General features: G+C 54.5%; 5 protein-coding genes and 1 long non-coding RNA gene across 12 annotated transcripts; 3 read left to right on the top strand and 3 right to left on the bottom strand.

Annotated features, from left to right (window-relative positions):
- Positions 1-633: 633 nt before the first annotated feature.
- Positions 634-18,009, top strand: L3MBTL2 (L3MBTL histone methyl-lysine binding protein 2). The gene is made up of 17 exons (XM_053919616.2): positions 634-733; positions 2,762-3,002; positions 4,170-4,303; positions 6,232-6,355; positions 7,158-7,237; positions 8,787-8,904; positions 9,351-9,485; positions 9,745-9,833; positions 12,860-13,091; positions 13,474-13,550; positions 13,716-13,820; positions 14,551-14,698; positions 14,807-14,889; positions 15,199-15,433; positions 15,884-15,949; positions 16,967-17,077; positions 17,481-18,009. Exons 1-17 carry the CDS (start codon positions 710-712, stop codon positions 17,591-17,593), a joined length of 2,115 nt encoding a protein of 704 aa, XP_053775591.1. The 5' UTR covers positions 634-709; the 3' UTR covers positions 17,594-18,009.
- On the bottom strand, positions 17,086-27,457 carry CHADL (chondroadherin like). Its single transcript, XM_024579371.4, has 6 exons — positions 27,385-27,457; positions 26,285-26,453; positions 24,056-25,750; positions 23,394-23,560; positions 22,281-22,467; positions 17,086-17,148 (listed from the first exon to the last, which is right to left on the bottom strand). The coding sequence occupies exons 1-6, from the start codon at positions 27,390-27,392 to the stop codon at positions 17,122-17,124; spliced, it is 2,253 nt and encodes a 750-aa protein (XP_024435139.2). The 5' UTR covers positions 27,393-27,457; the 3' UTR covers positions 17,086-17,121.
- Positions 27,458-33,083: 5,626 nt separating this feature from the next.
- Positions 33,084-55,462, bottom strand: RANGAP1 (Ran GTPase activating protein 1). Of its 2 annotated transcripts, XM_024579351.4 has the most exons (16): positions 55,243-55,462; positions 52,568-52,717; positions 48,577-48,704; positions 45,916-45,975; positions 45,168-45,347; positions 43,222-43,356; positions 42,173-42,331; positions 40,989-41,102; positions 40,501-40,600; positions 40,334-40,418; positions 39,161-39,332; positions 38,163-38,282; positions 36,744-36,846; positions 35,450-35,538; positions 35,053-35,174; positions 33,084-34,167 (listed from the first exon to the last, which is right to left on the bottom strand). In XM_024579351.4, the coding sequence occupies exons 2-16, from the start codon at positions 52,677-52,679 to the stop codon at positions 34,098-34,100; spliced, it is 1,749 nt and encodes a 582-aa protein (XP_024435119.2). In that variant the 5' UTR covers positions 52,680-52,717; positions 55,243-55,462; the 3' UTR covers positions 33,084-34,097. The 2 variants fall into 2 exon arrangements, with proteins under 2 accessions (XP_024435119.2, XP_053775592.1); XM_053919617.2 differs by lacking the exon at positions 55,243-55,462 and having other exon boundaries at positions 52,568-52,720.
- Positions 55,463-65,531: 10,069 nt separating this feature from the next.
- ZC3H7B (zinc finger CCCH-type containing 7B) lies at positions 65,532-105,139 on the top strand. 3 transcript variants are annotated; one of them, XM_053919619.2, is made up of 23 exons: positions 65,535-65,910; positions 76,479-76,537; positions 78,521-78,554; positions 78,691-78,888; positions 79,928-80,086; positions 82,454-82,534; positions 83,353-83,409; positions 88,648-88,690; positions 89,313-89,506; positions 89,838-90,159; positions 91,042-91,100; positions 91,825-91,987; positions 93,277-93,438; positions 94,215-94,420; positions 94,916-95,016; positions 95,957-96,138; positions 97,562-97,647; positions 100,636-100,769; positions 100,913-101,018; positions 101,164-101,272; positions 101,516-101,649; positions 101,771-101,934; positions 102,222-105,139. In XM_053919619.2, exons 2-23 carry the CDS (start codon positions 76,485-76,487, stop codon positions 102,466-102,468), a joined length of 2,994 nt encoding a protein of 997 aa, XP_053775594.1. In that variant the 5' UTR covers positions 65,535-65,910; positions 76,479-76,484; the 3' UTR covers positions 102,469-105,139. The 3 variants fall into 3 exon arrangements, with proteins under 3 accessions (XP_053775595.1, XP_053775594.1, XP_053775596.1); XM_053919621.1 differs by having other exon boundaries at positions 65,541-65,910; positions 91,888-91,987; XM_053919620.1 differs by lacking the exon at positions 83,353-83,409 and having other exon boundaries at positions 65,532-65,910.
- A 183-nt stretch (positions 105,140-105,322) lies between these two features.
- Positions 105,323-108,705, bottom strand: LOC128780355 (uncharacterized). The gene is made up of 3 exons (XR_008426290.1): positions 108,449-108,705; positions 108,184-108,327; positions 105,323-106,367 (listed from the first exon to the last, which is right to left on the bottom strand). It is a non-coding gene; the product is annotated as an uncharacterized lncRNA (long non-coding RNA).
- Positions 108,706-108,985: 280 nt separating this feature from the next.
- TEF (TEF transcription factor, PAR bZIP family member) lies at positions 108,986-131,497 on the top strand. Of its 4 annotated transcripts, none has more exons than XM_024579100.4 (4): positions 108,986-109,166; positions 122,016-122,348; positions 126,700-126,920; positions 127,991-131,497. In XM_024579100.4, exons 1-4 carry the CDS (start codon positions 109,064-109,066, stop codon positions 128,204-128,206), a joined length of 873 nt encoding a protein of 290 aa, XP_024434868.1. In that variant the 5' UTR covers positions 108,986-109,063; the 3' UTR covers positions 128,207-131,497. The 4 variants fall into 4 exon arrangements, with proteins under 4 accessions (XP_024434868.1, XP_024434869.1, XP_024434867.1 ...); XM_024579101.4 differs by having other exon boundaries at positions 108,993-109,166; positions 122,031-122,348; XM_024579099.4 differs by lacking the exon at positions 108,986-109,166 and adding an exon at positions 117,582-117,844 and having other exon boundaries at positions 122,031-122,348.
- The last annotated feature ends 5,794 nt before the right edge of the window (positions 131,498-137,291 follow it).

Raw genomic sequence — 137,291 nt, forward strand, 5'->3', positions numbered from 1 at the left:
CACCTAGAAATTGGAGCGGGTAAGGAGGCTGTGGGAAATCCAAACGGAATGAGGCAGAGAGCCTCATACTTGAGGGTTTTATTCGGGAAATGGTGATATAGGGGCAGAGTTGCATGATTCAAACATCTGGCCCATTTATAGTATTGGGCATGAGAATATTCCAGTTTCTACCTCAACTGGAAATGAATCTCTCTGCTAGGCATCTGGGCCCAAGAGCACCTTAACTTTCTCATCAGGAAGAATGCGAGGTTATTGTTGAGGCCTGGAACAGTACCTGACGATGGCAAGTACTCAATAATTGATTTCATGCAGAGTGGGATCTGGGTGACGGGGAAGAAGTTGACTTCGAGAGATGAAAACCGCCTGCAGGAGGGGCATAAATGGTCATGGAAAATACAGTAAAAATGAACTATTAAAAATAACAAACTGTAGGAGCCCCCGTTAAACCAGTGCCCTGGGACTTTTCCCGTCGCTATAGTAACACCCCCTCCACACCCACCCACAGGAGAACTACAAGTCCCACAAGGTAGGTGGCTTCCCCGCCCCAAGGATAGGAGGGACACAGGCGAGGGCGGTACCGGCTTTTCCTCTGTCCTGAATCACGATTGGCTTGTGGCTCTGGAAAGTGGCCAATGAGCGTCCTGGGGGAAAGCGGCGAAGCCAATATGGCTTCCTGCGCTTGGTGACTGTTGAAATTGTGTTAGGTCTCATGGAGAAACCCCGGGGAGTGGAGGTGAGATGGGGAGGACTTACGGTGTCCGGGAGAGGGAACTCCGAGAGCCTAGCTCGCGGGACCCTTCTTTGGGCATTTTAGCGACGCCTTTAGGGTGGAGGGAAGGATGGGTAAACTGAGGCTGAAGTGGGCCAGGCGCGATTGGTGTTGCCTTTTGGCCCGATCGTGCTGGGTCGACCACTGGCGAGTAGTTGTAGGAGGAACAGCCTGCCTGGTCTGGGGGAGGGGAGCTCGGTTGGAGATCTGAGAGCTCTCGAATCTTTTCGTCCTTCCTGTCGCGTGGTCGTGTTCTTTGGGGATTGTGAGGCCTGTCACATCCTGGTGTGACGTGAAGGGAGATTAAAGTTTAATAAACACTCCGTGTGTAGAGCGTTCACGTGCATTCTCTCCCAGCGTACTCAGCAATCCTGTGTTACTGTTTCGTTTTTATGGATAAAGTAGCTGAGGCTTAGCCAGGTGGTGAGACTGCAGGAGGTTCACCCAGCTGTGAAGTGCCGGGGGGCGGGCACTAAGCCCGGCAGGCTCCCGGGCTTGACCAGTTAGGCTGTTCCTACGCTACCTCACCCTGGAACCCTCTTACTCTTCAATCGTTTGGCTTCTGGTCACCTTGTATTTGAATTCAGTTTCTTTTCTGGCACATTTGCATGTGTAGTTGCAAATATAAAATGGAATTGCTCAACAATTCTACAATGGTAAAGGAGAGTAATGATAAAGTAGAAAATAAGAATAATAGCTCACACTCTTAGAGCTATCACTGCCGGAAACAGAGCCAGGATTCAAACAAATCTGTTTGAAATGCCATGCTTTGAACCAGTGATAATTGCCAACATTTACTGAACTCTTATTATATACAAGTCACTGTTCCCAGTGCTTTATCTGTATTAACCCTTACTTTTCCTCCCAAAGCCTGTGAAATAGGTGGTATTATCCTTATTTACAGATGGGGAAACTGAGGCACTGGAAGATTGATGTACTGCAGATCATACAGCTAGTAAAAACTAGAGATGGTATTTGAGCCCTGGCCCAGAGCCCAAACTCTTCACACCTTTTCCACTTCATACTAGGTAGATTTATACACAGTATCTCATTTACATCTCACATTCTGTGAGCCACGTATTTTTATTGTTTTATAGATGAGAAACTTGGGGCCCAGAGAGGTTAAATGACTTGCCCTAGGACCCCCATCTAGTTCGGATCAGAGCTAAGTCCTTAGCTGTGGTACATACCACTATGCTATAAACCAGTGTGTCTTCTGCCTTCCAAATCCTTCTTACGGCAGTCTGGGTCCCAAATTAGCTTTTCTCTAACTTAAATTGTTTTGGGGTTGAGATTATGTTGGTGTACACATGCCGGAAGGGGAAGAATGAATTTCTAATAAGTTCAGTTCCAGACCACTGCAATAAAGTGAGTTGTAATCTTTTTGCTGGTAGCGCCTAGTAAAAATTGCAGTATCTGGAGGGCAATAAAGCAAAGCGCAATAAACAAGGTATGCTTGTACGGTTGTCCCTCTGTATCTGGGAGATTGGTTCCAGGACCCTCCACAGGCGCCAAAATCTGTAGCTGCTCAAGTCCCTTATATAATATAGCGTCGTGGTTGCATGTAACCTACACACATCCTCCCACATACTGATATGTTCTTTCCACAAATGTGGAACCCCTTGGTACAGAGGGCCGATGTGTGTATCTTTTCCAGAAATCCTTCATGAGGCACCTCACTTCAGATATTTTCATATCATTGTATTCTACTTGAATAATGTTAAAATAGCATCACTTAGGAGCTTTGTTAATTCCTAAAACATGTTCTCTCTGTCGTGTTAAGCTGTTCTGTTGAATTTTGCTTGAGACGTGTATGGACAAGAGCAATGGTTCTGGTGTCTGCAAAGGGGCATTTGATTCTGCCTGCCATTTTGCCCGAAAGTGTTGACCAAGAACTAGAAAGGGCTCTGATAGCAGTTCCGTAGCCGCCTTCCCCATGCACTAAGCCAACTGTGATTCCTGCCTGGTTTGTGTCATTCTTTCTTGCACTAGGAGATTCCTTCTTCAGAACCAATGGAGGAAGAAGAGGAAGATGATGACTTAGAGCTCTTTGGTGGCTACGACAGTTTCCGGAGTTACAACAGCAGCGCGGGCAGCGAAAGCAGCTCCTATCTCGAGGAGTCAAGTGAAGCAGAAAATGAGGAGAGGGAAGCAGGGGAGCTGCCCACCTCCCCTCTGCATTTGCTCAGCCCTGGGACTCCTCGCTCCTTGGAAGGCAGTGGTTCTGAGCCAGGTGCCTTCAGAGTGTCCTTGAAGATGGGGAGGTTTCAAGAGGCTAAGAGGGAGGAGGGGAATATAGGCCATGTGGGCAGAGGCGTCCAGGTGTCACGGGCTGTTTGATCTTAAATGTAAGGGATCCGATATCTGAGGACTTCTTAGACAGCATCCAAGTATGCCCAAGGGTCATTTCCTCTGCTGCAGTCGGATTTCAAATCGTGATTTCATTCATTCTTTCATACAACTAATTTTACTCACAGCACATATTAGATGCTACTCATTAATATGGTGCTACTTCTACATTTGTGTGAATAACTGGTGGATTTTTAAGCCTGGATGTTGAGAAGATAGGACACCTAAAGTATTCTGATTACTTTCCGGGAAATGACAAGAAACAGCTTGTGGGTTGAAAGTGACAGGAAGGGAAATACAGAGTCCCCTGGGTAAGAGGATTAGGGTGGGGGTGGGCAGATAAGAATCCCCATGGAATATCTGGAAGCCAGTTGGCTTCAGAGATGTGATGCTTGGACAGCTGCTGGACCAGTGTCAAGGTCTCCAGCATGTGGACTGCCGGTGAAAGGCAGGCTAGACGGTCTGCAAGGACATTGCTGTTCCCTGGTGCCTAAACCATTTAGAAAAATTATCTAAGACTCTTTGCCAGTTGAATCGTATTTCCTTTCTACTCATCCTTTCTTCTCTCACCTTTCTTTTATCTTCCTTCTGTCTTCTAATTTTCTCTTAGAATCTTAGAACTTTACAAGTATAAAGACCCAGTAGAGACTGTCTAGTCCAAGAGGTCTCGATCCTGGCCAGACATTAGAATCTCTGGCTTGGACGTTTTTTTAAAGCTCCCCAAGTGATTCTAATGTGAAGTCAAGGTTGAAACACTGATCTAGTTCAGTCTTTTTATAGATGAGAAGAAAATAGACTCATAGACATTGTGACTTGGGCACTTTTTTCTTCTCGTTGTCCTCTGCAAACTCCAAATATCCACGTGTTTCCTTGTGGATTTTCGCTGTTGACACATGGCCAAGAGGTGCCAAGCAGCTTATCTTAGGTGAAATAGATTGAGGAATTCAGGACTTGCTTGGTTAATGCGGGGCCCCGGTTTCGCCAGGCCCGTCATTTTGTTTGATGTGGGGTGACCGTCTCAGGTGAGTCACGTGCCAAGTTCTCTTCCCAGCTGTCTGTGAGATGTGTGGTATCGTGGGTACAAGGGAAGCCTTCTTCTCCAAGACCAAGAGATTCTGCAGTGTCTCCTGTTCCAGAAGCTACTCCTCCAACTCCAAGAAAGCCAGTATCTTGGCTAGATTACAGGTGAGAGGCAGTCACTTGGGGAGACCCTTCCTGGGGCCCGGGGTGCTGAGACAGGAGCAACCCACTAACTGATGGCAAGGGGCCAAGAGGGCCTGGGAAAGACCTTGCTTGCATCCATGCGAGGGTCTAAATTTCCTGGTACTTATTGTGATCTCAAACTTTAGAGGGCAAAGGAATCTATTTATGGAGCTCATTAAATTGCAGATTTCTGGAGCTTCATTTCCTGCCCTCACCCCTCAGAGTCTGATGTGTTCAGTAAGTTTTAAACAAGAACCTCTTGGGAGTCTGACACCCTTGGTCCTTCCATCACACTTTTATAGTTCTGAAAGGAAGCTGGGAACCAGCCACAAATTCATCAGCCACAGGGGGTTGAGACAGTTGATGCCTCGTCTCTGACCCCATGTCATAGGCAGCCATCCAGAAAACCTCACCAATCTCTAGTTAATATTGACATTCATAGAATTAATTAATTTCTATATTTATTTTAATCCTCACCTGAGGGTATGTTTATTAGCTTTAGAGAGGAAGGGAGAAAGAAACATTGATCAGTTGCCTCCCATACGTGCCCGGATCAGGAATTGAACCTGCAGCCTTTCTGGTGTACAGGACGATGTGCCACCCAATGAGCCACCCGTCCAACACTTGCAGGACTTTTAGAAAGGGAGGGGCTCCGATATGTTGTCTAACCCGCATATGAACTGATAAGTGTGCTGGGGCCCAGAGAGGAAGAAGACTGATCCGGGCGGCTCTGAGGGCCGAGGGCAGCAGCATGGGGCTGGATGCTCATCTCAGGTGCCAGGCCTCGTGTTGTTTCGTGCCAGCTGTGGCCGCTGTTCGCAACACTGGTTTTCAGATTTGACTGCACGTTGCAGTCACCTGGAAGGTTTTAAAAATATTGGTGCTTGGGTCTTATTCCCCAAGATTCTGACTTAATGGGGACGGAGTGAGCCTTGGACATGGGCGTTGGAGAGTTCCCCAGGCTATCCAAATGTGCAGCAAAGCTTGAGGCCCTCGGCTCCGATTTGCTGAAAGTCAGTGAGCCTGGTCTTATTCTCAGCGCTTCATTCACTTTCTCATCTTCATGAGACAATTACTGTTGTTTCCCTCATTTTCTGCATCGTAGTCAAGGCCCAGGAAAGTCCTTCCTCTGTGAGCTGATGATATTGTTAGTAGCTGCAGTTTGGGGTGCTTACGAAGGGCTTGGCACGCAGTCTAACCAGTAGTCACTAAAACATGAATTTCTAAAAAGTCCTATTTTAAAGGGTCAAAGATGTTTAGCAACTTCTTCATAGGTACACATACAATTGAAGAGCCAGGATTTGATCCCCTGTCTGTGTAGGTTCGAAGCCTACATTTCAACTTCACTGGTCTCTAATAAATTCTCCAGACCTTTCTGATTGGTGGTTAAGTTGCAAATTACAGACCAGGTCGGTGTCCTTCAACATTGGGAGAGGACCCCGTTGAGCAGGGACCCTCTCAGAACACTCCTGTGTAAACAGAATGTTGCCTCCTGGTTCAGTTCACAGATGCCACTGAAACCCATTCTCTGCCATAAATCTGTAGACGTGCAGGGGTAAGTAGTGGCTGAGAGTGCAAGCCGCTAGGAAAGGGTGCCTGGAGGAGGCAAAGGTCTAAAAGATGGAACAGGTGTCCTCTACTCTACTGTTCTGTTGCCTGCGCCCTCCCCCCAGTCCCTCCCCACTGAACAGTGGCTAAGCCCTCATTCAGTGCCAGGCTCTTCGATTAACTAGCATCCTTGCAACCCTCCTCTGAGCTAGGCATTGTTATTAGTATCACCTTGATTTACAAATGAAGAAATGAAGCCCCAAAGAGTTTAACTGGACCCTTGTCTAGATTTAAAGCTAGACCGCCCAAATCTAGAGCTGGGTTCTTAGCCAATAGGCTACACACAGCCCTCCTCCCCTCAGGGAAAACCACCAACCAAAAAAGCCAAGGTCCTGCACAAAGCAGCCTGGTCTGCCAAAATCGGAGCCTTTCTGCACTCGCAAGGGACAGGACAGCTGGCTGATGGGACACCTACAGGGCAAGACGGTGAGTGGGCGCAGGACTGTGCTCAGGACTGGTGGGGGTCGGGGTGAGGTGCCCTCCCTAGGGGTGAGGGGGGAAACATGGCCAGCTAGGAAGTGCCCTGGCCCAGGCCTACTGCGGGTTGTATCATCCTCGCCTGGTAGGTATTGTGGAAATTACTCCAGAAAAACCCCTTCAGTCACCCTGAAATGGTGGGACCCCACTGATAATTCAGAAGCCAAGGATCAGCCTCTGTTTTGCATTGATTTTCGCTCTGTGGTTTTTGTTTCCTGGGGGCAGTGGAAAACCATACCTAGTTGGAGAGGTGATGGGATAAGAAAAGGAAACTTACTTTCTGAGTGTGTAGCAACTTCTGAGCAAATTAAATATAGGCACGAAGCACCTCTGCTGTAGGTGGTCTGAGTTTCTGGCTGAAACAGCTCTGCAGGCAGGAGTCGGAGGCGCCTAGGTGTGTGACCTCCCACCCATGTAGATGGGCCACAGCCAATGAAAGGTCAGGGGAGGTCTGAGGAATTTAAGGTCAAGAGTCTGTCAATTTCTTTTTTTGGGGGGGAAGAAAGGTCAGACATTTCCTTCTGAATATTTCCTCTGCTCCTGAGAGTCTGGCAGCCTTTGTATAAGGTCCTGATGGTCACTAGTGGAGCAGGTATGGGGACAGGTGGCCTCCCCGTGTGCTTGGGATCAGATGCTGCTCTGTTGGGGAAGGGACCTTCTTCTCCAGGCTCCTCAGGGCCAGGTTCCCAGAGTGGCTGCTGCTTGAGCTCCTAACCCGCACTCTGTTCACCCCTTCCTTTCTGCTCTACAGCGCTGGTCTTGGGTTTCGACTGGGGCAAGTTTCTGAAGGATCACAGCTACAAGGCTGCTCCTGTCAGCTGCTTTAAACATGTGAGTGCCCCTGGGGGGGGGGGGGGGAGAGCCGGGGACCCAGGTGCTCACCACCCATCTCACCCAGCTGCCCCACGGGCATCGTTCCAGGCTGGACATCACATTGGCACCTGGCACCGGGAGAGAGCGGCGGTGGGGGCTGGGGGGTCGAAGCCTGGCTCTGCCACTCTTGTTTACTTTTCTGTTCACTTCTTTTCAAAAGTCCTCTCGCCAGCCCCCATTGAGGGCTTCTGGCACTGTGTTTCCCCTCTGGGGTCCCCACTTTGTTGTTTACATAATGGCACTTCATGCGGGTTTATGTCTGAGAGCCAAATCTGAAATCCTTTGCTTTCTTCCCATTTTTCATGTTTTCCCTTTGAACGCTTGGCGCTTCTGAACTACCCTGGGCCTCTTGGTCCCGAGGAGGCCGAGGTGGTCACCTCCTGGAGCCCACTTCTGCAAAAGGCTCCCTGTCCCCCCGTCATTGAGAAACACCTGAGGGCCGGGCTGGGCGTGGAGGTACTGAACCTGCAGCACCTGTAGCCTGCGGTGGTCTGCGGGCAAGGAGCGAGGCCTAGAGCGGGGGTCTTATGTTGTCTTTCAAGCCCAGGAAACCCAGGATGAGGCCTCTTATTCCTGGAGTCCTCACACCAGAGTAAACCCATCTCCTAGCCTCTCCTTCCTGAGCTGCTCCTGACCTTGTCAGGGTGCCCTGAGCAGTGAAAAGCCGGCCCCAGCGCGGCCCCTTACTCCTCTCTGAATTCCTGGTGAAGGTGCATGTCCTTCCCAGTTGGGGGACCTCTTGGTTGCCCTGCGTTCTCTAGCACTCCCAGCATCGGCGTTTTCACTGCAGGGTAGATACCATCCCACTTGCATTTAATTTAACACACCTGATTCCTTTGCTCTGTGAAAAGCCTGCCCTTGTGCCTGGGTGGTATAACCGCCTCTAGGCTCTGTGATGAACCCAATCTCTGTGGCCAGGGAGATGGGACAGGATACCCTCATTGGCTTAATCTAGGGCTGAAAATGAAGAAAAGGTGAATTTCCACAAAGGAGAATCAAGGTGCCATTGGCAGCAAAGTGAGGGTTAGTTATTGGGAAGGCACCCAAAAAATGGTCCATTACTGTTGGGACACTTTTAACAGGAGGAGGGGACCAGGCGGAGGTGGAGGCAGAACATTCTAGGAGTAATGTGTGGGTGGACAGCTGTGAGAGCTGGCATGGTGATGGCTGAGACCAGGGGTCGTGGTCCTTACTGCCCAGATTTGAGTGGCAGTTGAAGGGGGGAATATTTGGCACCTGGTGAGCACTAGCAACTGTTAAGTGTCCCGCAGGCTGGCACAGGTGTGATGTGCTCCAGACGCAGCATTCAGGGCTGTCTGACTCTGCTCTTGAAGGGCAGCAGGCTCATTGTGCTCTTCTCTTCACCTCGTCCCGTGCCTGGCTTTCCACACGCAGTGAGCGATGTGAAAAGGCGCAGGCCACAGTGACCCCGGAAGCCATGGGCCGGCGCTCTTCTCTGCCAGTCCAGGCAGCTCACCGTTTCCCTTGGATTCTCATCCCCACCCAGGTCCCGCTCTATGACCAGTGGGAGGATGTGATGAAGGGGATGAAGGTGGAGGTGCTCAACAGTGACGCTGTGCTCCCCAGCCGGGTGTACTGGATCGCCTCTGTCATCCAGGCCGCAGGTGGGTGTTCCTCTGGCGAAAGCAGGGTTGGGGTCGGGAGAGCAGCGTCTCCAGATGGGCAGGCAGCGCTGTAGGCAGAAATTGGCTTCTCGTAAAACAAAACAAAAAAAACCCATCTGCTGGAGTTTCTGGCTCCTTGCAACTCTTGCCTACCTTAGAGGGGACCACAGAGCTTGGTGAATATGAAAACCCCCATTTTTTCAGTTTATTCCAGGAATAATCATGCTATAGAAAATTGATTCTCCCCACTATGCCACGCTGCTTTCCAAGTTAGTGGCATGGGTTTGTCTTGGCTGCGACTCTTGTGGACAGCAGAGACCACAGTGCGTGGAAGGAGTTCTGGAGTAGGCAGCGGGGCGTCCGGGGTAGGCTGGCGAAGGAGGAAGGCCTAAGGGCATATCTCTCCCTGGCCCACCTCCCTTCGCCGGGGCTTTTCCTCCTTGCAGGGTACCGAGTACTGCTGCGGTATGAGGGCTTTGAAAATGATGCTAGCCATGACTTCTGGTGCAACCTGGGGACCGTGGATGTCCATCCCATCGGCTGGTGTGCCATCAACAGCAAGATCCTGGTGCCCCCTCGCAGTGAGTTGATGAGAAGGCTCGCTGTGCTGGTTTTTGCGGGGCCCTTGGGAGAAGGGCCATCCTCTGTCTTAGGCTGGGCCAGAACAGAACCCACTTGCCTCCTCTGTCCCAGAGGCTCTGTGGCAGCTCCAGGGCTTGAAACTGAGTTCTTATAGGATGAGGTGATTGCTGGCCAGAAAAGGCAGAAATAAGTGGCTCTGGCGCCCTCTGTCGGTGGGAGTGTTGTCAGCATGTAACCAGGGATCTTCTTGTCCCACAGCCATCCATGCCAAGTTCACGGACTGGAAGGGCTACCTCATGACACGGTTGGTGGGCTCCAGGACGCTTCCTGTGGATTTCCACATCAAGGTTTGGCAGTGAGCCCTGTGGGTCTCCCAATTGATCTCCTTCCTCCCATTTAAAAAGAAAAGTTTTTAGAAAGAGAGAGAGAAATACCAGTTTTTGTTGTTCCACTTATTTATCTTTTTATTGGTTGACTCTTGTATGCCCTAACCGGGGATTGAACTTGCAACCTTGGTGTGTTGGGATGATGCTGTAACCAACTTGGCTACCCAGCCAGGGCTCCCTCCCATTTTATGTGCTTCCTGCTACTCAGTGGATTGTTCTTCCTGAGACCCCTTGTTTAACAGTCTGTAGGGCTCTATGTTTCTCAAGGAAGGATGGCAGTCCCTGCCGCCTTCCCAGCCTGGTGCCGGCCTCCGCCCCACCCGGAGTCCGAGCCAGCTGCACTGACCACGCTGTGGCGTCTGCCATTTGCTCTTCCAGAGCCCTCCCTGGCTCTCAGCATTTTTCAGGGGGGTTCATTCGATAGATTTTACTATTAAGTACTTGTGTACAAGGCACTGTGGGAACACAGGCCTGCCGCCCAGGACTCCCCAGGCCGGCAGAGGAAAGGAATAATTGTAAACTAGCCTCGGTTCTGAACCAGGGATGTGCTTCAGAGTCACGTGTATGACTTTTAACTTTAATTTTTAAAACTTACTTCTGCCCTGGCTGGTGTGGCTCAGTGGATTGCATGCCAGCCCGCAAAGCAGAGGGTCACTCGTTCGATCCCAGTCAGGGCACATGCCTGGGTTGCAGGCCAGGTCCCTTTTAGGGGGGGCATGAAAGGCACATTAAAAGAAACATTGATGTTTCTCTCCCTCTCTTTCTCGCTCCCTTTCCCTCTCTAAAAATAAACAAAATCTTTTAAAAAACATATTTAGTTCTTTAACCTAAAAAGTCATACACATGGTTTTAAAAATTCAAAGGAATCCCAAGGGTGTGCAGTGAAGCCTGAGTCTCTCGCACTCTATGTGCCAGATCTGCTGTGGGCCCACTCCCCTAGGTGCCGGGGTGTCAAGCAGTGTGCGGGGGGATGCAGGGCAGGTGCTGCCGTGATACGAAGTTGAACTGGCTTTGTGACCTCAGGGAGAGCAGGTATCAAGGAAGGCTTCATAGAGAAAGGGGGACTTGAATTTGACCTTGATAGTTAGGGTGTGGGTGGTATGGAAGCCAGCATTGGAAAACAAGGATGGAGTGGAAGATGGGGCCATCTTACCAAGGCACTAGACACCAGGTGTAAAGGTGGCCGCCAGGGCCTTAGCTGGTGGAGAGCAGGCCTTCAGCAAGGGGTCATTTCAGGCACCTCAAAAAGGCATTCTCGGAATTTTTTCCCCTAAGTAATGATCTTTCCCTTATTTGAACTCAGTAGGTACTACTCCTTTGCTATTTATGTCTTTATATGTTGTTAATTATTTTTTCATATTTCCAACAAAACTAAGCTTTTTTCCACCTACATTTCCCATAGTGCCTTGCACAGTTGACAGGTTTGCTATTGAAGAGGATTGGTTTACTCTTTCTCAGCTGGCCCTTGTCTTAGATGAGGCAGATGGCTGTGATGGTGCAGGCCACTATGGGTGTCAGGGTGGCCTCTTTTCTGCCTAAATTAAAGAGAGTGTGATTCTGGGTGGCAGAGCAGGGTTCCACATGAACCAGCCGGTGGGTTTACATTAACTGTCCATCAGCTGCCTGTGAAGACTAAGGCTGGGGAGGATAAGAGGGACGAGGTTTGTGGAGGAAACCTCAAACTGTTCCCTTTGATGCCTGCAGTATGGTTAGTGCTTAGTGAAATGTTTTGAATTAATGACCCATCAGCCAAGGTCACCTGTGTTTGTTCATTGTTGAGAAAAATCATGAGTTGACCACTAATTATATGTCCAGTTCTCTGTGCTCCGGACTGAGACCATAGACAGGAATCACACCTAAACTAGCTTTTGTCGTTGGAGAGCTCACATTCCGGTGTGACCATGAACATGGGCAGTAAGGTCATGTTGGGTTGCAGGCTGCGCTGGGTGGGTGCAGAGGAAGGGACTGTGTCTAGAGAGGCTGGCCAGAGTGGCTGGGTGGGGAGGCAGTCCAGAGCGGCCCCACCCTAGCCTCCCCTGCGTCTCTCACTCTCCTAAGTGGGCAAGTGGGCGGGCCACATGCCATCCGTGTTGGGGTGGTGGTTCTAGCCCTGAGTTGAGGCGGAGGGTCTGTGGTAAAGGACTGTGTCAGCTATTCCTGGTGGCAGTGTTGTGACTCTGAGACATTCCCCTTTCAGGTAGAATATAAAATCCATAGCTCATTCCCCCCTAGGCCAGGCTGAGGCTGGTTCTCCCTGCACCAGCAGGGCCCCAGGGCTGGGAACGCCCTGCAGTGTGCAGTGCCGATCCTCACCAAAGTCACAGCAAACAGAGAAGCCCCTACCCCCTCATGCATGCCTGCCATCGGGGCTCTCTAGAGCAGCTCGTGAGCCTCTTGGAGTCCCTGTCCCCTTGCTATGTTTGATGGCAGGCATTGCTACTTAGGTGGTAGGACAGCCATTCAGAGCCGCAGCCCAGTGAGGCCAGACCTGGAATGAGGCGTATGGAAGCCAAGGGGACCCTGTTCTCTGGACAGGAGGCTTGTGGGGGCCATCAGCAGGGGGCCAGAGGGAGAAGGCAGTGTGGGGTACCTTTCGGATCAGAGTGCACATCCCTTGAAGAGCACAAGCCTGGAGACTGGGACCAGGTTCAAGGCTCAGCTCCACACTCATGAGAGCAACTCTGGGCAAGTCATTCGGCCTCCGTGGGGCCCTGTTCCCTTAATCTGAGAAAGGTTTTGTGACTTCCGTCGGATTGGCTCACTGGCCTTCTGGTGTGCATGTTGTAGGTGGTGTGCCTTCTCACTGTCCCCGTAAGGACTTAGAGGCCAGGGTGGGACCTGCCAGACGGGAGAGCTCACTTCCTGACTTAGTGCTCGGGGTGGCTGCACCCCACTTTCCCTGTTCCCCGCTTGTTTGTAGGAGACACAACAGGAAGGCGGAGGGAGGGCCCGCATGCCCACAGCAGGCCTGTGTTCTGATATTGCAGATGGTGGAGAGCATGAAGTACCCCTTTCGGCAGGGCATGCGGCTGGAGGTGGTGGACAAGTCCCAGGTGTCACGGACCCGCATGGCCGTGGTGGACACGGTAATTGGGGGTCGCCTACGGCTCCTGTATGAGGATGGCGACAGTGATGACGACTTCTGGTGCCACATGTGGAGCCCCCTGATCCATCCTGTGGGTTGGTCACGACGTGTCGGCCACGGCATCAAGCTGTCAGGTTGGCAGAGCCCTAGGCCAGCACGACCCCATGCTCCGCTGCCGCAAGGCCTGGTTCAAGCACCCCTGTGCCCCATGACAACACTCTGTGAGAGGTTATCCTCTCTACCCTGCCAGTGGCAGGACCGAGGCCCAGAGAGACCAAGGTCACTCAGCTTGGAAGGCCCTATCTTCTCCTTTATCATGGGGAGAACTGGGGTCTTAGGTCTGCGTGCTTCCTGCAGAGAGTGCCTGCTGTGTTCGCTCTCCTAGTCTAGGCGGGCGGGGGCGGAGGCACAGCTTAGAGCATACGCCGGGCAGCACCATGTTCCTGGGGGAGGCGTAGCGATGGCCCTTTTGGCAGCCTTCAACTCCCTTCTCTCCCTCTGCCATCTTCCCAAAAGAGAAGCGCAGCGACATGGCCCACCATCCCACCTTCCGGAAAATCTACTGTGATGCTGTTCCTTACCTGTTCAAGAAGGTGAGGCACAGCCCTTGGGCACTTTTCCCCTCGACCGTGGGTCCATTCCAGGCCTCAGGGCCCTGGCCCTCCCCGATTCCTTCCAGGTCTATGGCAGGTGAGGCCTGTCCCCCTGACCCTGCACTTGGGCAGGCCCAGATTCCCCAACTGTCCTGTTCCTTTAAGGTTCGAGCTGTCTACACAGAAGGCGGTTGGTTTGAGGAAGGGATGAAGCTGGAGGCCATTGACCCCCTGAATCTGGGCAACATCTGCGTGGCAACCATCTGCAAGGTGAGCCGGGGACTGGCCCTCCGACCTCTGGTACGGCTTTATCAGGGGAGGGTGAGAGTACAGAGCCCTGCACTCCATGGCCCTCCCACATTCCCGGGGATGCGTGCCCCTGGGTACCTGATTTTTGTGAGCAGAGGACTCACCTGCTCCTGCTCGACGTCTGCTTTCATGTCAGGGTCCGAGGCATGTTGGACAGGTGTTTACTGATCACCTACTGGTCCGAACCTGCTCTTGTGTCAGGCGTAGGCCCTACCCTTTCACCTCCCTGGGGACCTCCCCACCGCCACACGCCATCTCCTTTTGGTGCTGGCCTAGCCGAGAGCCACAGCAAGACTGGCTTTGCTAAAAACCTCCCCCATTATTGCTGCAGCCTAAAGAGCAAATGACCTCAGCCCTCCTGGGAGACGTGCTAATTTGTCCATTCGGCCGATCTCCAGGCAGGGTCCATGTGCTCACCCCTGTCGCCCCTGAGAGCACAGTGGCAAAAAGACAGACATGGTCCCTGTGGGCGTGGACTGCCATCTGGTGAGAAAGATCAATGACCTCACAAGCACAGGTTACAGACCTGCTGAGAGCTCTGGAGCGGCAGCTCGGGCGAGCTGGTGCCTGGTTCCAATTGGATCCTCAGCCTTGAGTCCCCACTGCAGCTGCCTTGCCTTGGGGTGGAGGGTGCAGCTCATGACACCATGTTCTGTGTCTGCCTCCCTCCCCCATTCGACCCCCCCCCCAGGTTCTGCTGGATGGCTACCTGATGATCTCTGTGGATGGGGGGCCCTCCACAGATGGCTCCGACTGGTTCTGCTACCACGCCTCCTCCCATGCCATCTTCCCAGCCACCTTCTGCCAAAAGAATGACATTGAGCTCACACCCCCAAAAGGTAAGAGTGGCCTGGCCAAGCTGCAGGCACCCCTTTGGCCATGTGCCCCTTCCTGGACTCCTCCCGCTTCCCCTCCTCCCTCTGCATCTGCGCCTTCCGCTCCTCCAGGGTACGAGACACACACTTTCAGCTGGGACATCTACCTGGAGAAGACCAAGTCCAAAGCAGCTCCGTCAAGACTCTTTAACATGGTAAGGAGACCAGGAGCAGGGCAGGGGTGGGTGTGGGCGGGGGGCCAGGGCGGCCTCAGAACTGGCCCTGCCCACTGTCAGGGAGTCTCTACTGCTGCGATCAGCCACTTCCGGGGAGAAGTCCCAGCCCCGACATAGGCACTGCACCCAACAGTTCAACTGCTCCCTTTCCTGCAGGGATTGGCACTTGGGCACAAAGTACAGTGGGGCTGAGGGACCTCCCCCACAGGCACCCCCCTCCCCGCCAGTTCTGCCCCACTGGGCCCGGGAGCGGGCTGGCTTGGCCACTGCCTCCTTCCTGCTCCCCAGGACTGCCCCAACCACGGCTTCAAGGTGGGCATGAAGCTGGAGGCTGTGGACCTGATGGAACCCCGGCTCATCTGCGTGGCCACAGTGAAGCGGGTGGTGCATCGGCTCCTCAGCATCCACTTTGATGGCTGGGACAGCGAGTATGACCAGTGGGTGGACTGTGAGTCCCCGGACATCTACCCTGTGGGCTGGTGCGAGCTCACCGGCTACCAGCTCCAGCCGCCTGTGGCCACAGGTCTGGGTTCTTGCAGCCCTGAGGGGCTCTTGACTTTCCTTTTTCCTTCTTGCTGACCCCTCCCCGTGCCCCATACCCACCTCATTCTTTGGCATGAGATCGAGAAGTCTCCTGGACCACCCTTGCTCCTGACTTCTCTGTCTCCCTTTCCCTCTGGCCTGCAGAGCTCCTTCCTTGATCTTGCCCACTCTGTCATATGCTCGTGCCCTTATGCACCCAGGTAAACTACCCAGGTCCCTCGGAGCAGCCCTGGTGACGAGGGTGGGAAGGGACAGCTGTTCTCCAGTCCCTCCCCCAACCCTCCCCCACTCTCATTGCCCAACTTTAACTTTCCTTCTTGGGGTGTCCCGTGTGTAAGGGAGGCTAGTGAGGGTGGGCAGGGGTCTGGGATGTGCCTCTGCCCCTGCCCTCTGTCTCTCCTCACCTCTTGTCCTTGTTTTTCAACAATAGAGCCCACTGCACCTCTGAAGGCCAAAGAGGCCACGAGAAAGAAAAAGAAACAGTTTGGAAAGAAAAGTAAGTGGTAAAGCAGCCCAGGCTGGTGTGGGACCAGGCGTCAGCTGGGCCTGTGTCCCTGGGAGCAAAGCTTGGGAGCTGTCACTTAGGTACTGATGGCAGTCACTCCATCTCTTCTCCTTGCCCTTCGGCCCCACAGGCCGTCATCCTGTCTTCAGAGACCCAGAGCATCTGTCACAGGGAGTCTCAGTCTCTGGCAGTGATCGGGATGCCGAGAGAAAGACGAGACGTTGTGTTTGAGAGAGAGAGAAGGGAAGGAACCCCACCCCTGTGGCCCCCGCAGCAGAAACCGGCCTCCCTGCAGTGTGAGCTGCTGGGTGTGAATGTCAGGGGTGCTGGCGGAAACAGAAGCTGCTCCCTGAGGCCGCCAGCCTAAGGGGTGGGAGCCAGGGTGGCCACAGAGCTTCAGCGTCATTTCCCTAGGTGGTGCCCCACTCTCAACAGGTCCAGCACAGGCTCAGCTCAGGGGGCACTGGGTTGAAGGGGGCAGGGAGTGGAGGACTCAGAGCTGTCCGGGCCAGTGGTGGTAAGGTAGTCTCCATGACCTGGCACCACACAGAGAAGAGGATGACCGAAATGGGACAGAGAGCCAATGGGTGGGGTCCCTGAGCAGGATTAAGGGTGTGAGAGGGGCCCTGACTGGTGTGGCTCAGTGGATTGAGCGCCGGCCTGCAAACCAAAGGGTTGCCAGTTCGATTCCCAGTCAGGGCACATGCCTGGGATGCAAGAGGCAACCACACATTGATGTTTCTCTCCCTCTCTTTGTTCCTCCCTTCCCCTCTCTAAAAATAAATGAATAAAAAATCTTTAAAAAAAAAAAAAGATCATGGGAGGGGATGGAGCAGTCTGAGCCCAGGGCCGCGCGGCCCTGAGGGCTGATGTCAGACGTTCAGGCCAGTTCCTCCAAATTGGTACTGTCGCCTCTCCTCTTTGTCCCAACTGCTGGGTGAAGCCCAGCCTTCAAGCCTCACATGAATATAACCCTAATGCTGGGTTTAATTCCATTTTTATTCAAAGGGAAAAGAATACCACCCACCAGGACCCGGCCACTGAGACAGGGGTCCAAGAAGCCCCTGCTGGAGGACGATCTGAAGGCCACGGAGAAGGTCTCATCTGTCTCTGATGAGAGTAAGAGCCCCAGCAGGGCAAGGCAGGGCGGCCTGCTCCCAGGCTCAGAGGCGGCCCCTCTCTTTCCCCACCTGGGCACAGAAAAGCTCAGTCAGTATGGAAGGGAATCTTCTGGGCACCAAGCAGCCATTCTCAGACCCCTGGGCCTGCAGGGCTTCCAGACACCCACCCCCAGATCTGAACGGAGCTGAGTAGCTCCTGTCTGGTGGGTGTGTGACGGGTCCCTGACCTTCTCCCCGCCTTATCCGGACGCCCTCATCTGTGGGAAGCGAAATTCCTTCCCCAGATCCTGAGCCCCTGCCCTTCCCAGAGTTACATGCAGTGTCTCTCTCTCTCTCCCTCTCTCTCTCCGCCCCCCCCCCCCCCCCCCCCCGCCTCTGCCTCCCACGCCTGCCCTCTTCAGTAATCACTGTGCGTGTGAAGGAGGAGCAAGTGGATGCGGCCACGCCCGACAAGGCCCCGAGTCCAGAGCTGCCTGTTTCCGTAGAGAACATCAAACAGGAGACAGACGACTGAGTGGTCTCTGCTGCCAGCCTGGCCACCTAGGACACCAGCCCAGGGCTCCTCTGTCACCACCACCCTACTTTAACTTGGAGGCTGAGCCTTTTTGCATAAATTCGGCCTGGTGCTGAGGGTCCCTGGCACTGAAGGACCAGCCAGGGTCTCCTTTGTCCTACCCTGTGACCTCTGCCCTCTTTGGCAAGGCCGAGTGCCTGGAACTGCCTGGGGTCCCCGCGAGTGGCTCCCTTCCCAGCTAGTTTCTGAAGCCCTCCCTTCCGGTAGCTTCCCTCCACACCCACTATAGCCCTCAGTTGCCAGGGGTGGGAGGCTGTCGTCCCATCACACTGCAGGACAAGCCAGCGAAGTGTGTGTGTGTGGGGGGGGGGGAGTGCCCGAGCAGGTCACATAAATAAAGGTCTACAGCAGCTCTCGAGGGGGAGACAGTCGTCTGATGGACGGTGAGCGGGGCGCTGGGTCAGCCTCTGTCGAAGTGCAACCAAGTGGCCCGTCTTGCCTCCCAGGTTGGGTTCTGCTCCTCCTAGCACCCTAGCGAGGTTGGGGAGCCCCGTGGAGACACCCATCTCTGGCAGGCAGCTGAGAAGCAGTGACCAGGATGTTGGTTTCAGTGACCTGTGAGGTGGCCTTGACCTGTTTTCTCTGGTGGCAGGAGCACTGATTCCCATTTCTAAAAGGACCAGTGGAACAGCTAGGGTCTGCTCCCTGGGCTGGGAGGCTTGCCAGGGTCCTAGGGAGGGGAGACCACACCAGCCCATGCACCTTGGGGAGGGCTGGGGTGGCGTGTGGAAGGGGAGCTTGGCCTGGGTGTGATGGAGCCCCATCCTGAGAAGAGGGGTAACAGGACGCACTTCCTGGCCCCCTCTCCTGTCCTGTCCAAGCCCTTCACTCCTGCCCATGGGTTTTCCCTGCCCTCTGTGGGATTCTGTTCCAGCTCCTCTAGTGTTGCCTGGACTGCAGCTTCTGTTTTTCCCAGTCAGGCTCCCTTGAAACTCCTTTCTAATCAGTCCTGTCTCCATGAACTCCTCTTTCTGGAACCTGAGGCCGAAGCTGCTGGCCTCAGCCCTTTTCTTTCCTCCGATATTTGGAGGTGAGGACCGCGCTGCTGGGTGGGCAGACAGAGTCTCAGGGTGCAGCCGTGCTGGCCCAGAGTCCAGCAGCCTCCGTGAGCTGGTCCGTCAGGCGCCATGGCCTGTGCTTGCCATATGGCGTGCTGTTTGCTCAGGGTCTGGGTGATTTGGTGTCATTCCAGGGATGGGGAGAGCGGCCCAGGGGAGCTGATTTTCCGTCAGTTCAGAGCACTTGGTCTGGTCTCCTTTGCCAAAAGCGTGAGGCAGCCCCACATAGTGCAGAGAGCAGCCTGTTGGTGCAGCCTGAATGCTCCAAAAAGTAACTAGATGTGAAACAGTGAAGACCAAAAACAGGGACAGCTGTCCCTCTCTCTCACACTCCCCCACCCCAGACTGGGGTTGTGGCCAGGTCGGTGGCATGAGCCCCCAGGGAGAGGAAGATGGTCTCCACCTGTGCTCCGGCCCCTTGGCCTGCTCACAGAGCCCTGCCTTTGTCAAGGGCAATGTGCCCAGTAAAAGTAATTCCCTTGCTAGTAGGGGGTCCAGTTCTGACCGAAGCACTTCTGGGGAAACTGGGCCGGTGGCATGGCCTTTTGGCCTTCAGTCCCTCCTTGGAGGAGGGCGGGTCGGCTACGGGTGCTTCGGGCGCAAAGGCTCCACGGTTCCCAGGGCAGAGCCCAGGAGCAGGTTCAACTGCCACTCGAGCCCTGGGCTGGCCTCCCAGACGATGAGACAATAAATGCAGTTTGTTGGGTGTTTGTTCCTTTCAGCAGTGTGTTCTGTGTGCCACCTCAGGAACAAGTAGGAAGTGAGTCCACACATGGCGAGGATGATGAATAAATGTCGCCTGTCGTCTCCTGAGTGCTGGTATCCAGAGCAACTGACATATCTTCAATTCTGCCGCTCCCTTCCCTGGACCCTGAGTTCCCCAAAGGCCGAGCCTGATCTTTGTCTGTCCCTCGTGCCCTCTGCACAGGCCTGGCAAAAGGCGTGTGTGATGGGAAAGTGTGAGTGCTGGTGTTACTGGGGCCTAAATGTCAGTTTGACTTGTCGCAGCTGTGAGTGTGGACCTCTGGGTGTTTCCACTCCTGGCACAGAATGAGCCTGTGCCTCGACCTGCCTCGGGTGGTCCACGGCAGTGGGGCTGCTGGCTGGGAAACAACCTGAAGAACACTCCCCGCAGCTTGCCGCACAGTGGCTCCTGGGTACCGGTCAGACCAAATCCAAATGCTTGAGGGGCCCCCTGCACCTTACCTCTTTCCTGTCACCCAGGCCAACCCCTTGGCTCTGCTTGAGGGGCTGGGAAACAAGGGAATGTCTGTTTCTGACAGGCCCTGGTTCCTGTGCACAGCTTTTACCAGCTGCACAGTAGGCCTGCGAGGGTAAGAAGGCTCATTAAGGTCCAGTGACTTGGTTGCTTAAATTGACTAACATGACAGCATTGGGATGGAACTGCTCTATGGGCCACTCTGCCGGTGCTCCTCATTTGTTCACTCAGCGTTTTTAAGCATCTTCCACGGGCCAAACGCCAAGCTAGAGGTCAGGCTTCAAGGGAGAGAGCAGTGTGTGGTCCAGCCTGTGCCTCAGCAAGGGTAGCACCCCCCCCCCCTAAAATACCCTGCCAGGGCTCAGGACCCTTACCCTTCAATTCCTTTGTGCTCCTGGGAGAGAACTGCCACTTTCAACAAAACAAAGACGACAAACCTAGAACTCCAGGCCTGGCCTTGGGTGGAATATCTTCATGTCAAGAAAGGGTGGCTGGTTGGGATAGGCGGAAGTGTCCCAGTTCCTGGCTACAGCCACCATACTTCGGGGTGGGGAGGCACTTCCTTTTTTTATTTAGGATTTTATTTTTAGAGTGATGGGAAGGGAGGGAGAAAGGGAGAGAAACATCAATGCGTGGTTGCCTCCCACACACCCCCTACTGGGGACCTGGCCCGCAACCCAGGCTTGTGCCCTGACTGGGAATCGAATAGACAACCTTTTATTTCGCAGGCTGGCTCTCAATCCATTGAGCCACACCAGCCAGGGCAAGGGGCTTCCCTTTGAACTAAAGCCCCGACCTGGAGGTGGCCCCCTGCAGGTCTACTCAATGGGCTCCCTGGGCTGACACAGGGACAGCCTGGTGCTGTGGCCTGGCAGCAAGTAGGTGCCACACGAGCGCAGGTGACGCCCACACTGCTGTTGTCATTAATTCCAGGTCATGTTTCTAAGGCAGAGCTGCTCACTTTCAGCTTGGGATCTTTTTAGGGCTTCCGTCCTCACTCCCAGCCTACCTCCACGAGGAACACGGGTAGAATTCTGTCCCTCCAAAGAGGCTAGACCTCAGAGTGGGACCTTATTTAGAAAAATAGTCTTCACAGAGGTAAGTTAAAATTAGGTCATTAGGATGACCCTAATCCAATATGACTGTTCTTATAAAATGGGGAATTTGGGTACACAAGGGTGTAATGAGAAGAAGATGTAAAGACATAAGGAGAGCCCTGATTGTGGTGTCTGCGGGTTGAGCATCTGCCTGTGGACTGCAGGGTCGCCAGTTCAATTCCCAGTCAGAGCACGTGGCTGGGTTTCGGGCCAGGTCTCCAGTTGGGGGCATGCAAGAGGCAACCACACATTGATGTTTCCCTCCCTCTCCTTCTCCCTCCTTTCCCCTCTCTCTAAAAATAAATAAATAGACACAAGGAGATACCATCTAAAGACAGAGGCCAAGACTGGAATTGTGCTGCCACAGGCAAGGAGTGTCTGGGGCCACCAGAAGCTGGAAGGGCAGGAAGCACCCTCCTCCAGAGCCATCAGAGGGAGCATGCTCTGCCTTGATCTCAGACGCTTGACCTCCAGAACAGCAAGATAATCAACATGCCCAGCTTGCGGTGCTTTGTTCTGGCAGCCTTAGGGAACAAACACACCATCTAATGGTCCCCGGGCATCCCAAATTTTCAAAATGCAGGTCCTCACCCCACCTTCCCAGTGCCCCCTTGTTCTCTCATTTTCTCTGTAAGGACTAGCTGCTCCTCTGTGGCCCCCTCGCCTCATAGCGTGGCTCCCACGTGGAGCGGCGCCCACACCCCACTCACTCTTCTCTGATGTGCTGCGAGACTTTGCTACAACTAAGCTCCTAAGTGTGAGTGTATTTGTCGGGATGGTGAACGTAATGTCCAGGGGGTGATGGGCTGACGCAGCGTGGGGTCCAACCTGTGCCGAGAAGCGGTGGAGGCACCAGCACTGCCGCTCTGCCCACCCACCCCGGGGATGAGCCCGGCCCTTGAGATCAGGGTGGACGATGGTTCTGTCCACAGCGATCCAATGATTACAGTGATGGTGGGATTGATGTCGTGGGCGTGTCAGGTCCGGTGTGCTGTGGCTTAGCAGACAGGCCACTGCCCCACAGGTTGGAATAGCATGACATAGTGAGTCATTGCAGACGGCCCTGGGCCCAGTCCAGGGCAGGTGAGAGGGGAGGAGGGTACGGGCATCACTGAGCAGGAGCAGCACGGTCATTGCCCAGAGCGAGAACCACACGAGACAGGGACCGAGAGAAGCCAGAGCCCTGCCACCCCCGGAGTTCTGGAACCTCATCCACCCACCCAGGCCTCCCCCATACCTGCCCGGTGACTAACCTTGTCTGCTCCCCACTGTCTGCCCTTCATGCGGATTCTCCCGGCACTGGGTGTCCGCTTGGCCTTCCTGGCAGCCCAACCCGGACAGGCTGCAAAGACAGCAACTGCAGCCTTCACCCTCTGGCCATGAGCGCTGGGAGGGGTGGCACAGGTGGCTCCCACGTGCAGGTTCAGCCCAGTGAGCCACCTAAGGAGAAGAGTTTGAGGAACCCACAATGCTGAGCTCTCCTGGGGAGAGGGCAGGTGTCCTGGAGAATCTGGGGCAGCGGGGCCTCGTGCATGAGAGCGGAACCCTGGTTTGGCTGCTCACCAGTTGTGACCCTGAGCAAGTCACTTCCAACCTCACACCCCTCTGTAACTGGGGGTAGTCATAGTGATAAACAGTTACAGAGGGCTGGCGGTCCAGACGCCGGTCAAACCAATCTATACATGTAGCTAGTTCAATGTGATTCTTCTTCTTTTTAATATTTTAAAATACTTTATTTACTTATTTTAGAGAGGGGAAGAGAGGGAGAGAAACATCAATGTGTGGTTGCCTCTCTCATGCCCCGCTACTGGGGACCTGGCCCGCAACCCAGGCCTGTGCCCTGACTGGGAATCAAACCTACAACCCTCTGGTTCACAGGCCAGCACTCAATCCCCTGAGCCACACCAGCCAGGGCTCAATGTAATTCTTAACGAGCCGCTGCCACAAGATGGACACGATTACTATCGTCCCCTTTACAGATGAGGACCCAGCACAGTGAGGTCACGTGGCCCAAGTCAGTCGTCAGACAGGCAGACAGCGCTGGATTTCAGCCGGGTCTGCGGGACTCCAGGGTCCTCGTTGCTTTCCCATGTAACCGTGTGAAGTGCCCACGAATATTGATTAGGTCCAGCCCCACTGGGATGAGCGGATCTCATCCCCACTCTGTGGACGAGGGACTTGAGGCTCAGAGAAGTTCACTCCAAGCCAGTGCATGCTGGCTCCACCAGGAAGGGTACCTGGCACTGGCAGTCCCCTGCCCCCAAAGCTGCTCAGCTAGGCAGACATGGTGTCCTGGGTAGATGGTAGGGGCTTGACTGAGGGCAGCTGGTGGGCCCCCAGCTGGGTGTCCAGGTGGAGGTACTCACCTGTGAAGTGGGAGCAGCTCACAGTCACAGTGGAAGGGATTGCCACTGAGGTCGACCAGCTCCAGCTGGCTGAGGCCAGGAAGGGCAGGCAGGGCCTGCAGCTGGTTCTTCTGCAGGTATAGGCTCTGCAGCTGGGGCCCCAGGCCCGAGAAGGCCCCGGGAGAAATCTGCAAGGAGGTGCCAGGCCCAGGAGTGAGTTCTTGTCAGACTAGAGAGGCTCACGCTCCCCTATCAGAAGGGAAATGGGGACCCCCAAGGTGGCTGGGCAGGAAGGGCAATGCGGCGGTGGAAATGTAGGTTCGTCTGGTGCCAAAGCACTTGCCCTTGGCAAGTCACCTGGATCCCTGGTTCATGGTTCCTGCTTTGCCTGAACCCTCCCAAATAATGGCAAAGCCTCTTGGGGTCTCCAGCCCTGCCCTGAAAGTGTACAACAGTAGGTGACCCTGTGGACGCGTGTCCTCCCTCCTGTGTGCCTCCCTGGCAGGCCTCTCCGTGTGGTGCCAGATTCCACCTGCTACCACTCACACCTGGGTTCCCTGAGGGCAGGCGTAGTGTGGCTTATCTCAGGGTCCTCATGCCCTGGGCCTGGCACTGCAGTGTTTGTTCAGTGAGTGATCCCCACACAGGGCCATGCTGCCTCCCCCCACCCCTCCTGTGCCCACCTGCTCCAGGCCACTGCTGTTCAGGAACAGCTGCTGCAGTGACTGGCCCACAGGCCGGAAGGCTCCATCCCGCAGGGCCCTGAGTGGGTTCCCTGAGAGCTGCAGCTCCAAGAGGGCAGGCAGCCCCTCCAAGGCCCCAGTGGGCACCTCTTGCAGCTGGTTCCTGTCAAGATGCAGCTTTTCTAGCTCTGGAGCTGGGCCCAGTGCCCCGGGGGACACCTGGGTGATATGGTTCCCACTCAGGTAGAGCCAGCGCAAGGCCTGCATGCCTGCCAGGTCCCCAGGTGCCAGGCGGCCCACTGCATTACTCTGCAGGTGCAGGGAGAAGAGGTGAGGCAGGGTGCGCAGGGCGTCGCCGGGCACCTGCACGAAGCGGTTGCGCTTCAGGTACAGGTAGCCAAGGTGGGGAGCCCCTTGCAGGGCAGCAGCGCTGAGGCCTGAGAGCTGGTTGTCGGAGAGGTAGAGGTAGAGCAGGCTGCCCAGCCCCTCCAAGGTGCCCGCCTCCAGCTCCGAGATGTTGCAGTGCTGCAGGTGCAGGGACACCAGGTGACTCAGGCCCAGGAAGGCTGCTCGGGGCACCAAGGGGAAGTGGTTCTGCCTCAGGTCCAGGAGCTGGGTGTCGTTGGGGAAGCCACGGGGCACGGACCGCAGGCCTCGGCTCTCACAGCTGCTGTGCCGGGACTCGGAGGCGCACACACAGGTGCGCGGGCAGGTCCAGGCCGCCCCATCCTCCTCCTTGGGAGCACCGGGAGGAGCACGGGGCCTCACAGCCACCAGCTCTCCCTCTTCATCCTCTGCCAGGTCGCCTGGGCAGCGCAGATCTGAGGGCCGCAGGGTGTCCAGGGCTTCACCTCGCAGGCGGCGGGGCCCCCTGCACGTGCCATCCGAGAGCACACGTGCTCGCGCCAACCACTCAAGCAGTGGCCGGGCCTGGCAGCCACACCACAGCGGGTTCCCCTGCAGCCGCAGCCGGCGCAGCTGCCCTGGGCCCTGCAACGGCGGCAGAGTGTCCAGCTGGTTTCCACGGAGGTCCAGCGTGTGCAGGCGCAGGCAGTGGGCAAAAGCCCTGGAGTCCAGGGCCTGCAGAGCTCCGTGGTCCAGCATCAGCTGTCGCAGACTGGGCAGCACCAGCCCATCCTCCTCCCCTACGTATGTGAATGGGTTGTGGCCCAGCTCAAGACGGGCCAGGCTGCGGGGCTGGGACAAGGCCTGCCCGGGCAGGGCCTGCAGCTCATTGTGGTGCAGGCTGAGCCGGCGCAGAGCGGGCAGGCCAGCCAGGGCCTCCGGGGCCAGCACACTGAGCGCATTGTGGGACAGCTGCAGCCAGCGGGTGCGCACCAGCCCCTGGAAGGCCATGGGGGGCAGGTAGACGAGGGCATTGTAGGCCAGGTTGAGTGTCGCTAGTGCACCCAGTGCCCCAAATGTCCCAGGTCGCAGCTCCTCCAGCACGTTCCCCTGCAGCTCCAGCCGCCGCAATGAGCCCAGCCCGTCCAGCGCCTCCTGGGGCAGCGCACTCAGGCGGTTGGAGGCCAGGTTGAGGAAAAGCAGGCGACCCAGGCCACGAAAGGCACCCTCAGCTACCAGCTCCACCTGGCAGTGGCGCAGGTCCAGGTGGGTCAAATAGGGCAGGTCCTGAAAGGCAGCTGGAGCGATCTCCTTCAGCATGTTTCCCTGGAGGTCCAGCCGCTGGGTCCGCTAAGCGGGGAGAGAGGAAGGGAGACTGAGCTAAGTCCTATGGCCTGTGCCGCTGGCTAATTTCCTTCACCGGGGACTCTTCTCCACCTCACCTTTCTCTCATTCTCTTCAGCCTGCTCCCTGACACCTCCCCCAGGAAGCCTTCCTCCCCAGCCACCTGGGCATCCCCAACTTGCACTTTTCTCACTGAATTGTCACTGCCCATTTACTTCCTCTCTTACCCACTAGTTCTTGACTCCATAGGGCAGAGACCATTCCCCCAATATATCCCCAGTTCTCTGCCACAGGGTCTACAATTAATTCAATATTTACCTACAGGTCACCTACTGGTGCCAATCACAGAAGATTTTAAATAGCATGTCTCCCTGTGGTTGAGTATCATTCCCATTTTACAGACGTGAAGACTGAGGCTCAGAGGGGAAAAGTTACTTTCCAAGGTCTCCTGGCCAGGCAGTGGCAGACCCTCTCAGGCCAGCGCAGTGTCCTCCTGCCGTCCTCCCCTCACCCCCCACCCTCCCACCTCACCCTGCTGACCTCGGGAAGAGTGTTAGGCACCCCAGTGAGGTTCTGGTGCCGGCAGGCCACATGACGCCTGGAGTTGTCACAGACACAGGCCTGTGGGCAGCGCTGGGCGGCTGCGTGCCAAGTTGGACCCAGTGGAAGCAGCAGAAAAAGCAGCAGGACCAAGGTGACCCTTTGGGGCCTGGGAGACAGGAGGAGAGCCCGTTGTTCACAGGAGCAGAGGTCCCACGTTGTCCACTCACTGAGCCCAGGCTCTGGTCCTTTGGCCCCAGGGAAGATGTCATTCCTCTGAGCCTCCCCACCCCCCACACGCAGCAGACACTGTCAGCCCCATTTTATGCTGGAGGACACTGAGGCTTAGAGAGGTGACCTGGCACATCCCTGTGGCTGTCTGGCACTGGCTCAATGAGGCCTTGCTATACTGGGTGGTCCCGTCGGTGCCTGGGCTGTGGTGAGGCTCCGGGGCCCATGGGGAGGCCTGGACCTCCCTGCGTGAGCTTGATGGCAGAGGGAGAAGCAGCCAGTCCTCCAGAAGCCGCATCCACCTCGAGAAGACAGTCTGGCAGCCAGAGGGGAGGACTTAAGCCTGGCCCAGGTTGTGAGGTAAGACTTGGAGCCGGAGTGTTGTGGGGTCCGAGAGCCTTGAGGAGCCTTAGTGGCTGGTCAGAGCCACCCCGACAAGTGAGCCGGCGCGGCTCGGCCCTCTTCTCTCCTATTTATGCTCCTGTTGTCCTCCCTTCTTCTTAGTGCCACCAGCTGGACAGGACTGGGGTGGGGACCTGAGGGTCTGGGTTTGGGGCTGATGATATTTCCCAGTCTGTAGGGAGACTGATGCTCAGGGATGGGGCAGGGAGGGTGACTGGGAGGACAGGGCAGATCCCAGGGACAAGCTTCCAGGGCTCAGAGGGCTGCCGAGTTCTCAGACAAGCCCCCAAGGGACTAGCCACGGGAGCAGCACATTCCCCCTCACCGCCTTCCTCAGAACCCACTTCGTGGAGACCCTGGGAGAATGGCCAGGCAGATCCCAGAGGCCCAGAGCGGGGCAGGGGCTTGACTTTAACCACTCAGCTTCTCTAGTCTCCCTGCCCCCACCCCGGGGCCCAAAGACTCACCCCTCCATGCCACCTCCTACGGCCAGTCCAGCCTGGAGGTGCAGCACAAGGGAAAAGCTGCGTCTGTTCCTGCCTGGATGCTGGCGGGAGCCCCCCTCCCTGCCTGCAGGCCTGGCAGCAGGGACAGGGCTGAATGGGAGGCATTGTGGGCGGCTCAGCCAGAGGCTGAGGTGAAGGAGGGGCGGGCAGGGGCTGGGCAGCGGCTGGAGTTACAGGGCCCCCTGCCCAGCGCCAGCTCAGGATCCTGGCCTAGGCCTGAAGGCCTGGCCTGGGCATCGGAGTCCCAGGGTGGCCCAGCAAGGAGGGGATGGGAGGGCTATGGGACCTCCAGCTGTGGGACCCGGGGTGGGCCTCACAGAGCCTCCATTTCCTGCTCTGTGAGAAAAACACAGAATTAGCAACTAGCTCAGAGTACTGCTGTGGGAATTAAGGTAGGCACCTGGCACATAGTAGGTGCTCAAGAATGATTAACTCTGTCCTTTCCTTTTGTGATTATACCTTTACACACATTGTTCAATACTATACACGCAACTTTCTGCACTTCGTTCTTTCCCTCAACATCAGGTTATCGGGCGCTATCTTTCTAGTCATGCTCATTCTTTTTGACTGCTATACACTACTCCATGGTATAAATGTATCAACTTTACCTAATTAATCTCTGCTACCTGCACGTTTTTGCTATTATAATGTTGCAAAAAGCATACAAATAATTACCTACTTGGACACGTGCATTTTCAATGAAGCAGTTCATCCAATCATAGCAAACATTTATGTACCCTTTAATATTTCTGATGAAATTGCATCTTTCGCTATTTCATTCGGGTTGGTTTGTTTTCTAAGTAGAAATAGCGCCATGCTGTGCACACCCTTCTGCACATGCCACGGCACTCAGCAAATTCCCCATCGACAGAATCACAGTGCGCAGAATCACATCTTCTGTGTCCCACTTTCTTCACTCAACAGAGTATGAGATTCACCTGTATCCCTATTTTCTTAATCTGTTCACGTCCCTTTTTGTATAGCGTCCCATTCTGTAAGCACTCCACCACGGTGGCGTGGGGCCGAGGCAGAGAGCAATCCGCCCCAAATGCAGGCAATTGGATGTACCATTCACAGGACACTTAAATGCAGTGGGACCAACTTAAAGTTGGGCTGCTTTGCGCCATCCACTGGCAATTCTAATCACTATCAATACTGAACTGTCCCTCCCTGCGTGGACAGACCGTTGCCACCTCTGCCTCACTGAACCACAATCCTTATCCATCCCACTCTTGGTGGGCATCTGGGCTGTGTCCGGGGCAGGGCTAATAGGAAGTGCTGCATACCAGGCAGAGCAGGTTTGCACACTTTCTTCATGAACGTTTCACAACCCAATTCTGTGCGGATATAATATATGCACACACACCCCCCTACCGGTGGAATTGCTCATTTTCGAATACGCTTATTTTCAGCTCCAAGGGAGCCTGCCAGGTCCCCAAAGCAGGTGCACCAGTTTACACGTTTACTAGTGGTGTATGAGTGTTCCAGTTGCTTCACTTCCTCACCAAGGCTTGGTGTCATTTGTCTTTTTAAATTTCTTATTTATTTTAGAGAGGGGGGAAGGGAGGGAGAGAGGGAGAGAAACAGCCATGTGTGAGACACATCAATCACTTGTCTCTCACACGCCCCCAGCTGGGGACCCGGCCTGCAACCCAGGCACGTGCCCTGACTGGGAATTGAACCGGTGACCTTTAACTTTACAGGCCAGTGCTCAGTCCTCTGAGCCACACCAGCCAGGGCTGTCTTTTGTATTGTAGCCATTCCAGTGAGGATATAATGGTATCGCATTGTGATTTTAATATGTGCTTCTCTGAAGACTGATGAAATTAAGCAGCTTTTCATGTTTTTTGTGAAGTGCTCATTCTAGGCTTTTGCTCATTTTTCTATTGTCTTTATTATTTTTTAGAAACCAAATATTCTGGATTATTTTAATATGTACACTGTAATTGCTTTCTTTCAATGACTTGCCTTAATTTTACTCTCTTGTGATGCCTTCTGATGAAGAGAAACCTGCTCTCATTGCTACGTAGTGTCCATCGCCTGACTACCCTACAAGAATGGCAGACCAGGGGTTTAAGTGTAGATTGACTTATTCATCTTTTTCTTACTCCCGCGGTCTTGATGACATTTGCCTGCACTATCTCTTGAAAGATCTATAGTTTTCTCTTACATTTAAGGTTTTTTTGGTGGTAAAATATAACACAAAATTCACCGTTTTACCCATTTTATGGGTACAGTTCTGTGGAATTCAGTGCGTTCACAATGCTGTGCAACCACCCACTCCCAGAACCTTTGCATCATCCCAAACCGAAACTGTCCCGTTACACGCTAACTCCGCGTTCTGTCCTCCCCCAGCCCCTGGTAATCGCTCCCACTTTTTGTCTCTGTAAATGGGCCTTTCTCTCTGAATTCTAGGCACCTAGTATAAGTGGGACCACTATTACTTGTCCTTTGATGTCTGGCTTCTTCCACTTAGCGTTTCAAGGCTCATCCACGTTGCAGCACGGATCAAATTTCACTGCATTTTATGGCCGAATAATATGCTGTTGTATGTACGGAGTGCATTTTATCTGTTCGTCTGCGGACGGACACCTGGGTTGCATCCACTTCTCAGCTACTCTGAGCAACGCCGGGGTGCACATGGGTGTACAGGTATCTGAGTCCCTGCTTTCACTTGTTTTGGGTACAGCAGATTCAGGTGAAGCCCCCTCCTGGTTTTCCACCCTTGTCTTATTCTCTCCCCTACCTCTCTACCCAGAGGCAACCAACCACTTTCATGAGATAGTATAACTTTACTACAATATATGGCAATGCAATCTTAAGTATACTGAACAGTGTGTATTATTTTGCAACTTGGTCTTTTCAGTCAATGTTTCCAAGATTCATTTGTGTGGATGCAGGTAACTTCTGGTTTAACTGCCACATATGATTGCATGCACGTGCCAAAATCTAACCATTGTCCTACCGGTGGCCACCTAGGTTCTTTCTTAGCTTTCTGGTGCCCTTATCAAACTGCCCTTGGACTTGCCTCCCTGGCACGTGTGCGAGTTGCTCTGAGGTAGATTCTCAGAAATGAAATTGGGGGTCACAGGCTCTATGAATCCCGATTGTGCTAGTGTCTGCCAGACTGCTCTGGAAAGCGAGTTTATCGGTGCGACACCCCTCCAAGCCGTGTGCAGGACGTGTTGCGGCTGGCATCACGCTTCTCCTGTGGAATGCCTGTGCACATGCTTCGCCCAGCTGTCGGATAGATGTATATGCTCCACACCAGTCCTTGTTCTACTGCTGGGTGTGTTGCTAGGTCTTCCTACTCTATCACCTTTTCTTCCATTTTGTGGTATTTTCCCCATCATTGCTTTACATTTTTTGACATGGGCAAACTTCCTTATGGTTAAAACTTTTTGCGTCCAAAAATGCTCTCCTGTTTCCTTTTGAATATGGCTCTTAGTATGGATGGATCTGGCTCGCTTTGAAAGCGTGGTGCTTACACCCCACCCTGCCCCTGCCCGTCCCATTCAGAATGCTGGGTCTAGCCTCTCCTGTACCAGTAACAGCATCGTCACACACACGTACACGTGCCGAAGTAGACGCTAACTTGCCAATGGTGTGGTGCTGAGACTTTCTTCACCCAGCCCTGCCGAGGACCCACCTGTGGTGAGTGTGGTGTGCATGTAACCCTAGCTGGCGCGTTGTCACCATGGCAAACTGCTCCAATGGGCCACTCTGCATTTGATCCATTCCCCAACACTGGTCTGTGAGTCATTTCTAGGTTCTTGGCAGCAGGATGTGCTGCTAGGAGCGCCCTCAACCAGGCTTCCTGGGCTTTTCTAGTCCAAGTTTCAGAATAGAATTGGTGGTTTAGCCCTGAGCCGGTGGTTGCGTGCCCTTTAGCAGGAACAGCCTGGTGCTGAGCAGGCTGTTTGCATGTGGGGGTCCTAAGCCAGGGCATCTGTGATCTTGCAGATGCCAAGTCTCAGTGCTCACGGACCTGCAGCCTGTGCAAGCTTCGGGTTGCCTGTAGTTCTCAGGAGCATTTGAGTCTGGGGGGAAACTCCAAAGGCTGCAGCTTTCCCAGAACGCAGAAAGTTAGAGGCTTCCCAGCCCTTCTCTCCACCTGGAGCTGGTCGGGGGTCCTGACAGCTGAGCTGGTCTGAAGGCCGAGTGGGGCCAGGGCAGTCAGAACCCGCTCACCTGGGACCAAGAGAAAAGGACAGCCAGGCCGAAGCACCTCGGACAGGCCACTACTCAGCCCCAAGCTTGTTTCTCCTCTTAAATATCACCCGTGAGAAGCCTAAGTGGAACCTCAAGACTCAGTTCTGGCACCCGTTTTTGTTTAGAACATGCAACAATGTCTATTATGTAGGGTTTTAGAAGTTAGTTCCTCAGTCTCTCCACACGGCAAAACTGAAGTGTGCTGTTCGACGTTGCCTAGAGTAGGGAAAACTATCCCTAAAACATGCTTAACTAAGAGGCCAATTCATCTGCTGCCGTCCAAGATCGCGAGGACGAACGTGACAGACAGACTGTCCCCACTGAACCTTGGCTCACCCACTCGTCTTCTGCTACAGAGACCTGGGACACGGGCTTCTTGGGTATCACCAGAAAACACGCTGGTGTGTGAGGGGCACTGTCACGGAAAGCAAGACTCTGCTCATCCTCAAAAGTGTCGGCTGGGGTTTCCTTGTGCACAATCTTCCCGAAGATCCTGTTGCCACTGGGCCGAGCAGCCTGAGCCTTGGTCACCTCATCTGCCTCCGTGGCCTCCCTCCCACTGCATCCCTAACCCTTGAAGGCTGCCCTGCCCTCAGTGCCCACTGTCCCCACAGTGGGCCACGACTGTCGGTCTCCTGCACAGGTCTGGGAGCTCCTCAAAGGCAGCCTGCGGCCCCGGGACTCAGGACAGAGCGCCGCAAGGTGTGGGGGTTGGCGCTGGGCGAGCCTCCACCTGCCTCCTGCCACATCACCTTGTATGTAGGAGCAGGGGAAGACATCTCCTCTGCCACCCGGCCAAGAAAGAAGTCACTTGAGTGGTCCATAGCCAGTAAGAAAATGCTGCCCCTAAGAAACTTGGAGGGACCTCTTTACTCCTGTGGAGACTCGGGTACGTGGTGAGGAGGTTTGGCCGGGCTGTTCTCCCACCAGGCAGAGCAACTGTGGAAAGACTCACTCCAGGCCCCGGGGCCAAACACCCGCCAGGGGCTTCCCAGCTAGGCCCCCCTGTGAAGTGACCTTCCCAGCCAGATCCAGGGCACCCAGACCGTGCAGGGAGCAGGGCCTGAGCACAGCCTAGACAGGGTCCAGCCCAGCCAGGTCTGTACATGGAGCAGTGCAGGCACCCGTGAAGCTGTGGCCCAGACAGGTAAACAGTGAGATGGGGCAGTGAATGTGAAAGGGACCCCATTTGGGACGACCTCCACTGCCCAGAGAGGGAGAACTCCCACCCCCACAGGTCGGGGCCCGATCCCGGTACACCCAGCCCCCTCACCTGGTGGAGGGGAGCTGGCTTGCCCACACAGAGGATGTATCTGGCCTTGGTGGGAGAAACCTGCCCCAAGTGGCAACACAAGGTTGGCACGGGGATTTCTTGGCGAGACGGACTGTGCCTTATAGACCGAGGCCCGAAACCGGCCCACTTCAGGTGAGGTTTCTCAAGTCTCCACTGTTGCCACACACGACTTTATTTGGGAAGCCTCGGGCACAGCCCAGACACAGAAAGCACAAAGGGGAAAGCACAGGGTGTCGCAGGGCAACTAGGGAGGTGGCACCCATCACGAGCCCATCCGTCCCCACGCTGTTCCTGCCCAGGTCCTTTGAGAGCTCCCTAGATGGAGCTCAGGCAGCAGTGGGCCCTGCCCCTGCCCCTGCCCCCCGGGCTAGAGAACAGGTCTGGCCCTCTCCCTGTGCCCCTCCAGCTCGGCCCCAGGCCAGTCACAGACATCCCCTCGGTAGCCAGGGGAGGGCCCGCTGGGTCCGCAGCCAGTGCAGGCTAAGCACCTCCGGCTCCAGGACGCCCCGGTTTCTGCCCACTGGCTTCGTGTCCTGTCCACATGGCACGGGCACCAGGGTCTTGCCCTCTGCTGACCACCCTACAGCTCCACCATGGCCATCTCTGCCTCCCCTGCTGAGGGATCAGCACAGCAGGCACGGCGGGGACTGTGGTGGCTACAGGACCAGGGCTTGCTCGCAGGAAGCAGAGGCAGCAGCTGACTGAGCGGCCCCAGCAGGTTGGAGTGCAGCCCAACCTCAACAGGAAGTTGGGGCAGGGGGACCACGCATACAGACAGCAATGCCCCAGGCTTTAGTCCAGCCTAGGAGGGCAAGGAAGGCGAAGTAGGTGGAACTGCCACAGCCAGGAGCCTGAGGCCCAGATCAGCACAGTGCCCTTAGATGGCCATGAATGTAATGGCAGAGCAGCTCACAGCTTGCAGCCCATTTGCCTGAGGCCAGCTCCCCTCCAGAGAACCAGGGCCGGCCCAGCAGGGAGACATTAGTAACCCCAAACCCCGGCAGGAAGCACATAGCGCACGCACACCACACCGACACACATACTCGGGGACCAGCACGACACATGTGACAAAGACCCTCCCTGCTCTGGCCAGAGTCCTTCATCTGAGTCCCTTCCCAAGTCACTGGCCCAGGCTGAGGGTCGGGGAGAGGCTGCTTTGCGTCTGGGTCTAGACCTTGTGCAGCGTCTGCAGCAGGTTGTGGCGGGCGAAGGAGCAGGACTCCAGGGCGCCGTTGGGCCTGCGGGGAAAGGCGGGTCAGTGGGTGGGATGAGGACCTTTTGGGCCCCGGAGCTCAGTGGGCAGCAGAGGGGGTAGGGGCTGCTTTTGAGGCTACAAACGTTCCAGAGTCCATTTTTCTAGTTTTCACAATGACTTTTCAACGGAGATGCACAACGGGGAGGGGTGGCACTTCCTTTCTCTCCTCTGCCCCTGCCCCCACACACCAACTTTCTCCCAAGGTGCTGGATTCACTCCTAGTGCAGCTGGTCAGAGCCTCTGGAGACAACTTTGCCCAACCTCTTGGTTAGGCAAATGAGGAGACTGAGGCCTGAGGAAGGCCAGGTCAGCTGGGGCCACACAAGGCCCAAGCCTCTCCACCCACCCTTGGAGGGTCCCAGCAGGGCCTGGAGGCTCCTCATTACTTGGCTGTGGCCAGTGCCCCACCATGCCCCAGGACCCTCCAGGACAAGGACAAGTCTTCCACATCTCTGGTCCCCAGGGCAGGGCCTGTGGCTGTGGAAGACCAGCAGAGCAGGGCCAGGCCCCCAGGGGAACCCCCAGGGTTGCTGTGGGAATGGACACAGAACTGCACCCAGGGACGCTGCTGAGCCCAGGTCCTCAATCAGCCTGTGATGGGGGCAAACTCCTAACTGACCTCTGTTTCCTCATCTGGAAAATGTGGGGTGTGATGGGTCCTCTGTCTCTTACAGAGAAAGGCTCTGAGTTCTGTGTCCTCAGCTGGGCACAGGGGAGGAGGCCTCATGGGAGTTGTGGCCACACAGGAGTTGTGACAACCAATCACGGATGCCAAGAACCTGGGAGACACAAGGGGCCTCTCACAGGCCCAAGTGACCAGGCCAGAGGAGGCTCGGCTGAACACGGGAGCTGCCATGGGCACACTCACTTGGTCACGAATGCCAGCAGCAGGGGCGCGAGGGCCTTGGGGAAGTAGTCCTGCTGCACCACGTGGTTCAGTGCCATCAGGGGGCCATACAGGTTGGCAATGGCTTTGACCTTGTCTTCACTCTGCAAGGGAAACACACCGAGCAGAAGATGAGCTTCAAGGTCCCCTGGGGGACTGTAGGTCTCCACCAACCAGCCCCTGCTCAGAGAGCCCCATGGCCAAGGTCAAGCAGAGTCCCATCATGAAGACCAAGGCTGTTTTAGCAGAGCCAGGCCCAGGACAGTGTGGGTGACAGGTCCCAGCAGGACTCATGTGGCAGGGGCAGATGGACATGGCCAGCATACCCATGGTGCACTGCCCATCCCCTCTTCCCGGTTGCCACCCCTCCCAGCAGCACCTTGAGCAGACCCATGTGGATGAGGAGCCTGGTGAGGAAGGCGTTGGAGTTGAAGGATGACGAGCTGAAGGCTTTCTGCATCAAGGCATCTGTGGGGCAGAGGCGGCAGGGTGCTTACTGCACCAAAGGGCCAGCCACGGGCCGAAGGGCCTATAGCACCCCGCACCCGCCCAAGCTGGGTCCTGGGTCCTGCCTCCTGCACTATTCAGGACATGAGCACAGGTGGTGGGATGTGGACACAGGTACCAGGCTGAGGGGACAGCTAGCACCAGGGGAAGGGCTCAATCTACCAGCTGCGACACCTTGGCCTTTCCCTGTCCTGGCCTCTTAAGTAAAATGGGCTCGGGAACCTGGCACAGCTGGGGCGGAGACTGAGTGACGCAGGTCCCCCCAGGGGGAGGTTTCGGCTCCCCGTGAAGGTGAGGGAGTAAGGACAGTGGAGAGAGGGAAAAGAGCAGCCGGGGGCCTGCAGAGACCACTGCGGCATTCGCTTCGGTGCTGGGCTGTTCTGGGAGACAATTCGGGTAAGTGGTTCTCGCCAATCCCCAAGGGGCTGGGATCTCAGGGAGCGGAGCCAGACACTCCCACCTGGCACTTACCTGCCTGCCCAGCCTAGCTTCCCACGGACCCTCCTGCCTCACCCACAGTGCACCCACCCAGGAGCAAGCATCGCACACGGCTCCAGCTTCTACCCTCTTCCCTCTGCTGTGCCGCTCACCCGCAGGCCCCTCCTCTCCTCTGCCTAGCAGGACCTGGCCACCCTTGGAGGCTCAGATACATGGCGACAAGGTAAAAGGCTGATGGAGGTAATGGAGAACGAGGTGGGGACAGGAAGTCAGGATGGGGCTTGGGGTGGGGCTGGGGGACCAGAGATCCCAGAAAGCCAGGTGAAAGGTATGGTGAAAGCAAAGGACCTCCAGGTGGAGGGGACCCCACTTGCAGAGGCTCAGAGGTGGGGACAAAGGCTCAGTTCCCCTCAGCTGTCCTCTAAGAAGACAGCCTCTACAAGGGCCTTGGGACTATGACTAGCTGGTCCTGCTATGGTGGATGCCACCTGGCCTGTGTTCTAACGGCATATAGCTGTATGACTCTGGGAAAGACCTCAGTTTCCCCCTTTACAAAACAACAGAAAGGAGAGCACCCAGCAAGAACCTGACTGAGAAACAGGTGGGAAGGGCTGGAGAGCAGCTCATACATGAGCACTGGAGCAGAGGCATTCCAGTCACTAGAAATGTCACCGAGCCCTGGAGCCACCAAGAGGCAGAAGCCATCCAAGACCCATAGCCCACGTTACCTACTGCGTCCTGTACTGCTGTCCTCACTGTGGCCTCGTCCTTGAACACAGAGGACACCTTCAGGAAGGTGGAGACCACCTTCTCCGGGTCAGATGTGTCAGTCTGAAGACACAGGAGACAACGGCGGGTCAGTAGGGGCCAGAGCCCCAGGGCCTTGGTCCACAGAGGAGCCGTGCCTGGGCTCCACTGCTGCCTTGAAGAGGTCCTGGCATGATGCGGGCCTCCGTCAAGCAAGGACAGGTCCTGCCTCACCCCACACCATCCCCTCGGAGCCTGGCCTGGCCCTAGACCACGCAGGAGTGCGACACGTACAGAGCGAGTGACTGAGCAGCGGCTCGCCCTGTGACTCAGTGACACCCTCCTCGTAATCTAGCCGGGATACCCAGAATGCCACGGAGCTCGCCTCAACGGTCCTGATCATAGAGAAGTGGGAGCAACGTCGTCCAGAAACAGGACCGCCCAAGTGCTGCAGCCACTCAGTGGGACACGGGGCACGAGAAGAGCTCTACTGCCCCAGGAAAACGACGAGCCAGTGAGCGAAAAGGCCGGCCACAGGAAGGGCTCTATCATGTAACCTCATTTACCACGAAAAAGAAAGTACAGATCAAATGTAAGGGAATCAGCCAAAATGCCAAGGCCGCTGAGAGCAGGACCACTTCATTTCTGTTTATCAGTCGGCCTCTTGGAGCCTCAGATTTCTCATCTGGACAGTAAGAGTAACAGGGTCTCCACTTCCAGTTGCCAAAGGCATTAAATAAAACCACGCCCAGGTACTCAGAAGAGTGCCCAGCAGACAGCAGGTGTTTGACAATCATCTCAGAACAAATGCACGACTGAAGGACGGAAGGAATGACCAAACTGCCTATCCAACAGACGAGTGATGCTGGAGCAAGGGCCGCCTCCCTGCAATATACCTGAGCCAGCCGCAGGAGTCCTGGGTGGCAGATTGTTCTAGAAGCAGCTGGTTCTACAGAACACGCAGAAAGAAGCCTAGGGGTGTGTGTGTAAGAAATTCCAGTCCTCTGAGGTGTGGCAGGCCTGCGCACCCTATAAGCCAGAGGTCCCCAAGCTTTTTGGCACCAGGGACCGGTTCATAGAAGACAATTTTCCCACGGACAAGGGTCAGGGGAGGGGGAGATGGTCTGGAGATGATTCAAGTACACCACATTCAAGCTCATCTCCTGCTGTGGGGCCCGGCTCCTAAGAAGCCCGGACTGGTGCTGGTCCGTGGGGACCCCAGCTGTTAGGCAAGTGCGCTAGCGTCCACTCATTTACCTGCCTGCATATAAAAAGGAATGCGTGGCAGCACCCCCACCCTCGCGGACAGCCTCCCCCTCCCAGTCCCCTGTGCTCTGCCGCTTTTCCCTGACAACCGAGCAGGCACAGCGCGTGTAGGTGCCCGGTCGAAGTGCTCATACCTGTTGGGCTATCAGCACAGAACTCTTGGGCCCCAGGCGCAGAAGCTTCTCCGGAGAGGGGAAAGCCAGGAAGGTGGAGATGTCTGCAGGAGGCGGGGAGGACAGTGCGGGAGCTGGTTCCTGAGGGACAGGTGACACAGGTAGCATGTAGAGGTCCGAACCCAGACTCCTCACCCAGAATACCTGCTGATCACTGCTCAGATTCTAGAATTGCTCCTCCCACTCAGGTGCAGTTCCCCAGACGCTGGCCCAGTGGGCTCCCGGTGCACAAGCCACCTCTCTAGGACTTCAACAGCCTGGCAGACCACGTGGGCCCACGCCATGACATGCGATGCCCCAGAAATGGCTCAGAAGGCACACGGGACACTAAGGTGGACCCAGCAGGAACCGGAGTCTAGCCTGAATAAGCAAAGCCAGTGAGCCCCAGAGGTGCCTGGGGAAAACGGAGCATTGAGAACCACTAGCTATTTGTTGAAACGCTTCCGTGAAACTAGAAAAGCCAAATTCAGCAAGAGTTGGGGGGTGGGGTTTGTCCAACCCAAAGTTCTCCCAAAGCTTCATCTGGGAACCCAGGCGGGAATAGGAACCCAGGAATTAGGACACGGCAGACTCCACTCCATCAGCCTCCTGGCCAGGGAAGAGGCACCAAGTGTCCAAGCTGGGCCACGGTCCCAGCCAGTCTGTGGGACAGGCGGCTGTCCCTGCAGGTAGGTCATCGAGATAATCCACAGATGGGTGGGAAAAATAATTTCTCTTTATGCTTATTGTTTTACGCTATTCTTTTAGAACTACTTACGTACGTCTTATATGCAATGTAGCAGTGTTACATGTTACCATTTCTAAGGGAATGCATCTATACCGAGTTCAACACCAATAGAGCAAAAATAGTTTGTGGCCGCTGTGTTTAAATTCTGCCCCTATCACATGGCCCCATGAAAATGTTGGGGACACATGGGTGGGAACTGGATTCTGATCCTTGCAAACAATAAGGAACTCACCCCACTATTAGGGTCCAGAATATTCCTTGATGGTGTGGCTGGCTCCTCTCCTTGCCCTCCCTGATGTGGCTCTTCCTCCTCCTCCTCTTCTTCCTCCTCCTCTTCCTCTTCCTCCTCTTCTTCTCCTTCCTCCTCCTCGTCCTCCTCGTCCTCATCCTCACCCTCATCATCACTGCAGAGGGGAGTTGGCTAAAGCAGACCCTCCCTGCCCAGTGGCTCATGTTGGCTCTGAGGCCTGGCTCCATGAACCCAGACGGGCAGCTGTTCCCAGGGCAGGGGCAAGTGGGTCATCAGGGAGCCTGTCACTCACATCTCATCACCTAGGAAAAGCCCATGCTGAGAACCAGGTCTCGTCCCTGTCATAAAGAAGCCCCCAGACCCGCTGGGGTATACAAAGAAGGGAGAGGACTGCGGTGGGGGCCCAGGGTCTGGCAGGAATACTGCCCGGGCAGACATGTCCAGGACCATGCCCCCACCTCTTGCTGACCACAGAAAGCCGCATCTGGGGCGGGTGGAGAGGCGGGGGTTTCCCTGTCCCCTGAGGAAAACTGTCCTGTTATTTTCCCTGGACCCCGAGCCCCCTGAGCCCATCCCCAAGTGCCCAGTGCCGAGCCATAGCATAGGCTCCAGCAGTGAGGGCCCACAGCTCTGACCAGCAAATGAAGCCAGATTAGAGGTGAAAGGGGCAGAGGGAGACGGGTGCCCTCTATTGGAGGAGGCAGCCCGCCGCACCCCTGTCTCCAGTGGGCCCCGCAAACCCAGGAACCCCACCCTCCCGCACCTGTCCCTTCCTCTCTAGAGTCAGCCTCCGAGACCGATGTAGAGAACAACTCTGGACCCTCCCTCGTCATGTCACTGCCCTGGCCTCGCTCTAGCCACCCTGCCTTGCCTGTCAGCATCAGCTCAGCCCTCACCCCACCCCCCAACTCACCCGATCTCCAGGGGACCACGCCCCCCAGCCCTCCTTCATCCCTCTGCCGAACATGCAACAATTAGATTATTCTTGACCCCTCGCCCCACTAGAATAAAGTTCCAGGAGCCAGCAACCTTCACTGCCTTAATCTCATATCCCTCATGCCTAGCAGAGCACCAGGCACACAGCAGGGACTCAACCAACAATCTTTAAATGAACAAAACGAACGAGTCACTACCCACCCACAGCCCCCTCCCTACCTGAGGGACGCCAGCACCTTGGCCATGCTGAAGCTGTCCAGCACCTCCTGGAGCTGCTCACAGCCTTCTTCTCCCAGGGTGTTGCCTGCTCGCAGGGAAGGGAGCGGGGGTCAGGATGGGCATGGGGCCCACCCAGCAGGCCGGTGCCGGGGCCACCCCCCCTTTACCATTGAGGTCCAGTTTCTCCAGCTCGGCCTTGTCTGCCACGGCCTCGGCCACAGCCAGCGCAGCGTCTCTCTTGACTTCACAGAATGACAAGTTCAGCTCCTAAAAATAAGAGGAAGGGGACGTGGCAGGCAGGAATGTGGGCCCGAAGACCAGGTCCTAGTCTGAAGCCTCCGTGTCCCCAAGGAAGGGTAAGGTAGGCTCTGTCCTGCAGAGGGACAGAATGACAGCAACAATAAAAATGTCATTTACCCAGCGATAAGCCAGGTACTCAGTGTGTTTACCTGAACTCACTACGGTGACCTACATCTTGCCCTCCTCCCATTTTGAAAATGGAGACACTGCTGCTCAGGGAGGGGAAGGGACTGGACCACAGCACAAGGGAGGGTGTGGAAGAACCCAGGCCCACATGCCTTTGAGGACCAGACCCTCTGCTACCCCCCCACTCCTCCCCCGCCAATGCTGGGGAAACCTCCACCCCTAAGAGCACCTTCAGCTTGGGCAGGCCCCCGCGGACGGCGTCTGCAATGGCAACAGCGCCCCTGGAGCGCACCAGGCAATCCCCGAAGTTGATCACCTCCACCTGCCGCAAGGTCTTCAGCGTCTACAGGGAAGAAGTGGAGGCCGGGGTGAGGAGACGGGGTGAGGGGCTCACCCCGGCCCCTGGGAGCCAATGCCACACCCTGTCCTCTTCTGTATCCAGTCTGGCCTCCTCGGCTCTTCCCGTCATCCCCGTTGGCCTCTGGTGAACCCCCTTCTCCGTTTCCATGTTACAGCCAGAACCCTCTTCCTGAAGCACAAATCTGGCCACATCACACCTCTGCTTAAAACCCTCCAAAGCTCCCTATTACTTCCAGGGGAAAGTCTCAAGGGCTCAGCAGGGCCACAAGGTCCACTCTCTTCATCTCCTCCAGCCCTTACGTACACTCTGAACCCGTCACTTCACACCAGGACCACTGAGCAAGGCTTCCTCCCATTCCTGGGCCTTCCTACTTGCTGCGGACCCCTGTGCCTGAAACCTCCCTTCCACCCTTCTTGTCCAGAAAAGTCCACTGGCTAAAATGTGACCTCTTCCAGGAAGCCTGCCTCGAGTCTCATGTGAACTTCCGGTGTGATCCCCAATTCTTGCACGCACCCCTGCTGACCCCACACAGCAGCAGGACTAGCCTTTCGGGGACTCGCAGAGCCCCGTGAGGCCACTGGGGGCTATGGGGCCCTCACACACAGAAGCCCCGACGCCCAGCCAGGCAGTGTCCACAGCCCTGCGCTGTCACCGAGCAGCTGTTCCCTTCCCATCTTGAAATAGGGGCTTTCTGAAGGCTCGCCTTGGACTCAACTCTGTGAGGCCTGCGACCACCACGGGGCAGGCACTAGACAGGGGCTCGATACACAGTACCAACGAAGAACACTATCAGGCCTCACGTGCAGCCTCTGGGGTTATCTGGAGCAGCTCAGGAGGAAGGCAGGGTGGACACTCAGAGCTGCCTGAGATGGGCACAGGCTAGCTCCTGATACACGCCCTATTCTGGGCATGTTTACATGGCTGGACCCTGCGGTACATACCTGGTGGGCGGGGAGGGGGACAGAATGGCTACCTGCTGATGGGTTCCTTGCAAAGGCAACAGTCGGACCCTGCCACCGGGGCCCAACCTGGCCCTGCTGAACCCGCCTTACCTTGGCCATGGCCATAGCGCCCTTCTCAGTGAAGGTGTTGTCATTCAGGTTGATGACCCGAAGCAGGGGGTTGATGGCGAAAGCCTGGGCCAGGGCAGTGATGCCGGGGTGATTGATCCCATTCTGTGGCATGTGGACCTCCTCCAGAGTCCCAATGATCTGCGAGGGCGGGAGGGAGAGAGCAGAGAGGTGGGCCCTTAGCGCCAGGTGTGGGCCCATGTCCGTGACACACAGCAGGCGGGAGGGCCGAACCACATGCAGACGTGGGGAGGTGCTGGTGTCCGCACAGGCCAGGGCTTGCCTATGGATGTTCGGGGCAGATCAGATCTCAAAGTGTGCTCTTCAACATGGTTCATCTGAGCTGCTCCACCACCTCAGGAGAGACCCACCTGGGACTAGGATCTCCACTGAGCATAGGGGGCTGGGATCAGAGACTAAGTGACTTGCTTAGGGTGCTCCAGCAAGTGTCTTAGTCAGGTGTCCTCCACACTGTGGGACCCTGGGCTCCGGTTCACTATCAGCCATGGCCCTTGTCTGCACCACGCAGCTCTACGTGGTCCTTCTGACTTGGGGCTCTCCTGCTGCATTTATGTGACTGACATCCCACACACCACAGCCTGTTTTGGGCGTGAGGAGGGTCTTCCCTAACCCACCTGGCCCTTTTGTACCCCAGTCTTTCTTGACACTTCCTTTTCCCTGCCTGGAACACTCTGTCTCCTTATTTGTTGGCATTTTCTTGGTAGGCTTACTACTATGCATTGTATAGCTCTTACTTTGGATGCCTCTTCCTGTAGGAGGGCTTCCTGGATCCCCCCAGGCACCGTCCAATGCTCTTCCTCTGGGCCTCCAAAGCCCTTCACCCTTCCTCTAGCATGGTGGTCACCACGCTGGAATATCAAAGTCTCCTTGTCTGCACCCCATCAGTCCCTGAGCTCCCGCGGCTCAGCATGGGGAAGAGGCTTGCCCTAGGTCTCCCAGCTAAGCTGCAGAGCTGGGATGGACTCCCAGGACTGTCGGTGGTGTGGGCAGGACGGGCAGAAACCACTCACCCCAAAAGCATCTGCCAAGGCGGTGGCTCCGTCGTTCTCCAGACGGTTTCTGCCGGCCACGAAGACCTTCAGGGCCAGCGGCTTGCCCTGGGCACTGGACTTCCGGTAACACTCAGTCAGGGCGGCCGCCAGGATCTGTGGGGGAAGAGGCAAAGGGCCCAGGCCTAGCCAGGAAGCCCTTCCCCCAGCAGGGCAGCCACGCAGCTAAACTGGTCTCCAACACCCCACGCCACCCACTGGTGGTGGGTACAGGGACAAATAACTGCTCAGAAGTTCAGAGGTCACCCCTCACACATGCCCAGCATCCTCAAGTTTACAGAAAGCTTTTTTATCTATTGCCTCATGTGTGGGTTCCACCACCCTGGAGTTTAGGCTCGTGTTAGAGATGGGTGACCAAGGCCCAGAGGGAAGGGACAGACCAACACTGAATGGCTGACTTTAAGCCAGGTCCAGGGAAGGTGTGGCACGATCAGTCCACTTCCTGTCATAGGCCCTCTACCATGTGGGGACCCTCATGGGTCCCTTTCTAGCTGAAATAACGCAGGCTCCGGGACGGACATGTTCCTATGGTTGCTAAACAAGTGGCAGGCTCTGGACCAGAACCCTCAGCTTCCAGTGCTTCTTCTACGCTCCCCAGTATGTAAGGGGAGCTGGCCAAGGGGACCATGGCCCCACGGCACCCATCTGACACGCCGGTGTCCAGGCCAGCCACACAAAGCAGGGTCTCAGCTGCTGGCAGCAAAACCCGAACACCTAAGTTTCCCTGTCCTTGGGTTACTGCCTGGAGGCAACCCCAAAGCCTCAGTTCCTAGGCAGAGGTGAGATGGTGGATGGAAAACGGAAGCCTTTTACAAGGGTATCTCTGGCTCCCTGGCACACCACACTCTAGGTGGGGCTGGACCTGTTTTCTGTGCTGATTCAAACTTATCTGGGTTATAACGCACACGAAGCCTATTGCCCAGTTAGGCTGAGGGGAGGGCTGGCTGAGACGGGCATGGGAGCTCGGCCCTTGCTCTCCCCCCGGGACAAGGAGTGACAGGCACCTCTGCAGGGGAGGCCACTCTGGCTCCTCAGTCTGGGGCACTGCAAGCATCACACAGGCTCCTCTTGCTGCTCTGACAGGGCCACATGGATACAGGTTCAAATCCCACATCAGTCCCACTGTAGCTATGTCATCTGGGGCACTCAACCCAAGATCTCTTAAGCCTAAGCCTACTTATCTGAAAAAATGGCGACAGCATCATCCACCTGTCAGTGTGGGTGGGGGATTTAAAGTTATGGACCTAACACACCTTTAAAGAGATGTCCCCACTGCTGTCAATTCCTATGTCCCAGCCCTTTTCTACTTTTGGCTGGAACATCAGGGGGAGGGGAGATGGGAATCGAACTGGCGTTCAGTCTTTCTAGAATCCAGGCCTAATGGAGCCAGAAAGGAGCAGGAAGAGAATAAAACAGCCTCCTCCCTCGGAGTGGGCTCTGAGAAGAGGAGAGAAGCCTTTCCACACTGACCAGCCTGGCTGACGGCAGGATGGTGGAGGGAGGGACAAAGGTGAGTTGCGCCATCTCTTTCTGGGCTCCCTTCCCACACGCACAGCCAGGCCTTACGTGGCTCTGCCAGCTGTTCCTGGTCCACAGCAGGTCTAGGGACACCTAAAGCCTGCATTTTGCAGAGCCAGCAGGTCAGTGCAATACTGCCTCTGTGTTGCCTCGGCAACACCAGAATCGAGATGGTTGCTTAGCAACCCCACCCTCCTGAACTCCATCTCCTCTCCCCACTGGCTGCTGCCTTAGAGGCCTTTCTCCTTTGAAAAAACAACAGGCCAACCAACCCAGATGGTAGGTGGCCAAGGCACATACTTCAGATGGAGGCAAATGTCGTAGGGAACTTGGAAGGGAGGGAGGGTGAAGGGCAGTGGGGACATGAAGGAGGGGGCTGCCGCACCCACCTTGCCACCCCCGATGCCCATGCCACAGTTGTTGAGCTTGAGTTCGTGCAGGGTGAAGCAGGCGGGGCTCTTCAGCAGGGCCTCAAAGCCTCGCACGCCGTCGGGCCCGAATGCATTGTCACTTAGGTCTAGCTCCACCAGCTGGGCTCCGGCTGTGATGAGTCCCTCCCCTAGTGAGATCTGGGCAGATGAAGCTCATGTCAGTGTCACAGCCACCTGTCAGGTGCTGCTTCTGTGCCCAGGGCACTCAGGCTGGTGGGGAAGTGGTGGAGACACAGACCACTTCAGTACAGGGCTGCTAACTTATATTCCCAGGGTTGGAAACCTCACAGGGGCTCCTAATTCTGCTGGGGAGTGGGCTTAGTGTATGTGGCGTGGTCAGGGAAGGCTTCCTGTAGGAGGTGACATTTGAGCTCAGTCTGGATGAGAATCAGCCGGTCAAACATGAGATTCCAGACAGCAGGGAAAACATGAGCAGAGACACAAGCATAAAGCAGCATGCATGTGCCTGGAGGTACAGATGTGGCAAAAAAGTGCTGAGCAATCCTGGGACCCTCCTGGGCTGGGGATACCTGCAGCGCCCCAGGAGAAATGGGTGAGAAGAGGAGGCTCTGCCAGAGACTGGGGGCAGAAATGGGGCGGGGCATAGATCAGGAGGTAGAGAGTAGAAGAGGGGAGGTACTGCCCCGCCTGGCCCAAGGGGTCCCTGTGCCCAGCAGGTTGGGAAGCAGCAGCCTTGTTCACTTACCAGGGCCGGCGGGATCTCCGACCGCAGCCGCCCCGTGAACATGTCGCTCCAGTGGCATCGCTTTGAAAGGAGGAAGGGGAGAGTTAGCTGAGGCCCTCGGAGGGAGTCTGTCAACAGCGCCTCGCCTCGTGGACTTGGACTTGGACTACAGAGGACTTCTTAATTTGGCCTTTGTCCGCGAAAAGCCAGACCAGCTCTGGCCGAAGCCAGCCGGGCCTGGAGGCTCAGGAGGAGTGTCAGGAAGACCCCATCTGTTCAACCCTCTGGGTTTCCGGGAGGGGAACCAGGATGAGAGAATGGAGATGCTCTGGGCCCCATGGCAGCCGAGTGCTCCCTTCCAACACCAGTTTCCCGCATGGTGTGGGGGGCAGCGACATGAGACATGATTTTGGGTGGCGGAGGAATAGAAAAGTAAGCAACGAAGCAGCAATGAAGCTACTCTCTCTTCAAGTCTCCTTCCAACCGTCCAGCCCACCTCCAGAGGGTGACCTCACTTTGAGGCTGGCGGGTCTTGCCCACCTCCCTGCTTCCCACTGAGCAAAGGAAGAGCAGCCCTCAGGCACAGGGCCTTTGGGCAGCTTTATGGGTTGGAACACCCTGCGGATCGTGTGCATGAAGCCTCCCATTTACATTGAATATAAGGGGTTGGGTTTGCTTTTCCATTACTTTGTGAAGTGAGCTGATTTAAAGGAAATGTAAGGTAAATGGCACAGAAGTGGAGGCCGCAGTACCGAGCTGTGTCGCACTGACCAGCACGGTTTAGTCACCATGGGTATGCACAGCCCTACCCTCCACCTCAGCCGCTGTCCACCTGAAGTACCAACTCCGGCAGCTCTGGCTTTTCCTCGGCCAAACCTGGAATGACGGGACATGGGGAAGCACCTTTCCCCTGAAAGTCCAGTGCTCAAAGTGCGTGAACTAAATGCAACCTCAAGGACGAGGGGAACTGGATTTTTGTAAGAGCTATAGCAAATCACCAGCACACCTGGGCCTCAGGGGGCCCACACCAGTCTGCTCAGTGGGTCGCCCCAGCACACGGTGCTGAGGGCCCAGACAGCTAGCCGTGGCGGGTGCACCAGGTGAAGCCCCTCACACCTGGCCTCGTCAATGACAAGAGGGCAGCAGAGCAGTGAGGAGGGTGGACTGGTATCTGGACTCCAGTCCTGGCCCACGCCTGAGGTAAGTGACCATGGGCCATACTTTTCTTGCCTGTCAAGATCGAACTTGCGCACGGGTCACAGGAGATACTGTCTGCCATCGGCACGTGCCCAGAGCACGAAGGGCAGCAAGGGCTGCTCCCGTCTTCCCTGCCCCTGCCCCGGGCTCCCTCCCGCACAGCAGCAGACCTGAGATGCTGGGGTGGGTGACTCAAGGCACTGGGTCTGCACAGGGCGACAAGATGACAGGCTGAGCTCTCTCACGACACGGCAACCTCTCAGGGAGAAATATCTTTTCATGCCGGAGCCCAGACTCAGCAGAGTTCAGTGCTAGGCATGTCATGCAGATGGGCTGGTGGTGCTGGAACTTCAACCCAGGCCCCTGGATGCCAAAGCTCAGCTCCTGCAGCCTCCAGGCCCAGACCACATCTTCTCTGCTCCTGCCCTGCACAGGTCACAGGTCACTGGGAAGGGCTAACCTCTTCTGCAGGAAAAAGTCCCAGCTTCTGTTCCAGGAAAGGCCTCCCCAGGCAGGAGAGTGGAAACAGCCACTTACTTTCTGGGCTGTTAACCTGGCTGGTCTTCCCCAAGAGACAGCCAACAAGGGCCACTTCCTAAACCAGCCCCCGGCCCTCATTGGGCAAACCCCGTTTTCTCTTTGTGGCCCCCCAGCACTGTATTCCTCCCCCTTCAGAAAGCACCACGGTGCCACAGAAGGAGCGCTGAACTCAGGCGTGTGAACTGTGCTCGGCCACTTTGCAACAGCAGGAGCCTGGGCTACTACTCAGCCCCTCAGTGTCTTGGCCCCCATGACTTACAAAACGGAGTCTTTATTACCAGGGTCACTCTGAGCATTAAATGGCACGTGCAGAAGAGCCTGGCATAAGCTCAGCCTTGTGTAAATTAAGACAAACATTTCCGGTCTGCAAAGCAGGGCCCTTTCTTTCCCTCACGACACCTCGGAGGCTCCACTGCACTCATGCACGCAGTGACACCTGCCCGACCTTTTGACCATAGTAACCCACTTTTCTCAGAGAGCATCTTGAAGTCCTGGCGTTCAGTGGAACTCACTTTGGGAAACAACAGGAGGGGCACCCCTTGGATCTTCCCCTGAGAGCCTGCCATTCAGCTGTGAGGAATGCAGTTAGTGGCCACCTCGGGCTGCAGGACGTTCCCAATCCACCCGGGCATCTGAGCTGAGGCCTGGCCATTTCTGCCCAACACAAGACTCCTCTCTGGGGCCACCTTTGCTCTGGGGCGAAGGCAGGCTGAGCATTTGTGAGAAGAGGGAGGTCTGCAGCCGATTCCACGCCCTTCCTTCCTCATGGCACCAGCTCCTCATCACAAGCTGAAGGCTCTCCTGTCCAGTCCTGCTCCTTTCCCCTTTATCTTTCACACGTGTTGCCCAGTAAGCCTGTTACACTCGTAATACCATCTCAGTGTCTGCTACTGGAGGACCCGAATGGACACATCACACAGGGAGAGGGGCCCTGGGACATCTCACCTTCAACTCCGACTTCTTCTCCAAGGCCTTGGCGATGACCTTGGCCGCTTCCACGCCCACCGTGTTGCCCTCCAGGCGCAGAGCCTCTAAGCCATCAAAGTCTTCAATCTCTTTAATCACATCCTTGGCTGCCCAGAACCAAAGAAGAGAGGCTTAGACTTGCAAACAGCTGAGGCAGGAGGACCCGGCCGCTACTCCATTACTCACAAGGTCCCTGATGTGCCTACCACACGCCAGGCCCTGGCCTACAGAGGAGACCCAGGCAGGCTCGCAGTCTGGCAGGGAACACAGCCACACAGACAACGACCCTGCAACAAGTGTAAAACCAGGCACAGGTAGAAGGCCTGGGAGCCAAGGGAAAGGCCAACTTGATGCCTGGGGCAATGAAAGTGCTTGGACACCTCGTGGGTGGTATGTATGGAGCCTCACAGGACAGGGAGGGCACTGGGCCAAGTGGGGGAACAGCACCCAAGTCAGAGGGCGAGCAGGCCAGGGCCAATGGCACGGAGGCTTTCAAGGGTTCAATTATTCATGTTTGGGGTGCTCATTACTGTATTATTTTAATAATTGAAAAATTTCAAACAACCTAAATGTCCATCAACAGCGGATGGGCTGCCATGTTAACTCACTGGAGTAGAGTAACACTAATGTCATCACAAACGGTGACACAGGTGTTGGACTTAGAAAACGTTCATGTTATAGTGGTAAGTAAAGATGAGGTTATTCCACAGCATTTGGTGTGATGACACTTTAAAATAGTGTTACACATGTCCCCTCCTCCACCCCGTGTCCGTGTGTGAGCACGCACACGGGCACACACACAGGGACACAGTCCGGAAGGCAGAAGGATAGAAGCCAAATGCTAAAGCCCTCATCTCTAGGAGGTGGGATTATGAATGATTCAGGTTATAAAGTACCTTTTAAAGTACCTGTAATATGACCTTAATTATGTTTTTTAAAAAAGAAAAAAACTCAGCTATGTTTAGGGGGAGAAAAAGACTAGGAAATGCACCAAAATTAACAGTTATACCTCTGGGCTGTGGGATAATGAAGTTGCAAGTTTTTTTCCTTCTGTGTTTCTGTATTCTATAATGTGCATGTGTTAACTTTATCATTTTAACAAAACACACAGGTTACATGAACCAAAACAATCTAGTCTGGCTGGCACAGGATGGAGTGGGCTGGGGTGACATGCAGAAAAGAGATGGAGATACGTGTATACAGGAGAGAGAAGTTGAACTTGACCTTCTAGATTACAAAGCCCACAGAGGGTCTTGAGGGGGCCTCTGCACACCCCTGCCTCCCTCCACCTGCCCACCGCTGTACCTCCTCAGGGGCCCCTGCCAAGCTCGCAACAGGACCAAATCCTCACGGGCAGCACAGCCCCGATCACTCCTGTGGAGCCTGCTGCGATCCTACACCCGCCTACACGACTGCTTGACCGTCAGGTGGTGACTTTGTTAACACCGTCTGCCCGCTGGGCCATGAGCTGCATGAGGAAAGGGGCTCGCGCTGCCTCTGCTCACTACCACGTACCAATAAGCACTTACCACACTAACGTGTGCAGCTTCCACCACGGACCCATGCGTTCCCCGCACCACCTAATGAGGGACTACTGTTTCGTCTATGGTACAGGTGAGTGTATTGAGTCACACAGAGGGGACGTACATGCCTGCCAAGGTCACACAGCTAGAAAGTGGTGAGCAACGTTCATCCTCCATTTCTCATTTCACAACAAGGAAGGCAGGACAGGTAGGAGCCTCCCGTGTTATAAAAGAGGAAGCTGAGGTTTCAAGGAATGAAGCAACTCTGCTCAGCAGTTCAGGGAAAACAGCAGAGCTGAACTTCAGGCTGCTTTTCCCAAACTGAACCCGTACACCCCTCCCCCAACCCTTGCTTCTGACCTCACCCATGGCCTTTATGCAGCCCCAGCAGAGAAGCCCCTTAACTCCTCCCTGCCCTGCTGTCCCTCCCGGGTGGTCGCTCTGGAGCTGCCATCCAGTGCAATGGCTGAACGACCTCGCAGCTATTAGAAGACCTGTTCCAAAATGGGGTCCCTTAACACGCAGGGACTATCCGGTCATCGCGAGGACAGGAGGGCTGCTCAAGGCATGTTTATGCGGTCCTTAAGAGCAAGGCAAGACATGCCAGGGCCCCAAGGGAAGACGACCCTTGCAGTGTAAGCGACTTAAGTACAGGAATACATAGATGCTGTGCTTTCTACAAGCTCAGCCCTGGGGCGACTCACAAGCACAGACCGCCCATGGAAGGAAATGCACCAAACTGGGAAGAGCAGGGAAAGGAGAGTTTCAGTCCAAATGGAGTTATACCTAATTTAAAAACAGGTTAGACATGGGCCCCAACCATTCCCGAATCCCCAGCTGTTACAGGGCTGCGTGGCAGGGATGTTTCTTTTCACACTCTGCACCTCACAAAGTAACAAGTTCCAGGTGTCTGTCACTTGGTCATATAAAGCAGAAAGGCCTTTCTTTGCTCCTTAAGTGACTTCCTGGAGAGAAGAGGGCCTTGTCCTCATCATCAGCCTCGGGCCTCCTCGCTCAGGCCCCTGCCCGCCCCCTGGCCGCATGGGCTCACTCCCAGCCAAGACAGAGTCCTTCCTCAGCCTTCACTTTCCAACCTGCAAAGCGAAGACGAAGCCTACCTCAAGGGCTTTTGTGAGGACAAACTGAGATACTACTAGGGTGGCACTTAAGACTCTGACTGACACTGTTCAATGAATGGCATTTGATCGCAAATCCATGTTCACTGCCGGGAGCTGAGCACCTGCTGAGAAGGATGGACCAGGATGCAGCTGGACCTCTACTAAAATCTGGGCTCGGTGACTTACCAGCTGTATGACCTTGGACAAATTATTTAAGTTCCCCAAGTCTTTTTCCTTATGTCTAAAATAGCAACATTTGTACCTCAGGGGTGATGGAAGAATCGAAAGAAATGCAAGCACAGGGAGGAACATGGTCAACTTTCAGACCCTGTAAGAGACGTTAAGAATGTGCATCACCACGCTCCCAGGAGGCTGAGGACTGAAGCAGTCTCTGACCCCGAGGAGGGGAGCAAGCCTGCCCGCACGCCACGACAACCAGGCAAGTCCAGACCAGTTTACCTGGTTGGGCCAAAACCTTGAGGTCTTATAAATACCGATATAGGTGCCTTCAATTCCAGACGCCAGGGGACTCCTGGTTGGTCAGTGCCAGCCATGCCTTGGCGAGGGACGGAAAGACAGTCTGCCTTCTGATCCCTGGTTCTCCCCAGTGCTGGTGCCTGTACACAGGCAGGAGCGTCCTCCCCTCTCAGGGAGATTCAGCTGCATGGACCAGACCTCCTGAGAGGGCCTGGCTGTTGTCTTAATGCAGCTCCGTGAGGGCCTCAGCTCTGGAGAAGGTGACAGGTATTCCCGGATCAGCTTGGAATCACGCAGGTGAAGGTGGGGGTGGATCTTGGGAACGCCACTGTGGTGCCTCTGCCTGTCTCTTTCAAGAGATAATGAGGCCCTTCCCACCTGCCAGCCTGAGCTGCCATGGCAGAAATGCCCACCATACCCCTGGCTGGTGTGGCTCAGTGGATTGAGCATCGGCTTATGAACCAAAAGGCTGCTGTTTTGATTCCCAGTCAGGGCACATGCCTGGGTTGTGGGGCAGGTCCCCAATTGGGAGCGTGTGAGAGGCAACCACACATTGATGTTTCTTTCCCTCTCTTTCTCCCTCCTTTCCCCTCTGTCTAAAAATAAATAAAATCTTAAAAAAAAAGAAAAGAAAAGAAATGTCCACTGCAAACACGAAGACTCCAGGGAAGCCTGAGTGTGCTCAAGGGCAAACCAACGTTGAGCCTCACTGTTACATGGGCCCAGTGATAACTCCCTGAGCAGCAAGGACAGAATATGATAATGTAGCTAAATGAGCCTCTCAACAGTAAGAGGAAGGGCTCATTCCCACACTCCCTGTCCTCCCTCGGGTCAGCCCATGCAGGAACTCACCATCATCTGCAGTGTTGAGTTTGAGGCTCTTGCCCTTGAAACTCAGCTGTCCGCCGGCCACCTGGGTTTTGGCTAGTGTCTCTGCCAACTTGGCAATGTCTTCAGAGGCCATGCTGGACTCGTTGGTAGGCTCCCCTGGAAATCTGAAAACTGAGGTGGCCAAAGTTTCATTAAAAGAAATAAGGCTCGACCCTGGTGGGGCAGCTCTGTTGGTTATACACCAAGGTTGCAGGTTCAGTCCCCCCATCAGGGCACATACAAAAATCAATAGGTGGAACAACAAATCGATGTTTCTCTTTCTCTCTAAAATTCAGTAAGTAAATACATTTTAAAAGAGAGAGAGAGGGAGGGAGGAGGCTCCTGGGGTCCCCAATTGGGGAGACAGGTTAGGACACAAATCTGGGGCCTGCGCCCACCTTCCCAATAGCTACACCACTGTTTCCATTCCAGAAGTTCCATTCCAGAAATGGAAACTGCAAACTAGTAAAGGAATGATTCTAGAAAGGTGGATGAGATGGCAAGAAAACAGAAAAATCATGTTTTGCCTCTGAAGAATTACCTTCCCACTACAAGGCCTCCTCACCCAACTAACTGCCCCAGCTGGGACACCTAGCAAAGCCATGTGAGCTGCCCAGTTCCTGGGCTCCCAGCAAGTGACAGTTAAGTGTCAGGGCCATGGCCACCAAGCATCTGCCCCAAGCATGCACCTGCCGGGTCATCTTGGCTAGTCCCTGTTTGAGGGCCCCATCCCTCAAACAGGACATAGACAGCTATAGGGTCCAGGCCATCCGTCCCAGAGAAGGCCCCGCCACCCACACTGGCATGACTCTGTGGGTGGAGCCCAGGAGCCAGCCCCCCCCACATCTGGTTTCAACCCAGGCCAGGAAAGTAGATAGCCCATGGTGGTCAGACCTCAGGGATTCCTAGGAGACCAGAGGTCTCTACATCACAACAGCCACCATCACAATAGAGCAGGGGCAGAGGTTGCTGAAAAAAGGACTTCCAGCCTGGAGCGCAGTAGACTTTGGAGCACATTCTCCAAAGACGAAATGGCAGGTCATCAGGTGAGACCAAGAAGCCTGATTTCGCAGAGAGAACTAGGAGATACACACAGAGATTCTTTCCATCCAGACCACTTCCTCCCCGAATCAACTCAGCCTCAAGATTCAGCTGTGATAGCTCCCCAAGCTCCCACTGGGCCCAAGCAGCCAGCTTCCCACCCTCTTCTTATCTTAACCTTATCACTCTGGTGTGTCTGTCTTTATCAATAGGCATGAATTATTCTTCTGGGTAAGGAGGCATCCAATCATTCACTCAACATTTATGAGTACTACTACCCGCCAGACATTGTTGCAGGTACCAGGAGTACAGCAGTGAATGATAAAACAAAAACCCTGCCAGCTTGAAACATCAGTTCTAAACAAGATATATAGTATCCTAAATAAGATACTCAGTATCTGTCATGAAAAACAAACAGGGAAGGAGGCGGTAAGGAGGGGTTTTTTTGGGGGGTGGGGGTTGCAATTCCAAGTAGAGTGGTTAGAGGAGGTATTAGGGAAAAAAGAAAGACTTGAAGGATATCAGAGATGGAGCCATACAGATACCTGGAGGAAGAACATTCTTGCAAACGAAACTAACTGCTCTTGTGGGGGAGAGGAACTTCAAGGAGGCCAGTGGGGCTGGGGCACAGAGAGGAAGGGAGAAAGAAGGTAAGAAATGAGAAAAGAGAATGAACAAAAGGCCCAAATCACAAAGGTCATTTTAAGAAGTGTGGCTTTTATCCTGAGTGACGAGCAGAGCCACTGGAATGTTGCCAGCAGAGGGGAGGAGAGAGACGCGCGTTTCAAAAGGATCAATATATCTGCCGCATAGGGCCTGGCTTTTCAAAGATGCTCTAATGACAGGATGAAGTGGAATAAAGATTAGCCTGAAACTCCACCACCTCTTGCAGTTTGGGAGGGAACAATGTGAGGCTACAAAAACGGTGTGTGTGTTGGGGTGGGGGTGAGGGGCTCCAAACGGAATAGGCACACAAACTTATCAGCTGGCGGAGAGCCCATCCTTCAGTCTAGTGTACACACGCGATCCACTAGACTCAGCAAAGAGGTGAATTCATTTGTCCAAAGTCTCAAAGGAGCAGTGGCAGAGACAAACGGTAAACACACAGTCCCCTCACTTTTCGGCTCGGGCGTCACAATTTCTTAGATGCACATCCATCGCTCAGGTGAAGCGTTTGCACTGAGTCACGCCGATTCCCTCCCGAGGGCTGCTGCACTGGCCCAGGCCCGCGGCGAGTGTGGGCCTATTGGGAGGCGGCCACAAGGGAGATGCGAGCGAGTGCCAGCCGCAAGTGACAGGCGAGCAGCGCGGGAGCCGCACCCGGGATCTCTGGGCGACGCGCACCGCCCCCAGTTGACACCGACGCTAACAGGAGACGCCACTGTTGGCAGCGGCGATCAGGAGAGCCAGACACCCTCTCTAAGCCTCAGTTTCCCCACTTGTGAAGGGGTCCAGCACCCCCACTCCCACCCCTTCCGCACTTGGCCGTAGAAGGCGCAGGGGAGATGTTCAGTAGGCGCCGCACCCTCCACTTCCAGTTCCAGAGCCGCCCCGCCCCCGCTCCCGCCCCCTTCCCAGGCAGGTGACGGGGAAAGCAAAGGGACCCCCTACCCTACCGTAAACAGACTGCGTCGCCGCGTGGGGAGACCCGAGAGGGCGCGTACTCCCTCTGGGATGGGAACTGATTTAGGGTCCGGGTCAGGTCCGGTCCGAGTCGCCGCCTCCGAGGCCTGCGGTCCCGATGCCAGCCCTCCTGTCCGTCTGTTCTCCCCACTCGCGACACCACCTGCTCCTCGCAGGGCTAGGGATGATGGCGGAGGAGGAGGATTTTGAAAGCCGGCAGTTTCTTTCCTTCGATTTGATTTGTTCGAGGCCCAGACGGCCTCCCCTGCCCCCGCGCGCGCGGCCTCTCGGGTATTGTAGTCCAGTGCCCCGCGTGGGGCGCGGCGGAGCGCCACCACGAACTACCGTCCCGAGATGCAACGCGCTCAGAGCGGGCGGCCGGCCCCCTCTTCGCACTCCCTTTTCAACTTCTGGCTCTTTCTCTGGGAGGCTACAGGGCGGCATTTTGTGGTGAGCTCCCAGAAAGACTACAATTCCCTTAATGCCTAGCGGCCTCCCGTCCCAGCCCTTCTGGAAAGGTGCGCTTTCACGTAACTTTATTGACCAAAGCTGGTGTAGCCCAACGCAGGCTGTTGGATCTGTTCAGCAAGAAATAGGTATTTCCTGAAAGGAAAGCCTTGTGGATGTTTTTTTGTCTCATGAAATTGAAAGGACGTTCTCTGAAGCTCTCCATGTAAATAGCCACAAATTACTTGATAATTAAAAAGGGGAAATAGTAACCGTATGGGAGAGAAACTGTGACAGCGCATTAACCCAACTGGCCCTTGTGAATAGCGATGAGAGGACAAACTGACATCCATCTCACACTTCCAGACGTGGTGCAGGGAGGACACAGCATCACCATCCGGTGAGCAACGCAATCAATCTAATAATGAGGAAACATCAGACAAACCCAAACATGTTACAGAATAACTGGTCCGTACTCTTCCAAACGTGTGTCATGAAAGACAAAGAAAAGCTGATGAACTGTTGCAGATGAAGGGAGGCTAAAAAGACAGAACAACGAAATGCAGCACCTGATCTTGGATTGAATCTAGCAGTGGGGGCGGGGGGGATTACTATAAAGAGCAATATTGAGACAATTAGCAAAACTTGATATTATATTATATTGTATATAATATATATTATATACAATATACAATATATAATATACAATCTTGTATATTATATAATAGTATCGTATCAACATTAAATGTATTGATTTTTATTACTGTACTGGGTTATGTCAGAGACTGCCTTTATTCTTGGAAAATATACGCTAAAATTATTAGGAGCATGAAGTCTCCAACTTGCTCTCAAATGGTTCGAGCATTCCTGTGAAACCTTCTATAAACCTCAAAGGTGTAAAGTGAAGAAGCAATTACCATAAGTTACAAGGGAAACATTTTTTGCATGTTCCCAGTCTCAAAAAATAACCTACCAAATCATAACAGCCCTGGGTAGCTCAGGTGGTTAGAGTGTTATCCCCATAGGCCAAGGTTGTGGGTTCGATCCCCCATCAGGGCACATACAAGAATCAACCAATGAATGCATAAATAAGTAGAACAACAAATTGGTCTCTCTCTCTCTCTCTCTCTCTCTGTCAAATCAATAAGTAAAAATATATTTTTTAAGATCTCATTTATTTTTATTTTTAGACAGAGGAGAAGGGAGGGAGAAAGAGAAGGAGAGAAATATCAATGTGTGGTTGCCTCTCCCACACCCCACACTGGGACCCTGGCCTGCAACCCAGGCATGTGCCCTGACTGGGAATTGAACCGGTGACCCTTTGGTTTGCAGGCCAGCTCTCAATCCACTGAGCCACACCAGCCAGGGCCTAAATAAAAAAAAAATTTTAAATCAAATGGCACATAAAATCTAAAATAACATAAACATACAGTAAAAGCAGACATGGTGTGATACAGAGCCTGTATAAAGTAGAAATAGCATACGTATGCGCAGTGTCCTTTCACTTACTAGTGTGCACTGCCTCTGTAGCAGCTCACTGCAAAACCCACAAACACCGATGCTACGTTTGCTCATTTTCTGAAAAGTGAAAATCCTCTTCCGATTTCTTTCAGTTCTGGAAAAAGGTAGTCATCCCTTGGTATCCATGAGGGATTGGTTCCAGGACCCTTGGCACTGAAATCTGCAGATGTTCAGGTCCCTTACGAAACTGCGTAGTGTTTGCGTATAACCTAGGCACATCCTCCCGTATACTTTAATCATCTCTAGATTACTTATAATGCCTAATACAATGTAAATGCTGTGTAAACAGTTGTTATACTGTGTTGCTGAGGAAACGATGACAAGAAAGTCTACCCGTTCAGTACACATGAACCATTGTAGGCCTAACTACACAGCACAACGTGACTTTTTTTCAAGTATTTCCCATCTCTGTTGGTTGAATCTGAGGATGCAGAACTTGCAGGTACAGCGAGCTAACTCTACAGATGTATGTCTTTTATAAAAAAGAGAAACCCGGCATAACAAAGTTTCAAAAAGTGGGGACATATCTATATACATGTATAGTGCAAATGTGGCAAAATGTTAACAGTAAGTGAATATGGGAGTTCTTTGAACATTTGGCCACTTTTCTGTAGATTTGGATTTTCTAAAGTGTCAGAACACAAGTAGCGTTTCTTTTTTCTTTAATATTATATTTATTTATTTTTAGAGAGAGGGGAAGGGAGGGAGAAAGAAAGGGAGAGAAACATCAATGTATGGTTGCCTCTCGAGTGTCCCCTACTGGGGACCTGGCCCCCCACCCAGACATGTGCCCTGACTAGGAATCAAACCCGAGGAGGCCCTTTGGTTCATAGGCCAGTGCTCAATCCACTGAGCCACACCAGCCAGGGCTCCTTTTTTCTTTTCACAAATATAAACCCTTTTTAACCATTATTTAAATAAAACATGCTCATTATAAATACTTCAACCAATTTAGAACAGGATAGAGAGAAATGTAAGCATTACCCCAGAAACCACAGCACCAGAGACAATCACCGTCAACATCACGCGCAGCTGTCTTTTCCAAAGGCACTTCCCACAACTCGGCCCACACACTGGCTTTTGCTCTACCTGTGATTCCGAGTTACACACAGGGAGGGGTAAAAGTAGGTTTATAGTTGCGAGTGTGCAAAACACAGAGTTTATTCTTGTATTATTATTTATTACTTATTGTATTATTCATTTGTACCACAACTGGAAACCTCCTTTTGCCCCACCTGTATATTACGAGCCAGACCTTTTACCACTCATCTAGTTGAATCTCTACAGCCACAAAGGACGTGGGCATCGTTACCACCCTTCCCAGGGCAGAGACGAGAAAACCAAACTTCCGGCCCGGTTCACACAACTACTCAGATGGGGGTCATCTTGGCATCCTCCTCCTCATTCTCTGCCTACAAGGCCCGTATCAAACGCCACCTCCCTCAGGAGGCTTTCCTATACCACTCCAGCCAGGACACTTTCCTCCTGGCCCCCACAGTGGGCCGAAAGCCCCCACAGCAGTAGGGCTGTGGGTTCCTCCACAATGAGAGTCAACAGTGTTCGGGGCGGCTTCCTCCTCAACCTGGGAGCACCTCGGGGATAGGTACTCGGCATCCTCTGGGACCAGGCCTGTGGCAAGTGCTTCAGGTTTCCTCATTTGAACTGGTTTCTAGCCAGAGTCACTGGAGTGTGCTTAAAACGAGTATCATCTGAGAAGGCTGAGATGGTCCCGTTAGGAGCTGTGCTGCTGTGCTTCTTGTGCTGATTCCAGTTAGGATCAATTAAATCAGCCTGGGGGTCTCTTGGGGTAATCCCCAGGCTCCCTTTTCCAGTTTACTTCCAGTGACTTTCCTGGCCCTCTGAGACAGACCACGCAGAAAGAAAAAGGTGGGCAGTAGAACATCTTGGACAATCTTCTCCTGAAGGGGCCCTGGCTGGGTAGCTCCCTTAGTTACAGCGTCATCCCTATATAACAAGGTTGCCAGTTTGATCTCCCGTCAGGGCACATGAAAGAACCAAGCAATGAATGTATAAATAAGTGGAACAACAAATCAATGTTTTTCTCTCCCCCTACTTTTCCTCTCTCTCTAAAATCAATAAATTTTTAAAAGAGAGAGAAAAAAAGAAAGAAAGAACTGGAAGGGAATTCTTAGCAGAAACCCAATGGCCTTCCAAGGCCAGGGAGGTAATAGGAGGTCATGGGGGCTAATGCAGAACTCGGGAGTAGATGTTCCACTGGAAGGTGTTCGCATTCTAAGCAAAACACCACAGACCCAGCCTGACAGCACCCCTTAGCCACCTGGATTCTGTTTGTTACTCCCAAATCTAGATTCTATCTCGCCACCCTTTGGGTTTTTTAAAAGATTTTATTATTTATTTTTATAGAGAGGGTAAGGGAAGGAGAAAGACAGGGAGAGAAACACCAATGTGGTTGCCTGTCTCAGGCCCCCGACTGAGGACCTGGCCCACAACCCAGGCATGTGCCCTGACTGGGTTGTGAACTGAACCAGTGACCCTTTGCTTTGCAGGCCTGCGCTCAATCCACTGAGCCACACCAGCCAGGAGTCAAAGCCGTTTAAAATGGAGACTGGGGTTTAAAAACAAAGGAAGGAGGTTTGCCCAACGGTGCCTAGTGAGTCGGAGAGTCCAGAACTGTCAGTGTTTCCAAGCAACCCATTTGTCATCTTCTCTCTGTCCTTCCCTTTCTCCAACTCTCTCTCTGTTATCACATGAGAGCTGGTCTGTTTGCCTGGCCCTGGAAGTGGACTCACAACCTCCGACAGACAGATAAAGCCGCCTCAAGCCACCCCTTTCCTCTTCTCAACAGATGAAGAACTTGAGCCCAAAGAGGTCAAATAACCTGCCCAAACTACACAGAAATTTAGACAAGACATAGTAGAAGCTAGATCTCTAGGCTTCTTTTCAACACACACACACAAGTCCCTTTGTGAGTGGGAGGCAAGAACAAGGGGATGGGGAACATTCCAGACCTTTCTCTCTCGGTTGTGCGGTGCATTTTGTTTTGTTTTGTTTTTTAATGTCTTGAAGAGGAAAGCAGGCTGCCTCTGATTAGTTTGGTTTACTTTAACTGAGTATTTTAAATTCCATTCTGGTGCCTGAAAACAAACTTAATTGCCAATTACAAATGGTATAAATAATATTTACACTGGTTTTCTAAATGCTTCAGACTTGCCATGTAGTCATATCAAAAACAAATGCCTTGAGTATGCCAGACAGTGAGGAATGTGGAGAGTAATTCCTAAGATCCAAATGAGTGCTGCCCTTGGGCCCCTGGAGAGAGACGTGTGGGCCTGGCCTACTGCTGGGGAGCCTGTCCCCGCAGGGGTCACCTCCAGGTGGGAGAGGGGTCCCTACCTCATTTATAAAAGTCAACTCAAACCACATCACCCCCCTCAGGTTCAAGCTAGGGCTCTCCACCAGAACATACCCCCCCTTTTTTTTAACCTCGATAAACAACCACAATTAAAATAATTCATTAACTCTATAAATAGTTATCAAGCATCTACCCTGTACCAGGCACTCTCCCAGCACCTGAGAATCCAGTGATAAATGAGGAAGAAAAAGGTGGTGTCTGCAGAGGAGCCTAAATTCACGACTAGTGTTTTGAAGGGTTTCCTACTACCAGATGCTTTGGGTAGATTATTTTCTTTTTCAATAAGTATTGTGTTTCAAAATGGCAATAATTTTTTTAAAAAGAGAACTGATGGTAATTAAAAAAAATTAGTATAAATGCAAAAAAATCATAAGGAAGAAAGTTAAAAATTACCTGCTTTGTTTTTAACAAAAATATTATGTGGCCCTGACTGGTGTGGCTCAGTGGGTTGGGCACCGTCCCACAAGTCGAAAGGTTGCTGGTTCCCAGTGCAGGCATGTGCCTGGGTTGTCAGCGGTTCCCCAGGGGTTCCCCTTCAGGGCATGTGCAAGAGGCAACTGATTGATGTTTCTCTTACATATTGATGTTTCTCTCCGTCTCTTCCTCCCTTCCCCTGTCTCTAAGACTAAATAAAATCTTTTATTCTAGCTTCTCAGAAGCTCTTGTTGCCCTGGAAGCTGGTTTCCCAGAGCAGCTAAGATTCCTGGGATTCTGCAAGCAGCTAGAGTTATCTTAAATTAAATCTTTAAAAAAATGTTATGTGGACTGCTGGCTGGATGGATAGAAAGATGAATAGGTGATAAAGCGAATACAACAAAATGTTAACAATAGTAGCATACTCTAGGGCGTGCGAATATACAGTTCTCTCAACTTCCTGGATGCTTGAACATTTTCGTAATAACTATGCGGGCCAATATGACCATGTTTTACTGCCTGCATTTCATCCACTGTGTTACAGGCTGACCTATCTCAGCCTCCAGGTCACGGTTCCTCCCCTCTCTCTCTTTTTTTTTAAAGATTTTATTGATTTATTTTTTAGAGAGAGGGGAAAGGAAGGAGAAAAAGAGGGAGAGAAACATCAATGTGTGGTTGCCTCTCATGAGCCCCCCACCGGGGACATGGCCCGCAACCCAGGCATGTGCCCTGACTGGGAATCAAACCTGCAACCTTTTGGTGTGCAGGCCTGTTCTCAATCCACTGAGCTACACCAGCCAGGGCTTCCTCTCTTTTTTTAAGTCACGTTTGAGTATATGAATTCTATGGACTGTTTCCCAGAAGAATATATTTATTTATTTATTTTCTAGTTAACCACACATTTATCAGTGCTTTGCATGCTTAATCCTCACAGTGACCCAACGGGGAAAGTACTCTTCCTATGCCCAACCTTACCCTAAAACTGCGCATTCATCCTCAGGGGCCTTCCCTACACCCCAAGGTAAGATCCTGGAGGCTGGGGCCTAGGCCTTTGCTGGAGCTGTGGGGACATGGGGTTTCTCTGCAGAGCCAGGACCCAGCGTGGAAATGAATGTTGAGTGACTGAAGAAACACTACACATGGCTGCAGCTGAGGTTCCCCTGTGCTCAGACCCTGACCGGGACACAACAAGGCATCCGTGAGGGCTGGCCAGGGACAGAGCTAAGCCTGGGGCAGGTGGTGCTCGTTGGAACAGGGATGACTGAATGATGTTCCTGTTGGTTTCTCAGAGGTCAGAGCTCGAGTGCCTGGCTCTCATTCTCCAGTAACCTGCTCAGGTAACAGGCCCTTGTGACGCATTCAGATTTCAGACGTTCACGTCACAGTGCAGTGGTCAGGCCTTTCAGGTGGACAGGCCTGGGACTGAACTCTGTCTCTCTGCCTCTTTCTTAGCTGTGTGACCTTAACCAAGTCACTTCCTCCTTTGTGTCTGTTTGGTCACGTAAAAACATGCAAAATCAATCCCTATCTGACAGGACTTGGGGGAGGGTAAAGAATCAACATGTGCAAAGGGCTTGGTTCCCGGTAAATAAGAAGTGGTGGCTGTTCCTGCTATTGCAGCTTTAACATGGGGATGTGGAACCCTGTGCCCAAGGACACTGGGGTGTCGGGGGTTCCCAGAAGACCACCTACTGGTGCCAGCCTGGAGAACTTTCTCTCCAAAGCACTACACTTCTTGTTCTTCTTGCTGGGGTCTTCTAGATGTATGTCCGGAAGGCATCCAGACATGTAATATGAAAAAAATAGAGACATTCATTGAAGAAGATACACGATACAAGAAATATTGTATGTAGGACAATGATGCCTCAGTCCGCTTCAAAGTAGGCACCTTGGGACCTCACACAGTTCTCCCAGTCGCCATCAGCTGCCCTGCAATATTTTCCTGAATCTCATCAATAGTCTGAAATCTCTTCCCTTTCGAAAGTGATCTTAATTTTGGGAAAAGCCAGAAGTCACAGGGCCCCAAATCTGGGCTGTAGTGGGGCTGAGTCACCTGGGTGATTTGATATTTCACCAAAAAACTCTGCATCAGACGTGATGCATGAGCGGGTGCGTTGTTGTGACAAAGCTGCCAATCACCAGTTGCCTGTAGCTGTGGCCTTCTGAATCATCCGAATAGTATCTGCAGAGGAATGTTCAAGCCTAACACAAGATTAGATGTAGATTCATTGCTCTACTCACTCAGTCATTTTGAATTCGACCACCACACAGTACACACGCTCACTCACCAGCATCTACTGCCCCCACTGACCAGTACAGTGGAGTCGTCATAGTTTACGCACGTGCATTCCAGTTCACTCTCCTTGGCTGCCAGGCTGTGTCACTGTCACACAAACCATTCTCATTATGTTAACAATGGCTGGAGTTTTTCCAGACAGCCCTAGGGTGTGTGTAACGTGTTCTTTTTTTAATTCCTCACCTGAGGATGTGCTTATTGATTTTAGAGAGAAAGGAAGGGAGAGAGAGAAACATCGATGTGAAAGAGAAGCATTGATCAGCTGCCTCCCACATGTGCCCCGACCTGGGACTGAACCCTCAACCTAGGTATGTGCCCCAATTGGGTATTGAACCTGTAATCTTTTGGTGTACAGGATGACTCTTCAATCAACTGAACCACCTACCCAGGGTCTTGTAAAGGCTCATTTACTATCTCAGGTAGTTTAACTAGTTGATACCAAACTGAAGACATGGAGGGCGGGGGCAGATGTCCAGTTGAATTCCCCCTTGAATGATGAGTCCTCATAAGTACCTGTGTTATTCCACTGGCCCTGGGGTGGTGGAATCACCACACATTCACCAGCTAGTTCATTTGCTGCAAAATGTAGCCATCCAACCGGGCTCAGCATCTTCATCCAATACATGGGAATGTAATAACAAGAGTGACTAATCTGACAACTTGTCCAAGAGTGTTTCACTGAAAAGTGCACAGTGGAATGGGAACTACCACCTATTCATCCCCTACAAGAGCTAGGCACTGTGCTACACACTTTACAGGTACAATTTCACTGTAATCCCTAAAACAAACTATGTTGATTAGGCATCCTTGCCTTTATTTTACAAATGAGGAAACTGGTGCTGTGAGACTGCTCCAGCTCACACTGCTAGCAAGTGGCAGAGCTGGGACTCCAACAAACCTTGTCCTTTCTAATGCTGCCTGGGTGACATCTCCACCCTACCACCCAGCCTTCCTGAATCACCAGGCTTGGCCTGTGGCCACCTTTAGCCCATGATCTTGGGCCTATTGCAGGTGACTCAGGCATCCATTTCCCATTAAACATTAGAATCCCCAAGGTTGTCCTCGTCAGAAATACTGAGGCAGAATCTCTGGGGTGAGGAGGAGGGATCAGAGGTCTTCATTTTAAACAGGCCCCACCCCATAGTGAATCTGAGGGCCATTGGACGCTGCTTTGCATTTGAGGATATGAAAAAGTCATCCTCTTGAGACCAGAGGCCGCTTTTTTGTTTACTAATCTTGGAGTAGCAAGGAGAGAGAGCACCCACAGAAGGGAGGGTTTGAGAACTGCTGTCAGTGCAGGTATACTTTTCCCCATTTAAGGACTCCCTGAAAGCACCCAGGGGAAAGTGCAGGAGGCCATGTAAAACACACAGCTCAGGAGTCAGAATTGCCACCTTGGACAAGCCACTTAATCATAAACCCCAGTTTTCCATCTGTAAAATGCACGTGCTAAACCAACTTGTCATGGTTACCGTGAGAATTAAATAAGCAAACAGCACCGGTTTCTCCTCCCTCCTAGTGTTTACCCCAGTGTGTTTCAAATTTGTCTCAGCAATGTATCTCCAGTTCCTAACATTGTGTCTGGCACACGTTTGTGGAAGAGAGAACATTTGTAAAGATAACGTCAGCCAGGCTCACAGCTGATCCTCAATAAATTAAAAAATATATACATGTATATGTACATATATACACACATATGCATACATGCATACGTGTATACGTAAAATGAAGAGGGGGGGATTTGAGAGAACTCTCAGGAATCAGTGGTGCAAGGCGTAGAAAGACGGGATGGCACTGTATGTGGAATCTGAACCTCTGGTTCAAATCGAGCCGGCTCTGGCCAGCTCAGATGCGGGGCCTGCACGCTTACAGCTGGTCTCTCTCCTTTGGTAATCTCCCCTTACATTCTGGGTCTTCCAAGCGGCCTCAAATCCTTTAGGGGAAACTCCCATGCATGAAACACCAGCCGACTGAGGTCCTGATGCCTCTCCGAGCCTCTGGTTCTCATCCGTGGAAAGGACACAACGCAGCCAGTGTTTGGGGGAGCCTTCAACGAAAGCTCCTGGAAACCTGGGCTTTTTTTTTTTTCCCCCCCTCACACCCGGGGAAGGGCGGAGGCGCTGAGTCGCACCGGCATGCGCCCAGAAATGCAGAATTGCCGAAAAACAAAAGTCCTAAAAGGGAAGGACACCACGAAAGTAGAGGCGAATTCCAGGCATGAGTTTTCCGGGGGGCGGCGGGAACTTCCCCGCCCCCTCGGCCCCAGGTGCGCTCCGCGCCGCCCACCGGCGCCGAGCAGGGGAGCCGCGCTAGGACCCGAGGAGGAAGCGCCGCAGGGAACCGGACGCGGCCTCCGGCGGGTGCTGCCGCGAGCGGCCGGCCGAGCGGCTGGAAATGAAAGTGCAGCGCTCCGGAGCCACATGGACGGAGCTGCCGGGGCGGCGGCGCCGGGAGCAGGATGCGGCCGCCCGTAATTAAATAGCACTTACTCTTATTATTACTAATAATAATAACGTAATCATACCTCTAGTCATAGCATACCATTTATCGGGCTCGGCGCAGGCCCGCGGGGAGCGCAGCCCGGCCGAGGTGAGTGCAGCGCGCGGCCCGCGCCCCGGGTGGCCCAGGCCCGGGCCCGGCCGCGTCCGGGCGGCCGGCGGGAGGGCGCGGGGACCCGGGCCGCGCGGACGGAGCGGGGTCGGGGGGGGGGGGCTCCCGGGCCAGGCCGGAGCTGCGCGGGGCCACCTGAAAAGTGCATTTGGCAGAACAAATGCAGTGCCCCCCCCACTCCCATTTCCTCTTTCGGGGGGCACCTCTCGGTCCCCGTTCCCTGCCCCGAAGTTTCAAAGTTACGGTGCAGCCGGGGGCACCTGCCGCCGGACGACTCGGCCGCCCTGCAGCTGCGGGGGGGGGGGGGGGCTGGGAATTTTCTTCCGGGGGTGCTCTCGCCCCGGCGATCGGAGCTTCGGGGCGCGCGGATGCTTTGCCGCCCCGCGCGAAAACGGCACACGAGTGCCTTTTGTGTGCACCTTGGCCCCGCAGCGCCGGGAGTTGGAGGGGCCGCAGCGAGGGCCAGGGACCGTGGCCGCCGACAGGCCGCCCCTGCCGGCTGCGGCGGCCACGCGAGCCCGGGGATTCGGGGCCTGCGACCGGGCCCGGGGGGAGGGGTGGCGGGAAAGGGGGCGCGGCCTGGGCTGGGGGCGTTTCCGGTCGCGGGACGCGTCCCTGGGCTCCGAGGCCTGAGCGGGGCCTGTGGCCGCGTGGGGAGCGCGGGGCCGCGGGCGCTGCGGGGCGGCCGGGGAGGGGGGGTGCCCGCGAGCTGCCGGCCCCAGCCTCGGGCCCCGCTCCCGTCCTGCGAGGCCTCAGAGACCCCCCGGCCTGCTCCCTCGTTTTGCCCATTCCCCGTGAAACCTGCCCGGCTTGCTGTTTATGAGGCGCCTGGTTCGGGGGCGTCTCGCAGAGACAAAGCAGTGTTCGGGGGGGGGAGGCACGTAGGGACAGTTCGCTGGCAGATCCTGACGGCTGCGGTGACTGCACGGCGCTGCGGGGCAGGAGCAGGGTTCGGGCGCAGGAGGGTGCAGTCGGGGCCCGGCTGGGAGCGGGGGCCCGGGGCCCCCGCAGCTGTGTCAGGGAGTTCATTCCTCTGGGGTTGCTCACTGGGACTTCGCTTACCAGGTACCAGACTGTGAACCCCAACTTCGTGCCATTTTTCTCAGTTCCTGTAATCCACCAAGTCTCGTGAAACTAGCAGAGTGCGCTTCCTTGAATTTTCAATGTGATGATTACAGTGCATTGAGCAACTGTTGGGAGCAAACTTACAGCAGAATCTTCAGTTTCACCACCACCTCACTCCCCCCCCCCCCCCCCCCCCCGCCCCGCATGCGACCACACCCCCAGGTCGTCTTTCTCCATTCTCACTTCCCACAGAAATGGTACTGGGCCCGAGCGCAGTTAGAGCAGGTTTGAGGTGCTGGGGGCCTTAAGCTGTGTCCAGGCGGGGTGAGGTCTGAAGACAGGAGGGCGATTTTGTGGCCCCTGGGGGGGGTGTTCCCTGGATGCTGTGAGTTCTAGGCTGTTGGCTTTTTGTTTCTGATGGACATTTAAGAACGTGGGTTTTGGCAGCTAAGGAGCTCGGTGGGGTGAGCCAGTCTGTAGTGTCTCAGGTATGGGAAAGCTGAGGCATCCGCAGGTTTGGATGTGAGAGCCTGAAAATAATATTCCCTTAAATAGCACGTTTTAGTTCCTAACAAAAGGGCTTTCGCATGTGTTGGCTTGTCTGTCCTCCACAGTTACCATGCCAGGGAGACATTTTTCAATCCTCGTTTTCCAGATGAGAAACCCGGGGCTTCGAGAATAGAATGTCTCACTAGAAAGTCTCATAGCAGAGGTAGGATTCCGCCTGGTTTTCTGACTCCAAATCTTCACCCCTTCCCAGAATCCTGGGCTGCCTTAGCCAGTAACTTTTCAAGTGCCTCTTGTGAGCCTGGTGAGCTGCTCGGGGGCAGGCTGGAGGTTGAGTTTGTCCCTTTGAGTCTTCCTGGAAGGAGAACGGAAGTCTAGCGCATCAAGGAGAGAACAGGGAAATGCTCAGCACTGGCGTCAGTGCAGTGGGAGAGGAGAGAGGAGAGAGGAGAGAGCTCTTGGGGTAACCTGCGAAAGTTAGAGAAGGCTCCCTCCAGGAAGTGGAGCTTGAGTGTGTGAGAATGGGGAGGCTTGGCCCAATGAGGAAGAGGAACTCATTCCTGGGTTCGCCACAATCGCCTCTGCATGGGGAGGTTGACGGGCATCATGTGGCTCCATGAGGGGCGGGTGCTCTTAATCTTCATTTCACAGTTGGACAAACTGAGAAACACAGGATTTATGCGGCTGGCCCAAGGTCACCCAGCTGGATTTGAACCCAGACCTCTGTGTGATTGTTGAGTGTGCTGCATTGGAATTGGTGTCACCTCCAGCTGGTGACACCATCTAATTGGACCACCTCCATCTTAGACGTGTAGACAAGAACAGAGACCAGGATGGTCTGAACTGGCAAATGCAGTAGGGGCGGGGGCTGAAGCTGAAAGGTCAGCAGGCTTTCCGAGGCTAGGAGCTTTACTAAAATAGCCCTCTGTCCTGGGGCCTCATGGGGCCGGCCCAGTAAATGCACTCTCAGAGATTTCTGGAAGGGGGACTGGAGAAGGCAGAATGGCTGTGGAAGGAGGATGGGGCCCTGAGCGTGGAAATCTAAGTTCAGTGCCCTAGTGCCTGCCGAGCGCCTGGCTGGGTGCCTTGGAGGAGCTTGTAGCTTGCACGGGAGGAAGATATGGATGATTAACCTGAGCTGCTCAAGCACAGCAACTGGGTCTGCCTCACCCCCTGTGCCCCATGCTGCCGTGGAGGGGCCAGAGGACATGTTCAGCCATTGTGTTGTCAAAGTGAATTATGCCTCACTGGGAGAGAGGAAGGTGTGTTTTGTCTGGGGTTGGAAGTTCTTCCTAGAAGAAGTGCCATTTGAATATTTGAAAGATGGCTTGAGAAAGGCCACAGAAAGGGCCTCCTAAGGGGACGTGCTAAGACGGACAAAGGCAGGGCCATGTGAGGGAGGAACGGGCAGATGATCTGGTGCAGCCACAGTATAGGCAGCGTGTGTGTGAGTTCAAGTTCAAGTCTGGTTCTGCTACGGAGCTCCCCTGGGTTCTCTGAGCCTGAGTTTTCCTTTCGGAAAACAAGCCCTGTGGTTTGATGATGTTTGATAGCAACCTGTGGGAGAGGCCCAGTGTCTGGGGCTCGGGACAGGGGACTCAGATGAGAGGAACTGGAGGGGTTTGTAAATTCTTCATAATTTCAAAACACCGATCCAGCAGTTACCGTGTGGTCAGGCCCTGTGTGAGTGCTTTTTCCTAGATTAGCTTATTTAATCTTTATAACAGCCCTATAGGTAGGCACTGTAATTATCCCCACTTTACAGATGAAGAAACTGTGGCACAAAGAGGTAAGTGACATTGTGTAAGAGGCAGAGCTGGAGAACAAACCCAGGGAGTCTGGCTCTTGAGTGAGCCCCGTCTGGGCCTAGGGGTGGCTGGGAGGGAGGAGGGGCCTGATGGGGCCAGGGGTGGTGGGCTTCAGGTGGCAGAAGGTACAGGTCTCCCCTGATGGAGTTAGGCTGCCGCCTGAAGCTGGACCCTCAGCCTGGGTTGATGAAGTGTTGGCTGTGTCAGCTCCCAGGAGCCTCCACAGAAGCCAGTTCTTTTTGTCACATTTAATGGCCTAGAGGAACGGGCTCATTTTCCTTTCTCCGTCATCACCAGCAACAGGGCTGCCTCCCACCTTATTTATTTCCCCTGGTTAGTCTGCTTCTTTGCAAGCATCCTGATGGCTTCTGCGGGTGCGTTCGTGCTGTGGAGGCCTGGAGGAAGGGGCAGCCGCAGTACTTCTGATTCAGAACTCATCTGCAGCCGACTCCCGGTCAGCAGCAGCTCCTGAGCTCCGTGTCAGAGGTTGAGACACTGGCTTGATGGACAATGGTGGCAGTAGCGACAGCCGCCACGAAATATCTAACGCTGCTGTGCGCCAGCACTGTGCTTGGCACTGTCTGTGTCTTCTCTTATTGAATCTTCTTAACCACTCGTTGAGGCAGGAACAATGGTTAGCAGCCCCTCTTGGCAGACGAGGAGACTGAGGGTCCGAGGTCACGCGCGGCGGGGGAGTGGGGTCAGAGGGAGCCAGGCAGTCCAGGCTCCCAAGTCCGGGTCTTATCTGTCATGCAGGAGTGACTCCATGTTGTTTTGGTCTCTCTGGAGCTCTGTTCTTATCTGTCTGGAAACCCTAATTATCTAACATCCGTGTCACGCTTTTGCCCAGGGTCTCTCATTAATCCTCTTGACAATCCTTCAAGGTCAGTGAGGTCCCTCTTTTTTTTTTAGAAGAAGAAAACTAAGGGTCACTCATTCTCCAGCTCTTCCTGCTCTGTCCACACTGTGACTCAGAAAGGGAACATGTGTTAGGTTCCCTGAGACCAAGTGCCAGGGTCAGCCAGCGAGCAGCCACTGAGACTTCCTGTGAGGGCTGCAGGGGAGGTGGAGGCCATGACCCTTCCGGGGTTTTCGGGGGCTCGTCTGCTCTTCTTTCCCACAGCATTCCATGTCCTGGCCTGTCCCTCTGCAGGCAGAAGAATGCAGGGCAGGGAGTCCAAAGTCCTAAGAGGCACACCCAGCTCCAGCCCAGGCCAGCTGCGTGACCTGAGGGTGCTCTCGGCCATCTCGGCCTCAGTTTCCCGGTGTGTGAAATGGCCTTGCTGATCCAGTCCTGTCTGCTTCGGGTTTACTGTGAGTCTCAAATGATGGAACTTTGAGAGATGTAAAGACCACCCGGTGTCTTTACAGCGCATGGCTGTGGTTGCCATGAGCATTTAATAACCTCCAGAACATTCCCGAGTCATCTCCACTGCCCTGTTATCCAGGGCTGGATCAAGTCGCCTCCCAGCCAATTTCCCAGCTTTCCCTCCTGTCACCCATCCTTAATGCAGCAGCCAAAGGGATCTTCTCAAGATTTAAACGTGAACCTGTCACTCTGCTGAACACCTTCCAGTGGTTTCCTGACACATGCAGGACACAGCGCTGCCTCTCCCACACGTCCTGTCCTGTGTGGAGCTCGGCAACCGGCCGCGGCCTGCCTCTCGCACCCTGCTTCCCACTTGGTTTCTGTCACTCCCACGCTGTCACATTGGCCTTCTGTCTTTTCCTTGAACACCCTAAGCTCATTGTCACCTTAGGGCCATGGCCTTTGCAGTACCCTGTACCGGGTGCACTCGCACCTACCTCCCAGGTTCCCATGGCTGGCTCCTGCTTTTGTCTCCCATATTTTTTTAAAGATTTTATTTATTTATATTTTAGAGAGAGGGGAAGGAAGGGAGAAAGACATCGATGTGCGAGAGAAACATTGACCAGCTGCCCCTCACACACCCCCAACTGGGGACCTGGCCCTCAATCCAGGCTTGTGCCCTGACCAGGAATCGAACTGGTGACCCTTTGGTCCACAGGCTGGCACTTCAGCCAGGGCATCCTTCTTTTGACTCTTAAATGCCACGTCCTCAGAAGAGTCTTCCCAGCCCACCTTCACCACTCCATTGCCATGTTTCCTCTTCTAGGTTCCTCGTAACTGTTACCTGCGCCTTTACTTGTCTTGTGCATTTAACACCGGCCTGTTTCTTTGTCTTCTCGTGCCTGGAACACAAATCCCACAGGGCCAGGGTCTGTGTTAACCTTGTGCCCAGCGCCTGGCAGAGCCCCTTGCCCACGAAGGTGTTCTGTGGATACTTGTTGACTAAGTGGGTACCAGTAGTAGGATGTTCCAGAACAGCCCCTGCCGAAAAAGAGTGGCCCAGATGGAAACTGCAAAGAAATCGGTGCGGACTGATTGAGAAGTACTTTTAGATTAATTTTGTAAGTTGCCAGGGACCTTCTAACAGTCCTGCTCGGCAGGAACACAAATTTATGATCTCCTTTGTGGGGGGCACACTGTGTAAATCTGCGAATTGCCTTACAAGGTGCGTGTCCTTAGCCCCAGGTTGCAAATGATAAAAACAGGTTCAGAGAGGTGCCCCGAAAGCTAGCATGGGACAGTGCTGGGGTTGGAACCCAGGCCCGGAGGCCTGCCTCCCTGTCCTCAGGCAGTGGAGCAGGCGGGATAGCCCAGGAAACTCTCCTGATGGCCGCGTGGTCCAGCCACAAGGACGTCTGAGCTCCCTCGCACTGGAGCGGTGACTTCTCAACCACTCAAAGGAAAGCAACACTTCACAATGTTAGGCGGGCACTCTGGGGGTTTTCTCTTTCGCTTTGTTCTACTTGTCCGTAATTCCCAAGGGTTGTACAATGAGCTTCTGTTACTTTTCTATTTAAAAAAAGAAAAAAAAAAGCTCTTGTTTAAACATTTCTCTTAAGCACCACAGCTGGCGGATGGTGATGGAGCTGGAACCTGGGCCCCAGGGACAGGGACTTGGGGTTGGCCCTTCCTGTGCGGTCTGCCCCCGCCCCCCCCCCCCCCCCATGGTTCGGGGCCTAAGACAAGATCATGAAAGTTAAAGCTCTTTGTGGCCTCTTAGTTTGGTTTCTGCTGGGACAGTGGGGGAGGCCTGGGGACAGTTTCCTGAACTTTGGTTTCTGCTGAGGTGACCGGTTAAAAGTAAACAAAGTGTGAGGGGTGGTGCCTGCCTTCAGCTTTCTCCCCCCCCCGCCCCCCCCCCAGCAAGCCTCACTTTTTTTTTTGAAGACTATTTTTTCAAGCCTCGCTTTTCTGTGGAAAGTGGGGATAATAACACCTACTTCTGAGAATTATTGTAGTGATAAAAACATGGTTCCTTAGAACAGAGCTTCTAAGTCATCGCTGCAGCGCGGACCCCTCAGGAGGCCTGGGCAAGCGTTCTCAGAATGCTGTTTGTTAAGTGCGTTAAACATAAAATGTACAGGATTACAGAGGAAGCCAATTCTACGGAACTGTGGCTGTGCTTTTTTTCCCCAAATCAACGCACTGGAAAACGAGACCTCGCAGTCAGTAACACAACGACAGAGGCCTTGAAGCGGTTGCGGGCGTGACAGGTACCTTGTCGTGTCCGCGGCAGCTGAAACGCAGCAGAAACGCAGCAGAAGTGGCGATTACCAGCCCCGATGCTGCGGTGTAGCGTCTGCGTCCATAATTGAAGGGGGTGCTAAATATCAGGTAGGGGTTTCAGGGGAAACACTGAAAAAACTTGCCAATGTTTCCCACCCAAGTTCATGGGCTCCTGAATTCTCTCCATGGGCTCCAGCTTCAAAACGGCTGCCATAGAAGGTGCTTGATACCCAGCAGGTACTCTCCAAAGGATGAGCCGGGACCCCTCCCTACGCTCCTTGGAGAAGAGGGTCCTCAGGTGGGCAGGCAGGGCCCATAGGCGCTGTGGGGAGGGGACCAAGGCAGACCTAGGATGCTGACTGGTGAGGTCTGGGTTGGCCAGATTAAACCTTTCCTGGTCTCTGAGTAAGCCACTGAGGGCTGGTGAGTCAGGAGAAGCGCCAGGGATCTTCACAGATGATGTAACCTCAGGTAGCGTTTGTGCCTATGGCAGGTCTGCAGTCTGCTCTGACTGCTGCTCCTTCAAGAGAGCTGGGACGGGCAAGTGCCCGGCAGCAGCATGTGGGATGAGACAGGAGGCATCCTGTAGGGACTGGGAGTAGCCCCGTTGGGTTGGGAGGTGATGACAGGGTGGCCTCTAGAGTCTGATTGCCAGGGTTCAAATCCCAGCTCCAACACTAACTGGCAGGTACTAACTCCTTGTGCCTTAGTTTTCTTATCTGTAAAATGGGGATGATAATAGTACTTTCTTCTGGGGTGTTGTGAGGATTAAGTATTATATTTAAAACTTCTAGAACAATACCTGGTAGGAGAAAGTACTTAATACCTGAGGACTGAAATCAGCTTCTACACGCAATTTTAGGATTCATGAGGCTCCACTTCCTCAGAACAGGTTCCTGAGTTCTGTTTCTTGGGGCTTCCAGAGATGGATCAGATGCAGCTTCTGCCTCCAGAGGGCTCACGGTTTGGGAAGAGATGGCAACATGAGCACAGGCCGGCAGTTAGCCTGGAGACTCGCAGTGATGGCGGTGCTGGAGCGGCGGGTGGGGAAGGCAGGCTTCCTGGTAGAGGAGCCACCTGAGCTGAGCTTTACTGAAGCCCTGGGCACTGGCCAGGGGGGAGGAAGTGGGGGTATGAAAGGTGTTCTGGACAGAGAGGGCAGCCTGAATGGGAAGCCAATGGTCTGGCGTTACCAGGGTGCAACAGCGCAGGCTGGGCCTCACGATGCAGTGTCCGCGATGAGCAGCTGGGGTTTGCCCTCTTATTAGTGGGAGTCATGGAAGGTTTTGTTTGTTTAACTTTTTATTCACAGGAAGTTGTAAAAATAGCCCTGAGTTCCCTTCACCCAGCTCCCCCTGATGGCAACATATCCTTGTTGTAGCTTATCAAAACCAGAACATTGTCATTGGTACATTACTAGACTACAGAGTGTATGCAGTTTTCACCTTTTTAAGAAACCTGCATTCACGTGCGTGTGTGAGCACACACCCAGAAGAGTTTTGAGCAGGGGAGTGACATTGACATACGTGGTGACAGATACCCTTGGCTACCAAATGGCAGCAGACTGGACGGGGCTCACCAACTGCACGGAGGCTGTTGGCGAGAGAGAGGAGGTCCTGGGAGGTGGCTGTGGTTGTGGAGAAGGAGGGAGGAGCTGCGGAGGGGAGAGAAGTTTCCCAGGTAAAGGTGGGAGGAGTTGGAGACTGACTGAACAGGATAGCTGAGCTACCACTGCAGTGGGGGATTAATGGAGGAGGGGCAGGGTTTGGGAGAAGCTGCTGAGCTAAGTTTGGAATGTCTACTGAGTTGGAGGAGCACCCCACCCAGCTGGGGTGGGCACCGGGGAGGACTTTCTGGACACGAAGGCATCTGAGCTGAGTGGTAAAGGAGTTGGCTAGGTGTGTGTGTGGGGGGGCATTCCAGGTAGAGGGCCTCGGGTTGGGAAAGGCTTGGAAGTCAAGCGACCTGGGTGTTGGACATCCAGCGGCACTGCCAGAAGGTAAGATATGGATCGAAAATATTGGGGAGGGGGCGAGCCTGGCAGGAGGAACAGATGTGTGAATCATCATTACGACTCATGAGATCACGAAATGTGAAAGCTTATCTGGGGAGAGCGTGTACATTGGGGAGAGCAGGAGCACTGTCCCCTCAACGGAAGCCTGGGCACTTCGGTCTTCAGACCTGGAAATGGAGCAGGAGCGATCTGTCAGAGAGGCAGGTGTGAGGGGGACCTGGCAGGTGCAGCCGGATGCCAGAAAAGGCAGGTGGAAAACTGTCCCTCTGTGGACTCAGCAACAAAGAGGTCGCTTGGGGAGCACAGGCGGTGGAGTGGGAGTGGGGTCACCGTGAGTTGGGGCGTGGAGGATGTGAGGATGGGGACATGGTGTAGACACCTCTTTCAGGAAATGTGACCGAGAAAGGGAGAGAGGTTGTGCACCAGCCAGAGGGGGATTTGGGTCAGGGAGGGAGTTGTTTTGATTGTTTTGAGCCTGACGACAGGCTAGGCTTCCTGGGGCTGGGGCTGAGTGCTTACTGGGGGACAGAACGGGTGTCACTGGGGGCTTCTAAAGGGATGGTGACAGCCCCTGGGCAGGCTCATGGTTACCACTCAGCAACTGCACATATCACTCATTATTCTCATTTGCTTATTCAATACTTATTCTGCCCTGGCTGGTGTGGCTCAGAGGATTGAGTGCCAGCCTGTGAACCTTGAACCAAGTGGTCGCTGGTTCTACTCCCCGTTAGGGCACATGCCTGGGTCATGGGCCAGGTACCGAGTACCGGGTGTGCGAGAGGCAACCACACATTGATGTTTCTCTCCTCTTTCCTTTCCCTTCTCTAAAAATGAAATAAAATCTTTAAAAGAAATACATAGGTAAATAAACGCTTATCCTTATCTATAAAAAGTCTGAATAGGATGAGTTGACATTCATTCATCTTTTTTTCTTACTGCTATTTATGAAGATGGTGCACGTAGAGCTGAGTGGAGGGACTACAGGAGAGGGGAGCATAAAAGGAGGGTGCCCTGGGTTCAGATCTTACCTCACCTGTATGCCAGCTCATGACGAGGGCTCTCGGAGCTTCCACTCCTCAGTAACATGGGACAGAATGACACCTGCCTCACCTTGCTGTTGAAAGATTCATTAAGACACGTATACCGAGTGCCTGGCCCAGTATGTGGTGCTACACTGTAGCTATAATCATTGGCATTATTTTGCCTTTTCTCTGTCTTTTCTCCTCAGACTGAGTTTGATGGTTAAACAAGGGTTTTTTTCCTTGAACTTGAGGGAGTCCTATGGAGTATTGCAGCCCAAGCCATTCGTGGGAAAGGGCAGATGGCCTCCATGCAGCTCCTTGGCCATTGAGGTCACTGTACAAACTCTTGAGTCCAGTGGGACATGGGGGACGGGGGCTCCGTGACCTTGTTCAGACATCTTTGGAGACCCTGAGACAGGTCACTGCCCTCAGTGATTCCCCGCTGCTCTGTGAAATGGGATGAGCGAGGGTGAGTATGCAGTGTGTTGGGGACAGATGGCCCCTCTGACCAACTGATGAACTGTTCTCTCCCCTAGAGACTGATGGAGAGGCAGAGACGGAAGGCGGACATCGAGAAGGGGCTGCAGTTCATTCAGTGAGTGTGCTCTGGGGCGGCGGGGCGGGGTGGGTCCTCCGAAGGTGGCCCGAAGCACGCAGGCTCTCTCCAGCTCTCCTTTTCTTGCTCGCTGAGCCTTTGCTGTTTGGGTCCCCACATATATTGGGGAGTGGGGAGGTAGGAGGTGCTAGGAAGGGGCTGGCATGGCAGGGGCAAGGGGGTGGATCTGTGAGCCCCACACGTGAGCCATGAACCCTACACACGCGTGTGCACGCCCCGACCCTGGCTATCCTTCAGCCTTGTGTAGTGTACCATTTCACCCTCACTGTCTACACTCACCGGTTAGCTCTCTTGCTTGCCATCTTGTAAGAAACCAGTGGTTCCCACTTAACGAGCACACCGTTCAGGCTCTGTGCCGGGCCCTTCACACCCGTCCTTGTTCGAATCCTCGCAGCAGCCCGGGAAAGTAGGTAGTCTTGTCTCCATTTTGCAGATGATGGAGCTGAGGTCAGTCTGGTGAACAAGGTTAACCTGGAGAATACTGTCTTTTGTAAGAATTCGACTTGAACTGAAGTCACTGGTTTCCATGGAGTTGTAGCTCTGAGCCCACATCCGGGCTGCCCTGCTTCCCGGGTGGGCTCCATTCCCGTGAAGTGGAGAGAGCAGTGCCACGTCCCTCACGGGGTCATTGTGCCTGCAGTAAACGTTTGCTCTGTGTCCTGGTTCTCCTTTCCCAGGGGGATCACAAGAGGTTTAGCAATAGGACAACCTCCGGGAACCATATGTTGCCCTCCCCAAGGGCCGCTTTGCAAGATAACACAGTAGGACTTGCTCTTTGTAAAATCACCATTTTTTCACATAGAGACTGCATGTGCTTAGCAAGCATTTATTTGGCACCTCTGGGCACAGAGCATTGGAGGAGACACAGTGATTTGGATAGGTGGGTTGGCGCTGGCTTGTGGAGGCCTCAAGTACCAGGATGCAGTGATTTTTAGGACAGGTGTGTGACGTGCTGAAGAGGAAGCTGGTGCTGGAAGGAGAGAGGCTGGAGGTGGAGACCAGTTAGGAGGAGGGCGATGGTGACGGTGGCCTGGGCTGGGACAGTATGGGGAAGGAAGGGCAAGCCCTGGCCTCTGACAGTGGGGAGGCGAGTGAGAGGGTCGGGTTGGGAGCCTGCTGTCACTATCAGGGACACCTTCTCAACCCCTGGGGACCTCTGGCAGCTCCTCTCACCGCTTCTCACTTGCTCGCTTAGGTAGCTCCTTCTTGCCCAGCCTTTGGTAACAGCTCCAGGCAACAGAAAGGGCCCCAGCCCTGTGCTCCAGCTCTGGCCTTGGCGCTGACCTGCTGTGTGACCTTGGGCAAGTCACTGCCCCTCTGAGTGTCTGTTTTTCCCTCTGTGACATGAGGGGCCTGGAGACAAACTTCAGTTTCCCCTCCAGTTCAGCCCTTCAGCGTGATAGGTGTGCCTCTGCCCTCCTGGGATGACACTTGCTACCATCCTAAATGGCATTTTTTTGGCCACGGGCAAGCAGAGGGCACCCAGGGACCCATCTACATTGTTGAGTCTGGCATGAAGGGATGACAGGCTCTGAGTATACCTGGCATTGGCTGGCGTTATGTGAACTTTGTGGGAAGGGACAGGAGAAGGGGACCTCAGGTGGACTGCTGGTGGGGCCTGGGGGCCTGCAGCTGCAGGTCTGGTGTGGTGGGGCACAGTCACTCGTAGGGGACTGCTTTCTCAGGACAGCTGGCTCAGCTGAGCTGGCCTGTTCTCTCTCAGCCTCTGCACCTGGAAAAAGCTGTCAGGCCCTGGGGTGAGTGGAAGGCCAGCACGGCAATGATTTAGGGAGAAAAAACTGCTGTCCACTCATCCTGGTCCGTGAGGTGACATCTGAGGTCCGAGCTGGAGGAGCCCGCTCTAGGCATGATCCCTGGCCTGTGGCTCTAGCTCCTGGACTTCCATGTGGCTGGGACCCTTGGGCTCACCCAGACCTTGTTTTCCTCTCCTTTTCCTGCTAGGTCAACACTACCCCTAAAGCAAGAAGAATATGAGGTGAGTGTCAGCTGCTGGGCTGGGGGAAGGCAAAGAGCAGGGGTGTCCAAATGAGGCAGGTGTGGGTCCAGAAGCTAGGGCTGGGGCTGGATGGAGAAAGCCCCCCGAGCTCCCTCTGTACCCTGTGCCCTGGCAGGCCTTTCTGCTCAAGCTGGTGCAGAACCTGTTTGCCGAGGGCAATGACCTGTTCCGGGAGAAGGACTACAAGCAGGCCCTGGTGCAGTACATGGAAGGGCTGAATGTGGCTGACTACGCCGCCTCCGACCAGGTGGCCCTGCCCCGGGAGCTGCTGTGCAAGCTGCATGTCAACAGGGCCGCCTGCTACTTCACCATGGTGAGCCTGGCACTCTCCCTCCCTCCCCTACCCCCTGCCCTGCCCACCACTTCCCCAGGTGCCCAGCCCAGCCAGGCCACGCCCTGGGGAGCCTCTGCAAGGCCAGCTTCTCCCCAGCCTCCGTCCGAATCTCACCATCTACTTCCTTGACTCTCAACCCTGCTGCACAGCAGATTTACCTGTAGAGTTCGTGAAGTACTCATACCAATACATGATAAGATTTTTAAAGATGACACTGGTGCCTAAGCCCTACCCCAGATGGATTCAGTTAGCATCTCAGGGTGGCCTGGGCTCTGCCAGGAGTCCGTGGGCAATCAGGGCTGAGAACCTCTCTTATCATCACGCTGCCTCTTTCTGCAAACCTCTGGCCTCTCCTGCTCCTCCCTCCCGGGCTCCTCACATCCCATCATAGCCTCACTTCTTTCTCCACACCTCTGGTCTCCTCTCTTCCTGAGGGCTCCAGCGTGGGCTCCAGCACCGCCCCCCCCGCCCCGGCCCCCCTATGCCTGCCCTGCCCACTCACTCACTAGGCCCCGTGGGAGGCTGTGCTGTGGGCTCTGCGGAGGCTCCCGAGGCACCCCTGCAGTCCATGGTGGACTAGTGGACTAGTGGGCTGCCCTGGACAAGCGGGTCTAGCGGATTCCTGCTCACACTCTGTTCTGTACGCTGGCCACTGTCGTGATTTCTTCTCAAAGGTGCCTCTATTATTCTTCATCCATGGTGTTCTGAACCAAAGGAGATACAGAATAGACATGTCCGAATGACTGGGCTTGCCACCGTAGCATGTGAAGGCCCCTCCCTCCTGTGTCCTGACAGTGCCCATTGGCAGCCCCCTCAGCTGGGCACATGGCTGCCCTTGACCAGAGTGTGAGCACTAGAGCTGTTTCCTGGAGCTCTGGAGCCTCCTCCCTGAGCCAGGTCCTCCGGCAACCTCCATCTCTGCAGGGAAGGGAGGTTGGGCTTCTGTTGAGGGGAACAGGAGGCCTGGGGGAGGAAGGGTCACAGGCGCTGATGCAGAGCCCCTGCTCCTCTCTGGCAGGGCCTGTATGAGAAGGCGCTGGAGGACAGCGAGAAGGCACTGGGTCTGGACAGCGAGAACATCCGGGCACTGTTCCGCAAGGCGCGTGCCCTCAACGAGCTGGGACGCCACAAGGAGGCCTATGAGTGCAGCAGCCGCTGCTCACTTGCCCTGCCCCACGTGAGTGCGGCTCTGCGTCCACACCAGGGGCCAGGCTCCGAGGCCAGGCGCCAGCCCTCTGCACCATCCCTTGCTCAGACCAAACCACTGCTTCTCTCTGAGCCTCAGTTTTCTGTTACATAGAGTTGCAAATACTGTTATTAACAGTGATCTCTGATTGTGTGCCAGGCATTGCTAAAGATACATTGTATTAGCTCACTTGCAACAAACAACCCTGTGGTAGATACAATTATCCCCATTTTAAAGGTGACAGAGAAAGGAACTTTCCCAGCATCTCCGAGGCAGAGTGAAGATTTGAACCTAGGCAGTCTGATTCTAGAGTTGGTGCCCCTAACCAGGGAGAGTGCTGGGTACAGGGTCGCAGTGAGACTGAAAGGGGTGCCACATGCATGGAGTCCTGATGTCCAGGCTGTCCTTAGGTGGGGGAGAGACAATGGGAAACGACCTATAGAGAGTCTTGCTTGCCTCAGCCAGTGCGCGGCTGGGCATTTGCACGCTCTCCCCCTTTATTCACTCGCTTAACAAGTATTTACTGAGTGCCCACACAGTGCCCAGGTCTGTGCCTTTCGGGGCCCCACAGACTACGAGGAGACAAGTGGAAACATTCCTGGGGTCTAGGCTGGGCTCCACCACTGACCCCTGGCGTGAACTTGGACAAAGCACTCCCTCTCTCTGCACATCACCTCCATACCTGTAAAAGGTCTATTCTACTTTCTCCCTGAAATACTGGGTGTGAAAGCATTTGGGAGTAGGTAAGTGCTTCCCAGGAAGGGTTGAGAGGACTCAGGAGTGGTCAGGATCCTGGAGGACTCCCTGAAGGAGGTGGAGCATGAGTGGGCCTGGAAGAAGCAAGAAGGATTTGGGCGAGCAGAGCAGAGAGGAAGTCACATGCACGATGGTCAAGGACATTAGCACCAGAGCCCTGGCCTGGGTTTGGGCCCTGATCTTGAACCTTCCCCTCCTGGCCACGTGACCTTACACACATGGCGTAGCCTCTCTGGCCTTGGTTTACACCCCTGTGATACGGGGTGACGACAAACCAGGCAGCGCAGGGCTGTGCTGAGGATGGAATCCGAAAATCGCACGAGCCAGTTGGCGCGATAGCCAGAAACAGCGAGTGTTCAGAAAACATTCACCATTATTCTGGTTGTTTATTATTCTTGCTTCCCCAATTCAGTTTAGTTCACAGTGAGAACCTTTCTTATGACAGTTGTCCCCCATCCATACAGCTTTTTCCGGCATTCACAGCAGGCCCACATCCAGCTGTGGGGACAACCCCCTCCTGGGAGGACACGTGGCTTTAACCCCACTGAACAGCCCAGCCAGGACTGGAAACTCACCTGAGGGAAGTACCCAGATGAGGGCTTCGGACTCTGAGTTGGAGAATTGCCCCGTTTCCCGTCTTTGTGGGCAAATACTAATAGAACCCTGCGCCGAGTTGGCACCAGGACTGGAGGTGACCCCAGAGCCTGGCCCTGGGGCTCCAGGAGCTCATCAGGGAGGCGGGGGTGACAACTGCACAGGATGTCGCAGCACCCCTTGCCCCGTCGTTGCCCAGGTCACAGTTGCCACGCTGTTGTTTACCGATGGGTCTCCCTGACCAGACCGGACTCTCCATGGGCCCTGGGCCCCATCTGCCCTGTGGCTGGTGTGCCTGGCACCTGGCCTGCCTACAGTAATGCAGACTTGGAGGGAGGGAGAGTGCTGGGTGCTGTTACTGAGCACTGACCACGGGCCAGGCGTGCTCTGAACTTCGTGCGTCCTCACCGCTCTGGGCCTGCGCACCACACAGGACTCGCAAAAAGTTCCAAGACTTTGTTTGGTGGATGAAGCAAGTTATAGAACAGTTGGTATAATATGATCCCACTTATGTAAAAAAAGGGAAAATCCCCAAAGAGCAAAAGTAAGTCTTCTTTCTAGGTCCGTGTGCGTGTCTGCAAATTCCTAGAAAAGCTGCGCAGGGAACAAGCACATCTGACCGACAAGCCGTGCTCCCTCGAGTGAGGGGCCCCGGCGGGGGGGCCTTGGGGAGCACTAGCTCTCAGATTTCAGCCTCCACAGTGATATCGTTACTGGCTAAATTATGAAAATAAAAAAGACAATGTCAGAATAAACAAAAATTATTCCTTTTCCCTCCCGCCAATAAAAGAAAAACAGAAGCAAGGGGTTCTGGTCCCAGCCCCACCATGTTCTAGCTGTGTGGCTTGGGCAGCCAGCCACCTTAGTGTCCCCTTCCAGGAGCTTGCTTCCTTGTCCGTAGTAACGTGGGGTGACAGCAGCCCCCCTTGCAGGGCTGCACAAGTGTCCGCAGTCCAGCTTGGTGAGCCAGGCAGACCGACCTGCTCCCCCTGTGCCTTGTCTCCCCAGGACGAAAGTGTAACTCAGCTTGGTCAGGAGCTGGCTCAGAAGCTGGGGCTGCGAGTGCGGAAGGCGTACAAGAGGCCCCAGGTAGGTGGGCTCTGGGTCCCAGGGGTGGTGGGGGTGGCGATGGGGAAGTCTGAAGAGGGAGTCTAGGCGCCTTTGGGAGAAGTAGGTGAGGGTGGCCAGAGCCAGGCCAGGACAGAAGGGAGTGACAGCAGGTGATCATCCCTCTTTTTGGCTGAAAGCCCTGGAATGACTTTCAGAACCTTTAGGGAAAGGAAAGAATAGCCAAAGCTTCTAGTTCACCTTAAACACCAGCTGTTACAACCCGCTCCCTCCCCTGCCCCGGATGACTTCAGCACCCCAGAGATGGCCTCAGTCGACAGTGGTGTCCTTCAGCCTTATGTCCTCGCTTAACCCCTGTGTGGTGACGCATATTTGAAATGTTGGTATCTGTTTGGTTCGCTCAAATCCATGTAGGTTCTATGGCACCTACTGTGTGCCAGGAAGCTGCACGTAGAAAGGGTATAGTTCTGGAGTCTCTGGTGACCTTGAGCAAGTCAGTTCTCTCTCCACCTTCATTTCTGCACCTGGGACATGGGGTAATCATGCCCACCTCAGAGGGTCCCTGGGAGGACCACAGTGAGCGAGTGACATGGCAGTGCCTGCACACAGTGGGAGTGTGTGCTTGAATTCCTCTGTTCAGGTCAGGGTTGCAGGAAGAAAACACCCTAAGGTGACCCAGAGAGAGTGCAGGTGACTCCTGGTGGCCTGGGGCAGGGAGCCTTGGAGGGCACCATGGACCCCGGCCGCCTGTTGGGCCCCCTCTGCTGCCCTGGCTGATGGGACCCGGAGCATCTCTCCAGGATCTTCATCTCTTCCCACCTCTCTCCAATCTCTGGCAGGAATTGGAAACCTTTTCTCTACTCAGTAACGGCACTGCAGCTGGTGTGGCAGATCAGGTAGGATGGGGCCAGGACCCCAAGCCTCCCTCCTCCCCACCTCAAGGAATAACCTGTTGTGGTTCATCCATCATGAGAGCTTTGACTTCACTCTGGGGTGTAAATGACCTCAGGCAGCGGGCTCAGGGGCAGCAGACTGAATGGTTGGGCTCCACCTATCCTCGTCCTCACTGCTACAAGCCAGGCATCTGCTCTGGGAAGAGGGGGTGACTGACAGCCTGGGCCTGAGTCATGCTCGTGAGGACAGCTCTGGAACGCACAACTCTCCACCTCCCAAGAGGTGCCTCCTGTGACCACAGAGGCAAAGTGTGGGGACAGGCTGTGGTTGCTGGTGGTGGGAATGGTCACTGCAGGGGCAGCCTATGGACCCCTGAGAAAGGAAACAAAGGCAGGAGGGAGGATGGGGATGAGGAAGTAGAAAGGAGGGTGATTGGGGCCAGACCTCCCCGGCCATGTTCTGGGGTGGCGGCCGGGCTTAGCACGTCTCCCCCGCCACTCACCACACAGGAACTGCTGCGTGGACTTGGAGCCTTCTTGAAAGATGAGGAACAGGCTATAAGAGTACAGATGGAGCCCATGTCCTGCCTGCTCATTATATGGAAGGGGAGATTGAGGCACAGGGTGGGCAAGGGACTTGGCCAGTGTCACACAGCAAGGCAGCAGCAGGCCTGCCCCACTCCAGGGTGTTACAGCTCTTTCATTCATTCACTCATCACATCTGAGGGAATCCCTTCTAGGCCCTGGGCTGGCTGCTGGGCCAGAGCTCAGGCATGTCTTGGCCCTTGGGGACCTCTCAGGCTGCAAGGGAGGCAGATGTGATCTCATCTGGTTTGTAACCAGAAATTATTAGCCTCGCATGTACTGAGTGTTCAAAAAATAATAATAAGGGAATGTCTTAGTCTGTTGGGGCTGCTACAGCAAAATGCCATAGGATGGGTGATATACAGATAGCAACAATTGTCTCGGTTCCGGAGACTGAGATGTGCAAGAACAAGGGGCTGGCAGATCCGTGTCTAGTGGAGATCCACTTCCGGGTTTATAGTTGGCACCTTCTAGTTGTAACTTTAGAGGGCAGAAGGGACAAGGGATCTCAGTGGGGTCTCTAGTACCGTTCACGAGGACCCCACTCTCACGATCTAATCACCTCCCAAAAGCCTCTTCTAATACTATTATCACTTTGGGGGGTAGCTTCCAACATATGAATGGGGGGGGGATAACCTTTACACCATAGCAGTGAATGAATGAATGATGAATGAGCAGTCCCAAATAATGTTACAACAGTGCCTCAAGGGAGGTACTGCGTCTCCCCTGTGACAAAGGGGAAACAGGCACTGAGAAGTTTGGTGACTTGTCTGGATTTATCCAGTATGTGGCAGGCACTGAGCTTGGGGCTGTGTACATGGTGAACCAGATAAGTATGGTTCCTGCCCTCAAAGCGCTCCCAGGCCAGGGCAGATGGGCACTAGCCCCATCGTTTCTGGTTACAAACCATGATGAGACCTATAAATGCAGAGTGTGGGGAGCCACGGGCCATTGGAAATGGAAGGCCTGATTTAGACTGGCATCAGTGACCTTTAAACTCAGACCTGAAGGTTAAGGAATAGGCAGGGCAGGATGTGCAGGCAGCATTCCAGACAGAGGAGTAGGCAGTGCAAAGGCCCTGAGGCTGGGAAGAGCTCAGAATGTGGGAGGGACCAAGTGGAGGGGAGCCAGGGTTCCAGTGGGGCTGGAACAGTAGCTAGAAGCCAGACCACCTTGTCCCTGGTGAGGAGCTGAAAGTTGGGAAGGTATTGATTCTGTCCATCCAGAAGATAATTACTAAATGCTATATGCCCAGCATATAACTGATCTAGGCTCTTGGGGTAAAGCAGAGAAACAGTCAAAGAGCCCCACCCTCATAGAACTTGCAGACTAATTGGGGAAGATAAAAAAATGGGGCTCGGGAGCTCTGGGGCTATTGGGAGGGGGCTGCAGATTTAAACAGTGAGCAGGGAAGGCCTTAGTGAGAAGGAGACACTTGAGCATAGACCTAAAGGAGACGAGGGATAAACCTTAAGGGGGGTTGGGGGATGAGGCAAAGGGAACAGCTAGCGCAAAAGCCCTGAGGCAGGAGTGCCCAGTGTGTGAGAACAGCCAGGAGGCCAGAGGGGCTGGAGAGGACTATGCAAGGCTCCTCTTTCGTCCTACCAGAGGTGATGGAGAGGGAGGGAGTTATTCAGACAGATCTTATCCAGAGTTCCTGGATCTCAGGGGCTCCTACCTCATCCCTGGAGCCCTTTTTTCTGTGGCTAGTGGCACGATTGCACATTAGCAGGCAACTCTTGGGTGACCGTAGCTGGTATGTGATGGGCCATCCCTGTTCCTTCTCTTCCTACAGCGACTGCCCTGGTTCAGACCACATCCCACTTTTCCAAGTCTTGTCTGGCCTCCCTTTCTTGTTGCCCCAACACCGTCCAGAACCCCCCTACCTGTTCCCCCAGGGCGGCTGCACGGTGAGCTCCAGCAGCCAGGCCTCACAGGTCTCTCCTCACTTAGGAACCCTCAGTGGTTAGTGAAGTGTCTGTGTTAAAGTAATATGATTAATCAACATCTGGATACTATAGCCTGGCGTTCAGGCCCCTCCACCGTCTGGTTCCCACCTCCCTCTCCACTCTCACCGCCTCCGGTGGACATGCTGGATGGCACGTGTGCGTGCATGTCCTCCGCTTTGCAAGCAGCTCATTTGAGAGCAGGGACTCTGGGCTCCTCTGTTCTTTGCCTCTGCATGGCACCACTTTGGAGTCAGGAGGGCTTGGCCTTTGCTCACTGGTGGCATGACCGAGAGGAAATTGTGTCATCTGTCTAAGCTGTGGGAACCCTCTGTAAAATGGAGACAGTTGTGCTCAGTCCCCAGGGTGGTTCATGAATGAAATGAGAGGAGGCCTGGGAAGCCAGCTGTTGGTGCCTGGGCGGGGTTGGTGTTCACTCACCGTCCCTTTCCAGCCCAGCTCTCTCACAGGTCTCTTCTAGGAGCCTGGGACGAGGGGCCTGCCTCCAGGGTCCTTGCAGTCCAGTGAGTGAGCGTGCGGTATAGTAGCACCTGGTCATAGCAAGCAGTGTTGCACTGGGAGGGCACAGCTGATGCTCAAAAGATGTTTGTTGAATGACTGAATGGCCATGGCCAAAGGGCCACAGCAAATGTGGGTGGAATGCCCAGCTACCAGAGGGCCAGCCTTCCGTGTCCATTGAGTCTGGAGCCAGGGGACCACAGATGGTGCCATGCGTGGCACTGGGCACCTAGTCCCTGCCGAACCACTCACCCACCCATGCAGCTTTGCTGGGGCCCCCACCACATGCACACAGGCCAGGGCTGGTCACAGGGATGGGCATCTGTGAGAAGGCCAAGCAGGGTGGGCTCCACGGTGGAGAAGATGAGGTCAGATCCTGCCTCAGTGCCCCAGAATGGGGCCGCATGCACACACACAGCCAGACCCCCAACCTTCTCTGGAAGCTGTACGCACTCACTGGATGTGAGCCTGGGCTGCTGGGTTGGGTCTCTGGCCCAGGCGTCGGTTCACTTAGCCAGTCAGTCATTCCACGTGTGTACCTAGTGCTGGAGACTACACGCCTGTGCCCACAGGGGGCTTCTTAGGACCCTGGAGTCAGGCAGGCCCGGCAGGCATGGTCTGTGTGCCAGAGCTGTGTCCCTTGGCAGTGTGGGGAGTGAGATGCAAGGAGGGCTGTGCGTCCAAGTTACAGATGGAGCCCAAGGCAGCGATGGTTGAGAGGCTGTCATGGAGTCAGCTTGGCAGGACTCAGGCAGGCAGAGAGGAGGCAACAGGGGCACAGCTGGAGCAAAGGCCGAGAGGCAGGAGAGGGAAATCCAAGTTTTCCCCCTGGGGTTCAGAAGAATCTGGGCCCTGCACCTTGGTGTTTGGGTTCAGGTCTTGAGTGCACCCCTTTATGTGAGGTGGCCCCTCCACTTCTCGGAGAGGTGCTGCTTCCTGCCATCTTGTGGTGGCTGTAGGATTCCAGTGGGTCCTACAGGAACCCTCCCAGCACAGCGCCTGCCAGAGAGGAGGGGAGAGGCTCCAGAGACCTTTGTTGCTAAGTGAGTGTCACCATCTGGAAACAGGCAGGGAGAGTCGCACCTAGAGAGGTGGGCTGGAGCAAGGTAGTGGGCAGGGGACTGTGAACGTGACTTTGTCCTGTGGGGTCTGGGAACCATGGTGGCACTGAGCAAATATCTTATATGCTCACTGTGAGCATCGCAGCTCTCTGATGCAGCGAGACAGCCTCCTCCGTGCAGCTTGTCTGTGAGGGCCCAGCGTGCCCTGGGAGCCTCAACGGCACGTGTCAGCTGTGTGCCTGCGGGCGGCTCTGTGCACAGGGATGGGGTCAAGGAAGGCTCCCAAGTCAGACAGCCCTTCTGACTTGGGAGTGGCAGCTTCTCCTCTGTTCTGCGGGATACCTGGAAGGGCACTGGGCCAAGGGCTGAACTAGACTGGGTGTGAAGTGCAGGCCCAGCCCTGGCATGAGGCAGTGTTAATCTTGTTGCTATTTCTGCTGCTGCTGAGCCACAGGACGGCATGGTCAGCGGGGGGAAGGGGATCCGGTGCCCCTGCTGCCCTCTGTAGGAGCACAGAGGAGATGGGGTCCCACAGGACCTCGCCGGGGAAGGGGGGCTTCAGCTGGAGTGTGTGGGACTCACAGAAGGGGAGGATGGGCCAGGTTCGAGGAATGACGGGCTGAAGCCCAGAGGTGGAAACGAGCCACGCATGTCCACAGGGATGGAGTGCAGAGGCTGGGGACCGAGAACACCCAGGTCACCCAGTCCAGTTCCTGAGAGCTTGGGTTTAAAATTTTGTTACTTGTTTATTGAACACATAAAGCAGTTCCTGTATGTGAGGCGGTGCTCTTATCCCTGTACAGATGTCAAATTATTTCCTCCTTGTAACAGGCCTAGGAGGTGGGTGACTGTCGTCCTCACTTTGTGTATCAGGGTACAGGCCCGATGGGTGAGGAAGTTGGCAAGGCCAAGAGCAAGCTCTGCTCGGCCTTCCCTCGGCAGTGGGACCCTATCTGGACTGATTCCGCCTGGGGCTGGAGCTGGAGAAGGGGACTGGCTGGGAGTGGCACATTGGTGCCTTCTCCACTGTGCTGTTCAGTCCCCTGGGCCCAGGTGACTTCCCGGGTGCTGGGCACCGTGGCCTTCCCAGCCTGCGTCTGCCTGACCCACTGTGTCCTTTCTCTCCACAGGGCACTTCCAATGGATGGGGGTCCATAGATGACATCGAAACAGGTAGTGTCCCTCATGCGAGGGGACGGGGTGGAGATGGGGCACTGGGAGGGGATTGGCCCCGGCCAGAGCCCTGCAGACACAAGCTCCTGAGGGCTCCCTTCCCTGGGGACTGCCTGAAGCATGAAGGCAAATAGAGTGGGTTCGGGAAGACTCCCACAGGGAAGGGAGAGCACCGCCCAGCCTCGGAGGGCAGGCAGGGGCTGCCCCCCAGTAGGGCAGTGCTGGTCCCGTGTCTTCCACCACAGCTCCCCCGCCCCACAACTGGGTGCCACCCCTCTCAAAGTCCTCTCCCCTGTTTTTCTCACTGGTTTCCAGGAAAGTACTTTAAAAGTGTCCCTTAGAGAGGGCACTGCTTACCCTAGAGGCAGGATATTCAGACTCTGAGCCAGGCCCATCAGGGACATATGGTGGGACTGAAGGACCCTCTCCCACTCCTCGGTGGCCTTCCTTCCTCACCGAGCCCCTGCCAATGGGGGCAGGCCAGCGGGGCAGGCAGGGTTCTGAGCAGGAGCTGAGGAAGAAGGGACAGTGTTGGACAAGGACCCCAAGGCCCTGGGACAACTCCCCTCTCCCACCAAGCAGCAGCCCTTGCAGCTACTGAGTCCCCCTCCCCCCTCCACAGACTGCTATGTGGACCTTCGAGGCTCCCCAGCAACCCTCCCCTCCACGCCTACGATGCCCCTGTTCCCTCACGTTCTGGATCTGCTGGCCCCCCTGGACAGCAGCAGCAGGGCCCTCCCCAGCACCGAGGGCCTGGACGACTTCTCCGATGGGGATGTCCTTGGTCCTGAGCTGGACTCCCTTCTGGACTCCCTGGTGAGCCCTGCCGCAGCCCTCCTGCTCTCCTGACCCCTCTCTCACCCGGGACCCCATCACGTTCGTCTTCACAACCCAGGACAGGTGGAGGGAAGGCCCGGTCTCCATGTCACAAGTGGGGAAACTGAGGCTTTGCCAGGGGGGTGGGGCAGCTTGGGATAGAAAAGTGAAGCTGCAGAATGCACAGCCAGAAGGGGCAGTAAAGATTTCTGGTTCACCCCATGGAGCAGGCTGGGGCTGAGGTGCAGAGTGTTGGCTGCACCCAGTGCCCAACGTGCCCAGGTCCGGGCCCTCGAGTTCTCTTCTGACCCCTCTGTTGTCCACCTTGCAGTCTCTGGTCCAAGGTGGCCTGCCTGGCAGCGCTGTGCCCAGCGAGCTGCCCCAGCTGATACCCGTGTTCCCGGGCGGGACTCCTCTGCTGCCACCTGTGGTGGGTGGTTCTATCCCCGTCTCCAGCCCACTGCCCCCTGCCTCCTTTGGCCTCGTCATGGACCCCTCCAAGAAGCTGGCTGCCTCTGTGCTGGATGCCCTCGACCCCCCAGGCTCCACACTGGACTCCCTGGACCTGCTGCCGTACTCAGAGACGCGGCTGGACGCCTTGGACAGCTTTGGGTCGACCCGGGGCTCCCTGGACAAGACCAGCTCCTTCATGGGTGAGGCCTGGGTGGGCATAGTCACCCTGCACCCCTTGACGGTTTGCAAAGTGCCATTGCAGCTCCAGTCTCTGGAGAGCAGAGCCGGGGTTACAATTGTCTTTCCTAAGTCCAGGTCCTTTCACCTCATCACCGTCCAGGGCCATGTCTTCTGAGATGCTGTGTCTCCTGCAGCTCTCAGCACGGTGTGGGGCTGGCGTCTTGTTTAGTCTCGGACAGCAGAGCTGCTGTAATCTAGGACCCAGACTTGCGGTCTGGTGGGATTGCACAGGGATGATCCTGAGGCTGGGGGAAGGGGTGCAAGGCCATGGGCACCTTTAGCACCACTCTGAGCTGGATGCCAGGGACCCAGAGAGGAAACAGGCCCGCCCAGGCCTTTATGGGACTGGCTTTCCACAGCCAGACCTGGCACAGAGAACTCACAGCTGAGGGGAGTTCACGGGGCTGCTGGAGCACAGAGGGGCTTCACTTAGCCTTGGGGCCCAGGGAGGCTTCCAGGAGGGGGTGACAGTGCCTCCTGAAGGAGGTCATCTCAGCAGGCCTGCATGACGGGGGCACTTCTCCCAAGGCAGATGAGCGGAGTAGGAGGGAGGGTGGGCTGGGGGCTGGCAAGACCTAAGCTGGTCTCAGAGGACCTGGGAGCCAAGTTGAGTTGCTTTGGCTTTCTCCTGGGGTCAGTGGGGTGCCAAAGGTATAAGCGCTGGTGGACACTCTTAGCCTGGGATGCTCCACTTTCCTGGTAGTTAGGGGATTAACCTGAATAGGAGAAGACATGTAGCCTGGGAGGTTTCTTCAGGTTAGAAATATGGAGGAAAGGTCCTTGGAGGACCCTTCACACCCTCCAGAGCCGGGCGGTGACCCCTGTGTTTTCTCTTTGCCCAGAGGACACCAACTCACAGGACCATCGTCCCCCAAGTGGCTCTCAGAAACCAGCCCCTTCGGTGAGTGACTTTTGGCGAGGATTGGTGACCAGGCATCCCATGTCCTCCCGGGGGTAGAGGGCAAGTGGTTGGGGTCCAGAGTGAGGGTGAGCCCTCTGCCAGGGACAAAGGGCTGCCTCCCCCAGAGAGGGGCCCCTCAGAGCCGACGGGCCAGAGATGGTCTCTCCTAGACTTCCCAGCTGAGCTGTGTGCTGGGAGGGTGGGCAAAGGGCACTGGGGTGTGACAGAAGAGGACATCAAGGCTCAGAGGGACTAGGTAACTTCCCCGGGATTGGTAAACAGCCCTGGTTTTGGGACTCAGCTGGGTTCTGGGTGTAGGAGAGCACTTGACCAGGAGTTAGGCAGCCTGAACTCAAACCTCGGCCTGGACACTAGCTGGGTGGACCCAGCGAAGTCACCTAACCTCTCCTAGTCTCACCTTCTTCCCCATCTGTTGATGCTCTGGGGACTTGGAAAACAGAGGTTGGGGGACAGCACGTGCATTTGGGGCCACTCCTACTTCTCCACTTTCATGTTGGGCTTTTACTCAAGTAAAGGTTCTAGGCCAAGGTCACTGTTACCGTGTATCCCCACTATGCTGGTTCAGTCCTGATGTTCTGGATTCTGGGATCTTGTTACAAGGAGCTCCCCAGCTGGGAGGGTAGAGGAAGAAAGAGGGTCTTGGTCTACAGTTCTGCTCTTGGGTGGTGTGGGAGGGTCATAGAGCCCCCACTCTGGTGCCCAGGCTGGCCCTGGTAGCTCCAGCTGTCGTCCAGTACCCGAGATGGCCAACTTCCCCTTGTCACAGCCAGAGCCCTCCATGCCCAACACCGCCTTGCTCATCAAGAACCCATTGGCTGCCACCCATGAGTTCAAGCAGGCCTGCCAGCTCTGCTACCCCAAAACAGGTAAGGTTGCACCTTCATACTCTTCCCCTCTGCCCAGGGCTGCTGGGAATTTCAGGAGTGCAGAATCCCGGGGTGACAGACTCCTCGTGCAGCAGTCAGAGAGGAGTGTGGGAACAGGAGCCCCGCAGGGGTTTCGAGCAGGCAGGGATATGATATGGGAGTTGGGGGCTTTCAGAAGGGCTGGAAGGGAGGGGCCGCTGCTGGCACTGCTGGTGAGTATCATGGCCACCCTGTAGCCCAGAAACTGGCACCTGGCTGCGGAATGCGGATTCTGGCGGCTACTGCAAACACACCTCTGCCAGAGGAAGTGCAGCAGCCTGCCCCTCTCTCCATGCCCCACCCTCAAGTGCATCTCCCTGGGTGAATTCAAACCTTGCCCTGCACCCAGGTGGCCGAGGAGTTTAGAAAAGGTATTTCCTCAGCTCCTAGCCCCCAAATCCAAGGGAGATGGTAGAAGCAGTTCAGAATAGATGCCCAAGGTTGGTAGATAGTTTTCAGCATGCCTAGAATCTCAGAATTCTAGACTCTGAAGACTCAGGGTTAAAAATCCTAGCAGTCTAGAATTCTCCATCTCAAGTGCATTGGAGTTCACAAGACCTTAGAGGCCATCCAGTTGCTGTCATCCACCCTTGCACGACCTCCCCCATACGTCCCCCACATACATGTCACCCCTGAGAGTCACCCCACCAGAGCGCCCATGCACCTCTGGGGATGGACAGCGGAATGCCATGGCTGTGGATGGCTGTGCCCATGAGGAAGTTTTCCCTTGACTGCCTCCCTGGTCCACGTGCCCGTTGCTTCCAGCACTAAGGAAGCCAGCTAAGGTCCCAGGAGCCGGTACACCCCTGGCGCTGCAGCCAGATCACATGAGGTCCCCCCAAGGGCCATTTCCTCTTGGTCTCTTTAAGGAGACTGGGCCACTCCATTGTCTGGTGGGGGGAGGCCCTTGGTCAGCAGATTTGAGAGGACCAAGAAGAGAAAAAGGAGCAGGGGAGGGTGGATGTATTCGTGCGATGCCCTTCAGGCAGGAAAACAAAAGGGAGGGCGTTGTGGAGGTCTGCTCTCTGCCAGGCTCTGTCTTTTGATTCGTTCTAGGGAAACCCTGACACATTCAGGCTCCCTCAGCCAGGCCCCAGAGAGCCTAGGGCAGGGGAGGTTGTGGCGGGAGGCCCAGGTGAAGGAGGTCAGTTTTTAGGCATGGGAGTCACTTCCCACTGCTTAGGCCCATCAGCCATCACCCGCCAGTTCTGCTTCCAGAATGACAGTCCCTGTCCACGCTGTACCCACAGGCCCCCGGGCAGGCGACTATACCTACCGCGAGGGCCTGGAGCATAAGTGCAAGCGAGACACCCTGCTCGGCCGGCTACGGAGCTCCGAGGACCAGACCTGGAAGCGGGTCCGGCCCCGGCCCACCAAGACCAGCTTTGTGGGCTCCTACTACCTGTGCAAAGGTGGGTGGCCCACGGCAGGGGCATCTCCTCTTATGCCAGGCTGATGCTCTGCTCATCACAGGTAGATAGAGGTAGAGAGAGCAGGTGTGGTCCATCAAGGATGAATCCCACATCGCGACGAACATTTCCCACTCGGGCCAGCTGTGCAGACAGGTGGAATGTTCAGGGTGTTACCATCGAGCTGGTGGCCTGTGCTCTCGAGTGTGAGGGTCAGACAGTTCATGGAGAGCTAGCAAAGCATTTAGGATGGGCACATAGTAAGGGATTGATAAATCTTACCTTTTAAAAATTATTCTGTCGTCATTGCCCTCACTTCCGCCTCATGTCAGTTTGGTTGAAACATAACAGACAGTTGTCATGTACCTTACACGCTTCTGTTCTTCAACCAAGCACCTCTGCGGCCTACAGAGCAGTCTGTGGCGGTCACAGTACTGTTCAGTGCTTTATGTTGTCACCTTTTGTGCCCACTGTCGTGCATCCTCACTACTCCGGGCTGAGGGGCCCAGTGATAGCTGAACTTTGCAGATGAGGATGCAAATCCCCACCCCCTGCCCACTCAGGTATAGAGCAGAGAGGGGGCCTGGCTTGGGAAGGGCTGTCCCTGAGCTCTGCCATGCCCTCTCCCCCCCCAAGTGCCCGCCACACCAGGTGTCGGACATGAGCCCAAGCCCTGAGGGGGGGTGCTGGCCTCCCTGGGCCACGGTGGTGGTGGTTGTGGGGGTGCTGCGGGCTGCCATCCCGCCTGGCAGAACGTGTGTCCTGTTGCCTCTTTGCAGACATGATTAACAAGCAGGACTGTAAGTACGGGGATAACTGCACCTTCGCCTACCATCAGGAGGAGATCGACGTGTGGACCGAGGAGCGGAAGGGCACCCTCAACCGCGACCTGCTCTTTGACCCGCTGGGGGGCATCAAGCGCGGCAGCCTCACCATCGCCAAGCTCCTTAAGGAGCACCAGGGCATCTTCACTTTCCTCTGCGAGGTACCTGCCTGCCCACCCCACCCACCTGCTGCCTCCACAGTCAATGGCACAGACAGGGCTGGGGAGGGGACTCCCTGGCATACTCCATCCATCATGGAATGTCAGCCCTGGAATCTGAGGACTTTGGAGGCCTGACGCTAGAATCAGTAGGTCCTTGGACTGTTAGAAAGTTCTGCTCAGAGGCTGCTATCACGCCAAAGCCCTGGTCCTCTCTAGCCGCCTCATGGTGTGGAGGTGGAGACACGCTCCGAGACGTGGAGTATGCCCCGCCCTGGGCATGACACAATGATTCCCCAACCCAATGAGGGGTGGGAGCAAAGAGAGCCGAGGCCCTGGTTACCTGTCAGAGCCAGAGAGCGAAGGGCCAGAGACCCTGGGACACCCTTCCTCATTCCCCAGACTCAGGTATTCAGGGCAGGTCTCGTAGGGACCCATCTGTCCACCCCCTACCCCGGGTGGCCATGCCAGGTCCCAGCCCACCCCTTTCCTGGGCAGATCTGCTTTGACAGTAAACCCCGGATCATCAGCAAAGGCACGAAGGACTCTCCATCGGTCTGCTCCAACCTGGCTGCCAAGCATAGCTTCTATAACAACAAGTGAGTGGGACCCGCAGCCCAGCCCAGGGGTGGGGGCACATGGAGAGGGCCCCTGGGGCAGCTCAGATGCGGGGATAGCAGCTGAGGCCAGAGGGTGGATGGAGAATGTCGAGGCCAGGGGCAGAAGTTGGGACTTAGATCTAGCATCCACCTGGAAAGGACAGACAGAACCACCCTTCTTGAGCATCTGCGCCCCAAGCACCCTCTTGGGTATCGTAAAGGTCCCTGTAGTCCTGTGAGGACAGAGTTACTGCCTGTTGTACAGGTGAGGACGCTGAGGCTTGGAGGTAAGGACTTCCTCATCGGGCAAGTGGGAGGCCACATCTCTGACCCCTGTCTGGTGCCCTCCACTCTCTTGACATCATTGTTGGACGGTGAGTGGGAGGGGCTGGGTGAATCAATCACCCACCTTTGCTCCCACTGATGCCCTTGGCTCTACCTCAGTGGAGATGATAAAGCCCAGGCCCTGGAGTCAGACAGACCTGGGTCCAAGTCCCAGCCTGGTCAGTGGCCTACTCTATGTCCTCTGGCCACTGTGACCCTTGGTACATACAGTTGATCATCCCAAGTCTCCTAAGGTTGCTGAGAGGGTAATTAAAATTCCTGGCCCGGAGGAGCTGCTCCATTATTGTCCCTCAGTGCAGGACCAGCTCTGGACCATCGGCTGGGGATCCTGAGGGAAATGCCTCTTCTCCCACTCGCAGGCACTCCCTCCTGCCAGCCTCAAGTCGCACATGGGAGCTGGTGCCCTGCTCCTGCAGGCAGCCCCATCTTTAGCTTGCCCCAGGTTGAGACTGGGAGAGGGGTGCACAGCTGGGACCATACCCTGGGGCTGTCCGAGTATAGGACCCCCACCAGGCTTGCTGGCTCTAGGGGAAGTGGCCCCACCAGGAATGGGGGCTGCAGACTGCATTGTGCCCCCTCACCTGCTGCCCTCCAGGTGCCTGGTGCACATCGTCCGCTCCACCTCCCTCAAGTACTCCAAGATCCGCCAGTTCCAGGAGCACTTCCAGTTCGACGTGTGCCGCCATGAGGTGCGCTACGGCTGCCTGCGGGAAGACAGCTGCCACTTTGCCCACAGCTTCATCGAGCTCAAAGTCTGGCTGCTGCAGCAGTACTCAGGTAAGGGCTGCCCAGTGGCAGTTGGTGGGGGATCGGGGTGGTCACTTAGGCCCGCCTCTGCAGGAGCCGGTGCCTCCTAAACATCACGAAGGCCCTGCTCTCAGAGAGGGTGCTGGGTTTCTCCCTCTCCAGGCACTGCTAGGGGTGGGTGGGGCGGGCAGGCAGAGGCCAGCAGAGCCAGGCTCCTGCTCCCTCGGCTCCCTGGATGGTCGTCAGGAGGTCATGCCCCTCACTGAGCCTCTGGGAAATGGCGATCATCATCTGTGTCAGAGTTGAGGAGATTTAAAGTGGTTCACTCACTGATTCACTCACTCACTCACTCATCTAACCCAGACTCACGGAGCCCCTGCTCTGTGTCAGGGACTGAGCAAGAGCCAGGGAGGCCCTTGCTGTCAGGGGACCGGCATGTGTGAGTGAGGGCAGGGCAGGCAGTGTGACAAGTGGGCATTGCGTCTGTTCTCCCCACTCCAAGGGTTTGACCAGAGCAGCTGGGAGGATGGCGTTGCCATGTTCTGCGGAGGGGAGGCTGTAGGAGGAGCCGATGCGGGGGTCACATCCGGGCCTGGTGTGGGATGTGGGCAGTTCTAGCTGCCTGTTGGACTTCAAGTGGAGACATTGAGCAGACAGCTGGATGTGGGTACCTGGAAGCTGATAGGAGAGGTCTGGGCTGGACATACACATTTGGGAATCGTCAGCAAGAAAATGGATGTCAGGCGCAGTGGCTGGGCCAGAGCTAATTAATGGCTGATGATGAGTGGCCACCATGGAGCAGCATCCATAGGACAAGGTCAAAAGCGAAATCAGTTCTGCAAAAGGGACTAGAAGGCTGGCTGGGGTGTGGGTAGGAGGGGTGGTTGGCAGGCAACTTCGTGGAAGAGGCTCCGAGCTGTAGCCCTGCGGGCAGGCTCAGTGTCAACAGTGAGAGTGGGTGGGTCTGGGGCCCCAGGCTCGGGCACATACACTGTGCTGACTGGCAGTAAAGAGATGTGGCCCCTCAGCTGGTGAACGGGGCCGGGCCAGGCACGGAGCCCTAAGAACTAGAGGGCTAGAGGCTGCCCCACAAGGGTCAGTCTTGAGGCCCCACTGAGTGAAACGGGAGTCAAGGAAGGGTGCTGAGCAGCTGGCCCAAGAGGCAGGGACAGTGGCATAGGATCGTGGAGTTACCATGCCACACTGCAGAGCCAGCATATTTCTCCTGCATTTTCCCAATTTTGGAGCAAGCCGCTGTCCCAGTCCCAGATGAACAAATAGGCCCAGACAACGAGCACTTTCCCCGCACCCGCCTCTTTCGGGATCAGGCCCAACTGGGGAGGGGCTCCTCCACCTGGGCCTGGGCTCCACCACCCTGCTCGGACTCAGATCCCCGCCTCTCCTGGATGAGCTCTTTCAGGGACACCCATATCTGCTTCCGCCCCTCCCCCAGGCATGACCCACGAAGACATTGTCCAGGAATCTAAGAAATACTGGCAGCAGATGGAGGCCCACGCAGGGAAGGCCAGCAGCAGCTTGGTAAGGCCCCAGGTCGGCTTTGGGGGTGGGGTCAGGCCTCACCCCTTTACTTGGACATAATTTCAGATTTACCAGAAAATTGTAAGAATGGTGCAAACAATTTGTACATACCCATTTTTGGATTCCCCCAAATGTTACCATTTTACCACATCCCACACTCATTTTGTCCTGTGTGTGTGTACCTAACATACTCATATATAGGAACGAACACATCTTTTTCTAACCATTTGAGAATAATCTGCAGGCATGATGCCCCATCACCCCTAAATACTTCCGTGTGAATTTCCTAAAAATCAAGACGCTCTCTTACGTATTAACTACAGGACCTTTATCAACATCACGAAGTGAACACTGGTGTGACGTTTCAGATTCCGATGCACTGTTACTCAGATTTCACAGGTCGTCCCCAAACCCCGAGTAACACACGGCACTCGCTCCCCTCATGTCTCATCAGGCTCCTTCGGTCCAGAGCCGCTCCTTGGTCTGTGCCTTGATGTTTGTGCAGAGCCGCTTGCTTTGTAAAGGGCCCGTCCGTCTGGCATCATCCAGTGGTTCCTCAAACCTCAGGATGATGCAGTGCCCTTCCCGGGTCTCTCACTGGGAGGCACATCACCCAACTCGGCTTTTTCTGATGATAACTGAATAGCTTGACATAACGTGCCTCCTCTGTGAAGTTGTTTCCCCTTTGTAATTAATAAGCACCTTCCAGGGAGATACTCGAGATCATATAAATATCCTGGTGTTCCTCAAACTTTCATCTACCTATTGTGTCCCCCCTCTGCCACCCCGTCCCTCCTAATCCTCACCCTGGTCCTGAAGATTGAGCTGCTGCATTGTGGCATTTGCAGATGGGGAAAGGGAGGCTCTGATCATTCTCAGACCTGCCCTGGGATTCACGCTTAGTGAAGTAAATCCCAGGTTCTCTGACGCCTTGTCTGGAGCTCGCTCTGCCCTCTCCCAGCCTGTCCCATGCCCTTCACCTCTGAGGGTTCCTCATCCATAAAATGGGACCCTAGTCCTGCCTGGCATCTCCCAAGGTCTGTGTGAGGCTCACAGGAGCTGACAACGCTGCAGCGTGCTGAGTTCCTGCTCTGCACTGGCCCTGTGCCACCCCTGACCCTCACATGTGCCCCAGCAGGTATGTCTCACTGGAATTTAGATGAGAGTGGGGCAGAAGGGGTGGCCTCAGGGCTCAGAAGATGGTGACTGTGATATGGCGCCTCTGTGCCATCCACACAGGAGGGACAACCCTAAGACCAGCCTGGGTGGGCACTGAGCCAGGGAGCAGGTCAGCTGGCCAGTCAGCAGGGCTGCCCGGTGCCCTCAGGCCTTCCCCCTCCCTCTAGCCCCCTTGTTTCTGGTCCTTTCTCTTTCTCTCCCATCTTGCTGCCTTCTCTCTCCCTTCTTCCCATCTTCTCTCCCTTCTTCCATTTCCCATGTGGTTTACTTTTGCTTCTGGGTGGGATCCTAGCTGGGCACCAGTGAGCAGCCAAGGTGAGACCTACAGCCTTGTCTTTTAAAGAGAGAACAGAGCCCTCGCCACCTCCCACCCCTCTGACCCCCTTCATCCTGCCCAGGGCTGCTGCCAGGGTCCCTAGGAATGGGGGCAGGCCTAGCTGCCCAAGGGGTCCACGACAGGTTTCAACCCCCTCTTGCTGCCAGGCCCCACCCTCCCCCCTAAGATGCTACCCTCAGACCTGGCTCCGGAACAGAGCTTCTGTGCCATGTCTGGCCGTGACCCAGGCGTGGGCATTTTGCTTGCTTGCCATCACAGGGTGGAGCCAAGTATGAGATGCCAGGGTAAAGCATCTCTGCCATCCCTCAAAGAAGCATGAGCACCCACCTCACACCAGGTCGCTGTCCTCAGGCTGTTTACCTGAGGGTGGGTTAGTAACCTCCTGGAGCCTCTGCTTCTGCCCTGTCAGATGGGAATGCCCCATCTACCCCCCAGGGCTACAGCAAAGAGCCTCTAGCACAGGCTGAGTCCCAGTGATAAAGGCGTGGTTTTACCTCACCATTGCAATGAAGTATGTTATCCTGGGGCCGAGCCAGGCTGCAGTCTCCCAGCACCGGGCCAGGAGTCAACACAACAAGGATAGAGCCCTTGGACTGGGCTGGGCAGTGCTGGGGACACGGATGTACCCATGGCAGGGGACACGCACCTGCCAGCCTGGAGGAGACAGTGCTGCCTGGAGGGGTGGCCCCTATCTGAGTCTCCAGGGAGCGTGGGGAGGCTCTGGCTCACAGGAGGGACAACTGGGTTGCAGGAGACCAGGCTGGGTAGGCACTTTTCTCACCTCTTGCCTCCCGCTGACACAGGGGTGCAGAAGAGCAGGGCTTCCTGGGGCAGAGAAGAGGCTGGGGCAGAGGACGGGGAGTGAACATGGCAGGGCCTTAGAGAGTCCAGGGCTGCCCCGGAGTCTGTCCCACTGCCCATCGCAGGCCCCTCCGTCCCCACTTGCTGCAGGTGGCTTCCCACCCTCTGGGCCGTGCTCTCCATCGGGCCTGGCCCTCATAACGAGATTCGTCACCCAAGTTTAGGTACTGCGGGAGCCCAGAGGATGGGCAGCTGCCACTTTGGAGAGCTCTAGGAAGGCTTCCTGAAAGAGGTGGTCAAGCTGAGTTTTGAAGATTTCTAGAACAAACCTGGTGAGGAATGGAGAAAGGGCATTCCAGGAGGAGGGCACCACATGTGCAAAGGCAGGGAGGTGTGAGGTCACTGCTGTGCCCAGAGAAATGCCAGCGCCTCTGCAGAGCAGGCCTGTGTGGACTGGTCAGCTACGGTGGAGAGCGCTGGATTGGGAATCAGGAGCCGCGTCCCCCGCCTCGTTCCTGGAGTTGTGGGGGTTACATCCCGCCAGGAAGGGGTGATGGAGTGGCCCATTCCAAGGCTCTGGGCAGCCCTAATGCTCCCAGAGGCCACCTTCATGATGGACCCCAGGGCCTCAGCCCCAGTGCTTGTGATGTCACCTGCCACTCTGCCCACAGGGTGCCCCGCGGACACACGGGCCCAGCACCTTTGACCTGCAGATGAAGTTTGTGTGTGGCCAGTGCTGGAGGAATGGGCAGGTGGTGGAGCCTGACAAAGACCTCAAGTACTGCAGTGCCAAGGCCCAGCACTGGTGAGCGGGGCGTGAGCTGGCAGGGAGGGGGGTGGTGCCTGAGCTCTGGGTGAGGAGGCTGTGGCACTCTGTGGAGGTCGCACAGCCTGAGACTCCGCCCAAGCCCGCCCCAACTGCCCCCCCACCCCCGCTCTGCCCTGCAGCTGGACCAAGGAGCGACGGGTCCTTCTCGTGATGTCCAAGGCCAAGAGAAAGTGGGTGTCGGTGAGGCCACTGCCATCCATTCGCAACTTCCCACAGCAATACGATGTGAGTGCCAGGGGAGAGGCGTGACAGGGTGGCAGTCTTACCTCATGTGGGGGGACTGTGGAGCCCCCGGAGGGCTCACCCCCCAGCTGGGACTGTGACACAATCCAGTGGGACTCAGCACGCTTTCCCCTTGCCTGCCCCACAGCTCTGCATCCACGCACAGAACGGCCGCAAGTGCCAGTATGTGGGGAACTGCTCTTTCGCACACAGCCCAGAGGAGAGGGACATGTGGACGTTCATGAAGGAGAACAAGAGTGAGTGGGCCCTGTGTCCCCTCATTGCTGGACACCCCAACTCTTCCGCAGGCCCAAGAGCACCTTTGCCACCAGTCACTTCTCCAGGCACACCAGACCACGCCTTCTGGTCTTCTGGGGTTGACCGGGTGGCCCAGTGGCAGGGTGTGAGCCGCCCCCCAGTGTTCTAGCCCAGCGGGGGCCATGGGGCAGAATGGCTGGAGCATCCCTTCACCATGCACTCTGTCCCCTCTTTCCCACCAGTCCTGGACATGCAGCAGACCTATGACATGTGGCTAAAGAAACACAACCCAGGGAAGCCAGGGGAAGGGACCCCAATCAGTTCCCGGGAAGGGGAGAAGCAGATCCAGATGCCCACCGACTACGCCGACATCATGGTAATGCCTCATGCGTGCTTGGCGCCCTGCTCTAAGCCTGACTGGGGGCAGCCCGCGGGGAGGGGCTCAGCCTCCGGGCAGAGGTGTGAGGAGTGGGCACCCACGGAGGCTGTGCCCCCAGATGGGCTACCACTGCTGGCTCTGCGGCAAGAACAGCAACAGCAAGAAGCAGTGGCAGCAGCACATCCAGTCGGAGAAGCACAAGGAGAAGGTCTTCACATCCGACAGTGACGCCAGCGGCTGGGCCTACCGCTTCCCCATGGGCGAGTTCCGGCTGTGCGACAGGTGCTGGCGAGGAGGGCGGTGCCGTGGGTGGACAGCGGTGGGCCCGGGGAGGTGGAAGCCCTGGCCAGCAGGACTGGGCCGGAGGGGTGGGGTGGGGCCTGGCCAGACCCCTACTCTGCATCTCTGGATCAGATCCTAGAGAAGGCTGGGACATGCCAGCTGCAGCCTGACTGAAGCTGCCCGGGGAGAGGCTTGTCTTGGGGGAGGTTAAGCTGCTGGCCCTTGGTCCAGCAGCCCATGTCAGAAAGGGCACAGGGCTTGGGCAGTGAGCCCTTTGCTGCCCACAGGCTCCAGAAGGGCAAGGGCTGCCCCGACGGGGACAAGTGCCGCTGCGCTCATGGACAGGAGGAGCTCAACGAGTGGCTGGACCGGCGTGAGGTGCTGAAGCAGAAGCTGGCCAAGGCCCGCAAGGACATGCTTCTGTGCCCCCGGGACGACGACTTTGGCAAATACAACTTCCTGCTGCAAGAGGATGGCAACACCGCTGGTGCCGCCCCAGAAGCTCCTGCTACTGCCACTGTCACTGGGGAGTAGGACCTGGTCTTGGTCGTGGGTGAAGTCCTAGGGTCAGGGGTGGGGGTGGGGACAGAGGGCCTGGTAGAAGGGCCAGAGCAGGCCAGGGCTGGGGGTGGGGGCTGCCCTTACCAGGCAGCCCCCGGCCCCAGAGGCCTCACCCATGCCATCTGCCCCCACCACCCAGTGCGCAAGCCCAGTCAGTGCACGTGCTGCGGCCACAAGTGGTCCCAGGGTCCTCATGCCGCCGAAACCCTGGGCAGGGCTTCTCCCACTCCCAGCCCTCCTGGTTGGGGGGAGAGGGGTCTGGCCGACTCCTCCAGCTTCAGCTACAGCTTTAACTTCTGTCTGCTCCTGAAGGGGGCCCAAAGCTCAGGGCCGAAGAGCCTGGGGTCCATACTTGAATCTGCAGCAGGAGGGTCCTTCTCCCTGCCCCACCTTCATTCCACCCCCACCTCTCTGGGGGCAGGTCAGGATACAACAGAGGGCAGGAAGCCCCACTTAGCTTTAACATGCAGCCCCAGGACGGGGCTGAGACACTGTACTGGCCACTTACCCTCTGGGGCCTCAGTATTCCCTCTGGTTGGAAGAATGGGAGGGGCTGGACTAGTGATCTCTGGAGTCTGGCTCTCTAGGGAGGCTACCAGCCCAACCCCTCTCGCTCCTGAGCCATTGAATGTAGATTGTTTAGATCCTCAAAGCCTTTGGCGATGGCCCAGCCCAAACCCCTGTTTTGCAGATAGGAAAACTGAGGCCTGAAAGAGAGGAGTTATCTGTCCAGGGTCTCCCTCCCACGGCACGAGGTAGAACTGGGGTGCAAACTAGTCAGAAGACTCAGGGCTTGTCATTAGCTGGAGCTTCCAGGTTCTCGGTAGGAGTGTGACAGACAGCCTCTGACTCAGTGTGCAGCTGGGGTCCCAGGCAACCCCACCCAGGGGCTGGGGAAGGGGGGCTCGGAGGGCTAGTCTTGTCAGCAATGTGGAGGGGAAGTCCCCTCCTGAGGATGGTTGTGGGGAGTGTAGCAGCAAAGAAACTTTCCCACACCGCTCAGGGACAGGTAGTAGGGAGAGGTGGGAATGGGCAGGGCACCCATGGGCTCAGGTTCTGCATCAGGTATTGGGGTGAGGGAGAGGTGGAGAGAAGGGAGATGTGACTCTGGGCACCATGGGCCACTCCAGGACCAGACATAACCCCTCTTTCTTGGGGACCCAGCATGGTCCTCTTCCCCCTTCTCCCCTAGACCCAGAAATAAAATTATGACCATCTGTCCCGGCCCCTCCCCCCTGCTCCCCAGCCCTGCCAGCTGCCTAGGACCCCAACTGACCCCCCCAGCCCCTGCCCCCCCACCAAGCCCCTCTCTTGTCCCCCTCGTTTAATGTCTGTGTGCACCCCTTCCTCTCTATCCCACCCCCTGTGGGCAGATCCAGCCTCTCCTGGTTCCCTAGACATTCCAGAATGCCCCACACCATTGGCACAAGAAGTGGGGCCCCCCCGAAAAGAGCCAGGGGCCAAGGCTGGAGTCGGGGGTGAGATGGAGAGTATAGAGTACCCCGTATTTCTCAAGCAAGGATTGATAGTGTGCGATGATAGGATGACGGGCACCCCAGGCCGCAGAGAACCCTGTTCCTCTTGCCGCCACTGCCCAACTTCTCCCCAGTAACCGTGGCATGCATCCCTTCCTCCCCGCCCCTTCCCCCAGCAGGCCAGCACTGCAGAGTGTGGGTGCTGGTGGAGCTGGAGTAGGGGAGAGACCACACCCAAGGTGGGGGCGTGGCCATGAATGTCAATGACATTTGTTTTCCCTGATTCGTGGTGTTGCAGTCTGTTGTCACCAGCCTTGTTTTTAGTGTGTATATATGTCGCCCCTGTGATACATATATACACAGGTATTAAATATATCGCTCTATATAATATTATATATGTGTGTGGTATCCAACGAATCACTTCTAATGAGGGCTAAAGATAAAGAATTTGGTCAGAAAATGCAGCCATCCTGATGTAATTTGGAAAGGTTTTCAGGGTCATCCAGCCATTTTTGAGGATTCAGGGACTAGAGCCGTGGTCAGAGGTGACTGGGGCAGGAGCGGCCCTGCCTGGGCCTACCTCTGTGAGGCAGCTCTTAGACCGCAGCCAGTGAGGAGAGAGCAGGAGTGCTCAAGAACAGAAAATGATCGGTGTTGTCTCCCACCCAGGGGAACAGAGTTAGGGTCCAGATTTTTCTTCTTCAACCTGTTACCCATCCAGGGGCCCTTGGGATCTGGGCCTTCCTGGCCTGGCCAGAGCTGCATCCCTGAGCAAGAGGCAGGGAGGGAGGTGGCGGGGAGGGAGACAGGAGTAGTCTCTGAGTGGTGAGGGTACTATTTCAGTTGTGACCCTGACGGGGAGGCTGGGAGAGTTGAACCAGGGGCCTGTGCCCACTGCCATCAGGCAGGGTCAAGACGTCACGGTGAACATGGTGATGAGGGACAGGCGCCCTTGATGCGAGCGTCCCTTTGGGTGGGGCAAAGGGGGTGCTGCATTTCTCAGCTGGGCAGGAATCAATTTAGTGGTCCTTTTAAAATGTCTGTGTATTAAAAATTTAAGAATACCACACTTTAATATTAAATACTCATAAGGTCTAGTATCTTGATAATAATGTAGATGTTTTAATAACAATTTTTGTCCTTCTTAAAATAAAATGAAAGAAACTTGCTTCTCTTAGCCTTTGTTCTAGAAAATAAATGTGCATTTTGACCTCTGTCCCCAAGGTGTCGCTCCTGTTCCTCCCTGCCTGTCACTTGTGCCCAGGGCCTGGGCTGCTCCATACTCGTGAGGCAGAACTGGCTGGCGCTGGGAATGCTTCTAAGCAGACATTCCAAGGGGTGAGGGGCAGGTCTGGTTCCCTATGTAAACAGGGCAACTCAGCTGACCCTGGCTCAGGCAGCACCTCGGCTGACAGGGACAAGCTGTGCTCTGCTCAAGTGACCCCAGTACCACCCTCTGCTGGCTCTTCTGCAGCCTGCCTGCTCGCAGCCCTCCAAGAGGGCTGTCCAGCAGCACCCACTCCTCCCTGCTTGCACCATGGGCGCATCCTGAAGGGCTGGCTCTGTGCACTATCTGTGTGTGGCTCTTCCAGAGCGGTGAGGGGCCGCGTCATATGCTTCAGAATATGATCTTGACTGCAACCCAGACTCTTCTGGGCCCAGGGAGATCCAAGTCACATGGGCTTCCCCATCATTAACAGAACAGTATATTAGAGGTCAGGAGTTCTTAATGAGGGACATCTGTATCTGCTGGAGGTACATTTTCTTTTTTTAAAGGTTTTATTTACTTTTAGAGAGAGGGGAAGGGAGGGAGAAAGAGAAGGAGAGAAACATCAATTTACAAGAGATGTATTGACTGGTTGCCTCTCACATTCCCCCAACTGGGGACCTGGCCCCACAACCCAGGCATGTGCCCTGACTAGGAATTGACCTGGGCTACCTTTCAGTTTGTGGGCCAGCACTCAGTCCCCTGAGCTGCACCAGCCAGGGCCAGAGGCACTTTTTCAAATCTTGCATTGTGTGTGGTTGCAGGTAATGGAGGGGCTGCATGTGTTCATGAGCAAGCTCTCCAGACAGCTTTAAACTACAGCACAGTGGCCCCAGGAGCAGAGGTCCAAGACCTGTAACTTCCCCAAGGATGGAATCATTTGGGCTTGCTACACAGTAGGGGCTGAGAGGCTTGATGAGTGACCAGATGAGTAAGCAGCCGCTAACTTGATTGGGGACCTTCTGTGTGCCAGGCACTGGGTGCAGCATGTCTATTCTCCACAATAACCCTGCACATTCAGTGAAGATTCCAAGGAACCTCAGAAAGGCGGCAGAAAAAGAACCACTTGGCTGACGGGCAAAGGTTCCTTCAGCACTGACGCCTGGGTTCTCAGCATCCTTGGCCGCACACTGAAAAAAACCAAAGTGGCGTCACAAGGTACTGCTCCCAGAGAAAAAGTGCAGACCCATCCTCGGGCTGGAGAAATCTTGAGCCTATATCAGGACCTCCCTGCAACTCAAAACATAAAGAGTATAATAAGCAACCAACCAGGGGAGCCATCTATAGTGAGAGCTCCAAGCCAGGAAACCCAAGAAGTGCAGACAATCCCAACGTGCCTGCTAGGTGGCCCCTCTGAATGTCCCCAGGCTTTTACATGGCCTCTCCTCTCCCACTTCCCTCCCTGGCATCTTGACCTAGCAACCTGCTGATGTGGCCCCTCTGTGACCATAGGTGATGCCGCTGTCTGGACACCCTGGGTGCAGAGTAGGGGTGCCAGGTGGACTGACTCGGGACATGAAAATTCTTTAAAGGCAGCGAACTTGCCTGGCTGGGTTTGTTATTTAACTTTGAATTCCTCCCAAGATCTAGGCTGTGCCAGGTATGCCGTAAGCACTCGTTCCTGGTCCTAGAAGCTTAGTACATTCACACACTGAAAGGGGCCTGCAGAGGACTCGCAGGAACAAATCTTCAAGGATGGAATGTCATGAAGCTGGTGGGCATTTTTTTTGAGTCATGTAGGGTACTCCCTATCGCCTCTGAAACCTGTGGGCACCCACCCACTCCACCTTTGTGGTAAGCCGAGCTGGCACATGACAGGGTTCTTGGGCCAAGGAATGGTTACGGTACCAGCTCAGCCTCGGTCACCCCAGCCTGCAAATCTAGGCAGCCTGCAGACCAGGCCCACCACATCCTCACTTGCCCGGGATCACAGAGGCAAAGGGTGCTGGAAGGATAAATACAAAATCTCATTTTTAAAAAAGGAGATTTCATTGCATATGTACTTCTTTTTAAAATTGTTTTTCATTGATTTTAGAGAGGGAAGGAGAGAGAAATATCCATTTGTTGTTCTACTTATTTATGCATTCATTGGTTGATTCTTGTATGCTCCCTGACCAGGGATCAAACCCGCAACCTTGGCATATTGGGATGATGCTCTAACCAGCTGAGCTGCCTAGCCAGGGCTTAGAAGTGACATTTCTAAAGGATGCCTTTTTCAAAATTTTTGAGCTTTGAGCCATATACTGTTTTTCTGTATTCAAAAATTGAAATTAATTTTAATTTGGGAAAAGAACATGGCTTTGGGAGGAAGGGAGGGCCACTAGGGAGGGAAAGAGGGTAATTAGAAGACAAGGTGAGGGCAGAGAGGTTCATTCAGAAGATGCCAGAGAGGTTCCTGGCATATGTTTGATTCTATGCAAAAACGGGAATTTGGAGAGCAGCGAAGGACTGCATAGAAATCTGCTACAGCAAAGGAAGCGACTGCTTACTGCATCCAACCAGGAGTGTCAGAGACACAGAACCAGAGCTGAAGGCTGTCACACCGTTCAGCAGTTTTGGACCAGAGATCCAGAAGATCTGCACAGCTGGTTCAAGATCCCACATCAGTGCGTGGCATGATTGACAGCTGACAACCCGCTGGGCGAGTCTGATGCTGGTCTTCAGAGGAAGGTGACATACGGAGCCTTGGCTTCAACCACACATTCTGGTGGCCTGGGAACCATAGAGGCCAGTATTCACCAAGGTCCCCGGGATGGCCTGGGAAACAGGACATCATCCAGGACAAGCCTGCGGCAGGTCGCAGAGCTGGCCCCATTCAGTAGTGCCTACTCTGCCTGGCCTCCCAGCACCTGCCTGCTGGCACCCACCACTTCTTCCCTCTCGGGAAGACCAAAGGAACCCCAGGCTGCAGGTTTTGTCACTTCCCTTAAGAGAACAGACTTTTACCCTAGGCTGGTGTGGCTCAGTGGATTGAGCACAGGCCTGCAAACCTGGAGTGGGAGGATGGTTGCTGGTTCGATTCCCAGTCGAGGTGCATGATTGGGAACTGCACATCGATGTTTCTCTCCCTCTTTTTCTCCCTCCTCCTCTCTAAAAACAAATAAATAAAACCTTTAATAAAATCTTTAAAAAGAGAGAGAGAGAGAACAGACTTCAGGCTCTGCAGATGGTAAAAGCCCCAATTATGCATGCCCCATGCACACCCATGTACCTGGCAAGGTATGTGCACCAGCACGAAAACAGCCCTTGGAGGTTCACAAGCCCGCAGGTGACTGTATGAGGTGCCTTCATGTGCCTGTATGTATGAACACAGAGTTTTTTCCTTTGTGCTGAGCTGCTTGCAGTGCCAGGGTCTCAAGTCCCAGCCCCAGCTGGTTTCCACAGCAGGCCCTGCTCTTGACTGCGCCAGGGCTCCTCTGTCGAGTGTGCCTGATTGTGCGGTGCACGCCCCTTGTGGGCATGGAGCCGGCTCCCTGTTCTCACCTGGCAGGCCCTGGTCATGCCTCCCAGCCTGGGGGAGAACTTCCCTTTGCAAAGTTAGATAACAGCACAGGCTCTCCGTCAGATGATTGGTGCAGTGGCTCCACGTGTTGCAGCTGGCACAGGGCCAGGCCTGCCCTGCCAGGCAGCGGGGAAGGGAAGGCCTGGCTGCAGCCGGAGCTGGCAGGTGGCCGAGCTGGGGGTGGACGGGCGGGCCGGGGTCTGTGCTGCCCATTGGCTGCCTCCGGCTCCCGCCCCGCCCGCCTCCAGAGCCTGTGGCTCCCGGGCCAGCTCCTGCCTCTCCAGCTGCTTCTAAACTCCCAGTGAAAGCTCCTCCTGCCAGGCCATGTCAAGCTGCGACCGGATCGGAGTGGCCCCTGCCATGGACATGCCTGAGGTTCTCAAATCCCTGCTGGAGCACTCTCTGCCTTGGCCAGAGAAGAAGACAGGTAGGAATGGAGGTGGCCTGCATTGGCTGGCTGCCCAGGTGCCCAAGGGGTTGGGGGCAGCCACAGGCAGAGTGGCAGGACAGGCATCTCCAAGCTAGAGAGGGTCCCCAGCAGGGGTCTGTCCTTGGTCCCTTCCCGAGCAGGAGGAAGGGCTGGGGTGCAGAGAGGGACAAGGTAGGGACTGCCCCCTCAGTCTGCTGGCTTGGGGAAGCCATGGCCAGCATGTGGCCACTGACAGGTGCTGTGCTCACGTGGAACAAGGGCAGGACCAGAGGGCCCTGCTGAGAGAATGTACTGGATGCAGAATGCTTATTAAGTCCCCTCCCTCTGCACGGTGGCAGAGGACGGGCAGAGACTGTGGATTTGGGCAGCCTCCGGTCTAGAGAACAGGCTTTCTTCCGTGTGCCTGCTTCAGCTCCTGCTTGCTGGAGGGCTGAACCCACGGATGGGAGGGAAGCTGTTATGTAACAGGACCACAGGCTCGAAGCCTGGGTTCCTAGGATACCACGGGCAAACATGGGGCAAGGGAGCCTGTAGAGGAGGGCGTGGACCGAGGGGCAGAGCCTGCCACCAGCACCAGGTATCTCCCAGCTCCTGCCTGAGCAACCCAAGGCCATGGCTAGCTTTGGGGATCCCCCTGCTTAGGGTTCTCCCCATCTTCTCTGTTCTAAGATGTTAGGGACTCACACCCAGGTCCTCACTGCTCAAACCCCCCAGGCGCCTTAAAGGAGTCCTGCTGTCCTCTGCTGCCTGAGTCTGACTTAGGCGCCCCAGTGTGTTGTCCCCTCAGGGGACCTTTCTCAGGCCTTTCCCTCATCCTGCTGTGCTGGCAACGGACACATCTCATCACCAGGTAGCCCTGGTTGTCCCACAGGACTTTGTCCCACAGTACCTCAGCCTACTCCCACACTCGGTAGCCTGAGGACAGACACCATACTCCATGCCCTCTCTCCCTCTCACCCCATTGGGAGCCAGGCTCAGGAAAAGAGGGGCAGCAGGCTCTGCTCCGTGGAGACCCTGCATGGGGAAAGAAAGATGGGTCTCAGGGTCTCACAGAGCTCCAGGCCCAGGGTCCTCAGACTGCACCCTGAGGTTCCTGCCGGGGCAGCCGGGCCACCCTGGAGGCTGGCATCACAGGAGCTCCTGTGCCCTCCTCGCACTCAGAATCCCAGCTGATCACCAGGAGAAGCTCATCTCCTCGGGACACCCTCAACTCAGCCTGGCGGATGAGTCACAGCTGACTTTTTCTTGCCATCTCTGAACAGCCGTGTGGGTAGGTGAAGCTGAAGTCCTTCCAGCAGCTAGAGGTAGGGGGCTCCCGTCTTGGTCTAGGCACCCAGGGAAGGTGGGGTGTGCAGGATGGCTCAGTGCATGCACAGGGAGTGGCCGGGCTGCTGGCAGCTTGCAGGGACAGCTCCCCACTGGGCAGGGACAGGTTCTCGGGGGCAACTCAGGGCGCTGCTCCTCTGCTCATGAGGATAACAAGGTCCTTGAAGTGTGGCAGCAGCTGCTGGTCGCTGGTTCCCAGCTGGTCCACAGAGCCTTGTGACAGCTGGAAAATCCCCATCACTCACGACGAATGGGCACAGTTGGGGCCCAGCGCTGAGAGGACTGGCCGAAGGTCCTGAACAGAGCTTTGCCAAGAGCTGGCAGGCTCTGACTGAGGGTCAATTGGCCTGCTACAGCTGGGTTGGTCAAGGGCTGTGGACCAGCGTCTCAGGCCGCCTTCTATCACCTCTCCATGTGGTATCTCACTGAGGGTCAGAAGCACGAGGCCCCGTGGGACTGACAGATGCCATTGGGTAGATAAACCTAGAGGCCAGAGTACCCACAAAGACCTCACTCACATCACTACCCCAGCCTGCAGTCACCACTTCCAAAGCTCCCAGACTCTCCGAGTCTCTCATAAATAAAAGTATCTACCTGAAAAGCCATGTATCTCGGTGAAAAGAGAGTACACACCCTCTACAGAACTAGAATTTCTGGCAGTCATGCAGCAAGTACCTTAAGTTCTTGAAGGAGCTTCTTTCCCCGTGTTCCCCACTCTGGCTCGGACCTCAGTGGGAGGAAGACAGCTAGGTGCCAGCTGCCCCAGAAACAGTTGCCCTCAGGATCTCTTGCCCTTTGCTTTGCTGTAATAAGGACGGGTTTCTCACGGGGGACTGAGACCTGTCTACAAACTCCCCACTTTCTCCAGCCCCCTACTGCTTCGGCACACATTTAGGTCACGTGCAGAGCTTATCTTGGGTCCAGCGTGAGGGAGTTTCAGAGGAAAGCGTGTAGAGTGTGAGAAATTCCAGGTGTGCTCTCATGAGATTGTTCTCCCTGCAGCCCCTTATTTCATTTTCTAGTTCAAAGATGCTCCCTGAGACTGACCTTGGGGTTTCTCCCTCTCCCTCTTGCCTCCCACCCCAGCCTGTACAGAGAGACCTCCGCCTCTTGCCTGTCCCTAGTTAAGCAGATTTTATCTAGCAAAACTGATCAGGCTCCAGCCTCCCTTGGCTTCAGATTACAACAGCCACCTGGCAGCCCCTCACCCTGGGCCACCGGTTTGGCCAACTTTCCTGTGAGGCAGAGAAATCCACATCCAGCAAAAGGGTGGTCTGACTCAATTTCCCCGCTGTCTCTGAGCCCTGATCCCTAAGGACTATTCGTCCTGTTTCCACTCCTGCTCTTTCTCCCCAGGACCCTCTCCCAAGAGACGATTCTGTTTCAGACTGCTCACTCTCTCCTACTTTCTTCTCTAGCTTCTGGAAAGACCTGCTTCTCTAAACCGTACTTTAGCTCTTTATACCTCTTCCTTCCCTCACCCTATAGGGGCTTGGCTGTGCTTACAGGCTGGTCCCCCTTCTGACAGCTTTGGTCATTCAGGCCTTCCAAGCAGCCACATAGCATGAAACACACTCAAAGTTTGAACATGGCCTTCACTTTGAGCTGGCCAGGTAGGGTCCCCACCTCAGAGAGCTCCTAACTAGCATCACTAGAGGGTCACCCAGTAGGGTATCCTAGATATAACTCTCTCTCTCCATTGCTAATCTATAAAAAATGAGAAAAAGAATTCCTGCTTCACAGGCTCATTGCCAAGATCGAAGGAGCTATCCCACACGAAAGTGCACGCTGTGCCGCGCCGCGCCGTTTTCTCTGTGAAGGCGAACCTGGCATTACACTCCTTCCACTATCACATTCGCAATCTGACCCGCACTCCCTTCTTCCTACCCTCCTTCCTGGGGATGTTCTCCTTAAAACAATTGAATGTTGCAAGTTTGTGCTGTCTCCTTGGAAATGCGTGCTGAGGCTCCTGGGGGCCCTGCACCAAACTGGATAGCCAGCTGGCCTGGCCAGGGAAAGAGCTGAATGATAACAGGCCAGATGTCAAGGGACTTTCTGGGACAGAGGCAGTGGTGCAGATGAGGGGCCTGGGTAGCCTTCTCTTGGGGGATTGAACTAAATGGCCCCAGAGGGTGGACTCGGTACAGCCCGGGCTGTCCTGAGGTTAGCCTCAGGAAGGTCCATGGAGTCGCCTCCACTCCCAGCCTGGGGAAGCCAGGCAAAACCAAGCAATCTTGAAGTAGCCCTTCAGAGAAGAGAGGTGGAGGAGGCCTTCTGTGTGCTGGAGACCATGGCTCCTCACTACCACCTTCTAAGTGATGAGGATTGGCTACCCTCAGGGCCAGCACATAGGCCAACCTCTCTCCTTGCTCCACCTTAGGGGCTCAGCTGCCTTCTCTATCTGTCCCCTGTCACCAGTCAGAGAAAGGTGAGAAATTCATTCTCACCGGGTGCCAGAAACTAATGGCAGTGTCCAGGAGTGCCCCTTCCACATGGCTCTGCATCTTGACAGGCCCTGACCCAAGACCAGGCTGCTTAAGGAATGCATCCTGAATTGAAAGGCCACTGTTCCTGCGTTCGAGCTGGGGGTTGTGCGAAGTGCTTTGACAGCACTGCTTGTGAAATGGCTTTGCAAGGGCAGTGGAATTGTCTGTTCTACAGATGAGCAGACTGAGGCTCAGAGTTGTCAGGGGTTCCAGCCCGGCTCCGCCCGCTTCCAGGCTCGACCCTGCCCCCAGGGCCCCAGGGCGTCTGAAACCCGGACCCAGGGCAGGACCTCTCCAGTCATCTTTGCTTTGTCATCACTTGCTCATTGAACATTTGCTACACTACACTGGTGGCTTGGAGTGAATGACACATGCATGCATGGCCTGGCGTCCGCACTCCATGGGAAAAGACAATCAGCAATCGGGAGGCAGGACCGACCTCTCCAAGGGGGTAACATTCAAACTGAGGCCTGGGGGCCAGGAAGAGGTGAGGTTGGAGAGAACTTTCAGGCTGAGGAAAGAGCACCTGTGAAGGCCTTTTCTAGGGCAGGAAAGACTCATGTATCTGAGCAAGAAAAGGCCACTGTGGCTGCAGAAGGTGAGCAAGGGGAGAGAAGGAAGATGTGAGGTTGGAGAGAAATGCACCAGGGAGAGCCTACAGGGCCTTGAAGGGAGTGCACCTGTCATCTCCCTGCCTGCAAGGCCCTACCCACCCCCACTGTTCTCATGAAGGTGGCAGGTGAGGAGGAATGAGGTAGTCCCAGAACAATTCAAGATGGAATTATAGTAAGAGTTAATTTCAATCGAGCACTTGCTACGCACCAAGGGTGGCTCTCAGCCATGCCTGAATGGACTCTGATTTCTGACACTCCGGCACAGAGAGGTTAAGCAATTTGCCTTGAAGCCACACAGTTAGGAAGTACTTGAAGCAGGAATCAGACCCAAATGGTCTGGCTCCAGAGCCCACACCCTACCACTGCACCACCAACAGGGCTTGCATGGGACAGTCCTTGGCCACCAGGCAGTGGCTGTTGAGATGGCAGAGACTGGAGCTGAGGGCTTCTCTCTAGAAATGGCCCTCTTGGAGCAGCTCTCCATCTGTAATCAATCGGGATCCTGGGAGTGGGCAAAACGCAAGCGGAACAGGAAACCAGTACTCTTGAGAATATTGAAGAGATGGGCAAGAGGTAGTGAAGAGCCTCCACCCACCACTTCTACCCTAGAACACACTGAGACCGAGGCACACAACACAGCCCACAGGGATGTGGGCCCGAAAGGAGGCAGCTGTTGGTTCGGCTAGTGCTGGGGCACCTGCCATGTTTGTTGTTTTAGGTTTGACTGTGAAACACAATGACAGCTATTTAACGTTAACACCTTCCAAATGTGTATGACTTGGCTCTGAAAGGTTTTGTTAACCCTCCTACCAGCACCAACAACAAATGAGTCAGCAAATACTTGTGGAGTTCCTAACCTGAACAAAGCTTTGTACTCTCCTGCAACTGGTATTGGCAAAGCACACAGATGACTGGGCTTTGTTAGAGCTCAGTGGAAGCCTTAGCGTCGCCCTGGTCTTACGCACACCAGCCTTGCCGCACACATTTCAGTAAGTGGAAAGATGGGATGGTCCTGTCCTGCTAGACACTGAATGTGTGGCCAAAAGATCATTATGAGGCATCCAGCCAAGGGCTCCCAGGCTGGAGTTTTAGCTCTTCTAAACTTCAAGTTTAAATGATAATACTCCAAACTGGTGGGTAATGGCTTAAAGGCACTTGTTCTACATATGCTCGAGCGAATTGAATTAAGCTTTTAACTTGGATTGGTTAGCAGGTTTCTGGAACAGGAAAGAGTAGAATTCAAAGCCAGCCCAGCTCTGGAGAAGGCTCCAACATAGGCTCCAGAGCCCTCCCAACCCCCGCAGCTACATAGCCTTGTACCTACACCCCAAATAATTCTACTCCAGACCCCACACAACCTGAGAGGAAGCAGAAGGGTAGAGGCCACACCGTGCCATGCTGTTCCAGGCGGGCACTTGACACTGCTTCTCACATATAGTCCTCCTACCCACTCTGTGAGGTAAGCGCAACCGTCTCTGTTTCCAAGAGAAAAATAACGAAGGCTTAGGCAAGAGAAGTCTCTTGCCCAGGCCACGTGGCTGGTCAGCGTCTGGCGGGGATTCTACCCCAGCCCACAAAGCTGTCCCCAGGATCACGCTTTCCTCAAGAAGTGGCTGCACTGAAACCCTGCTACTAAAGAACACTAAGATACCATTTCATATTAAAGCCTTAACCACATAATAGCATGTTCTTGTTACGGAGTTTATCTCTTTGTAGGGCTCACAAACACTGTGGAAATGAGCTAATTACTTCTCACAATATTTATTTATCCACTAAGAGAAGGGGCAAGGCCACACTGCTATTCCCACTTCACTGACACGCGCTGGAGGTAGAGTAAGGCAGTGATGCCTCCTCTCAGGTCAGCTGGAGAATGAAGACTAGAACCTCGTGGCTCCCGCCTCCCGGATGGCGCTGTCGAAGGCTGCCAGCTGGCAATGTAGCTAACCTCCCAGCTTGCAAGTAGGCACGAGAGAGAACATGTTTGCAATGTTCTTGCGGTGTTTGTGACACACCACTTGCCCTGTGGTTATCCAGGGGAAAAGCCCTCTCTGGGGAGGGTCAGTACATGAACACAGAACCAAATCCAAACTAGCTTTTGAAGCCCCGACCTGCTGGCCTCACTCCTCATCATTGTCACGTGCCTGGTACGTGAGTTGCTCCAGGCTGGGTGATGAGTGGAGTAAGCATTTTCCCTTTGGATAACTGTAGCTTTAAAAATATCTAAATATGTACTCCCTCTTACTGCATCGCGACTTTGTCGTAAACAAATGCTATAACCTTCCACTGTTATGTTATCATAAATCCTTCTCTAATACTTTGAGGTTTTTCTGCTTCAAAAATGTCATATTAGCCATGAAAATATGCATTTGACTCTAGTCCAGTCAGTCTCTCTGCTGCCAAACTAGGCATTTTTTAAAAAAGCTTCATATACTATTTTAATCAATCTCCCTTGGAAAGTCTTTTAAAATTTGTTTCTAAAAACCTCGAGCTCAGTTTCACCTAAAGATATCTTAGCCATACACAGAATTCCCACTAACAACTCTGCAACACAACAGATTTTGTGTACACAGTCTCGTATTTCCACTAACTTGGGAGTGACATGGGCGCTGTACCAGCCTCCAGGATAATGGATACACCAGCCAGTGGCTTTATACCCATTAGTTCCATTATTATTTTTCAGTTTTAGAAAAATATGGAAACTACCACTTGTGGCAGGTTTGCAATTGCGCGTTCATGTACATCAGCCTCCAGAAACCCCACAAGGTAGATCCTTGACATATGTCCCCATTTGACACACAAGGAAAGGGGGCCTGGAGAGGGGAAGCAATTGGCTGGAGGTATCAGGTCAGAAAGTGACTGAAGTCCAGTGCGTGTGGCAGGAAACTTGAGTTTTGGAGTCAGACGCCATGACCCCGCCCCGCCCCACTACCTTTCCAGGCACCCATTTTCTTGTCCCTTCTCAGCTCCCCGCAGAATTCTAATGGGCTCAGCTTGACAACTTTCAGCTAGCTGGGTGTCGCTGTCACGGCCCTGCCGGGTGAGCCCGGCTCCGTCCTGCCATTCCCGACTCGCCAGCGCTGGGCAGGATACAGGACAAACAAGCCCAAGTCCCTGCCCTCTGGGCGTCTGGGCAGGCAGAGTCTAGTACGGTTTGGGTTCAGAGCAGAGTATAATTTGTTCTTCGAAGAGGGACGAATTTCTGGGCGCTGTTTAGGAGCAGCTTCCTGTACCCCTCACATTGGACATTTTTACCTTTCCCGAGGAACTCCCAGGAAGCGTTTATATTTTAAGAGAGGAGGTGGTTCTCCCACAAAAATCTGTAAACGAGTTTGGTTTTCGGGGGGAAGGGGCTGTCCCTAGGAAAAGGATGGAAAAGTTCTAGAGAGGATCAGAATTTCAGAGCTGTTTAGGACTTTAGAGATTATCTAGTCCAATCCCTTAATTTTATAAACGAGGAAATAGGCTCAAGTGAAGCATCTGGACTTCCCCAAGGTCACAGCTAGTCAGTGGGAGGACAAGAGCGTGTACCCCAGTCCTGGCTTGGGGCTGGGCCCGTTCTCTACACCCCACCCCGCTCCGCCCGGCCCAGCCTCAAGAATGCTTCTCTCCACGCTAGTGTTTATCTGGCCGCCACGCCCGCACCAGAAACCCGGGATCAGAGAGGAACCTGACACCCCCTTCCGCGGCGGCCAAGCCTGCTCCTGTCCCGGCCATCCCTACGGGAAGAGCAGGTCGCCGTGCTCCGCCCTGCCCTCAGCCAACCTCTGCGGAAGGGGGTGCAGGCTCAACTCAGTGTCCCAAGACCACAACCCAGGGCAGAGTCCCGGGTACAAAAAGGCCCGCCTACCCCCGCCTCCCCTCCCCGCCGCCAGCCCGCACGTGCTGAGCCTCGTGCACCGACCCGGGCCCCGCCCCCGCCCTCCATTGGCTGCTCCTCGCCTTCCTCCTCTTCTCCCCCCTCCCCGCGCGAATAGACTCGGCTGGGGCTCCATGTGACCTGCGGAGGGTGGGCCCTGCATCCCGAACGGGCTCTCTGATAGGCTCTCCCCGCGGCTCCCAGCGCACCTCCTTTCAGTGGCCTGTCCCGAAGGTGGCGAGATTGGGATGAGACGGAGAGGAGAGCGGTCGCGGTGGTCTGGGATGAGACTGGGGGTTATGAAGAGGAAGGCGAAGGTGAAATCTCTGGTAGCAGGGAAGGAGCTACCGCAGAAGAGGGCCTATGACACAGACTCCTGCAGGCACCAATCAGGTGACTTGGGCAGATAGGGCGGGGCCTCCGGCGTTGCTCGTCACCTGGCCCTGCACGTGTCTCACTTATCACTGCAGCCTAACCAATCACCGCCTGGAAGGCTGCTCCTGCCCTCTTCACAGGGTGGGCCAATCCTAGGCCGCGGTCTGGGAAAGCTGGCCCGGCTTCATGAATAATTAATATAACAGAGCAAGTCTGCAGGCGGGGTAGGGATGGAGGGAGGCGGGGGAGCTATTGGACGCTTGCGCAGTAGCTACCAGTGTCGGCAGCAGCGGCGGGTCGCACAGCTCCGGCCCTTCTTGGGGGGAGGCGAGGCGCGAAAGCAGAGCGGGGGGTGGGGGGGGGCGCGATGTCCGACACGGGCGGTGGAAAGAAACCGCCTGTGGAACCGCAGGCGGGGCCAGGCCCAGGGCCTGGGCGCGCAGCTGGGGAAAGGGGTCTACCGGGGTCTTTCCCACTGGTCCTGAAGAAGCTGATGGAGAACCCCCCGCGGGAGGCGCGCCTCGGTGAGGAGCAAGGGGTCCGCGCGCACTGGGGGGGCGGGGTTTACAGGGGCGTGGCCTTCTGAGGGCGGGGCTGGTTGGGAAGGTCGGAGGTCTGGGTGAAGTGAGCCCGCAGAAGGGAGATGAGACCCGGGATGACGACGGGCCTGGTGGGCAAGGCGAGAAGGTTGGGGGAAGGTCAGGGGCGAGTTGAGAGAGGTTGGGTCAGATGGTCGTTGGCGGGGAGGGTTTGGAGGGAGCGCATGGGGTGGGGTCGCGGTGAGGAGGTTCCTTGGAGCCGCCCGAGCGTGCGCGAGGTGTAGGGGTTATTGAGCAGGCTGAAGGGTGTCGTACAGCCACTTAAATGACGCTCCAGGGAGCCTTCTCCCGGGACAGCGTCATCCAGATCACTTGGGATGCTTGTTTAGAATGCTGGTTCCTGGGCCCCACCCTTCACCTACCGAATCTGCAGCTCGTGGGACAGGAGTCTGCATTTTAAGGAGCACCCCACCACCGTGATTCCCTAGTCCACTAAAGTTTGCGAAGCGCTGATTTACATGGCAGATTGTCTTTGCTTTTGGCCTTGCCTCCTCCTGGGAGGAGGACCTTGTCTTCGTCCCCACTACTGGGTGCACCCTGGAGATTTTTTGGAAGTGTATCTCAGGGTTGCTGCTGAGCTGGGGGAGGGGGTGTCAGAAGAGATGGAGAGTGGGGCAAGGCAGGTAGAGGGATGAAGATCAGAATAATACCACTGAGGCCCTTTACCTGGTTTTGGGGGGCTGACCCTAGACTTTGAGGGCCACAGTAGCATAGCTGGCCTTCATCTTGTTTCCTAGGCCACAAAGGTCCCAAGGGCCCATGTGGAAAGCAGGTTTGGCCATGTTGTTTTGGCCTGGCAACATGAGGTTCAGAGAGTAGTAGAGTGCCACCTATTGTGGTTTTAGGAGCACAGAGATAGGCTTTGCATCCGAGACCTTTGAATTTCCAAGAACCATCAGTATAGTTTAGGGGTTTGGGATGGAATAGGCTTTCTGTGAATTACCTGTCTTGGGGAATTAATGTTCTTTTTTAAAATGCCATCTCTATCTTTCCTGGGTGTGTTTTGAGGCTTCCATTCCTATGGCTTGTCATGGTTGGATTATAAATAGCTTCAGCATATCAGGTGAAGCCAGGCTTTCTCCTCTTGCTGCAGGACCTCCCGTGCTCAGACCCTTTTGTTTGTTTTTAAGGCGATGCTTTGTTCCAAATCTGGGACTGAGACAAGCTGCTGGGACAGGTGTACACATCTGTCAGGTTCTTGTTCAAGATTGCCCAATAAAAGCTATCCATAACAATAATTCTCCTTTACATTAGCAGAGTTCTCACAAAGCACATTGACAGAATCTTGTTTTATTTAGTCTTTCACAGCAGTCCTATAGAGGGTATTATCCCCACTTTGCAGATGAAGAAAGTTGAGGCTCTGAGAGGGGAGGATGCTTCTTCCTCAAGGTCACATTGCGAGGCCTTGCAACTCTCAGTCTGGTGCTCTACTGTATCACTGGCAACCACTAGTGTTAATCCCTGTGACCTGAGTGATGGACCTAATTCTTTATTATCTCTTACAATTAAAATTCCATCTTATAAAAACATTGATTAAAAACATCCTTAGCTGGCCCAGGCTGCTGTGGCTCAGTAGGGAGGGAAGACCTCCGACCTTCCCAGCCACACTGAGCCACTGAGTGCCAGCCTGCGGACCAAAAGGCTGCCAGTTCGATTCCCAGTCTAGGGCACATGCCTGGGTTGCAAGCCAGGTCCCCAGTAGGGGGGAGTGTGAAAGGCAACCACACATTAATTGTTTCTCTCCCTCTCTTTCTCCCTCCCATCCCCTCTCTTAAATAAATAAATAAATATTTTTTAAAAATACCCTTAACTGCTTAGGTCAAGCAAAACCTGAAACTAATTTTTACTTGTCCTTCAGTATGGCTGTTTTTATGTCTCCTTTCTTCTTCTCCTCTCCTTTGATCCCCATGGCCTCACCCAACATGGACCCTGAACAGAATGTGAGTCGAGATCTGGGTGAGGAGACCCCTGGTAGTATTCTCCGTTGGTTAGAGTGTTGTCCTGATACACCAAAGGTTGCAGGTTCGACACCCAGTCAGGGCACGTATAAGAAGCAACCAATGGATGCATAAATAAGTGGAGCAACAAATTGGTGTTTCTCATTCTCTCCCCCTTCTACTTTCTCTCTATAAAATCAATAAATAAAAATTAAAAAATAAAAAAGATCTGGGGGAGGAGAAAAGTGAGGCCATCTGGCCTATGCGGCCCAACAAAGCTTGGCTTTCTTACTTCCCATTTGGCTTGCTTTCTTCCTTCAACCAAAGCCTGGTACAGAAGGCAGTTGAAAGAATTCCGGCTAATTCGTATTAGAAGCTATGACCAAATTCTGTTTGTTAAAACCTCCACCTTCTTAACCCATTTTTATTGGACCAACGGGCTTCTTTTTGGCTGGCTATGGTGTGGGAGTCCATGCATGACTGGTTTATTTCCAACATAATCATATTTGATTTCTCTTTTTCACTTCAGAATCCAGAGTTCAAAGTTGTCTCCCTCATTTTGAAAACCCATTATGAACTTGTCATGATTTTATCTCCCACTTCCCCAATTAGACTGCCTGTCATTTTGATTTCCTTCAACCTTGTCGCATTTCTTTCTTGTATGTTTTTCCTAATTTGTCCTTTCTTTGATATCCACACACTTTTTAACTGAGACAATTAGGTGAGACCTACTCCCTGCTAATTGATTAGTTTTCCTTTGAATGGGAGCAAGATTTCTTCTTTAGCTCCACCCTCTCCTTCTTCCCTGAAAACCTGCCTTTCAGTCCTCTCTGCTTATTCGGGGATAGACTTCTCTGGAAATTATTGCTCTAAAAAAGGTCCTGAAAAGACAGCTCCATACCCTCTGTATCTAATAAACTTAAAGGGAATCTGTGTGCTAGCCCTAGTGCTCTTCACTCAGGACACACTTTTTCCCATGGCCACAGTCATCCTGCACCCGTGTTGGCCCTGAGATCTGGCAACCACAGACACAGTCCCTGAGTTCAATGAGCTCATGGTAGTAATGAGTGCCTGCCATTTGCCCAGAACTCCCTAAGCACTTTAAAATGTTATGTTTAGTTTACACCAAAGAGGAAGCTTTATTCTCATTTACAGTGGATGACACTGAACCTGGGGGAGGTTAGATAACATGGCTAAGGTCGCATATCCCAGCAACTGGGTGGCAGAACTGGGATTCAAGCCCTGGGCTAGGTTGATAAGGAGGAGGTAGCTGGAGGGGACAGGACAGAACACAAAAGTTTTTGACCTGCGCCCTTTCCTGTCACAGGGAAAAGATAATCAGGAAAGCTCAGAAATTCCATTTCCTCCCTGTAGCCTCTCTCCTCCAGATGCTAATTCCACAGCCTATTCTGAATTAACCACATTAGAGTTTGTGGTGAGCCTTCTGGGAAGCCCAAGCATGGATGAGGACGTGCTGCCATCTCTAAAGGAGACCAGTGGGCCTAGGTCAAGCACCAAGTTATGAATGGAGAATACAGTGAGCTCTTGAAATGCATGGGATAGATCAGGACTCGGAGAGATGGGCTAGCCCTGTGAAGCTCAGTGCTCCCCTCCTGGGATTGAACTACCCTCTTATGTGGTGTCTCATCACAGATTTTGTGTCTGCAGATAAGGAAAAGGGGAAGGAAAAGCTGGAGGAAGACGAGGCCTCAGCAGCCAGTACCATGGCCGTTTCAGCCTCCCTCATGCCACCCATCTGGGACAAAACCATCCCATATGATGGCGAGTCTTTCCACCTGGAGTACATGGACCTGGACGAATTCCTGCTGGAGAATGGCATCCCCGCCAGCCCCACTCACCTGGCCCAGAACCTACTGCTGCCTGTGGCTGAGCTAGAAGGGAAGGAGTCGGCCAGCTCTTCCACAGCGTCCCCACCATCCTCTTCCACCGCCGTCTTTCAGCCCTCTGAAACCGTGTCCAGCACAGGTTGGTGACGGGCCTTAGGGCAGGGCCATCTGTCCCATCTAAGGGAGTCCACTTCCCACTGAAGGCTTCTTAATGTCCACATACCCAATGAGCCCCTTCTCTCAGAGGAGGTCCCGGTGGGCCTGCAGTGTGGAGAAACCCTCTGCTTTCCACCATCCAGCATAGTCCCCGAGGCCGAAGACAAAAACAGCAGTCCTGTCAGTAGTGTTGGAGATGTTCTGTTGGCTGGCATGTGGCCGCCGGTCAGGACAGTGGAGCGAGATCTGCCAGTCTAAGGCTTTCCAGGATAGAAATCCCATTCTGTGTTTTCTCAGCATGGCTCCTTACCCCGCGTGCACTTTGCCACAGATTATTGGGAAGCTCGGGCGATGATAATAATCGTGCCAGCTAACATTTATTTAGCACTTGCTCTGTGCCAGGCATTAACATGTAATCCTCACAAGAATCTTATCAGATCGATACTCTTATCTGTGTGTTAGAAGTGAGGAAACAAGTTGAGTAACTTGCCCAAGGTCACACACAGCTGGTAGGTAGTGGGGGCAGCACTGGAGCCCAGGCTGTCTGACACTGTAGCCAGGTCCTGCTTAGGCTCTGGCACAGAGAAGGCACCTTTGGGATTCCTCCTCCATCCTCTTGTCCTTTTTCTGTTTTACCTCTGGAGGTTGGTTGGTCCATTGGTTGGTTGGTTGGTTTTCATGCCCTTTGGACACGAGCCCTTCGGAGGAGGCATGGTCGCTGTTTCAAGGGTCTCTGCGAAGCCTTCTGCAGGCTCGGTTAGAGGCGCACAGGCTGATGGCTCCTGGAGGGCCCCCCGGGAACCCACACCCAGAGAATTCCCGTGCTCTATTTTTTTTTTTTTTTATTTTACTTTCATTATGGACAAATTTTTGAATACAAAAGGTAAACTACTATAATGAACCTCCACGCAACCATCACTCAGCTTCCATAATTCTTAACCAATCTTGTTTCTATAACCTCTCCCACCCCCCCACCTGCTTATTTTCAATCAAATCCTAGATATTTCATCCATGAATATTTCAATATGTATGTAAAATATGAGTTCTTTTAAAAAATAACAAAGTAGCAGTTTTACATTTGAACTTAACAATAGATTCTTCAGCATTCAAATTTCCAAAAAGTTGTCTCATAAATGCTGCTGTTTCACAGTTTGTTTGAATCAGGATCCATAGAAGACCCACACATTTCATCCAGTTGTGTCTCTCAAGTCTCTTAAATCTCTTATAATCTATAGGGTCCACTCTTTTTTTTTCTTTGCAAGTTATTTGTTGAAGAAATGGAATCATTTGTCCTGCAGAGTTCAGCACAGGCTGGGTTCTTCTGACTGTGACCCTGTTGTGCCATTGACCGTGCTCCTCAGCACCTTGTTTTTTCCTGCAAATGGGTTAGCTCTAGAGGCTTCAGCTGATTCCAGCCAATTCTTGTTCAAAGGCAGCTTACTTTTGTGCTGGTTGGGTTGTCCTAGAAGGCTGGTTTCATGGGTGGGCAGGGGCAGAGTGGGAAACGAGCCCCTGTCTTGTCCCTTAAGTCACCTAGATGACATTTGCCTTTGTGTTTTTAAGAAACTTCTTAAGTAGGGCACACAACAGTGCCCTATCGTAAGTATACCATGCGATGAATGTTCACAAAGTGAACCCAGCCGTGTGACTCACCCACGTCAGGAGATACATTATCGGTGTCCCCAAAGCGCCTTGCGACCCCATTCAGTCATTACTCCCCAGAGGTGACCACTATCTTGATTCCCATGATCAGAGATTCCTTTTGCTTGTAATTGAATGTTCTGTAAATGGAATTGTATATTATGTCCTCTTTTTTTTTAACTACTATGTTGATTATACTCATGTTTATAGCTTTCTATAGCTAGCTTTATAGTATACACATAAATTGTATGGACATCAGAATCTCCTTACGCTAACAACATAGATTTACAGAACGCACTTAAGGAATACTCCTGTGACAGAAAAACCACAATACAGATAAAGTAAGATCTACATTGAAGAATTGTACACATGGTAGAAGTGAAGGTAGAATTTTCCTCTTAGTTTTTCAGTTTCTTCTGTAGGAAAGACATAAGTAGTATGCATTCTTTTGTGTTTAGCTTCTTTCCTCAACTTTGTTTATGAGAATCATCCATGTCATAGCCTATAGCATAGCTTGTTCATTTTCATTGCTGGATAGTATTCCATTGTGTGACCATAGTACATATCCATCCTATAGATGATGGGCATTTGAGGTACTTTTAGTTTGGGGTTATGCGCAGCAATGCCATGAACATTTCTGTGCATGTTGTTTGGTAAATACATGTGTACATTCCAATGGGTTATTTACTTAGGAGTAGAATGGCTGGGTCATCGGACATGCATACATTCCACTTTTTTTGATTCCTTATCCAAGGCTCTGTGTGTGTGAGTGTGTGTGTGTGAGAGAGAGAAATATAGATCGGTTGCCTCCTGCATGTCTCAGCTGAGAATCGAACCCACAACCGGGGTACATGCCCGACTGGGAACCCAACCTGTGCCCTTTTGGTGTATGGGGTGACACTCCAACCCTCTGAGCCCCCGGCCAGGGCTGCGTGCACAACACGGTCATTGCTGTTAATACCCCCAGCAGCGGGGTACAGGGGCTCTAGTTGTCAGCCTTTGGTGCCTTGACTGTTCGTTCTGTGGGGGAGAGTTTGGCAGCCCCAGTATTCCTCAGTGATCACATTGGTCCCTGGTTATTCATTCCTCTGACGCTCAGCCCTCTTTGTAATTAATCCCCTCTAATAGGGTGTGATGAGTTTATGTGCATTATCCAATTAAAACTTAACTCTGAGCATGTCATACCTCTGCTCAGAGCCCGCCAGTGGTTTTTCTCATATCAGGGTACAAGTCAAAATCGGTGATACTGGTGACATTTGGACTAGATAATTTTGTCGTTGGGGTTGGAGGAAGGACTGTGCTCTATATTATAGGATATCTAGCAGCATCCTTGGCTTCTACCCACTGATGCCAGTAGTACTCCCTTCCCCGCCACAATTCTTTTTTAAATTTTCATTCATTGACTTTAGAGAGAGAGAGGAAGGAAGAGAGAAACATCAGTTTGTTGTTCCACTTAGTTATGCATTCATTGGTTGATTCTTGTATGTGCCCTGATCGAAGATTGAACCTGCGACCTTCTTGTATTGGGACAATGCTCTAACCAACTGAGTTACCCAGCCAGGGCTTCCCCCACTCTGCACAATTCTTACATGGTCAGATGCCCCCTGCAGGACAGAATTGTCCCCTGTTCTTCACCTATTTTATCACTCTTCCCTCTCATTCATTCACTCCAGCTCTATCAGCCTCCGTGGCTGATCCTGGAACATACCAGGGCTTGGCGGGACACATAGCAGTGCGCTTGATGGTTGCTCTTCCTGAAACGTTTTCTCACAGATGTTCACGTGCCATCTGATGCTTCTGCAGATACCTAAACTTCAGCTTGTATAATATCAGCCTTCCCCATCAGAGTAATGTCCCACGAAGGCAAGATTTTTACTTGTTTTGTTCCCTGCTTTGTCTTTACCAGGACAGTAGCTGGCATGTAGTAGATGTTCAGTAAGTAGCTACTGACTGACTAATTATGTCTTTTGTGTAGTCCTATCATAGCACTGAATGGGTAGGCCAAAGGTGTAGGTTTTTAAAATAACTTATCTCTAACAACCTTTGAACTCTGAAAGTCCCTTTCATCTGATGTTCACTATAAAGTGGCAGCCAAGTAGGGCAGAGAAGAAAAAGGATTCAGAGTCAGCCAGGCCCAGACTTAAATTTTAATTCAGCCACTCACCTTCTGAGGGACCCTGGGAAAGCCACGTCCTTTCTCTGAGCCGTAGTTTCCTCATCTGTAAAATGAAGTTAACACTCGTCTTGCTTTTAGAGTCGCTGTAAGACTAAATGGAGCACTGTGACGGGAATGTCCCTAAGGACTCAAAAGTGGACGCCATTTCGTTATTCAGACTGTGTCCCTAACCTGTCACAGTTCACGCAGAGATTCAGCTATTTCTCATTACTTGAGAACCTGAAATCACAGGAAGTTTAAGGAGGATAATGATTTAATGTTTTGCTTAATATTTCTGGGGGCGGGGGGGGGGAACAATCAGAAAATCCTGTCTTTTTCAAGGGCCTCTGCTTCTTTTTCAGCATTTTGTTCCTAAAGGGAAGGATTCTTTCTATGTTTGTGTTGTTGATTTGCATCACATACGCCAGTCTGGCGTGGCTGTGCCGACACTGAGATTCAAGCAGGTATCTGAGTGTGTGGCATGAGTCTTTGCTGTTCAGTGGGCTGCTTTGGGACCACCTGCCTCTGTGTATTTCAGAATCCTCACTTGAAAAAGAGAGGGAAACACCCAGTCCCATCGACCCCAACTGTGTGGAGGTAGATGTGAACTTCAATCCTGACCCTGCAGACCTGGTCCTCTCCAGTGTGCCAGGCGGGGAGCTCTTCAACCCTCGGAAGCACAAGTTTGCAGAGGAGGACCTGAAGCCCCAGCCCATGATCAAAAAGGCCAAGAAGGTCTTTGTCCCCGATGAGCAGAAGGTAAGCTTGGGTCAGTGTAAGTGAAGGTACAGCACGGGTTCAAGAGACAGAGGGCTGCGCTTGCTCACGTTTGGTTTTATCTGGAGGGCCTCCCTCTTTATGGACACCGTTTAGAAAGGCATGAGTTCAGAGCATAGACCCATGTCCTGCACCAACTGGTAGAAAGAAAGGGAGTCAGGTGGTGTTGGCCCCTGCATGACTCCCAGGAGTTTCTGTTTCCTTATTGGCCAGTGGCTGTGTTGATGTTCTTGCTTCCCTGGCTTTAGCCCAGCCTTTGGGCAAGCGCTCACTAGGTCACAGGAACTGAGCTGAACAAGTCCTTGCTTTGAAGGGCAAAAGATAGTTTTATGTTGCAAACAGTTTTCAAGCTGATGGTTTTATAGGAGTTGGGATGGGGAGGGAACGTTTTGCAGTTTTTCCATCCTCGTCTGTGGAAAACTCACAGGAAGGACTTTTTATACAAGCTTTGGAGTTAGGCAGAGCTCAGTCCAGGCCCCACTTCGCCACCTAAAACTAGTTGGGCCTCAGGTTCCTCATTTATAAAATGGGAATAACTGTACCTGCCTATCAGGAGGTTTCTGAGGCTTTCATAATAATGGCAATGAAAATGGTAAGCTTTTATGTGGTCCTTACTGTAATAAGCACTTGTACATATTAATTCATTTACTCCTCAAACAGCTCGTTGAGGTAGTTGCTGCTATCCCCGGTTGTAAAGATGAGGGACCTGAGTTAAGGAAGTCGCACAGTTCCTCTGCTAGTAAGGGGCCTGGACCTTAGCCATAACCAACATGACTTTCTTTACGTCAGAGCATTGCAGAGCATGCTCCCAGTACATAGAGGCCCCCTTACTACCACTTCCCACCAAAGGGCTCTGTTTCTCATCCTGGGGAAAGAGCAGGGCCCCCTGCTGTCCTTGGCACATGCCTCTCTTCCCTGGGTCCCAGCTCTCACTCCGTCTGCAGCAGATGAGTGATAAAAGGAATCTGGGGTGTGGAGTGCTGGCAGGAGGAGAAAGGTTGGGTTTCCTTGGTGGGAAAGAGGAGAGACCAACAGAGGACACTTCCCCACAGGATGAAAAGTACTGGACGAGACGCAAAAAGAACAATGTGGCAGCCAAACGGTCCCGGGACGCCCGGCGCCTGAAGGAAAACCAGATTACCATCCGGGCGGCCTTCCTGGAGAAGGAGAACATGGCTCTGCGGACGGAGGTGGCCGAGCTACGCAAGGAGGTGGGCAAGTGCAAGACCATCGTGTCCAAGTACGAGACCAAGTACGGGCCCTTGTAACCCGTGCCCCCACCCTGGCTGCGCTGCCTGCATCTCAGCCCTCTGCCTGGGGGCTCCCTGAAACCCCACACATGTGTGGAGACTTATGACTCGTCACGGGAAAATGGCGACGCACCTGTTCCAGGAGCTGTCATGTTCAAGCTTCATTATCCCATGGCCAGTGCACGTGGCGACTTCCCTGGGGAGCCAGCCTGCTCACTGGCAGGGATGTGAGAATCGACGTAGACGGGTGCATCAGCCTTAGTTTCTGTTCTTAGACGTCTCAGCTGAATCGGAAGGGGACCTCTGGAGTACAGATCTCCTTTCCCAGGGCGCTCAGGCTGCTCTGACTCTCCCTCAGTCTCCACCCCGGGCTGTGGAGGCCTGTCTCTGCAGAATGAGTCCATTGTTGTCGCCCTACGTCTTCTCAGGTAGCAGGGCGTGTTTCTAGGCAGGCTGTGGCGGTGGGCCACCTCACCTCACCCAGAAAGTCTGAGAGAAACATCCGTTTCCATCTCCCTCAGAGGTAGGAAGACACACCAGCCCCTCTGTCGTGTCTGCATGGCTACCAGGCCACCTGAGCGGGGCTCTGCTAGCCTGGGTGGGGTTGGGGTCTGGGGCCTGCAGCAAAAGTGCACCCAACCACTCTTAGCTCCCACACCCCTTTACTCTTGTGACTCTGGGGCCAGGGAGGAGGCGCTGGCAGTCGGCTCTCTCTGTGTTTTGTCTGTTGTAGAGGAGAGGTTCCCAGGCCAGCCAGTCTCTGAGCCTGACCACAGTGCAGAGAGCTGCCCTGACATCTCCTCTTCTCCAGGTCACTTGTGGAGGCCACCTAAATCTCACTTGTCCCACTAGACTGTTTCTTTCCACCCAGTGACCAATCTCAGATCTTGAATATAAAATGAAAACCCCCTTGTTTAGGAAGCTTATCTTCCTGGAGGCGGGAGGCACCTTCTGCACGGTGGTCAGGAAATCAGCCCCCACCGTGGGCAGGGAGCCGGGGCGTGTGTCTCCGTGTCATCTCGCTCTGCTCTCCGATATGGGCCAGGCCAGAGGAAAGCAGAAGAGGGCTTCCCAGTTCGTGTTTCAGGATCCCTCCCCTGTGCAAGCTGCCAAGAGGGGACCTGCTGGGCAGGACACCCAGCCAGGGGTCACCAGGGTCGCAGCACAACTCGTGGAATAGCAGGTTCTCTAGACATATACAAGTGAAAGTCCCCTCAGTCTGGTCCTGAGAGACTTGGGCCACCCACACAGACCTGGCTGTGGTATGTGGAGGGGTCTTTGCAGCTGTGACTTCACTACCTCACAGCTGCTTTTTCTTGTGTCCAGCTGGACTTGGCTTTTTGCTCTGCCCAGGAGATTCATCAGAGAAACCCATGGAACCCTTGCTCATTGGGGTCAGTTGGGGCATCTGAAGATGGTGTATTTATTGGCTCAGGGCCAGGCAGCCTGTGGTTAAGAGGGGTCGGAGGTGACGGGCACACTTTGTCATGCTTACCACTGGCTTTATTTAAAGTGGTAGCTCCAAGACCCAACTCTGACCCCCAAAGACTTTTATAAAATAATAAGACCCGGGGAAGCCATCCACTGACCGTGGACCGCACCCCAGAGCAATGCCACGGCCCTCCGGGGACCTGCACACCCGCCTCTCCAGGGGACTTGACAAGGGTGCCTGAGGCCAAGGGAGGTCACCACCTCCCTCCAGGCCCCTGACTTTTACTTTGTGGTTCTACAAACCCCATGTTCACACTTTTCACTCTATTGTGACCACAACAGGGCAGTTGCATCCGGCATGTCAGTGTCCTGCCCCGGGCAGCTTGCCCGCCCGGGCACTCTCCCTCTGGTCTGGCTACCCACCAAGAGGGCAGTTCTCATTTTGTTATTGGTAGAAGAGCCTCCAGCTTAAAAGCTCTTCGTTTTCTTTGGCCAGAAAGTTTATGGCTTGTGGGTTTTGTTTTGTTTTTTTAGAAGGATGGAGACTTAATTTCTGGATGGTGTCCATGTTCTGACCCCCGTGGGTGGGTCGGTGACCTGAAGTCTCCCTTTTTTGTCTCACCCTCTGCACCTTCTGCCTGTTCAGTGCCCTCCCCTTCCTTCCCCCAGGCACTGGGTGTCTGGTTCCTTCCCCAAGTGCTTACTTGGAAAGAGTGTGGCTTCTGGCCTCTTTTAGAAAAGCCCCTTTGAGTTGGAGCCTCGTAGGGACAGGAAGGAAGTGCCCACGGGGGTTGACGTGTTGGGGAAGAGGAGTGCTCAGGGAAGTGTTCCTCCTTCCCAGGCCCAAGAATCGAGTCCTTGCAGGAGGGGGTGGATGCCTGTGATTTCCATCAAGGAGACTCCCTCCTGGCCCCTCTCCATCTTGGGGCTGACAGCCAAAGACTGAGACTCCTCTGTGCAAATATTTGACATCTAAAAAGCACTGGAGGCCAGCACAGAGAAGCCAAGATCAATGGCTTTACACGGGTTTGTGGTGGGCTGGGAGGCGCCATCCCTTCCTAAGCGCCCTGACTTCAGTTTCATGGCAGCCTTGCTACAGCCTCTGAACAGACAAATCGTGAATGAGCTAGAATGTTGCAAGAATATACATATAATAAATGTATATCTAGCTATTGATAGATACTTAAAGGGAGAGCATTCACAATGGCCAGCAGCCTTGTGGAGGGCCTGGGTAACTCTTACCCTTGGCCAAAGGAAGGCGTTTGCCTGTCTGGGTCTGAGGTTGGAGAAGGCACTTAACAGCATCACCCTGCTGTGGCCCTGGGTGGGCAGCTCCTGCAGCCCTCCAGCCTGAGGCGGGGTGGCAGGCGTGGGAGCCTTTGTACTGAGCAGCTCACCACCCAGGGCCCTGGGAGCCCTGCTCATACACGCAAAGGGCCAGGAGCCCTGGTTTTCATGGCAAAGCCCCACCCCAGAGCTCCTTTAACATCTGTTAATTAAGTGCAATAAATTTTTCTAGAAAATGGTAAAGACGATTTCCAGGTGGATATTGCTATCTTAGGGTGTTGGGGATGCCAGAACACCACTTGGTTTTATTTTTCTAAGTGCATGTGATGTGGTAGAGTGTGTGGGCCTCCCTGTCTTCCCCTGGGAGCTGGCATTCCAGTGAGCCCCTCTTTCTCACCTTTTTGGGGGAAGGTGGCAAGGAGAAAATTCCTCCTTCCCAGCTGGCGAGGGCTGCAGCAGACTGCAGCCCATTGGCCTTATGTGCGTGTGTGCGTGCGAGTGTGTCACTGCTGGTGGGCCGGAGTGATGTAATGGGGAGGGAAGCTGGGAATGTAACCTTTTCAAAGCGAAATTAAATATTTTGAGACGAGAGTTGTGGGGCTGTCTTTTCTGTCCTCTTCCTTCCCCCTGTCCCATCCCGTGCTTTCTCTGTCCATGTTGGCCTAGGAGCCTGAGGGTTATCCCTGGCACCCCTGCATCACTAGCCAGGCACCCTTGGCCAAGTAACCTAACCACTCTGTGCCTCAGTTTCCGCATCTGTCAGTGGAAGTTACTCTTACCTGCTCTCCTCACAGCTTACCAAGGAAAGACACTACCAGACCAAAGGCAGTTTGAATACATGAAAGTGCAGTAGGAAGTCAGGAAACTGCTCTTGGAAGGTGTTCCCAATGGGGAACCCTTGCTGGTGATTACATTAAAAAAAAAAAAACTGGAAGGGTTGGGTGGGATTCTGGGGGTTTTCTTTTTCTCCCTTTGCCAGATTTGTCTGGCCCCGAGAGCCTCACAATTAAAAAACAAGCTTATGCACAGGTGTAGCCACTTGCAGGGTACCGGCCCTGTCATTCCTGATTCTCAGCATTGGCATCCCCAGCACCCCTGCTCAGGGCTGGCCCCGGCCCACCTTGGGCTTTCACCCAGGGCTGGGGTGGAATAGGGTGTATCACCCTTGGCAGTGCTCCTGTAAGTCCCCTTCCCTTCCAGCTCCACACTGTCTTCACCCTTCTTGCTCTGCTGTTTCGGTGGAGCCAACGAACCTGCTGCCTCTGAGGCCTAGAAGAGCTGCCTTCCCACAACCAAGACTGCTCTGTCCTGCCCCCCATGCTGTGTGGTGTTAGTGCTCAGGCTCCTTGTTGCTTGAGGGACCAGGAACCATTTGTTCCTAAGGAGAAAAACATACATTTGGAGTTTGCAGACCAGCTGGCAAGGTGGACTTTTTAAAGTGGCCATTTTACAAATAAACATTGGGCCTCAGAAAAGCAAAGTGATATGCCCCCAATCATAGCAGCAGGGCTAAAATGCACACCCAGAGTGGGTTTCAAATTTTCAATTGCAATTCCCAAAACTAACGGCAGGCAGCCTGCTCCCAGGCTGGGAGCAGGGCAGTGTCTCCTGTTCTACCTCCTTTCAGCTTCAGAGCCTCCAGCTCAGCCTCCCCCTCATTGTAGCCCTGGTGTCTTGAGCACCTACTACGTCCTTGTGTACACAATGGGACAGCAGCCTCACAGGTCTCAGTACATGGCACCTGCCACTGTGGCAATGATGTGGGAGGTACTGACCCATGTGGAGAGGAGCTCGCCTGGCCTAGCAGCTGTGGGCCCACTGGATGGCGTGGGATGCAGCCAGGGTCAGATTAGTGGTGCGGCCTTGGGCAAGTTACTCCCCCTCCCTGAGCTCTTTCTCTACAATGTGAGTGTGCTACTCAGACAGTAGGTGAGTGCCTGAAACAATTCAGCTCTCTACCCCACCTCCCAGCTCCCCAAAGGACAAATTTTCCAAAGCTCAACACAGGCCCCCTTCCTTGAGTGTTCCCATCAGCCAGACAGCTTTCAGCCACCTCCCGCGGCTGTGCCAGGCCGCCCAGCTGGCAGCTCCTGACGTCAGCAGCTAATCTAGGAAGGCTGCCAGCCAGAGAGAGGGGTGAGCAGCAAAGGAAATCAGGTTTTGGGGTGGTTACCCTCAGGCAACCCCTCCTGCGCTCTCATCAGCTTCTCGCTTCAGCGAACCCTCCCAACCCCGCAGACTGACATCTGGATTACTGTGAGCCGTCTCTGTCAGGAGGGGCTGGGCTGCACAGGGTGCAGTGCTCAGCCTCCCCCAGCTCTGAGGCTGCCTGTGTCTCTAAGCTAGGTAGGGCGTCCACTGGCTTCTGGATTCCAGGCTGACTCCGAGTCCAGACTGGGGCTGCAGGGAAAGCAGAAGAAGGGATGTCAGCTGGTCCTCTCAACCTGGGCTGGGTGCACTGTTCCCTACTGCTCCGTCGTCCCAGCCCCACAGCACCCAAGGATAGGCACTCCCATTTTACAGAGGAAATTAAGTCTCAGTAAGGTCTTACTTAGGTGACTTGCCCAAGGTCTCACAGCTGCTAAATGTCAGAGCTGAGACTCAAACCCAGGCCTGGTGACTCCCGAGCCCAAGCCCCTTCTTCCATCTCAGGGATCTTCCAACCAAGGTGCTGGTGCTGCCTAGACCTGCCCTGATGGAAGGACACCCCACCCTCCACTTTCCTTGGGCCAGCAGAGGTCAGACAGCCAAGCAGGCAGACCACTGCCTGGTCTGACATCTTCCATGGCTCCCCAAGCTACTACGACCAGCAGCAACAAGGCCCAGGCCCAGTGATTGGTGGTGGGCAGGAAAAGACTGACATTTGTCCCACATGCTGGGCCAGGATCTTCACAGTAACTGCAATTGACAAATGTGGAAACAGAGGTTCAGAGGGGAAGTGTCTTCCCCAAGGCCACACTGCTTCTCCACTCCACCTTCCTTCCAATCTCTTCCTTGGTCCCCACCCACCCACCCACGGGGGACCCATCTCTCTCTCCCTCCCTCATGGCATCTCCTCTCTTCTTTGGTGCCAGGGTCAGACAGAGGCTTTGGACAACCTTAGAAATTATCACATCCATGTCTTCCCTGAATGGATGGGAAAGAGACCCAGAGAGGAAAAGGAGCTACCCAAGCTCACACAGCAAAATAAGACTTGGCTAAGGGAGCCTGCACCTCCACACTTTCTGTCTCCCTGGAATCACACTGAAACTGGCTGGCCCTTCACTCAGGGACAGCACTGGTCGCTCCTGGACCATGAGCGGTTCACAGAAACCTGGGCTTATGTGGAAGCAGAGATCAGGCCTCATCCCAGGCCTCATCTCCAACTTGCTGTGTGACTTTCTGCAAGCCACATCCCTGTCTGAGCCCTTATTCTTCATCAGTGCCATGGAGATCAGGGTCCCTGTCCTGCCCAAGCACCAGGGTTACTGTGAAGTTCCTAGGAGATGCTGAATAGAAGCTCCTTGTAAATTGCAACAGATGAGACATGGGACAATGTCCCAGCCCAGCATATCTGGGATCCAAAATGTGATGAAAGGTGCCTTCCCCCACCTTCCCCCCACACCACACACAAACCACCTTCCCCACAGACTTGCCAATACCTGCGACTCAGAAAAGCTGGTTCTTTCTCTATCAGAAAGAGGCAGGAGATGGGGCTGAAAGTCAGCAGGGGCAGGTCACTGAGGGCTGAAGATCATGACTGTTTTCCTGGGTCTGGGTCCAGGACTGCTTTGTCCCTGTCTGTGGCAGGGCTGGGCCATGCCCCCAACCCCAGAACTCCAGCTGAGAAGCTGCTGGACTTTGCTCAAATCACCCTGAAATCTAATCCCAGAGCCTCACTGAGGTCCCTAGCGTGAGCCTCAGGGATGTGACCCAAGCAAGGGGAGGTGCCCAAAGCTGGGGAGTCCTGAGCCAGGAGCCAGTGCCCAGCCCACCAAGGACTCACTGTGCTTCTCCTTGCTCCGGGCATCAGTTTCCCCATATGTCCTCCTCACAGCAGCCTTTAAACCATCCATCATGTCCTGTGGCTCCCATCACATTCAAAAACAAATCCAAACTCCTCACTGCAGCCTGAAAGGCCCTGTGAGACCAGGCTGCCGACCTGGTCCTCTTCCCCTCCCTCACCACCCCAGCACCCAGGTCTAGCCTTGTTGACCATTTGGATCATGCCCCACTCCTTCCCGTCTCAGAGCCATCGCACTTGCTGTTCCATATGCCCAGGCTGATGCCCCCAGATATTCTCAGCCTAGTCCCATTCTCAGTGACTGGCCTGCCCAGTGCTCAGCACGTGGTAACTGTCTACTAAATATCTGGTGAACTCACCTGCTAGACGACAGATCAGGGCCGGGTGTGACAGCAGTGCCATATCACCACCAGGGGGTGCTGCAGACACCTCCCTGGGCAGTGACCTCGCATCCAGTCTCCAGATTTGTCCTCTCAGCAAAGCCTCCCAGGGCTGTGCCAGGCTGTGCTGTGGGGCACCAGCTGACTCACCCCCACGCTGCCTGTTCCCCAGTGGCTACGGGAAGACATGGGTCCGGGGTATCCACAGGGGCCTGGGAGGAAGGGAGGGCTGGCTACCTCCCATGGCCTATATACTTCTAGGCTCTTTCTGGGGAGGAAGTGGGTGTGTAGGCGTGAGGAGGTGCTGTAGGGGGAACTGGGATCAGGGCTCTGGGGAGGCTTCGGACTTAAGAGTCTGTGCACTGAGCCTGGGTTGGCCTCCCACCTCCTCCTGTCCTCCTCACGCCTTTGACAAGCCTGGTCCTGGCTTTGAGCCCCCGTTTCCTCATCTGTCAACAGGGGACAAAAATGTGAACAAGAACTGAAACCCCATGTGGCTGCTCTGTTAGAATTAGGCTGAGGGACTTTGGAGGGGGGCTCCCCAGTGGCATGAGTAGTGTGTGCAGGTGGGCAGTGGGTGCATTTGGGGAAAAGGCAGATGGACAAGAAATCAGCAGCCCCCAGGGCCTCAGCTTCCTGCGCCATCAAACTGGCTTCCTTAGGCCTCCCCTGTCCTGAGGCCTGTGACCTGAAGTGTATGTCCGAGTCTCCCTGGGTATATGTGTGTGTGTGTGTGTGTTTGAATGAATAAGTGCATGTCTGTGCACATGTGTCTATCTGTGTCCACACCTGGGAGTCTGTGGGTGAGGACAAGCTGCAGAGGGGGACCGGGATTCCAGGGAAGAGGGTACTGGCTTCTGTTTTGGCTGCCCAGCACCTGGTAGCTGGATCTGGATGTCTCTCTCCACCTCCCCACACAGCAACCCCCCAGCACACCCTGTGCTTCCTGATTTGCATTCATTTGCCCTCAGAACCCCCAGGCTGTCCCTCATTCTCACTCCTGCCAGCCCAGTCTTGGAGGCTGTGGACTGCCGGAGGGTCAGGGGACCAGGGACTAACTTGGAGGGGCCCAGTCTCCAGCATCCTCACTTCTGCCCGTGGAGAGTCAGCCTGGCTCTAACCCTTCTCAAGAGATATAATTAGTCAACACTTACTGCGTGCCAGAAGCTTTACACACCTGTTCATTATGTCCTCACAACAGCCCTTTAAGGTATCTTCACACTCATTTTACAGAGGAGAAAACAGGTTCGGAGAGATGGAGTGACTTGGCTGAGATCACACAGCAAGTGGGGTTGGAACCGGCTCTGGCGAGGGGCCCAGGCTCCCTCTTTCCTGATTCCTACCCTCCTGGTAACAAGCCATCTGTCCAGCCACCTGGCTCCTGCTCTTTTGGCTCAAGTGACCCCCTGGGGAGATGAGGGTGGCAGAGGTGGTAGTGGCAGAAGCAGAGGTTCTGCTGAAGTCTGTGGGTTCCGGAGCCAATTCAGCCTCTCCCCACACAGCCACCCCAGGCTAGCCAGGAGGTTTTCCCTGCAATTCCTTCTCCCAGACCAACTGAGCTAGCTACCCCCCAACCCTTAGTGGCCCTGCCCAGACACTTCCCAAAGTGGCCATCCTCCCAGGACCAGCTTCAAGGCCACTTCTTCCTGAAGGTCCTCCCGGATGCCCCATCAGACTTGGCCTCTTGCTCAGCATTGTCCCTTGTCTCTCTGGACTTCTGAGCCACCTGGGGGCAGAGGCCATGTCCAACTCCCAGGGCCTAGGGCAGAGTTATCAGGGTAAAGATCCAATGACTGCTTGTTTAGGGATAATACTAGTGATAATAAAATCTACTATTGGTTGAGCACTAAGTCCAGTCATTAAGTACTTTTCAGGCAGTTTTTCAAGCAGTCTTTCCCACAATCCTCCATGTGAAATGCTTCCTATTATTATCCTCATTTTACAGGTGAGGAAACTGAGACAGTGAGGTGAAGTGATTTACCCAAGATCACGCAGCCAAGAG

This window comes from Desmodus rotundus, chromosome 3 (assembly GCF_022682495.2).
Source record: "Desmodus rotundus isolate HL8 chromosome 3, HLdesRot8A.1, whole genome shotgun sequence".
Lineage (NCBI taxonomy): Eukaryota > Metazoa > Chordata > Mammalia > Chiroptera > Phyllostomidae > Desmodus > Desmodus rotundus.

What these genes read in the sequence shown, in the direction of transcription:
- L3MBTL2 (XM_053919616.2), top strand. Translation starts at nt 710, where the DNA reads ATGGAGAAACCCCGGGGAGTGGAG. An exon ending in CTCTGTCATCCAGGCCGCAG is followed by an intron (nt 8,905 to 9,350) that starts GTGGGTGTTCCT and finishes TCCTCCTTGCAG; the next exon opens with GGTACCGAGTACTGCTGCGG. An exon ending in CCAGCCGCCTGTGGCCACAG is followed by an intron (nt 15,434 to 15,883) that starts GTCTGGGTTCTT and finishes TTTCAACAATAG; the next exon opens with AGCCCACTGCACCTCTGAAG.
- CHADL (XM_024579371.4), bottom strand. An exon ending in ACAGCAGTGGCCTGGAGCAG is followed by an intron (nt 23,561 to 24,055) that starts GTGGGCACAGGA and finishes ACCTCCTTGCAG; the next exon opens with ATTTCTCCCGGGGCCTTCTC. An exon ending in GACAGTGGGGAGCAGACAAG is followed by an intron (nt 17,149 to 22,280) that starts GTTAGTCACCGG and finishes TTCTGTGCCCAG; the next exon opens with GTGGGGAAAGAGAGGGGCCG.
- RANGAP1 (XM_024579351.4), bottom strand. Translation starts at nt 52,679, where the DNA reads ATGGCCTCTGAAGACATTGCCAAGTTGGCAGAGACACTAGCCAAAACC. An exon ending in TGGGCATCGGGGGTGGCAAG is followed by an intron (nt 43,357 to 45,167) that starts GTGGGTGCGGCA and finishes CTTCCCCCACAG; the next exon opens with ATCCTGGCGGCCGCCCTGAC. An exon ending in CTGTGCTGATAGCCCAACAG is followed by an intron (nt 36,847 to 38,162) that starts GTATGAGCACTT and finishes CTGTGTCTTCAG; the next exon opens with ACTGACACATCTGACCCGGA.
- ZC3H7B (XM_053919619.2), top strand. Translation starts at nt 76,485, where the DNA reads ATGGAGAGGCAGAGACGGAAGGCGGACATCGAGAAGGGGCTGCAGTTC. An exon ending in AGGCGTACAAGAGGCCCCAG is followed by an intron (nt 82,535 to 83,352) that starts GTAGGTGGGCTC and finishes AATCTCTGGCAG; the next exon opens with GAATTGGAAACCTTTTCTCT. An exon ending in ACTCCCTTCTGGACTCCCTG is followed by an intron (nt 89,507 to 89,837) that starts GTGAGCCCTGCC and finishes TCCACCTTGCAG; the next exon opens with TCTCTGGTCCAAGGTGGCCT.
- TEF (XM_024579098.3), top strand. Translation starts at nt 118,194, where the DNA reads ATGTCCGACACGGGCGGTGGAAAGAAACCGCCTGTGGAACCGCAGGCG. An exon ending in CCCGCGGGAGGCGCGCCTCG is followed by an intron (nt 118,351 to 122,030) that starts GTGAGGAGCAAG and finishes TTGTGTCTGCAG; the next exon opens with ATAAGGAAAAGGGGAAGGAA. An exon ending in TGAAACCGTGTCCAGCACAG is followed by an intron (nt 122,349 to 126,699) that starts GTTGGTGACGGG and finishes TGTGTATTTCAG; the next exon opens with AATCCTCACTTGAAAAAGAG.